We start from the raw sequence: 142,587 nt of genomic DNA, 5'->3' as shown, positions 1-142,587 counted from the left end.
AAAGAACCAAGCGCCATTAATCGATTATTTTATAAGAGGAAGACACAAAAATTGTAGTGTGATATATCTACGTCAGAGCTATTACAGAACTCCAAAGGATATCAGACTGAATTGCTCTCATTTTTGTGTATACGAATTTCCATCAGCAAATGAAAAATCACTTTTATGCCGTGAAAACAATGTTGATAAAAAGTTGTATGAAAAAGCTGCCAATGATCCATACAGTTTCCTGTATGTAGATAAACCACGAAAATTTACCGCTAAGAATTTCAATGAGAGATTGTAATTTCTAATCTAACACAATTGTGTCTCATTCAAACGGAGTATTAGGTTGGTCAGGCGAAGTTGCTTCATCTGAAACAGTAATAGTAAAAGGTGAAAAAGGAGACCCTGGAATAGGTTATAAGCTAACTCCTGATGGTAATTATGATTCACAAAATAAGAAAGTGTTCAACTTGGACACTCCTGATGATTATAAAGTTGATGATGATTACAACACAAGAGTCAGAGATCTCAAGAGTGCTGGTAACAAAGAGTATTTGAAAGACAAATTTCTGAAGAAGGACAAAGATGGTGATTATTTTGATTTGAGAGGAGCAGTGGTCAAAAATTCAGAACCGTATGATGATGGGTTATTTGGAAATAATGATTTGGTGAGCAAGGCTTGTGTTGATTCTGAAAACGGTAAGCAAGACATTGCTATTGCTGATAAAACTAGCAAGGCTTATCTTGATACAGAAAACGGCAAGCAAAACATTGCTATTGCTGATAAAACCAACAAGTGTGATGTTGACAACGCTGATTCGGTTCTTTAAACGAATATTGATGGAACAAAAGAAGCTTAACGAGAAGTATCCGTGAAATTTGATCAAGGTTTGGACAAAAAATTAAGCATTCATGGTGGAAATTCCATGACTGTTAATTTGGATAGGGTTAACAACCATATCATTAATATTAAGGACCCAAATGCTTTATCCGTTATACAATCGAATTTACCACCGGGTTTTAATATAACCCAAACAAACGAAGACTCCTACGCCGTTAACTACAAAACATTATCTTACGTTACAGCCAACTTGCTTGTGAACCTTTCGAGATCGGTTAAAGAAGCGTTTCTCAAACTTGACGGTTCAAAATCAATGACTGGTGATCTTGACATGAACAACAATAAAATAATCAACTTGACAACCGACAAGAACAACAACAATTTTGCAACAAATATCGATTACGTCAACCAAAAAATAAATGAGTCACATATCAGCGGCTCAACTGGTAAAAAAAATGTTTTCCAATACCTTATGGATGATGTTAATCAATCAACAAGTGAAATTAACATTATTGTTGACGGTATCGAAGACTTTTCTGATTCGCCTCAAGTGTCAATCAAAACCTTACAGTTTCAGAACGGGAAAAGGAGCACAAAATTGGTATGCATCTCCACTTCCTCAGGGTGAATTCACTTTGGTGATTGAATTCTTCCCACCAACTATTGATCAGGTGACAATGTCAGTTGTTTCTTCTTCATTGAACATTAGTTAACAATCAACCAGGCTCAATGTCGAGGAAAAGGCTGTTGTTATCAACCAGGCTGTTTTCGAAATACAGTAGATCCATCATTCACTTGCATAAATTTGATGTAACTCCGCCTGAATACATCTATGTTGACTTGAAATGTCAGGGTATTGCAAACAGTCCATCTCAGGGTCGTAGTCATTTGGTTATTTATGGAATCGAGGGAAAACAGAATGATGTGAGCTCAGATGTCTTCGATGAACTGTATTATTTAGAAAATAGCAAACTGACATTCAAAACTGCTGTTGATTTTTTAAAAAAAACCAACTTTGATGATACTGTCAATTTTATGAAATCCACCAACTTCAATGAACACATGAATATGAACAATTATCAGATAAAAAATGTGCAACATGGTAATGAAAATATTAATGTTGTTGTTATTGTACAACTAAGTGATCTGGAAGACGAACTTGTGAAATTCGTCAGAAGAGAATTACAAACCAAAATAGATCTTTTGAATAATAAAATTACTGAACTGACAACAAAAGTAGACGCTGTTGAAGGACAAATTGTAAAAGTATTGAATTCACATTCATATTGTTATAAACAAATATTTGAGTTTTATGCTAGCACACTAGATGCTGATGAATTTGGACGAAGTGGGAATAATATTACTTCGTTTAACGATTTGATATTGATTAACCCAAAACCTGAACGTGAATGGAGTTTGACATATGGTTTTAAAAATTTGAATGGTGATACCGGTTCTGGTATTGATTTGAATGGAAATTGGACATTTTTTGCTGTTATAAAATATTAAAGTTGAATCCGAGGTCAATAGTAGGAGATTTCCACGTCACATTCAGTGTTAATCCTATTTCCCACCAAGAAAATGACAAATTCATTACATCATCATTACACGAAAGAAATGGATCAGTAAATGTAACTTATGGTAAAGGGCCACTTACGTCTAGTTCACCTGATTCTTTCCAATTACAAACTGTTTCTTACAGCGATTTGAATCTAAAACAAACTATGATTTGGATTGTGAAAAACGGTCATAGTCTCAAAATGAATATAGGTGGCCATGATTATGAAGATATGACCTTAACATTACCCGGCAAAATCACAAGGAATAGAACTAGATTATATATATCTAATAATGCTTATTTATTGAAAGCAGGATTAACAACCAATGTTTACGATTTACCAGGTCGTACAGAATGGAAGAATATGTTTATTGATGAAAAAAAATTAGGTACTTACTTCACAGGTTAAATATAGTCTAATCCATATATATGAAAGCATCAAAGACTATTTTCAATTTCAATCATATCAATAATAATTTAATCGAAGCTGAGATATCAGAGTTGAAATCTTTATACAAATATTATCATAAAAAATGGACCTGACATGTGAAATCGGATCTGTTGGATTGATAGCAACAGGGACAATAGTGGGAGCTGCAACACTGAATCCCATTGTTCTTGGGACAATATCAGGTGCTGGTCTTATTTTGAGCGCATTCACTGAAGCAAAAAATTACAACAGAAAGATTGAGATGTGTAAATTCGCATACACATCATACGGAAAAACATTGACCGACATAAAGTCATTTCTTAGAGGACTAGAATTCGATGATGAAGGATTTCTAGACTACATCAAAGTTGTCGATGAAATTATAATAGATATGTGTCCATTATACGACAAATTTGAGGATAAATACAATAAATGATTTACAACTGAATAAGATTAATTATTTTATTCCAATAATATTCATACATTAACAAAGTTTTTTTGAACTTTGTTATTTTTATTTTATCAGTCGCTAAATCCAAAAATTCGAAAATTTTCTTTAATATAAAATTAATGTTAATCATTCCTCAACGATCACCATAATTTGTGGCAGTATCTTGTCTATTTTTTGAAAAATATCATGTATTCTATTAAGATTTTGTACTGATATTTGCCATCCATTTTTACTAGAAATATCATTAATTACATTTTCTAAATGATATTTTCTTTGGTAAACTGATTTCTTTACAAACCTATGTTTATTTTCATAAAAATCAACGTATTCACTGGCTGGTATTCACTGTTAACCGTTCTACAATTACGACATACATTTGTGCCTTTGTTATTTATCATGTCTTGTTTTTCACAACAAGTAAGGTATATTGTTGATGGTTGTTGTAACTGTTGATCACAGAATGGACAATCTATGTAGTCCATTTTGATCATTTCATTGTGTATTTCTGTATTGCAGTTCATTTCTAATACGTTACAGTAAATTTAATCAGAATCTGTCGATTGTGAAGAATCAGTTAACCATTCTTCACCCGAAGATTGAGAATCCCAAGTTGAACTCTGACTTGATTGACTTGATTGACTCAGACTTTCGCTTATACTTTGGCTTGATTGGCTTGATTGACTCGATTGGCTTGATTGGCTCATACTTTGGCTTGATTGACTTGTTTCCCATGATTGAGTTGAACTATATGAACTCATATATTATAGGTTTAGATTTTTATTTTTATATATTATTATTTTATGGAAGAAATATTCAAAAAATATGAAGTATATTCTTTTAGATTAGAAAGATATCCTGACAAAAAATTCTATATGGTTGTTAAAAAAGAGTCATTTTGGGTTAAATTGGGAAGATTATTATGAAGATAATATTATATGGAAGTTACACGTTGGTTCTGTCCGTATTGTTGTGAATATTATTTGCTAGCATATATAGTCCAACATAAACTCACAATGAAGCATAAGGAGAATAAAGACGAGTTCGAGAAGAGATATGATGAAAAAAAAAAACCTGCTTACCCATAAGCTGAAATATAAAGCATTTCATCGGGAAACCCCCAACAAATGAAGTCATCAACTTCCTGTTTTCCGAGAATGTCACGCAATGCTAATATTTTCAAAAACATATAGATGACCTTCACTAAATAAAGTTGGGTTGATTAAAAAAACTTGCTTACGCGTAAGCCAAAATATGAAGTATTTCGTAGTTATGATTCCTAGAGGGTTGGGAGCTATTAAACTAGTTCACGAGCGGGCTTGAACAGAAGGTGCTCTTAAAATGCTTGAAAATTGATTTTTCGAGTTGGGGCCCGGCGAGAGTATTTTTTTGATTTGCGGGGGCTGTTGAAGGGTATTTTTTTTGTATAATGTCTTTAATGCGACATTCATATAACTACTGTTGCGTCCAGTTTCTAAGTGTGGGAGATGGTGTAGCGCTTTTCACTAACACCAGAATTTCGTTTTTCGCTGTCATCAGTTAAGATGGATCGAAATCTACCAATCATGACCATGAACAGAAAGCTTAACCTAACCTGTATCTACTAATCTACTGAAGGCTAACGGATTAAAAACTGGATCATTAGATAATGCAATTCGAGAGTTTTCATTGGCTTAGCCATCATGTGTTGTGAGCCATTGTACCATGCTCTAATAATAATAATAATAATAATAAATGAATTTTTAAACAGGATTAACCCATCAGTATTTGAAAGTATTGTTATCATAGGAGTCCTGTAAGATTTTAAAAATTAAAAAGCTAAAAGTAGAAAAAAAAATTAAAAATTTTAAAAAGGCAAAAGTACAAGGGAAAAACATATAAAAGCTTACGAATAAGAATTACTTATAAAAATATTCGTTGGCCTTTTGCCTAAATAAAAGCCTAGAGTTCAGATTTCTTATGTCCCATGGTAAACTGTTAAAAACTGAGGCTCCCAAAAACGAAAAACTCCGACGGCCAAACTCCAGCTTCATTTTCGGCACATCGATTAAGGAAAATCTATTCCTCGTCTATTCCATATTCTACAAATATGGTAAGCGTTTGCGTGATTTTGTAGACTTTTTTGTTTTAGTTTTAATTTAGTTTTCTACATCTTGGGGGCATTTTTAATAAAAAACAATTATTCCGCTCGCGCTTTTTGGACATTAGATGATTACTGAGCCGACGTTACTAATCGAGCCAAATGGAACGTTCGGTTAATCGAAATCAATCGAACTTAATCAAACACCAATCATGTGATTGAGTTCGATTTTACGGTCGGTTTACACTTACATTTGTCAAATCAATGTCCAAAGGTTATTTCAATAAAAATATTATTAGTTGATTATAAATTTGCAGCTGTTACTAAGACAGACTGCTTAGATTTCTTTTGGTATTTAGGGTGAATTTTAGATGTTTTGATTGTGTTCGATTGAGCACGATTAGGTTCGGTTAGTTCGAAAATCCACTGCGATCGAACTCTCTCACACAAATGTTTTGGATTGATTGTGCTCGATTATCGAACTAATCGCATCCAATCATTCGATTTAGTTCGATTAAGTTCGATTAGGTTCGATTAACTTCGGTTACTAAACAGTTCGATTAGTAACGTCGGTCAATTACTAAAGGCCAAAACAATCTGTTGTGTAATAGCTACTATTTGCCGATTGCGAAATTTATGATCAAAACCCGATTATTTGTATTTACTAACTATCTACAGTTCAAATGACTCGCTCGAATGAAAAATACTCATTACGCGCGAACTGCACCATCTATAATAAGCAGTTGATAGCAAATTTATCTTTAAAAAATGTAAATGTTCTTACAATATGCACGGATAAAATGTCAAAAAACAGACTTTTCGAAAACTGTAGCTATTGTCTAGGAAAAGACCGAGAAACCTTAGCATTTATGTGCGTATTTCAGGTTACTTTCTTGAAGGTTAAACTCAAATTGCCCGTCAAGTATGAGGAAAGAAGATTCTTACTTAACAATGAACAGCGGTTTTCTTTTGAGCAATGTTTTGAAAAAGCAATTCGCTGAAACGAGAGAACCGAAACTAATTCGCTACCGATCCGTCTCGGCGGTTCGTATTGCAAACCTCGGACCACCCTGGGAACCAATCAGATTTCACCTTTTCATTTTGAACCAGTTTCCCATAAGATTCTAACCCGCGAACAGGCGAGTTTTTCCGCGCTCCGTATTTGCTTTTTGTTTATTAAAGTTTGCTCGAAAAGAAAATACTTCGCATGATAGAAACCCTCAAAAAATGTCATCTGCCCACCTTTTATAATTGGTTGGCTTAGACTGACACGATCACTAATAGGGAATGAACATTACTTCCGATACACGACTCTCGCGTGATCGTTCGGGAATGCTGCGCGGTACGAAGCAAGTATTGCCGCCAAATAGTGGATTTTGTAAGAGTAAAATCACATTAGCCTACTTCACAAAGAAACGGCGAGGAAATCATAACTTCGAAGAGACTCATACTTCATTATGCACCGTTTAACAAACAGTCTCATTTTAGACATTTGCCTATGTTTTGTCGTTGATTTCCGATCAAAGAAAATGGTAAATAAGTCAAAACTGAAAGGTATGCTTGTCAGTTAATCTTATTTATGGGGAAGTGAGTTAAGAAATTGTGTGCTAAACAATATATCTTAAAAATCAAAGAAAACATTTTCACGTACCATAAATCATAGTTTGTTTTCCACAAAATAATGCGCATATATAGAAAGCATTTTTAGGACCCCTGTTAGGTTAAAGAAGTAAGGCTTTTTGCGCACGCTTTCTTACAAGCTGTCTTCTAAATCACATGTGTCAACAAGCTATTGCCATTAGTTCATTCTTGTGTCTCTTCACTCCATCTCACTTAGATATACAGCTGCTAATTTGTGTATGTATATCTTACCGACACAATAAATTGCCCTGTTTAATATTTAGCGACACTCCTAATTAAAGACGATAAAAGACATAATAATACAAGGTAAGCTCTACTCACCACGGCAATTTTGAGATCGAGGATTGAAGATCAGCCTGTTAGCCTTGAATAGAGTGAACTTTACCGTCAAGTTTATTTTATACTGTTTGCTTTAGAAAGTAAAATATCGGAAAACCGTCATTCTTAAGGTCATCCGTTCCTTTAGGAAATCAGAAAATGAAATTTGCTGGTGAGATCATAGACAAAGCAAGCAAGATATTTGCACATTGATGACATTTGGAAAATGAAAGAGTTCGTATGGAATTTTGGACTAGGACGTTCTGCCGGTACATGGGTAAATGATGTCGAAACCAAGAAATAAAGTTGCTAGACACTAGATTCACAACCTGGTTGTCACACCGCTAAACTGCGAAGGTGTTTTAATAGAAACTCCACGCAGTGTCTTGCCAAATGTGATTAAATAGATTGTTTGAGAATCCAGGAAACTGAAACAAAATTTCGCTTAAACTTAACAAGGACCAAAAGGAACTGTTTTTTTATGCGGCGAATCCCGGACTTAACCTGCTCTTCTTGATCTTAAGGAATGCTTATCGAAAGAGTGTGATGGCGAAGTCTATCAAGCCAAGCATCTTTATAATACACAGCAAGAGGCATCTATCAAGACTCTGCAAAGTTTGTTCATCCTGACTTGTCTTTCGAAACAAGGACTAGTTTTAACTGCGTGTGTGCGATCACATGACCTCAAATTTGGAGTGCGCCATGTTGGAGGACCACTTTGGCGACTTTGCTCAGGGTGTTTCTTCTTGAGAGGAGTTGCAAAAATAGTTTTTCGATAATATCTCGCGTCTTTCTTTGCATTATAGTTTAAAATGGGCAATCTAGCTTATTTGAAGAGTTCTCTTATCGCTTTTGTCAAATTTAATGGGAAAAAATCCGTAGAACAATTGCTTCACTCCAGTTCGCCAGGCTAGCACTTGCAATAATATTCTGTGTATGGTGCACTTAAAAAAAAAAAAGAAAAATAACTAAACAAATAAAATTGTTAAATGTTAAAATGTGCCCGTAGAGCCAGTCTGAAAGAGGTCTCTGGTTTGAACTGACGTATGTTGGATGGAAAGCTGTTGTATTTTGTCATTGTTCTTAGGAAGGAGCTGTTTTTGTAGATCTTTCCTCTTGTGCCTGGATTGATGTAGGTTGCCTGTGATCTTGTGTTGTAACTTGAAGGCACCTTTATTTGAGCTGTAGCTGGGATGGAAATCGTGTTTCTGCCATGCATCGATTCGTTGGAAACTTCTATGCGGTGACATTTCCGTCTTAATTTAAGGGGTGACCATTCAAGATCGTTAAACAACTGTCACAATTGTTTGGTTTCGTTGTTTAACTGTTTAGTGACTTAAGTTCAACGTGCACTGTTTATTTGGTCAACAGTTTTGTGGCTGGAAGAAATGCCTGCATACTCATACATAGATTTACACGATTACATGAATTCTGGTTGTTTCTTTTATTTTTACTTTAGAAATTCTTTATAATCTTTTTGAAGCCGTTCATTTTCTTCTGAGAAACGTTTCAAAACGTCGATCGAATTCCCGGAAAATCAGTCGCGCACTAGATCTTGTATATCCTTACCCAAGAAATTTCAGTTTCTGAGCAGGTATAACTGGTTATAATTTTAAAAATGATTTGTTTACCGGTTTTGTTTATAGGTTTTATAGGTTTCGAAGTCTTACATATTTCATGTAGGAGATCGTACACATTGTATGCAAGGTACCATATCAAAATTTTCGGCATTTCATTTCACAGTAGAACACATTCCTTGCGAAATTAGTTCACTAGCATGAGTTGTGCATCATCAAGATCGCTGAACGCTTCTTAACGTAACTAGATTTCGCGCATACCCAGCCGGTTACAGAGCAATGAAGGGTTTTAGATAATCTCTTCAAGAAAGCTTCACTTAAAAACGTCGCCCATAAGAGAAGGAAAACTAAAACCGAGCAAGCTATCCTTATGAGTTCCAGTAAAGTATATTTTCACTGAAGACCAAACCAGCTGAGATCCAATGAACGTCCATAAAGATCACGGCGATTAACTGTAACGCCCTTCTACAGAGTAAAATTTTGTACCACTAGCAAGCCAAACTTCCGGCAAAAGAACTGATCGGGCAGAGAATATCGGTATCTTCCAGCAGTATGAAAGCAACGACTTGTACATAGGAACTGAGGCGACTCAACAACTGGCGGACTGTGGGGAGAACTGACTCAATTACACTCTTGAAAAAGCTGCCGGATTGCAAAAGAACCTACTTGGTGAGAAAACCTACGACATAAAATTAACTCTAAGGAACCTTTTTTCATGTTCCATTTATTAATCAAACGGCTCGAGATCCATGATTCTATCAGCACGTGTGGACCAAATATTTACCACAAGATCGACCTACAGATACATAATTTCGGTGTGAAAATCTTCGTTGTGACATGGCTTTGTTTCTGACGATTTTGGTAGAGCAAATGATTTCAGTTTTCCTTCTGAGTGAAAACGGGTAACGTCTGTTAGCGCGTGCGCACATTAAGCGCGAGCAAGACATCACAAACCGTCACAAACGGCAAAATGGCTCTAGTTTACAAGTTTACCATGGAAACGATCAGTTGTGAACAGATTAGCTTTACGAGGACACTGCGAGAATTTTTTCACTCTGTTCGCCTGCAGTATCAAGTTAGTTTGTTGTTGAATCACTGGAGATTGACCATGTCTGAGATTAATGAATACTCATCAAACAGCATGGAATCCGCGGTGAAAATCGCGTGATTAATTATCCGAATTTGTCGGAAAGCGTGCGCTTAAAAAGAAAGCGCAAAATGGAAACAGAAAAAACTTCGCCGAAGAAAAGAGGGCGCACGGAAAATGAGGTGAGCTAGAATTCCTTTGACTTAAATAACGTGAAGACTTCTGAATATGCTGTGGAAACATTTATTCATAGATTAAGAATCGTTTTGATTTTAGTCTGGGGATATAGCGGTAAAATGTGTTCTTGGTTCGTTCCTTTCTGTTTTAGAGTTTTCCTTTGCATAAGAAAAGAGACTGAAAATAACAAACAAAGCCAGGAATGCAATGTTTTTACCTTACAAATATATTTTAAGAAAAACGTACCCTCTGTTCATTTTTGAATTATTGCCAGTGTAAAAAAATAACTTTTCCTTCTTTTTCATCAAAGGATTCCTTTAGCCAGAGACGGGGAAAAAGCGCTTCTAAATTCCAGAGGTAATAAAAAAAGACATATTTCAACAACTTTGTAAACAAGTTTCTGAGTGAACTCGTCTTTTATTGTTTTTCCACAGAAACAAACTGTGATGTATCTGGAACGAGTCTGACAAAGATTCTCTGAAAAAAAAAAAAATCAGTAGTCAGTCTCTCGATTACGAGGTAAGGTGATTTCTAATACGGCTCGAGCTTAAAATCGCTACATTTACGCCATGTTGTCTTACAGATAGTTTTTTCAGTAGTTTCCTGCAACAAAATTAGGGCATTAGACCGTTGACTTTAAATGACCCAATGACAAACAAATAAACATCGATACCGTTATATTCTAGCCGTGCTAATAATTCTGCGTACTGTGCATTTCGTCTTCCTTCAGAAACCCGACTGGGTAAATGCCGAGATGACATTTACATTGTCAGCCGACAGCTTGTCATCTTGGGATTCCATTTATGAAGAAGATCTAAGATAAACTTTCTGAAGTGCCAGAATATATCAAGAAATTACCTTCTCAAGGTGAGTAGAATTTTTTTTTTTATTGATAATGATCCATAGCTTCGGGAATGGCTGTGATCTGGTTTAAGGCTTGCTAAAGTTGGATGTTTCCCTGGTTTTGACTTGCAGCTGAGCTTGCTGATTATGACATAGCAAAAGTCCTTGGAGCTGGCTCATTCGGTCAAGTCGTCGCTGCAACACGTAAAGCGGACAATCTGCCGGTAAGCTGAACTCAATATTCTTTCGCATTTCTTTATTAAGAGATGTGTTCCTTTAATTGGGCACTAGCGCAAGACTGAGAAAACGTCTTGTCAGTTTATTCTGGACTCCCACTAGCGTTTGCCTTATGCCAACAAAACACAGCGAGCTTCCAGAACTGGCTTGTTTGCCAGTAACAGCACTTGAGAATGTCAAAAAATATCATTATTTTCTAATATCAGGAGCCATAATCGGGAACGGAGACCGTAAGTCTCGGGATTCGCGCGCACCTATGATATGGGACAATTTTTCTATTTTTAGAACAAATTGCGCCATCCTGACGTCATATATCCGCGCGGATTCACGCACGTGTCGGGGGCTCTCGCGTGGATGTTGTCACGTTGTGTGATCAAATGGTGAGAGTTGAGAGATTCTTTTGCGTATTTTTCACAGCGATGGCAGGGAATAAGGCAGGGAATACGAACCAGGGCGCTTATATGTAGTTTTATGCTCTGAGCTAACGGAAAAGGTGGGTTTTTCAGGGTCGAAAACAAGACTTCAATCTCGCGCTGGGAATGAATAGTAAGATCTGCTCACGCTAGTTGTAAGCTTACGCGTATGTTTTTGCGTTTGTTCTGACTTAAGAATATAGCAAGAAAACTCTACACTCTGGTATCGAGTTAATTTGTGAGTTTCTCAGACAATGTTTCATCATAACCAAAACCTGTTTTGACGGTTTCTTATAGTTTCTGCTTGTTTGGTGAGTCTGCAAAAGTTTTTGAAAGGAAAGTCTGACGCGTACAATTAGCTCATTTGCATAGTGCAGCTCGTGCACTTTCAAGTCCGAGTCGGTGTTTGATTTGTCAACAAATCTTGACAAAAATTTCTTTCGTTATCTTTTGTGCTGAGATGCTGTAACAAATTTCACGAACGCAAAAAAGGCTACTAACATCATGTGTGTTTCTTCAACATAAACATAGTGAAGTTTTACACTGCGGAAATGAAAATAGACAAGGAGTTTTGATAGCTCGATCAACAAACTCGAAATCGTTATTCCAAGTTGATTAAAGAAAGCGTCATCGTAACTTTGCTGATTATTTCTGCGTTATTCACATATTTCCAGCTTAGCTTTTAATATGTTCTCAAACATTTATCAATCTTAAACATATTTAAAAACTATAGAGTTATTGTTTGAGTTCGATGTACGCTTTCACACGAAAGAGCGGCGGAAGTACAATTTGTCATGTTTACTGGCTGTACTGAAAACACGCATCGGCGGGCGCTCTCATTCATTGACAACAGAGAATTTACTGGATTTTTACATGAATAAAACTGAGCAGTATCTACGGGCGTAAAGTTATTGGGCCTTGGATGAAACATCAAGCGTTGCTTAAAATTCAAGCGAAACTCAAACTAGCAATTATTTTGTTTTACTTTTCGGTCGCGATAGACTGACAAATTCCTCCCAAGTGTGTGGCAAGAGGAGCTAGGAAACTATGAAGCCCTGAAGCTCTGCTATATCTAAATATATCCGGCTAGTTTTTTGCTGTGTAATGGAAAGGCTGTTAATCTTCAACATATGTGAAATTTAAAGTGGAGTAATGTACAGCTCATGTAAAAGAAGCATCCGTCGGAACACAACTTGGTCAGCGATATATATAAGCTTACAGCGGAACATACCTAAATTCGACACTGTCTTACTTCACTCAAACTGGAGCAGCTTACGACGAAAATACTTAAGCAAAATTCCAACAGACGTGAACGCGTTGAGTTGTGGGAAAAAAACATGAAAATTTTTGGGAATTTCGGACGCCATTTCCTCCGCGCGACATCCGCAAAAATCCTCGCAGCATGTACGCGCGTGTGCCGCAGGCGATGGCACAATTTGTTCTAAAAATAGAATTATTGTCCCATATCATGGGGACAACCCTAATACTAGAAATGGCGCGCGCTTACGGTCTCCGTCCCCGATTATGGCTCCTGCTAATATATATGTAGAACAGAGCAAAACTATAGCCGAATTTATATTTTCTCTCAGGTAGCGCTTAAATTTGTGCAGAAAAGCTCAGTCAAGGAATTTAAAAAGGTTGGTAAATGTACAATTGGGAACGGTTATTAATGGAAAAGGCCGCGGCTGATAGTTTCAGAGCAAGAGATTATCAAGGTAAGAGAGTAAATCCCCCATATAGGCCTTATACCCAAGGTAATCCTTCTTAAGTTATTTTTAAACATGGTACCCAGTTCCTCCGCGGATGATACTCACGCGTTGCGTGGATTTTTTAACGACGCGGCCATGGGCCGAGCGCGGTTCATGGTTTACCCGTGGTTTATTTTTTTTTAACCGCGCGGCCATGGGCCGAGCGCGGTTCATGGTTTACCCGTGGTTTATTTTTTTTATTTTTTTAACCGCGCGGCCATGGGCCGAGCGCGGTTCATGGTTTACCCGTGGTTTATTATTATTATTTTTTTATGTTTCTTTTTAACCGCGCGGCCATGGGCTGAGCGCGGTTCTAGGTTTACCCGTGGTTTATTATTATTATTTTTTTGTCGGTGACCAGACGCAGACCTCCGCTCGGCCAAATTCCGAGTCACGCAACGTGTTATGTTTTTTCCGCCAGAAGCTGTTAAAACATTAATACACGGATAATTTTACGGATATTGTTTCCTTTGTTGTGGGTAAAATATATTTTCTTTTGGTTTTATCGAAGCGTTGGATTCAAAGGGAATAATAAATACGCTAAAAAAAGGTATTACGTCAGCCATGGAATGCGTTGACGTTGCAGCTTTCACTTTCGCTACGTGACTAATAAGATCGTGTTTACTTTGGAAGTTTATTTCGCCAGAAGCGACGGTCATCAATTTGTTTGCAAGTTTGCGAGTATTTCTTGTGGTTTTAGGCAAATGAAGTAAATTCTTTGGCTCTTTCATCGCAACGAGTTCATAGATCGGAAGGAAAATGAAATATTTGCAAGCCAAGCAAAGAACATGTCAGGACATGCAATGATTACGTCATTGGTAGGGAAATAACCACCGTACTAAAGATAGCCGTCGATAACGCAATTCTTGAATACTGTGACTCGTGTGACTTCTTTGCTAGCCCTTTACTCAAGGAAAAAATTAAATTTAAACTTGACTTTTAATAAAGAAAGCTGTTGTTAATAGTGTTCGTATCTTCATGCCCATACATATCCCAAAGAAAGTTCCAGATTAACACTATTACGTCATCGGAGATTTCGCAACGGCTACGACTGATGGTGCAATAGTACAGTCTGTGTTGATCAAGTGATGTGATGCCTACAGTAATCAATGAATCATCAAGGATTGCTTTCGAATGTGCACTGCGTTGCGACTGTAGTGCTAAGAAAACAGTTAAATTTTAAAAGCGCGGTTTTAAGATCTAACAGATCTGCTTGTTTTAGTTTTGTCGGTGACCAGACCCAAACTTCCACGCGGCCAAATTTTGAATGACGCAACCTGTGATGTTTACTCACCAAAAGCTGTTGAAACATTAATACAAGGACAATGTTACGGATATTGTTTTCTTTACTTTGGGTAAATATATTTTCTTTTGGTTTTATCGAAGCGTTGGATTCGAAGGGAAATGATAAATACGCTAAAAAAAAGGTATTACGACAGCCATGGAATGCGCTGACGTTGCAGCTTTCACTTTCGCTACGTGACAAATAAAATCGTGTTTACTTTGCAAGTTTATTTCGGCAGAAGCGACGGTCGTTAATTTATTTGCAATTTTTCGAATATTTCTTGTGGTTTTAGGCCAATGAAGTAACAGCTTTGGCTGTGTCATCGCAGCGAGTTCGGTGATCAGAAGGAAAATTAAATATTTGCAAGCCAAGCAAAGAACTTGTCAAAACATGCAAGGATTACGTCATTGGTAGGGAAATAACCACCGTACTAAAAATAGCCTTGAATAACGGAAGTCTTAAATTATGTGACTCGTGTGACTACTTTCCTAGTACTTTACTCGTGGAAAACACCAATGAAATTTAATCATAACTTTTAAAAAAGAAAGCAATTGTTAATATTGTTGTTATCGTATCATCGTTCATATCGTTTATATCGTTCATGCCCATACATATCCCGAAGAAAGTTCCAGATTAAGACCATTACGTCGTCGGAGATTTCACAACGGCCAAGACTGATGGTGCAATAATAGAGTTCGTGTTGATCAAGTGATGTGATGTCTACAGTAACAACAGAATCATCAAGGGCTGCTTTGGAATGTGCACTGCGTTGCGACTGTAGTGCTAAGCAAAGAGTTAAATTTTAAAAGCGCGGTTATAAGATCTAACAGATCTTCTTGTTTCGTGGAGGATCAGTTTATGTTTGGTTTCGTTTGGTTTCAAAGCGAAGGAAAACGTCTAACGCTGTGGGGATAGACTACGACTGAGTCCCTCTTTCGCTTAATCCCAGGATTTCGCGCGGCTATTTTTTTCTCGCAGTTTTCTTTTCGCGTCACGCACGACGGACTAAGCGAAAGAGGGACTGCTCGTAGTCTACTGTGGAGATGTCTTCTTTGATGTTTTAATCACAGGCAATCTCGCTATGTTTTAATACATTTCCAAACTTTAATAGGAGTTTAAAAAAGACACGAACGTCCCCAGTGCAAACAATAAAAAAAAAATGAATGAACGGCAGAGAAATGAGTGGACAAACGAATGCAATACAAACAAACGCCAAACACCAGCTAGGGAACCGAACAAATAGATGGTCGAAAGTGCAAACAGAATACGTAAGACAGCGTCAAAATTCGTAAAAGAAATTTTAAAAATTGGCCATCGTAGTTCACGTTCTCTCAAAGAAATGAACAAAGAAATATAACGCACGCTCACACAGCCATTGTAACTGTTGCCGTTGACGTTGAGGTTGGCTTATTCAGTAAACTCCCTGAAACCAAATAAATGGCAAAAGTTTTGCCATTTATTTTGCCATCATTATTTAATAATGAACAGCTAAACGAGCACAAAACAAACGAAAGCCCAGCCGAGCAAAAAGACGGCTGAGAGTGCGGAAAACATCTCTGCTATAAAACTTCTTTTGAAAATCAAAACATATAAAATGACTCTCCACAACATTTCCCACCATTTCGTCTCGAGTAGTTTCGAGAAAGTCGCATGGGCTGTCCACGCATCGCGCGAGTAACATCCTCGGAAGAACTGGGTACCATGTCTAAAAATAACTTAAGAGGGATTACCTTGGATATAGGGCCTATATGGGGGATTCACTCTCTTACCTCCATAATCTCTTGTTTCAGAGTGATTGTAAAATAAGGGTAAAAGAGCAGTATGGTTAATTATAAGTCAAAAAAATAGTAACATGTGACGCTTTCAAAACCCAGTGGAAGACTACGAAAAATGGTGTATAAACAAAAGTAACCCTCCCTCCCCTCTCTTGCTATAGATAAACGGGAAAGAAATTCCATCAGAGGCTTATCTTCAGCGCCAAGCAAGGCACTGTCACGTGATCGAAATATATCAGGTGGTCGATACTGATGAGCATTATGTTTACGGGCACTTTCCATTCGACCAAAAGTTTCGAAATTTTCGAAACGGGGGCAAATGGTACGGAAATTTCCAGGGAAAGGTCCCAGAAAATCCGGAAATTGCTGAATTTTCAAAAAGCGAACCATTCAATCGAAAATTCTGGAAATTCTGGGATGAAAATCAACTGGAACGGAAATTTCCAGGAAAATATGTTCGAAAATTTGGGTATACCTCACGAGGTCGAAAATTATGCAAATTCGCAATTTTCTATTCAGCGTTAGTTCTTTCGGCCGCGATCACAGCGAGTTGGGAATCTTTCCACTTATATATCGATAAATACTAGCTACATTTAAATTCGTCAAGAAAGCGTTATATTAAAATAATGTCCCCGTGATGTACTCGTTTGTTTTGTGTGGGTTGGCTAGGAAATGTACAAAGATTTATAACGCGTGCAGAACCATTGTACGACTCATTAAACCTTTTGTTTTGCGACTTTTTCGCTGCCGTTGTGGTTTGTATAAGGTCCCTGCTGTTGTGGTCTATAAAAAGTCACGATGTCGACATATCAGTATTCTGTTTACTTCTATATTTGCCATTTAAACCTCGAAGTCATTGAAAAATTCCAAGCGAACAAAAGTATGCGGCTTATCGTTTTCCACACTGGAAAAGTCTGTACCATTCGCCCACAGAAATTTCCGGAAATTCACACCGGAATTTCTTGTCGAATGGAAAGCGCCCCCCTTCATGGAAAGACCGGAAGTCTGTAAAGACCTGTTTGACGTCATACACGACCGAGACAGCCTGGGACGACCACTGACAGAAAGAGAAGCCCGAAGACACTTTGTCCAGATCTTGCAGACCAACACCAACTGCGAGGAGACTGGTGTCCCACACCGAGACATCAAACAAGAGAACATCCCGGTTGACATGTGCACTGATGAAGCCAAGTTGATTTGACTTTGGACTGGTATCTGAAGTTCAACAAGAATCTTTCACAAAATTCAGAGGTAAGAATAAAGCTGGAGTGTCTTGTGTGTGAGTAAAATAAAACCTGGCAGCTTATGTGATAGTGTGATTTGTTAGCATTCAGGCACACCACAGTACATGCCTCCTGAATTCAGTAAATCCAAGTAATATGACGACTGTCAGGGCACTGTGTGGCAAATGGGAATCCTTCTTGTGGATATGCTGTCACCCCTGGTCCCAGCATTTAAACATCCATGTCACGCTCTGCGCATGGCACCTAGAGTACCACAACAGCTTTAACCAGGTATTTTCATCTCAATCTCTACTTGCTTCATGAAGTAGGAATACTTTTACTGTTCTTTTTTATTATAAACTTCCAGCGATTGATTTCAGCTCCATGATCCAATATTTAGGAATGTTTCAGGCTATGCATCAAACTCGAAAGACCGCATTAGACCACATTTCCAAACGCCGAGATGAGAATTGAGTTATGTACACAACTTAAGCAACTGTGTTGATGAAGCCTGAAAAAATTCCAGGCTTGAACGTAAAACTGAAAAATTTTCAGGCTTTATTTTGACAGCTGCTTAAGTTGTGTACATAACTGTGATGATCCTTCATGTCCTTAGAGATTTTCTTTGACAGAGGCAGAGAACCTTATTTACTCGCTGCAGAACACGACTCCAAGCAATCGTCCAACTCTGAAACAAACTCTGCAGCATCCATGGTTCGCCATGACAGACAACTCGTGAAACAAATCTGCTATTTAGGCAATGAACCGAGTTGAAAGATGATTAATATTATATTAATTACATAGCTGACATATCGGCTTCTGAGGCATTAAAAGTTCAAAGTGCAGTTTAGATTTTTGCACACTTAAGTCAGACCATATAACAGCTGTGAATAAATGTTAATCTAATAAAATGGTCGTTAAGTTATTAAAAACTATTATACAATTGCTGCAAATTATGACAGATATTTATCATTGATTTAGTTAACCGTTTGTTAGATCAATAATAGATACATTTCATGAATTCACCAAATTTATTCATTGGATTTCCTGAGGAAGTTTAGTTAAAAAGATACAAGAATAAATTGAATAGATTGTTACTTATTATTCCGTTAGAAGATCCTTTATTTCGTACCAGCTTTTCAGAACGTCAGGCACAAAGGCTTTTTGTCCTAAAAAACAACAGTTCCGCTGTACTTATGAGTATAAACATCCCTTTTTGTACATCTGTACAGTTTCCTCAAATTTCCAAGGGATGCAAATCTCTGCAGTATGAATAGAGTAATAAGCGTATAGTGGTATGTCATATTTTACATAAGATTTTACATTTATGTTTGAAAGATATGTCTTCATTTGTACTTGATTTCTAAGAGATGTTTTAATATGGATTAGGTTCTGCGTATGTTTCGTGTGCGATAAATCGTTGTATAACGCATCATTATGAAGAGGTCAGATTCAGGTATTAGATTGCTGGATAATACGCCGGTTATTTAAGACCGCTTGAGAAATTTAACCCTCGAACGTACAAGCTAACTCACACCCCCACCGTGGTACAAGAGAGGGGTGGATGGAGCCCCCTCTTGGTTTTCGTTCTGTTAAGGCAGAGCGAAACAAATTTACATTGATTAGATAGCTCTGAGCTTGCTCTACAAGATGATACCATTTTTGTTGGTTGACGTCACATGCCCCGTCATCTTGGATCCGCCATCTTGGATTTCACTATTTTTAAAAGAGCATAAAAATTAGGAAATTAGCACAAAATCAAGCTAGAATGCTTATGAAATGTACAAATTCATGAATTTCTGTTATGTCACGAAGAAAACTGGGAAAAAACTACAGAATTATCTCAGGAAAGCTTATTTTCTGTCAGACCTACATGGAATTTGACGGTTGCCATGGCAACGTAAAAAATGATGATCACACGATTGGCATGTCAAAATTTCCGTAGAGAATGAAGGAACAGCTACTGAAAGTTTCAGCCTCTTAGAGTAAATCGTCTTTTTAAAACTTTTTAAAAAAATCTTATTTGGGGGGGGGGGGGAGGGATGGCATTGCCCTCCTCCCCCTTGTACGTCCGAGGGTTAAGAACACGCTCAGTCCCAGGCATCTCCTAAAAGAAATTCTTTTTATGTTCTCTACTTGTTTACGACTTTATAATAGCTGGCTATTTTGTTAACCGCGCTAAGCGAACCATCATCTTCGCTCACGACCAAGGAATAAGAAGCAAGGTTTAGCGGCTGCTAGTTTACTGTTATCATCTAAAGACCCTCAGCAAAAGACTGTCCAATACATTAGAATTGGCCGAAAGTTCAGCTGTGAAAGACGAAGCTGGACTATGTGTGCGACGCTCAAATCCCGAGCGCGAAAAGCGCGAGGGAGAAGGTCGCGCCGTTCGTGCGTTGACTATCTTCCACTGGGACGCGCTTGTTTGATTCTTCAGAAAGAATTCGTTGTTCGCATTAACCTTGCATTTCTCCTTACTTAGAGAATCGTACACAAAAATGTGCTGTCAATGGTGTCCTTTCTAAAAGCTGCTCTTTACCTTGTGGGATCCCCCAGGGGACAGTACTGGGGCCTTTGCTGTTTCTCTTATATATTAATGACTTACCCAATTGTTTATCAAATTCGCAACCAAGAATATATGCAGATGATACTCACCTAACATATGCTGACAACGACATGTGCTCCATTGAGGCTTCTTTAAATCAGGACTTGTCAAATGTAACCCGTTGGCTCATTGCTAATAAATTGACTCTCAACATGACAAAAACTGAATTTATGTTAAGTGGATCAAGACAAAAATTGAACAGTCTATCCGTTCTCCCAGACTTGGAAATTAATGGTACACAATTTTACCAAGTCTCTTGGTGTATTAATTGATGAAAATTTAACATGGAGTAATCATATCAACGCTATATCTAAAAAAATCTCTTCTGGTGTTGGATCTATTAAAGGAATAAGTCACTGTGTTCCTCCTGCAACTCTACATAATATCTTTCACGGGTTAGTCCAATCGCACTTCTACTATTGTAGTGTTGTTCAGGGTAACTGTGCCAAAACGTTATCTGGCAAATTACAGAGACTTCAAAATCGTGCTCTCCGCGTCCTTACTCATTCTAGTTATGATGCTGACGCCAACCAACTATTTAAAGAATTAGGCTGGGACAATTTAGAAACTCGACGTCAAAAACTAAAAGCTGAGATGGTCTATGAGTCCTTAAATGGCCTCGCACCCAATTATTTGTCCTCGAAATTCATTCAGCGGAGCGATGTGATTACTTCTTACAATTTGCGTGATTCTGATAATAAGCTTGCTATTCCCTTGCCACGTACTAACCATTACAAAAATAGCTTTGGCTACAGTGGTGCAGTCCTCTGGAACAGTCTACCCTCAGCTGCTAGGCAAGCAACATCTCTGACTAATTTCCGACGATTGTTAATTAATTCCGACACGGCATTCATGTAAAACAGGCTTTAATTTAGTTTACTTTTCTTTAATAGCTAGCAATATTTTAAATTATAGAAGATTAATCTGTATACATAGTCTTTCGTAATAAGTTGTAGCTTTTATATTAAATTGTTAATGCCTGATGCATTTGCCGCGTTTTTAAATAAAGATGATGATGATGATGATGATGATACCGCCAATGCCTGGGACACTTGAATTAGCCAATCAGCATTCAGCAGGCGGCAAAGATCTTGTGCCGTCGTGACGTCACCATTCTCGGAGACCCAGGGCAGTTAGCTCGGTTGGGAGTAAAGTTAGATTCTTATACGTACACGAAAATAATATTAGCGATTGTTCTGGTGTGATTTTATTTACAACACTTCACTGCGATTTAGATATCGCTTAAGAATATTCTACTAGTTGAAGCACAAGTTTAAGCACGCTTCTAATTTCGTCGCTTCCTCGTGCAATATAATTTTGTGCTACATATAAAATGAAATATCATATAACAAGGTTCTCGCAATGCAGTTGTCAGGCCTGTGGTTTAAGAACGTTAGAAAATCGTTAGTTGTTATTCTTATTATTGTATCAAAGTCATTCAAAATAACAATAAAAAAGTTTCTTTGCTGCTTGAGAGAAATGAACAGTGTCCTTGCAGAAGTGTCTTAACTCATTTGCTTGATACTGGTCTGCACAGAGTCCTCCATTAATTGAACAGGTCTTATTCCTGCAGCATCAGAAAGACAAAGAAAGCAAAAATAAGAAAGTTGATGTAAATTGACCTAGACATATGTAACAGATTTCTTGTTGGCGCTTTCCTGTACTTAACAAAATAAACTGAAGTTTAACTTCCATTTCGTAATCCTAATCAGCTTGTAGTGTGGTCGGCTCACCTACTAGTTAATCATCCTCAAGATTAACCAGAAGAAATATTACTGAATAAAATGTCAAAAGGTCCAAAACATAACAGGAGAGCCCTGCTTGACTGAAAGGCTAGTTTTGATTGTTAACACTGTTTTTCAATAGCATAAGCTCTTTAAAGATGATTTTCAGTCCGTACTGTGCAGTCTCAGCAACCTAATGTTTATAAACATTATAAACCCTACTTGACTGAAATGCTAGTTTTGTTTGGTAACGCTGAATTTCAATTGCAAGAAGCTCTTAAAAGAAATGACTTTAATATCTAAGTAGTACGCACAACTTACAAAAATTTGAAGATCACAAGAATAAGTGTCAAATTATAACACAAAAACGTATGTGTTTTGACCCCCAAAAATTGTCCAAACAACAGAAATTCAAAATATCATTAGTGCTATGAAGTTTCTGCTTATTGATGTCACGGCACAGTAAGATTTCATTCTGAGTTTTTTATTTGCAATGAAATATAAGATCGTACTTAGTTTGATTCAACTCCCACAAGGAACCCACATAGTTAGAAGCGTGAATTGCTTTTATTTTGCGACTACTTACTTTTTTTGGAAAAGCAAATGACACGTTGTCCCCAATCAGCATAAACGGTGCCCACTCTTGGACCTTGCTGAAGCCGTTCTCTCTCATCCACTTCATGGCCTCATGAAGAGACTCACTGACACTTACCCCGCGAACAAGGTGCTCGTAAAAGCGACTCATCGACTGCTCTGTTGCCCTGTCTTCTAGAGCCCACAGTGCCACCAACACTGAGCGTGCACCGGATCCTAAGAACGCACGAGCGATTCCAACAACTCCCTCGGCTCTAATTTGTCCACGGCCACTGTGACAACAACTTAGTACCACCAGTTTAGCTCGCACTTGCACTTGTGAAATGTTAGACATTTTCAAAAGGTAGTCGTCTTCTTGTGGAGTCTCAGTAGTTAAGCCAGCGGGAGCAAGAGCAATTTCTCCTCTTTCAGCATTACCATGTGCAGCAATATGTATCAGACTCACTGAATTTATCCTCTCAAGTACTGCTTGCTTGGTTGCGTGCTGTCCTAACAAAGGCTCAATGCCTAGCAGTTGTCCAATCATTTCCGCTTCCTTTCTTGCACCAGGCAGTGGTATGAATTTCTTATTGACACTGCCGCTGTAAATCACTTCACCAACATCAGGATCACCTACTACCAGAGCACCAATCTGACTGTGAAAGTCTGCAGGACTGTCCTGTATGAGCTTCAGAGTCGTCAAAGAAGGAGCAATGCGGATTCTGAAAGTCTCTGATAAATACTTTCCACTTTCATTAAGTAAAGCTGGAAATGGAACACGGTACAAGCCGCGATCAGGAACAATGAGGACTTCAGGCTCGTCAAGTAGGTCGGACACGGGATTGATCAGTATTTCGTAGAACAACCGTAGACTCGGTTCGGGATCATCTTTATCCTTTCCTCGCCGTAAACGTTCAAGGCCTTCTTCCTGACAAGATTCGAGTTTCGGCTCAATGTCATTTAAAGATCGATCCTCGTAAACCTCGTCAGGTAAAATACCAAAGCTGCGGAAGCTTTCAGCCATGATAGCAAAAAATTCATCCAAATTTCTAGCAACCTTTGCTAATCTGGTGTGAAGAGTCTTTTCATCCACGGTAATATTTCGGAAATGAATGGCTCCGCTTTTCTCGAGGAGCCACAGAAACACTTCCTGAGAAAGATAAGAAATGTATAGACAAGTACAGGCACTTTCTTTCTTTATGACATTTTCTATGCCATTACGTGATTGGGGGTCAGCTGATATGTGTTTTTCAACAGAGTATTGAGTTGTCATCAGGTCTGCTAGGGCTCTAGCCCGTCCCAGCTCTGCAGCAGCAAGCGCAATCTTGGGATTTCCCTTGGCACAAAACAATTTAGTGAGCAGCAGATAGGCAGGAAAAACATGTCTGTCTGCGATTGAAATCTTAATATGATCACTTCCTGCATTAACATCTCGCAGATTCTCGCATTTTTTTATGCTTTGATACAGACAGTAAGACGCTTCCTGAACCTTGTTTTGTGAAAGCTTCGTCAATGTCAGACACAAATAGCACTGAAGTTCAATTTCAACGCATCTAAAATTTTTACTTCTTGAAAGTGCCTTCTCAAAATATTCTTCAGCCATGACATATTGACCGCGTGATTGGAACACACATCCCAGGTGATGGTAATTTGATGCTTCCCCTCTTTTGTCACCAATTTGAAGTGTGATCGCAAGAGATTTCTCAAAATGTTCTTTAGCCTTGACATTATCGCCGAGAGAGTGAAACAAAACTCCTAGATTTCCATAAACTGTTGCCTCTTCTGCTTTGCCTCCAGTTTTACTAAGGATTGCGAGTGCTTTATCATAGTATTCTGTACTATTACTATATTTTCTAAGAGATAACGACAAAACCCCTAAGTTTGCGTAAACTTCTGCTTCTCCTGGCCTGTCACCGATTTCCATTCTGATATTCAGTGCTTTTTCAAGATACTCTTTGGCTTGCACATACTCGCCAAGAGCATGAAACAAACTCCCCATGTTGCCGTAATTTCTTGCTTCTCCCTCTTTGTCACGAAGTTTCTTGGCGATTGCAAGTGCTTTATCGTAATAGTCTTTAGCTTTGATATATTGACCAAGAGATTTAAACACCATTCCTATTTTGCCGTAACTTCTCGCTTCTCCCGCTTTGTCACCAAGCTTCTTTGTGATTACAAGCGCTTTCTCGTAATATTCTTTAGCTTTGACAGACTGACCAAGAGATTGAAACACAGTTCCAAGGTTCAAATAACATGTTGCTTCTTCTGCCCTGTCACCAGTTTCCATTTTGATCGCAAGTGCTTTCTCGTGATATTCTTTAGCTTTGACATATCCACCGAGAGTTCTAAATACAGTTCCTAGGTTTGCGTAACATGTCGCTTCTCCTTTTCTATCACCAATTTCCATTGTGATTGCGAGTGATTTCTCGTGATATTCTTTAGCTTTGATATATTCACCGAGAGATTGCAAGACGGTTCCCAGGTTTCCATAACATGCTGCTTCTCCTTCTCTGTCACCCGTTTCCATATTGATTGCAAGTGCTTTCTCGTAATATTCTTTAGCCTTGACATATTGACCAAGGAATTGAAACACAGTTCCAAGGCTTCCATAACGTGACGCTTCTCCTGCTCTGTTACCAATTTCTCTCATGATAATGTTTGCTCTCTCATAAAGTTCTTTTGCCTCAACATACATACTTTGAGTCAAATACACCTCTGCTAGTGCCATGCTAATCATCCCTTCTTGACCTGTATCACCACACTCACGACAAATGGCGAGAAGTTTCCTGCCCCATGTTATTGCATTTGTGTTATCGCTGATTCGACGGTACCCCTTGAACATTATTTTACGTATTGCTCCATAGAATTTTTGGCAAATTTGTTTTTTTATACTGGGTCCTATGTTAACGTTATTTTGCAAAACCAAGCTCTCCTTGCATAACTCGATGGCGTTTAAAACACGACCGGTATTTAGAAGGAAAGTAGCAACAACTAAACCAATGAAGATGGCTTCCATGATTTCTTCTATGTTATTCATGACGTCTTCTTTTTGTAGATCTTGAAACTGAAAAAAAAATAGTTAACTTACTTTACGAATTATCTATTTGAAATGAAGATGGAAAATGTTACATTTTTAAAATCGTATAAACGACAAAATTTTCAATCGTGATTGGTTCTTTGTGAGTCTATTTGTCACGTAATCTTCGCGCGATGAAGTTGACCAGTTATTGGATGCCTGCGCCATGTGAACGTCAATTACGTGCACTTTAATGGCTTTCTTCTCAATGTGCATGTTCTTAGCAGTTTTCAAAACTTAAAGAAAGGACTACCGAGTTTCCCTCACTTTCGAAATTTGTTATTGAAACGATTAATTAGTAACGGGGGTCGAGTCGTACAATTCAGAGAGTAATCGTATCTTAAGCGGAATTCTGGACTGTGATTGATTTTCTGCGTACCTTCAATACATAGCTAGCTGTATTTGTTATGAAATCGGCGCGCGATCTGGTACTTACTATATTAATTTACTTACTGCTTACTATAGATGGTGCAGTTTATTTGCTTTTTTGCATAATCGGTCACTCGAAAAACCACGCCTGATAAAATTCCCTTACAAAATTTTGGTGGACGTTTTAACCCGGTGCGGGTTCTCCCATACATGGGCTATATAGGTATGTGCCGCGGGATAGGGTAGGGTTTTTGAGGTTCTCGGTCCTTAAATAGGGTATCATTTTTGCCCCTAGTGGCATTGTGTTCCCGATTTGATCCGTAGATAGGGTCACCTATTTGTATCAGCTAAAATTGCAGTGCGTAAATGACCAGCTAAACGAAAAACAAATGATCTGTCACAAGAAACTATTCGTATACTTCTAATGTTACAGAAACGAAATAAAGTTGAACCGTCCGCGCTATTCTTAGTTTTTGTTTTTCCCTTGAATAGGGTGGTATTGTTATCCTGTTTTTCGGCTTTGGGCCTTAATTAGGGTGTCATTTTTCATGTCCTTTATCATTGAATATATAGGGTCAGGGTTTAAGACCCTTCGCGGCACACACCTAGATCGCAAATTTACGGAAGTACCCCTCACCGGGCGTTTTCAAGGAAAATCATAGCCTAAGCGATAGTTGGGCCTTTACAAAGAAACAGCGGGAAATTATGACTTCGTAGAGCCTCATACTTCATTATGCACGCTTCGACGATGTTCCACGGCAGCAGACCCATTTTGTGCGGGAGAAAAAACAGATGTAAATACTTCAAAACTGAAAAGCATGCTGGTCAGTTAACCTCATTTATGGGACGGCGAGTTGAGACATTGTGTGCTAAACAATTATTCTGAAAAATTAAAGAAAACACTTTTTACGTACAATAAATTTGTTTGCATTAAGTTATAGAAGAAAGGCTTTTAGGGCACGCTCTTTGACAGGATGTTTTCCAAGTCACATGTTCGAATAAGCTATTGTCATCAGCTTATTCCTGGACTTCTCGGCTGCAGTTCACCTAGATTAAATATATAGCTGCTAATTTGTACATTTCTATCCCAGCGACACAATAAACTGGCCTGCTTAAATATTTAGTGACACTCAAAAAGACAAAACATTACAAGCCAAGTTGTACTCACCCCGGCAATTTTGAAGACTGAAGACCAGCTTGTAGTTCTTAAATAGAGTACACCTTACTGTGAAAATTGTTCTATACTGTTTGCTTTGGAAAGTAAAATATCAGGACACTCATTTTCAAGGTCATCCGTTTCTTCGGGAAATTGGAAATTGAAATTTGCTGGTGAGATCATCAGCCACCCAAACATAATATTTGCGCATAGATGACATTGATGACATTTGGAAACTGAAAGAGTTCGTTTTGAAATTCTGGACTAAGACGTCCTGCCGGTGGGGTAAATAATATGTCGAAATCATGAAATAAAGTTTCTGGACAATAGACACATAACCTGGTTGATACACCGCTATTGCGAAGGTGTTAATAGAAGCTTCGCGGATTGTCCTACTAAATGTGTGATTAAATAGAATGCTTGAGAATCAAGCCTTGCACACGGCGGTTGCGCCCGCAGAACGAGTTGCAGTCAAAACTGAGCTGTCCTACCGAAACGACACGATAATAGCCTTTTTCTTAGCAGCTAGCGAAAATAAAGACAATGATGCTAAAGTTGCTTCTCCTAGTTAACTTGAGAATTCCGGGTTTAATTTGACGAGGAACATATTTAGTTCAAAATAACACAACTATTATCCTACCGGGCGACACTCGATGAACTACGAGCGAGTTGCCATGCCGGACGCCGGCGACCCATTTTTGGCGCCAATTTAGAAGCTTGGAGACACAAAATGTTTCATATCTTTCCCTTTTTACAATCTGATATGGTTTTTGGGATTGTAAATCCCTTTTCATGATTATTTATTGCCATCTCCAGTGAGAAAAGTTGCCTGATTTCAATGCCTTCCCTGTTAACTTACATTGACGACAGGACAGTAAAGTTTTTCCCGCCTGCTGAATCCTGATTGATCAATTCAAATTTCCGGCGTGCCAGCCATATGCAAGGAGGAAACTGAAACAAAATTTCGCTTCAACTTTACAATGACCTAATGGAACTCATTTTTGCGGTCAGTCCTGGACTTAGCAAGCTCTTCTCAATCACAAAAGAGTGCGAAAACAGGGTCTATCAAGGCAATCATCTATATAATACACAGCAAGAGACAGGCAATAAGACTCTGTTACCTTTAATAGCTCATCCTGACCTGTCTTTCGAAACAAGGACGAGTTTAATGGCGTGTGTGCGATCACGTGACCTCAAATCTACAGTTAGCTATATTAGAGGACCCCTTTGGTGACTTTTCTCAGTGTGTTACCTCTTGAGAGGAGGCAGCAAAAATAATTTTTCGATAATTAATATCGCGCGTTTTTCTTTACACTATAGTTTAAAATCGGGACGCTAGCTTTGTTGAAGAGTTCTGTTATCGTTTTTGTCAATTTTAATTGGAAAAAGCCGTAGAAGAATTGCTTTACTCCAGTTTGCCAAGCTAACACTTGCAATAATATTTTGAATAGTTTGAGCTTGCATCAAGTCTGTTGAGAATCATTTGAGACAGGTTCTAAATAATCCTGAACCATTTTACTGAGCTTATGAGTTTGAACTTAGGAACAGCATATTTTAATCTCTGGTTACCTAAATTGTTTGGTTTCTGACCCAAGAACTTAATAGAATGTCTGTTGCCCAGTTTGTATGAAACCGAAAGCCAGAAGTCGCTAAAACGTCGTTATTTATAATCTAATTGATTCATTCATATAGATCTTAAACTTGTATTTTTATCTTTTTGACTTTTACCTTGTGCCGATAACTTTATCAGAATGTAGGAATTTTAAACTTTTAACTAATTTTATTGTAAATTTGTATAGATCTGAGGGCCTGAAGTTTATCAGCTTTGCTATTACCAGGTACCTTCTTTAAATAAAGATTTTACTTACTTACTATTTTCACTTACTAATTTAAGGTGGCTCCCTAGAGTATTTACGAACACCCTTCCGATAGAGCGCGAGTTAAAAAAGGAAAGTCAGTTAATCTCTCTTAAAGTTTTCCCTGTAGAGATTTACCAGTATGGGTACTGTTAAAATAAGGCTTAATTTCTGGCTGTCAATTTTTGCCGTTACCATGGCAACATTTCTGTGACAGGCAGATATGGCAACATCTAATGACAGGCAGATATATTCCTCATTTTGGCCTTAACTCCTTAATATTTCTTCTTTCCTTCGAGGATGCCTGCATAATCATACATACTCTTAGATGATTGAATTGGCCGTAATAGAAACACTTATGATTCTGATTGTTGCTTCAGAAACCCTTTATGATATTTTTGAAGCCGTTAATTTTCTTCTGAGAAACGTCTAGAAACGTCTACCGCATTCCCGGAAAAACAGCCGCGCTCTAGATCTTGTATATCCTTACCCAAGAAATTTGAGCATGTATGGAGTAACTGGATATGACTTTACAGATGATTTTGGTTATAGGTTTGGAAGTCTTAAGTGTCTTTAGAGAGATTTTGAATTACCATTAAAATCCAGACTTTTACTTCATGTCATACCATTACAAGGTATCGTATCAAATTCGAAATTATCGGCGATTCATTTAAAACGAAGGAACACATTCTTTGCGTAATTAGTTCACTAGCATGAGGTGTGGATCTATAAAGATGGCTGTTCGCATGTACGTTGTAGTTTTCGTGCATTTGGTGGTCTTTTCTACATAATTAGCATGAAGCAACGCCTGGGATTAGTAGCCATTTTGATAACGTCTTTCCTCCAACATGACCGCCAATACTTTCGTGACGTCATTGGTACACACAATTATCCCCGAGGAGAACTGTTTGGGAAAAGACGTGGATAAAATAAAAGCTAAGAAATTGCACAGTGCAGCGACACCTTCTGCTGTTGGCAAGGCTTTTAAAACAGACCTGCAGCTTTCATTGAGTTCCTAAAGACAGTTGTAAACATTTGAGGCTTGGACCAAAAGCTCAGAGGCCAAAAGTGCAAAAGTATATATCGGGGTTTGAACGCCTTAGGATCAGCTCTTTTGCAACACCAGCCAAGTGACACAAGGCGGCACAATGCGAATGAATTTTTTGGAGGACAATAGTCAACTCAAAAGAGGTAAAGGACCACAAAAGCGAAGCGGGTTAGACCCCAAAGCGAAGCAACCCCAAAATGCCCAGTTCAGGGAGAGAACCATGAAGAATTTTAGATAATCCCTTCACGTGAAGAAAAAACTAAATCAAGCACGCTATCCTGAGGACCTCAAATAATCTAAATATGTCCACTGAGGACCAAATCGGCTGAGGTCCAGTGAACGTCCATGAAGATCAGGGCGATTAACTGTACCGGCCTTCTACAGAGGAACACTTTGAAAACTTCCGACAAAAGAGCGGACGGGGCGGAGAATGTCGGCATCTTCCAACAGCATGAAAGTATAGTGGTCTGCGAAAGATCTGAGGCGAATCAACAACTGGTGGACTATGGCGAAAACTGAGTCAACTGTACACTTGAAACAACCGTCGGATTGCAAGAGAACCTACTTGGTGAGAAAACTTAGTACAGGAAATTAACTCAACACATCTTTTATTATGTTTTGGTAAATCAAACGGCTCGAGATCCCTGATTATGTTAACAGGTGTGGTGAGAATATTTACCACAAGATTGACGCGCGGATCCATAACTTTGGTGTGAAAATCTTCGCTATGAAACTTGTGACAAGTCAATTTCACGTGCATGTTAAGTAGGCCATGGCTTGGTTTATGACGATTTTAGTAGAGTAAATTTTTTTCAGTTTTCCTCCTGAGTGAAAACGTGTAACGTCCTCTAGTGCGCGCGAACGATGAGCGTGCGCAAGACATCACACACACGTCACAAACGGCAAAATGGTTCTAGTTTGCAAGTTTACCATAAAAACGATCAGTTGTGAACAGATTAGCTTGGCTTGAACACTGCGAAAATTCTTTCACTCTGTTCGCTTTCAGTATCAAGTTAGTTTGTTGTCTAATCTCTAGAGATTTACCATGTCTGAGATTAATAAATACTTATCAAACAGCACGGAATCACGTGGTGAAAAGTGTGGGATTAATTATCCGAATTTGCCGGAAAGCGTGCGCTTAAAAAGAAAGCCCAAAATGAAAACAGAAACAACTTTGCTGAGGAAAAGAAGGCGCACGGAAAATGAGGTGAGTTAGAATTCCTTTGACTTAAATAATGTGAAGACGTTTGAAAATACTGTGGAAAAATTTATTCATAGATTAAGAATCGTTTTGATTTTCGTTTGGGGATACAGCGGTAAAATGTGTTCTTGATTCGTTCTTTTCTGTTTTAGAGTTTTCCTTTGCATAAGAAAAGAGACTTAAAATAACAAACCAAGAAAGAAATGCAATGTTTTACCTCACAAATATATTTTAAGAATAAATGTACTCTCTGTTCACTTTTGAATTATTGCTAGTTTAAAAAAGAAATAATAACTTTTCCTTCTTTTTCATCAAAGGATTGCTTTAGCCAGGGACGGAGAAAAAGCGCTTGTAAATTCCAGAGATATTAACAAAAAAAAAAAAGGATTTCAACCACTTTCCAAACAAGTTTCTGAATGAACTCGTGTTTTATTGTTTTTCCACTAAAACAAATTGAGATGTATCTGGAGCGAGTCTGACAAAGATTCTCTGAAAAAAACTCAGTAGTTACGACAGCTTTTTGTCTCTCGATTATGAGGTAAGGGGATTTCTAATACGGCTCGAACTTCAAATCGTTCCATTTACGCCATGTTATGTTACAGATAGTTCTGTCCATAATTTCCTACAAAAAATTAGAGCATATTGGACCATTATATTGACTTCAAATGACCCAGTGACAAACAAATAAACAATGATACCGTTATATTCGAACGGTGCCAATAATCCTGCGTTCTGTGCTCTTCGTCTTTCTTCAGAAACCCGACCGGGTAAATGCCGAGATGAAATTTACACCGTCAGCCGACAGCTTGTCCTCTTGGGATTCCATTTAAGAAGACAATCAAGAGAAAATTTCTGAAGTGCCAGAAGATATCAAGAAACTAGCTTCTCAAGGTAAGTTGAAATATTTTTAATTGATAGTGTCCATATCTTCGGGAATGGTCGTGATTTGGTTGAAGGCTTGCTAAAGTTGGATGTTTCCCTTCTTTTGACTTGCAGCTGAGCTCGCTGATTATGACATAGGAAAAGTCCTTGGAGCTGGTGCATTCGGTCAAGTCGTCGCTGCAACACGCAAAGCGGACAATCTGCCGGTAAGTTGAACTCAATATTCTTCCGCATTTTTTTTTTTTTATTGAAAGCTGTGTTCCTTTCATTGGGCACTCGCGCAAGACTGATAAATGTAAGGTCTTGTTTTATTCTGGACTTCCACTAGTGTTTGCCTCATGCCAGCAAAACACTGCGAGCTTCCAGAACTGGTCTTGTTTACCAGTAAAAGCAGTTGAGAATGTCCAAATATAGCATTATTTTCCAATATATATGTAGCACAGAGCAGAACTAACTGAATTTATCTTTCCTCTCAGGTGGCGCTTACATTTGTGCAGAAAAGCTCAGTCAAGGAATTTGGAAAGGTTGGTAAAAGTACAGTTGGGTTATGAATGGAAACAGCTGCGGCTGATAGTTTCAGAGCAAGAGATCATCAAGGTACTTACTTTCATAATCTCTTGTTTCAGAGCGACTATAAAGTAAGGGTAAAGGAGCAGCTGTAATTTAAGTCGAAAACTGTTAACATGTGCTACTTGCGAAAACCAGTGGAAGATTACGAAAAATGGTGTTTAAACAAAACTAACCCTCACTCTCCTTCCTTGTTATAGATAAACGGGGGAGAAATTCCAACCGAGGCTTATCTTCAACGCCAAGCAAGGCACCGTCACGTGATCGACATATATAGAGTGGTCGACACTGATGAGCGTTATGTTTACATCATGGAAAGACCGGAAGTCTGTAAAAACCTGTTTGACGTCATTCACGACCGAGACAGCCTGGGACGACCACTGACAGAACGAGAAGCCCGACGATACTTCGCTCAGATCCTGCAGGCCAACATTAACTGCGAGGAGACTGGTGTCCTACACCGAGACATTAAACCAGAGAACATCCTGGTTGACATGCGCACTGATGAAGCTAAGTTGATTGACTTTGGACTGGCATCTGAAGTTCAACAAGAACCTTTCACAAAATTTAGAGGTGAGAATAATGCTGGAGTGTATTGTGTGCGACATTTGCAAGTAAATAAAACCTGGCAGCTTATGTGATACTGTGATTTGTTTGCATTCAGGCACACCACAGTACATGCCCCCTGAATTCAATAAATCCAAGCAATATGACGGCTGTCGGGCACTGTGTGGCAAATGGGAATCCTTCTTGTGGATATGCTGTCACCTGTAGTCCCAGCATTTAAGAATGGATGACTGTTAGGATCGAGAAACGCCGGTCAACGTCCCATTCGACAAATCGCTCATATTTTGCCCAAAGATACCCTTAGGTGACCTAATTCTAAAAATCATATTTAAAGGTTCCAGCGAATTTTTATTTTTCAGAAATTCGCGAAAATTTGAAAGCGCGGTCAAAGTGCGGTTTTTCGTGTAATAAAATGACCGAAATAAGGTGCGAGGACGAAGCGCTGCTAAAGTCTTAAAATAAACTCAATTGACTTCAAACTTCACGCAAATGTGGAACAACCACTCTAATTTATTCCTCGCTTTAAACTAATCTCAGATATGTTGATATAGTGGTTTTCCGAACCATTTTAAAAACAGCTATGAAGCGTGTGAAAAATAACGGCAAAATATAGGTCATGTTTAACAGCATAAAAATGCATCTGGTACCTCACTTTCCGATTATTTTACTTTACAGCCTTAAAATATCATTATTAAAGATATACCATGCCAAGTTTCATGCTCGAACTCGCAGTATTTCCCTCTGTGAAAAAAGAAAATCTATGTCGATATGTTGGGCGCAAATAACACAATAATTATGCACGAACTAGAGACAAATCAATTTCAATGGCGAAAGTAAAAGGCTATTATTAATTAGAATCCCGTCAATTCACTGCTATCAGTAGAAACATAATGTCCACTGCATAAAAACTGTTTTTAGACGTTTTCGAACCATTGCGCGTTAACTTTGTTTAATTTCGTGTCCGCCATCATGTCTAGTTTGTCATCCCGTGTATTTCCTTAATGTCAACAACACGTGAATGGTTGTCATAACAAACGCAAGAGATTTCCTGGAACCTTAATGTTTTCGATTCACCAAAACGCTTTAAGTTCGTTAAGACACAATAATGTGTCAACTTGGTATGCTTTTTAGCATCAAGGACGTTAAAGGACTGTAACTTAATCGAGTTGAAATATCTTGAAGCAAATCAAAATCGCGCCCTTATTCTAATTTGGTAAACAGCCGATCTCCGCTCAAGTTCAAGAAGTCGAGAGGTTAATCCGGCAATGTATTACCGGTACAACAACAAAATCAAACCGAGGTCATCAAAAGTGTAAGTTTAAAAGTGTAGTGGCAAGTTCCAAATAAATTTCGCCTATATAAATTGGAAACAAGACGTGAAACGGTCTGACCCGAAACAAATAAACAAAATATTAATATGACTAATTTAACCCGAAAATGTTACAGAAAACATACCTAAAAGCCGTCGATTCCCCTCGATACCACTCCGCATTGCCTTAAAGAGCCCAAGCTTTCTGCTGTAAGAATCAGGGGCCTCATGAATCTGTATTTATTATATCGGCAACCATGCTGCGTGGCTGATATTCGAGACTCAGTAAAAGTTGTCACACAACCGTACGAGCAGCCCAGTCACGCTTTCACTGCTCTTGCACAAATGTTCAACATTTCGCAATTTACATAAACCGACTACAAGTTTAAAGTAGTGACAGTAGATTGAAATGCGCTTTTTGAAGCTGTCCTATCGAGGAACAATTATTTCTTGTTTTTGAATGGCTCTTAGTTGTAGCTACAGTCGGGGAGGGGGGGGGGGGGGAGGGTATTCCCGGAAATTTCGGATATCTGTATGCCGTGGAAGATTAAGTGGTCTCCAGCTCTTAACGCCAACACTGAAACACTAGATGATTCTCGAAGTATCACAGGGGTCACTAAGCTAAATAATTTTGAGTGTAGCACCGCTGAGTCAATTAACCGCCCATCTAGTAATATGTCACCCCAGTATGTGTCGAAAGAAAACTTGAGATTCTCTCAAATACGATTAACATTACAACCAGACCGACTGCGTGTTGGACAACGCTAAATTACAATGTGCAACAGACTTTTCCGGTTTAACTGTTTTTCCACCTGTCCACGGTCAATGCAATATGCGCGCCAACGGTTAATTGACTCAGCGGTGCTACACTCAAAATTATTTAGCTTAGTGACCCCTGTGATACTTCGAGAATCATCTAGTGTTTCAGTGTTGGCGTTAAGAGCTGGAGACCACTTAATCTTCCACGGCATACAGATATCCGAAATTTCCGGGAATACCCTCTCCCCCCCCCCCCCCTCCCCGACTGTAGCTACAACTAAGAGCCATTCAAAAACAAGAAATAATTGTTCCTCGATAGGACAGCTTCAAAAAGCGCATTTCAATCTACTGTCACTACTTTAAACTTGTAGTCGGTTTATGTAAATTGCGAAATGTTGAACATTTGTGCAAGAGCAGTGAAAGCGTGACTGGGCTGCTCGTACGGTTGTGTGACAACTTTTACTGAGTCTCGAATATCAGCCACGCAGCATGGTTGCCGATATAATAAATACAGATTCATGAGGCCCCTGATTCTTACAGCAGAAAGCTTGGGCTCTTTAAGGCAATGCGGAGTGGTATCGAGGGGAATCGACGGCTTTTAGGTATGTTTTCTGTAACATTTTCGGGTTAAATTAGTCATATTAATATTTTGTTTATTTGTTTCGGGTCAGACCGTTTCACGTCTTGTTTCCAATTTATATAGGCGAAATTTATTTGGAACTTGCCACTACACTTTTAAACTTACACTTTTGATGACCTCGGTTTGATTTTGTTGTTGTACCGGTAATACATTGCCGGATTAACCTCTCGACTTCTTGAACTTGAGCGGAGATCGGCTGTTTACCAAATTAGAATAAGGGCGCGATTTTGATTTGCTTCAAGATATTTCAACTCGATTAAGTTACAGTCCTTTAACGTCCTTGATGCTAAAAAGCATACCAAGTTGACACATTATTGTGTCTTAACGAACTTAAAGCGTTTTGGTGAATCGAAAACATTAAGGTTCCAGGAAATCTCTTGCGTTTGTTATGACAACCATTCACGTGTTGTTGACATTAAGGAAATACACGGGATGACAAACTAGACATGACGGCGGACACGAAATTAAACAAAGTTAACGCGCAATGGTTCGAAAACGTCTAAAAACAGTTTTTTATGCAGTGGACATTATGTTTCTACTGATAGCAGTGAATTGACGGGATTCTAATTAATAATAGCCTTTTACTTTCGCCATGGAAATTGATTTGTCTCTAGTTCGTGCATAATCATTGTGTTATTTGCGCCCAACACATCGACATAGATTTTCTTTTTTCACAGAGGGAAATACTGCGAGTTCGAGCATGAAACTTGGCATGGTATATCTTTAATAATGATATTTTAAGGCTGTTAAGTAAAATAATCGGAAAGTGAGGTACCAGATGCATTTTTATGCTGTTAAACATGACCTATATTTTGCCGTTATTTTTCACACGCTTCATAGCTGTTTTTAAAATGGTTCGGAAAACCACTATATCAACATATCTGAGATTAGTTTAAAGCGAGGAATAAATTAGAGTGGTTGTTCCACATTTGCGTGAAGTTTGAAGTCAATTGAGTTTATTTTAAGACTTTAGCAGCGCTTCGTCCTCGCACCTTATTTCGGTCATTTTATTACACGAAAAACCGCACTTTGACCGCGCTTTCAAATTTTCGCGAATTTCTGAAAAATAAAAATTCGCTGGAACCTTTAAATATGATTTTTAGAATTAGGTCACCTAAGGGTATCTTTGGGCAAAATATGAGCGATTTGTCAAATGGGACGTTGACCGGCGTTTCTCGATCCTAACAGTCAGCCATTCTTAAGTTTTGTACTGCGGTGTCTCATATCTTTACACGATATTCATTGACTCTCTTTATTTTTTTGTATACACCTTGATATTTATCTTTTTATTTCTTTTCAAGAGGCAAAGAACCTTATTTACTTGTTGCTGAACACGACTCCATGCAATCGTCCAACTCAGAAACAAACTCTGCAGCATCCATGGTTTGCTATGACAGACTAAACTTCTCTCCACTCGTGAAACACATATTATTCAGTCAATAAACTGAGTTATAAAAAACTAATTTTACATTAGATTATTTGCCAGCTTCTGATTCAATGCAGTTAATTCATCAACATGAGTATATGGGTCTTACAGACCACACTCGGTTCATTTGTAGAGCCATTGGTGAAGAGTTTTGACGAAACCGTATGACAGGCTAGACTGCACACTGTACATATCGCACTGACTGACGTGCAAGTTATGAAAAATATCTATTAATGATGTTACGGTATCGCTTGACCGCCAGAAAGATATACTACGAAACTCTTCTACGAACCCATCTTATTTATTTATCAATACGTAATATAATCTTAGCTACAAAGGAGTGATTTCTAGACAATACAATCTACTACTAAACTAAGTTAAGCCTACTGCTAAACTTTAGTCACTACTGACACGAACTCACAACAAATCTCCGTGTCTCCAAAGAGATCTCCTTACGGTCCACTTGATCTTAAACAAAGTTCCTCAATAGCTTTTACAATAGCAATAACACTCTTCTGCTTTTCCACTCGGTCTCTGCCGAGAACAACAACGGGACTGTAGCTTCTCAACTCGGTGTCTGCCGAGAACTACTAACGGGCTCTATATTACCTGGATGACTCTTTATATACATTTAACTAACTTTCTAGAACATTCTTGGAGCTTCTATTTATGTACTTTACTTTTACTTTGGCCCTTTACTCCTCCCGGAGCATAGGCCACCAATAACAACTCTCCAGTCTCCTCTGTCCTGAGCTATCCTTTTAAGTTGTTTCCATGTGTGTCGAGTCCTTTTAATGTCCTTTTCAAGCTCCCGCCGCCAGGTGTTCCGTGGTCTCCCTCTCTTTCTTTGACCTTGGGGGTTCCAGTTCAGGGCTTGACGGCCAATGCTACTAGGTGGTTTGCGTAGCGTATGGCCAAGCCAGCTCCGTCTCCTTCGTCGGATGTCCTCTTCCACTGGAGTTTGCTGCGTCCTTGCCCATAGGTTCTCATTGCTGATAGTCTCTGGCCAATGGATTCTTAGGATTCTACGTAAGCACGGGTTAATAAAGGACTGGATCTTCTTCATCGATGCCTTGGTTGTCCGCCATGTTTCTGCTCCATACAACAATACTGACTTAACGTTTGAGTTAAACAAACGTACCTTGGTGGATGTACCGATTTCTCTGGAGCTCCAGACCTTTTTTAGCATGTTAAATGCTGATCGTGCCTTGCCGATCCTAGTTTTCACATCTGCATCTGTCCATTACACTGCCTAAATAGGTAAAAGACTCAACTTCCTCCAGTTTTCTATTTATGCAGATGTAATTATAATGTAATGCTTTTATTTATGTAGCATTACATTATAATTACATCATTCGGTAGAATGTTCTAAACTGTTCCATAGCGTGACAGAAGGTTTTGGCACAAACATTGCGTGACTTGACATTCTAGAAGTTTCCAGAAACTTAAATATTTACGTCTGCTCTTCATAACAATGATCTGATGAACCGTTCGCTAGATCTGTTCTTTCGAATGTGCCAAATTACAAGCCAAGTCAGTAGTGCTCTGTTCAGCCAACGGTCATATGCTATGTTACAGACTGCATGAGCAGTGAAGATCACAAGAAATATAAGTTAGCCAGGAGGTTAATATCATTGGTCGTCATTGAATATTGCGTTGTTTTATTTAAAAAAAGACAATGTATGGTTCAAAATTCCATTGAATCGACTACTTCTTAAATTTATTTATCTGCATCAAAATAACGATAACTACATTGAACAAATGTCTCAATATGAAAGTGAAGTATGATCATCGCAGTAAATTTTCCAATTTAAGCAACTGGAAAGAAGAAGCCTGAAAAAAAAATCAGGGCTTCAACGGGATTCGAACCCGTGACCTCCGCGATACCGGTGCGATGCTCTACCAACTGAGCTATGAAGCCACACATTGGGAGCGAGGTCAATTAATTGAGTTCATATCTTCCCGTGAGTGAAATGATGTGAAGTATATATGAAATAATTCATATTTGAACTGCGGTAGTAGATGAAAGTGAAGTATGATCATCGCGGTAAATTTTCCAATTTAAGCAACTGGAAAGAGGAAGCCTGAAAAAAAATCAGGGCTTCAACGGGATTCGAACCCGTGACCTCCGCGATACCGGTGCGATGCTCTACCAACTGAGCTATGAAGCCACACATTTTTTTTCAGGCTTCTTCTTTCCAGTTGCTTAAATTGGAAAATTTACTGCGATGATCATACTTCACTTTCATCTACTACCGCAGTTCAAATATGAATTATTTCATATATACTTCACATCAGTTCACTCACGGGAAGATATGAACTCAATTAATTGACCTCGCTCCCAATGTGTGGCTTCATAGCTCAGTTGGTAGAGCATCGCACCGGTATCGCGGAGGTCACGGGTTCGAATCCCGTTGAAGCCCTGATTTTTTTTTCAGGCTTCTTCTTTCCAGTTGCTTAAATTGGAAAATTTACTGCGATGATCATACTTCACTTTCATCTACTACCGCAGTTCAAATATGAATTATTTCATATATACTTCACAATGTCTCAATATATTTCAATTCCTGAGTCATGCAAGAAATCACATATGTATATAATATTTATTTAATAGGAAATTATGTTTTTTTTTACTTCAAACAGTTTCAGTGAAAATATATCTCAATAAAATATGTGATCCAATTTAACTCTGTGTGTTTTACTTTCGACTGGTAACTGACTTCTGAGACACTAACACGTAATGACGTTGAGCCTACACAAGCTGTGAATTTGATAACATTTTAAAAGACTTGGAGACTATGACACGTAGTAACTATAGCAAGTATGAGAGAATGACGTTTCATTGAATATTTCGATGCAAGAAAACGTTCAATTTCTGAACGATTTCATGGCTGGACTAATCTAGATGTACGACATCAAACAAAAGCAGGTTTCCAACCTTTTTCATTATAAATCGATCTTTACAAGTTACCTTATTTATGATTTGAATGTTCAAGCATTTTTCTTCTTGTTTAGACGAGTGAGCCTCCCTTAAATATCAAATTATCTTACAATAATTAATGTTACTATTTAAACGAAAGTAATTCGGAGACTCTTCGGCAATCCTTGGAAATTTTCGGAAAACGTCGGATGTACTCGTTAGCTGTGCTCGCCTCTGAGATTATCTCTTCATACTTATGTATTATTTCCTATAGTAGTATATTGACATCTGAAGTTGTTATGCTCTTTCTGTTTATAATTATTTTAAGAGTGATTCTGTGATTGCAAAAATTCATGATGACTTATTAAAGCTTTCGAATCTCTTTTCAGAAAACTCTACATATACTCCGTCAGTGTAATAATAGCCTTTGGAAGATTCCCCAGTCTTCCCTGAAGTGCGGTCCAAGTGTTTCGACAAAGTAACCCGTCGCTTGGCAATTGAGGGACAGTTGATTGACAGTTTGCATTATAATCGGTTTGGAACTTTTGAACTGCCATCTGAACCAAGTTAGAGTATAAATCAGGCGTATCACACAGCGGGCTCAAATACTTGAGTGTCCGTAAGACTGTAACAAGCTCGGACACGAGAGCCCGAATTCCACCACCTGGAGATCTTGGAATGCTGAATGTAATCGATACTACATCATCCATCTTCTGCAAAGTGTCCAAAACAGATTGCATCTCGACAATCTCTGCTGGGGAATTCCTAGGAGGCGGGTTGTAGTCGCAGACAAGCTTGTCCAAGGTGGCAAAACTTGTCACAGCCTCTTCAAAAGAATCATACTGTCCGTCTGGTATAGGAATGAAGGTTAACTGGTCTTTGACATGATCCACGCTAACCGTCACGGCAATGCCGTAGTTTGTGTGAACGCACGATAAACCGTTTTCGTTTTTTGGACACAAGAATACTTGCTCTAACATCTCTATTTGTGCTAGGGAAGTGTTCTCTGGCTTCACTCTGACAACAGAAACTTTGACTTTCTTGGTTTTGTCCGGTGTAGGTACAACAATGGTCCAATAAAACCTGTAACAGTGGAATAAGGTTTTGTAAACTCTACAGGAGCAAAGGAGAAGTGTTTAATCAGCCAGTGGAAAATGTAAATTGTCACACACCGCTGGGGTCTGGAGCTAACAAAGGTCATGTGATTTGTGAGGCGCGCAATTGTTCTTGTTATAGTCTGACATTGACAGTTACATGATCTTCATCAATGAGGGAAATAAATATCTTGACCCTCCCCCTTCCCACTTTTAATTCATGTGTTACCAATCACTTTATAAAAGCTTCTTTCTCTATTTTTTTGCTTTTAAACACAGAAACAAGATGCCTCAAAAAGAAAACGTTGATACCTAGAAATGCTCCATTGAATTTGTTGAGAGATTTAACTTTTAAACCCAGCATAAATGGGCTATAGTAAGATAGCCTTCTGCAAGTACTGTGCTCTTTACGCGAATGAACTTAGTACAGATAGGTCTGCAGTGTGTGCAAAACACAACAGCTGCATGCCCTTCTGCACGCACTGCATGCCTATAAAATTTGCTAACACATGTATTTCTAAGGTCTTTCAAAACTCCCAGTTTTAACCAAATTGACGGTTATGGGTTGAAATAAAGTGGGCAGAGAGTCTCGAACTTTCATCTATTGTGAATGGCTTGTCTCCGTGATGGAATTCAAGTCTCTTTCACAAATCAAAGAGTTCTCACCTCGTTGGATCCAAGTGCCACTCCTTCACTGCAAACAGTTCATACCCATGCAGCCATTTATTCTCTGACACTATTTCAAACACTGCTCCTTCTCTGGCAACAATCTTGTCAAATCTGGCTTGTTCACAAATGACTACTCTCTCTGTCAACAGTAATGACTTGTTTCTGTAGTCCTGTTCGTTAACCCGCAGTAGATACTGGCAAGCAAACTCTACACTTGCCAGATAATATCCCGCTTCAGAGAAAGACAAGTTTGGATTGGAGTACCTTCTCAGGTATGCAATGGTCGACACAAGGTTTGGTATTTTGGATTTAAGAACGACATAAACCCAAACATCCATAAACTCATCTGGAGGAAAAGAGGTAAAATATGTTGTTGATAATCTTTACATTGATGAAGAATTACATGGCAGGATCAGAGTCTTTGACAATGCGTTTACTGAAACCGGGGCCACCCAGACAATGAAAACCAATCAGATGGCAGAGTTGAAACAATCGATTCCAGCATTTTCAACTTCAGCCAATCAAATGTCCGGTACAAAACAATGAAAACTCACCTTGTTCGTTGTGATGCCTACGCAACTATGGTGTCTGTTAATAAATTGTCAAGCTCAAGCCGTTGGTACTTTCGCGATAGAAAACGTTGTGTTACTTTACTTTAGACTTGACATTGGCAAACGTGGCAAACTCATTACATTGCCCATTTTTCACTGTGAACGTACGGCCACACAAAATATCATCTATACGGTTAGTTGATTAAAATCGTACAATAATAGATTTTGACACTTCTTTTACAAAATAAATTCCGCCCCTATTGTCTGTGTGCGTTTCTATTTTTACACAGCTTTCGGTTGTCATTAATCCAGACGACCGTGAAATCCACCACGCAGTTCTCGGAAAAAAACACCATCGCGTTCACTGTCTCAGCAGCTGAACATTTCGGAATTTGAACTCCCTTTCTGAGTTATCAGTGTATTGAAATAACATCATCGAAAATTCAAACGAATTTTTTCCGCGCTGTACTATCAAAGCCTCAGCGTGTATGCATAGGAACCTCCCCTGGATGGAAAAATTGAAGATATTTCGAACAAAGAATTCAGGTTACAAGTCAATTTTTGTATCAAGTTAACTTTTCAATTCTCCTGCTTGAAGATTGCTTTCTGCTCCTTTCAATTACATCGAAAAGAATCCCTTTCCAATTCGTACATTTCAAACCTGCGCACATGCAAAACTACTCACAGACCATTTGAAGGGTTTCTTTTAAACAGCCGCGACAATATTCAAACCCTACATCGCGCATTCTGGAGATATATATTTACGAGCGACAGTCTTGTACAGCTTTTCTTTTCATGCATTTTCTAAACTAACCAACGACCCCATAGAAAGTGCAGCATATAATTTAAACCCGCAAGCACGGGAACCTACTAACGGTTTGAGCTTGACAATTTACAATTTTATTAAGCGACACCTTAGTCGCGTAAACATCACAACGAACAAGTTGAGATTTCATTGTTTTGTATCGGATATTTGATTGGCTGGATTTGAAAAGAAGACATTTGATTGGCTGGATTTGAAAATGTTGGAATCTATAGTTTCAGTTCTGCTATCTGAATGGTTTTCATTGTCTGGGTGCCCCCGGTTTCAGTAAATGCACTATATGTCCAACTGCTTCAGTAACAGCTCTTTGTACCCGTTACGTGCCTATGAGTATAACCAATATTTTGGAACACATCCTGTAAGATGCATACTCTAAACGCCATAACTCTAGAACTCTATAAAGTCGTAGATCTAGGGCAAACTATTGAATGGATGTAAGGATTGTGCAAATCGAAAGACGTGTTTTATAATCAAAATAAACATACAGTAAATCCAGTATGTATTAAGTGATTTTCCTATCGTTTCCTGGCAGTGTTCTCCCAAAACCAGATAGAAATCATCTTCTCGTTATTTGTATTGAGGTTTAGAAACACTGGTGAACGTTTGGGAGAACTTGAGAAAAATGGCATTTGTCATTCCCACAAGGCGCAGTAGCCTCATGGTTAGTGCGCTCGTCTCCGGAACAAGCGGTCCGGGTTCGAGCCCTGGCCGGGGACATTGTGTTGTGTTCTTGGGCAAGACACTTTACTCTCACAGTACCTCTCTCCATCCAGGTGTATAAATGGGTACCAGCAACCCTGCGATGGACAAGCATCCCATCAAGGGGGGAGTAGAAATACTCCTTGTCACTTCATGCTAAGGAAACCGGGATAAGCTCCGGCCTGATGGGCCACCTAGCTCATATGCAGACTTTACCTACCTACCCATTCCCACAAAACTTCCACTCTTGTTTTCCACTCCTCTTTCTATTCTTGAATTAAAACATTGCTATTACATTGTAATGCGGCCAGCATGAAGCGAGTCTAATTGTACAACAGGCGACCAGCTTGTAAAGTGCTACATGTACATGTATTTATTTGAAAGCTACTTCAAGTAACTTCTACCAGCCAAGTGGCCTATCTGCCCAGTACTTATCTCTGGTTTCAGAAGAATGAAGCGACTAGGAGTATTTCTACGTGTACATGTACCACCCCCACCCAAATGGGATGCTAGTTCATCGCAGGGTTACCCTCCAGCATTTAGCCAGTACCCATTTATACACCTGGGTGGAGAGAGGCATTGTGAGAGTAAAGTGTCTTGCCCAAAAACATAACTCAGTGTTCCTGGCCAGGGCTTGAACATGGACTGCCTGATCCGGAGTCAAGCACAATAACCATGAGCCACTGTGCCTCCACCTAAGCTACTTCAATTAAGTTGTAGTTAACTTATTACAATGTAAATACCTGCACCAGCTGGTCTGGAGTGTTCTAGCATAGACAACTCATTAAGTTTTTTGAACACGCATTGCGCAGCACTCACAATAGCATGGATCTTGTGTGAAGGTAAGATTGACAGCATGCTGCTCTTCATATATGTCACTGCTGCATAATATGGTGTTATACCATCGTCTTGATACTCTGGGTTGATACCAAACTGTGTCTGAGTGATGTGTGCCAGGCTTGTGTAGATCTGTGATATTCTTCTGTCTTCATCTGGCTTACTGATGTAATCTTGGACAAGGCTGTAAATGGGTGGCATCAGGTACTGCTCTAGTTTGGTCTGAAAAAAATAATTACAGAGTTTTGTGCTATCAATATGGAATTTTTCAGGTTGAATGTTGGATATCTATTTTGTGTGGGATGAATTGTGTACCTGAAGATAAACGTCGCGTCAAGTGCCTAGCTAGCTTAAGTGCAGCACATGACAGGAGAAAAATGTTCTAAAATAAGTGCCACAACCCTGACCCATAAGACTGTGCTTATTCAAAAAAGTGCTCAGTTCAAAGTGGTGCTCTTTTGAATGGGTTCACAAAAGAGCCGATGATTCCATCATGGAAAAAAGGGTGACACTGATATGTCAAACTGAGTTTCAGTTGTTACATGATGTTAAGTCTGTTGAAAAAATGTTCTCAAAGGTCTTGTTTTTCAATACATGCCATTCAAAAAACAGTCAAAATATTACATGATTGTACATTTGTCAGGTCAGGAGGATTGTCTTTAAATACAGTACTGTCTAATCATCATTCTTTTACATTCAAGTTCACTGCAAGCTTGCAATCAATTAGGTGGGTTTCAAAAGGATGCCTTGTTTGAAGTAAAGTTTTCTCTTCAAACTTGGCTCTAGAAATACATATAAAGTAGTTATTTATAAAATGGGATGAATTTCTAATTTGGATTATTACAATGAAAACAATGGCATTGGCAATGACAACTGTATTGAAATTCTTCCCCATGTGTTCAACAGCACAAGACCACAGGAAAAAACTAATCGCCAATACTACAGTGTAGTTTCTTTCTTCTTTTATTTCAAGCTTTCCTGTACCACTTACATAGACCATATCATAAGACAAGCTCTCCCACTGATGAGTCAACTGCTTGTCCACAATATACTGAGCCATGCCGCCAACAAATTCCTGATATCTGTCTGGGTGAACTCCTGTGGGAAACTCGTCATCGATGGTTTGCACATCCCAGCATTCACGAATGTAAGTTTTCAGCTTGCAAGCCTCAAAACTGCTGTTTGTATAGCTTGTGTCTAATATTCTGTCCAAAATGCTGGCAATCTCAACAGAACCTTCAGAGACAATAACTTGTTCAAGCTTTAGTTCTCCCGATGCAACATCTGGTTCTTTTGATGCAAGCTTTAGCTCCAGATGTGAAGTGAAGGACTGTCTGGTCGTCACAGATGACTGGGATGACTCTTTGTCCTCTTGCACACAAAAGTCCTTGTGTAATCTGTATTCAAATGTAAACATTTCATAATTGAAAAGTTTTACTTAAACTACTGATCATCACACAAAATTAAGAATATTACTACTGGGAACATGGAAGATATGGATCAGATCAGATTAATAAGTCCAGATAGGAGCCTTAGCTGTGGTCATTGCATTGTGTTCTTGGGCAAGACACTTTACTCTCACAGTGCTTCTCTCCACCCAGGTGTATAAATGGGTACCACAAAGAGTTGCTGTAGATGCCCTTGTAGGCCTCTTCAACCTTGTCATGTTTCACAACAATTTGATGGAAACTACCATTCCTACAGTGGCCTCATGATTAGTGCTCTCAACTCTGGAGCAAGCAGTCTGGGTTCGAGCCCTGGCTGAGGACATTGAAAAATACATTCATAATTTCTTTTTTTGGTGTGTGTCCCCAATTAGCAGCAATGCTAAATACCCCAGACACGTTAATAAAGGTTTTTGTTTGTTTGTTGTTTGTTTTTGTTGTGTTCTTGGGCAAGACACTTTCTCTCACAGTGCCTCTCTTCACCCAGGTGTATAAATGGGTACTGGCAAATTTAATGCTGAGGGGTAACATTGTGATGGACTAGCATCCCTTCCACGGGGGAATAGAAATACTCCTAGTCGCTTCATGCTACTGAAACCATGATAAGCTCCGGCCTGATGAGCCACTTGGCTCATATGCAGACCTAACCTACCTACCTACCATTACTACTAACAATAATAAATTTTGATGAGCGCCCCCCTACCGCTCTTGAAAATGTGGACCTCAAATCTTTGACTTGCTGATAACAAGCCCCGTTATTTCCTGGAGTTTTAGTTTTTAAGGAACAATAAAGTTTCGCATAATAAAGCCTCCTACAGTTTATTACTGTTTGCGCTGTTTTGTACTTTATAGCAGAACATATTTGAGAACTTTTGATGGTCATGTAGCATTTGCACAGGTAGAATTTACTTATTCCAGTCACATGTGCAGAGTGTTCATTTTAAATTGAGCAGAATACTAAGCTCTGAGTCTGCAGAAAGTGACCAGAAATTTGTGAATCATGGACTTTCAAGTTGGAACAGGTCAGAGGTTGCTAGTCTTGGAGCTGGCCCCACACAACGTCTGGACAGTGATGTTCCCACATGGTCAAAAAATCAGAACCAGCCGGAGGTCATTATTCTTGTGCTGACCAAAAGGATTGTGGCCTCTGAGGAAGAAAATTAAGTGTGTATGATACTGTATAACATTGGATTTACCTGATTTTTGCTGCTTCCAGGTCAAGTATTTTAGATTGTAGTTCATAAATCTGTTGATTGGCTTGCACCCATTCTTGAAACTTGTGGAACTGTAGGGTGATTGGGGTTGGCATCTTACTACCTGATATGGCTAGATCCTATAAAACGAGAAATATTGAGCATCCCAGTTGTGTAATATCAATGAAGTTAAGCCACTGTTGCATGTGAAAGTGAATGTGACCTTTGTAGTTAAAAGGTCAGAGAATTATCATGGAATATTCTGGATTTTTAATTTAGTCTGTAGGTCAATTTTATTGAATATGAAATGTTCAAGATGCTGGTGTGGCCAGTTCTACTGTATTCATGCCAAGCCTGTGAAATAACAATGGAAGAAAAGAGGGCCTGCTAGATACTATAGCTTACAATACATGTACAGGCGTGTATAAGATCAGTGTTGAAATACGAAGGAGAAGATGGAACTGCATGGTGGCAATGAAGTGGCAGCCTAAAGGATAAAGGAAAGTGGGACAAACAAAAGACCACATGGAGATGGAGAGTGGAAAAGGATTCCACACAGGAGGGATGAGCTTAGCCCAAGCCAGGGGCACAACACAAGACAGGGCTGGTTGAAAAGCAAGAGTTGTCCAGCCTTATTATGCACCCCACGGCACAGAGAGAACTAACTTAACTAACTGACACCACTGGTGTTGAGGCTTATGGGGGTAACACAAAAGAAATTTGAAATGCATTTATCTTTCAACCTGGATGAAATTTCTTTTCTCTGCATCCCCCAAGCACGGAGTCAATTTACAACTTCGCGTACATGTACACTGAAATTGGCCTGTTGCAATGACCTCTTTATATATTAAGCACAGTAACTAGACTGGCCTGGTCAAAATTACCAGGGTGAATTTGGTCATATTTTTCAAACGGGAAATTTCATGCCTATCATTCATTTGTCAACTCATGCAAAGCTTGACCTCAGCAGATAAATGGGATGCATAACTTCCAAAATATATAAATTGTATGGGGTGGCCAATGGACTCCTTCAAAAATGCAAGTATTTTTTTGAATAGTCACAGGTCTCAAAGTCTCATTTTTAGAATGGTTATGTACATCTCACAGTCTTGGTTCTTTTACAAAGCTGTCTCTGGGTCTCATGTTTTGCGAGGCTAAGTCGAAATGTGTTTGTTTTTGTAAATGACTTCTTGGACTTAGTTTATACTAGAGGAGATTTTTGTCCAGATTCTAAATGTTTCGGGATTCATTAATTTTACAATATTCGGATTCATAGGTGTTTATACTGAAAGAACCATTGGATTCCTAACCGTTTACACATGACAACAACCGCGGGAACAGTCTTGATGGAATGGTTAACAAGGTGTTTGTTGCCTCGACAACGAGAGACAAAATGCTGCTAAAAAGAAGGCAGGGGTAGGTTGAGACAGTCTGAATTAAGTTTTCTTTCCACTTGCTAACCACGCCATTGTTGCCCATCATGTTGTCCCACCAGGCATTTGTTCTGGTCTTATTCAGAACTTTCAAGGTTTTTCGATCATGTCCAGTATTGTCGTCATCTCCGATAAAGTGTGGAGGACGTTAACACTATTTTGTCAATAAATTTGGTTTCTGAAGAACACGGCATTACCCATTATATAAGTGATTGCCTAGACCTGTAACAGAATGAGGCAGCCAGCGACCACCATCAATAGCCATCAGTGTGACTATTCATGATTGTGACTACATTATTAGATCCACCATTTTGGTTGCACCGCAACCTTACAAGATCACAGGCGGAAAAATATCCGGATTCGAGAAGGAATCATTTATACCTGTACATGACAAAACTCGCCAGATTCAAACGCTTTTGGATTCAAAGTTCCCACTTTAAAATTCTGGATTCAAAATCTCTGGAGATTTTGAGAATTTGGACATGACCAAACTGGGGAGTTTTCATTTTAGATTTGTCAACTTGTGTGTAAACCGCAAAATCACTCCTGAACTAAAATGTTCTAAATTCATCATGAATCCGGAACAATTTCTTCTGGTGTAAACCTAGTCTTGTGGTATGAAACTGAGTGTTGATAAGGCAGGAAACTTTCCAGCCTGTCACAAAGATTCCAGTAAGTGGGCTAGCATGCAGTTCCATCTGAACACATCAAACTTTAACAATATAAATACAGGGTTTGGCGAGTTCTTGGAAACCAAGCCAACCTCTTCAACTGGCTCATATGAAGAGTCCATTAGTGGGATATTCTGTTGACCAGTGCAACAAGCCTCAAAGTTTGCTCACGCCCCCCACTATAATTCATTCATCCATTCTCAAGACACTTGTCCAAATGCATACAGTATCTATAATATTGGAAACGATTTCTTGAACATATTCTATAATAATCGCCCGGAATATTCTCTCCAAAATGTTATACTAGTGAAAATGAAAGTACGGTTTAAAACTTTAGACTGATTTGAGCGAACCAACAAACCTGAAGTTGTCGAATACAAGAACTGACATGCACTTGTTTCAAACACAGCACTTGTATCTTCAGCATCACAATCTTCTTTGTCAGATCTCGCTTTCTACGCGCGTATTCCTCAGCGTCTTCAGTCTCTCCATCAACAGACTCCAGAGCTCCCCACGACCCCATGACCCAGACGGTCAAAGGCTCGGAACTGCTTTCTTCATCTAGCCTTTCTTGCTGGGCACTGAGCGAAAAACACTGGCTTTGTATTTCCGTCTTCAGGTGGCGATAGCTGATTAGCGACCGTGCAATAGTTTCATCCTGGTCTGTTTTAATGGAGTCTAATTCCCAGTCTAAAAGACGGGACGATTCGAACAAACCACCGATGTCCACCATATTGAATATTCCAACCTCGTTTCCGAACGATAAATTATGGGCAGAGGGTCGGGCGGAGAGAGGCGGGGGAGGGGTAGCATGGGATTTGGGTTCAGACATTTCTAAGCCAAAAACAAATGGATTTTTAAAACTTTAGTTTTAAAAAAAGGCTTTTTCAGGTATAAAGAAATAATGGGCAGTATTATCCAGATACCACAGTAACTTCCCGTCTGTGGTTATCCTGTGTTTGTGTTTTATTTTTCTTCGTTTTTCCTGGACCTTCCTGAGGTGTGGTGTTAGAAGCAGCACGGCCACTGGCAATGGCTTATATAAGACCAACCATGAGTTAAAAAAAATTATAATAATAAAAACAGTCCAAACAATATCTTCAATACTTGCCCTAGAAAATCATGCGATTGGCATGGCTTTTGTGAGAGCTAGAAGTCCTTTCGATCCAGATGCCGCGATCTTTTTGGTCAGCTCTGAAAATGCTTCCCGGGATCTCCTGGGATTCTTACATGACGGAAATTTCCCAAATTTGGAAAAACAGCGCGCTCGTAATGAACCGGAAGCCAATCGAAGTCAACTTTCGAAACTTCCATAACAAACATCTTGTGTTCTAAAGTTCCTGTAATTTGTTTCAACACCTGTTGGCCGGGCTTCAGATGGTCTTGTTATGTTCCTGTGAGCAAAATGCGTACCTTTATCGCATTAGTTTTATTTTTGACAATTTTGTTCGCAGCCGATGGCGACATTGACGAAGAAGAAGAAAAACTTCCAACGAAATGCCACGGTATGTGAGTAAAACTGGACTTCACTTGTTCATTTTTCGGTGTAAGTTGAACATTTTGCAGATGTTTACTCGGGAAATAAGGGGGCCTCAATCAACCTGCTTTTGTTAGAGATGTAATTGTCAGAAAGAATCGGCATTTTAGAAGGTATCTCTTTTTATTTAAGCTTAAGTAATATTTTTAACGAGGTACAGTGTTCAGTTTGGTTCATTTTGGCTCTTTCAATCTTTGATCGACCGAATGGCTCTTGTCGGATTGATCGATCTAGTTGGATCTTCTTCCTTGAGCAAATCAAATATTCTTACGTTCGGATTGAACAGATCGTATAAAATGTCTTAATGTTTACCAGAGTGCACTGTACAAGCCTGAAAGACATGCAAACACAACGCAGCTTTGAACTCTTTTGCACGAGCTTTTTGTGGCTTTATCAGGTTTCTCTTGAGTGCGTCATGTTATGTATATTTCTGTAGCTGATTAAATCATTCATAAGCTAGAAAAAGTAGCAATTTATGTTCTCTTGAATACTTATAAATTCCACTCTTGCTTAAGAGCTGTTCATCAATTTAAGTCACAGTTGCTACGAGTTATTCAGGACTTTTTTTCCCGCAATAGATCTATATATTTATGCAAAACACAACATTATTAATTCTTGGCCCCTTACCAAAGGACTTGTCGAAAGCTAATTGACGTTTTCTGTTTATGACATCCATACTGGACTATTGCAAAAAGAAATTATCAAAATAAATACTTTCTGACATGCTCAGAAGATAATGACTTTGGCAAGGAGAGTTTTAATTGGCTGAGTTTAAAGTGGAACAGCTGTTTGTTGGATAATAACTGCTGCAGTTTGTAAACATGTCTGCATGATACTCCCATTATCTTTTCTACAGTATGTATGACTTCTGATAGCCAATGGTTTTATAGACTGCTATCACCTTTTCTATCTCCTGATTCCTTTTGCCCTCACAAGGAGCAATCTAGTGTTGAATCCCAAACACTTGATTAGCCAATTACACTGGCAATGCATGCATTCTTAACATGTTTTACTTGTTCGATTCCTTTTTTAGTGATCTCTGGATTTGTGAATGTTAGAGGGGGCATAATATTATCTTTATTTAGTTGCATGATCTTTCTGAGAATTTGCATAATTATTAAGTCTGCGTGTGACAAATATATCACTCTATCTGCGACTGTGACATTAGACAGAACTTTTTTAATATTTGTAAAAGGAATCAACACTCTGAGACAGTGTCAGAAAAAATTTCTCAAGACACACATATACACCGTCCAATTGAAAGTTAACTAAAATTCTAAGAAATGTCTGTTTTTGAAGGAGCATTTACTCCAGACCTCCCCCTCCAACCCCTGCTAACAGAGCTATTAATAACATCCCATCACAGTTGAGTCACTGACAATCAGGCTAGGCTAATGATTGAGTGCTTGAGTTACAACAAAAAAAGTCATCAAAGAGGGGACTGTAAGAGATGATGGGTTGACATGTGTTCTATTGAATTCTCCAAAGTAACACGAAGTAAAGGTAAGATATGGGTATTTAAAGTAAAGAAAATTTATATTTCAAGCTACATGTAGGATCTGACAGAGCCCTGGGTGAAGCATTAAACATGTACATACATTAACCTTGGTGGCTAATCAAAGTTTGTATTGAACTGTGCAGTCTGCAAACACCTGGTACAAGAACTGGAAGATGAGCTTGAGAGGTCTGGTAAATCCAACGAAATATTCCGAACAGGGCAGATATTTCAGGAGCAGCGCAAAGAAATAAACTACAGAAAATCGTAAGTTTTGTATTTCTGTACTGTCAGTATCACCATACTATGACATACATGTACCTCTTTTTGTCATCCCTTGAATTAATATTCTACTGATGTGAATTGATTCTCTGTGAAAAAAAAAAAAAACTATTGTTGCAGTGATATGCCGTGTATACAGTGGGCTCAAATTGATGTGCGATGCAGGGTATTACAGAATTTTAATAATTACATTTTTCTCAGCCTTAGTTAAACGTTAAAGGAGAATAAGATTGGTAAAGAACTTCTCTGATTACCAGTATCTCAGTTATAACTGTACACAAAACATCTGCACAGCATTGTTGATTCTCTGTTAATTTTTGCAGTGAAGTACGGCTGAATGAAGCTCTTGAAAATGCCTGCACAAATGTTTTGGATTACAAGGTCCACAAAGACAAAATCAAGGCATTACGATATGAAAAAAGTAAGTATGAACAGCCTTGTATTTAATGCAAGGGATTTACAAAGGAGTGCAGCATGTATCTCGAGAACATGGCAGTTCTAAAGCTCTGGACCCACTTGGAGTAGACGGGGCCCAGGGGTGTAGGGGGTACTCCTCAAAGTTCTTGATGAGTCTGAACCTTGGAATGTATGGTGTACCCTATTTCAGACCAAACTCTGTGATTTTCCATAACCTAAATTTAGATCTTTGAGCAAAAAATCTACACCCTATTTCAGACTTCTAAAATTAGCACCTGCTGTCTCTAACAATTATATGACCCCATCTAGCCAGAAATGGCTCCCATTTGTATAAAAATTTGAGAAGGGCTACAAATTTGCCAATGTTGATGCAGAAAAATATTATAGTAAATTCCTTGTAAACAAAATACCCAATGCCAAGCCAGAGTGAAAAAAATACCCAGCTTCAGACTAAAATAGTCAAAGTCTACACTCTTTTTCAGACCAAAACTGCTCAAAAACCATATAGGGTGGTATATAAGGAGTACCCCCTCCCCCCGCAAGGAGGGGGTGGATGGATGGGTGGTTACATTACATGTACTTCCCTTAAAACATAACACTTGGATAACACTCATCACTTATGGCTAAATTAATTGAAAAATTGCATAAAATAAGGTTGTTTTTTCTGTTAATGAAAGTGGCAAAAGTTCAATCGAGGCCTTACACTACTGTAAAATGATATTAAAATTGTTTAAAAATCCAAGCTTTCACCAATCGACGGCATCATCAGGAATAAGAAAAAATATTCCGCCTAAGGCTTATATACAGATGTAAGGTAAAAACGTGTGAAAAGCTAAAGAATGTGGGGGGTAAAATGCATGAGATAAATAATAAGGTACAAATATGAATAAAAACGAGTGATATGTATTGATCTAATGGGCGAGTGTCAAAGTACAAAGAGTCTCTAGATATGTTTAAATAATTATTAGAATAAAAGGTCCGCGAATTTGTTGCATTCAGGAGTTGAGGGCAGGTTTGTAGCTAGCTAGTTTCGTATGTAAAATGCTTCAAACAGTCGTAGATTTGCGGGGTCGTTTTCTAGTACAATGGTCTCGATTTCGATGCCTTTTTAATTACCAGAGGAAAGTGTGACATTTAACACTCTGAAGGGTCTGAAGAATCGAGGAGTGAAAGTGGAACTTGGATTTCCATATGAGATGTGGGACACGCCTGATGCTGAAGTCACACGGCTTAAGAGCAGGGTGAGAATCATTAATTTGTTGTTGCAGTAATGACAGTCTTTGAGTAGTGTTACATTATTATTAATAGCTTTGTAATATAGGTGGAGGTATGTTTATTATGCTTCTGGAGGGCTACAAATTTTCTCTCTGATCATATCTTTCTGTCACAAGTTTAGGCCCTCACTTACATGTATTTATAATAAATAATACTCTCTATCATCATAGACCTGCAATGAACGCAGCGAGCTAGATAATAAAGCTTCCTGCATGCATTACAGGCCTACGATGATAGAGAATAAATTAGTACTAAACACTGAAATCTAGAAGGAGTAATGTATGAAGAAGAAGTAAAGTAATCTAGAAGAAGTAATCTGGAAGAAGTAATCTAGAAGAAGTAATGTTTCGCCTTCACTTCATCCTGCAAAGTGGTACATTAGGCCTTTCAATGTCCATCCTGTTGCTAACAATTTGTATCAGCCACTTCTGCCTGCACTTACATGTAACTCCTAACTGATTTCTCCATTCAGCTCTTTCACTCTCGTTTTCCACTGTCCTAATGTCCATGTCACCTTTGGCTTTCCTCACTTTCAGCACCTGTCTGGTGTCCATGACTCCATGCTACCTGCATGTCGTGCCATAATATACAGTCATTTCCAGCTCTCCCCTCATAATGTCTCTTTCCACCTCCCCCCCTCTCCCTCCTCAACCCCCTTAACTTTCACCCAGGTGCATCATGCAGCCAACACTCTCCTCCATCGCTGGAAAATCATATTTCACAGCAACTTCAAAGCATGATGGGGTGTTTCCCTTGGTTGATTGAGGTTGTTGTGATCAGTTACAGTTGGTTTATTAACCCATATCCCAACCTCCAGACTGAAAGAATGAGAGGCTGTCTCTTTATCAGGACTCTACCCCTCAACCAATCAAGCGAGGTTAGACCTGCTAAGGACCAAAGTCCCCTCCAGCACAGCTATCACATTCAGTTAGACATGCAAGCTTCACTACTATGACGAGGTGACAGCCCAAGGCGAGGACAAGCCTTTTTGTGATCTTTGATAATATTAGTACTATTTTGTATCTAATCCATTTTTAGTGCGAACTGATGGTGGAGACTTACGAAGACGACTTAACAGAGTGGTACTGGCATCATCAGAAGGAAAACCTGACAAACTGGTTATGCATTGAGCGAGTGCTGGACCCTGGGGAGGAGGGTAAGGACTTTTTTATGATTACAGGTGATTCAGGTCGGGTTGGGGGGGGGGGGAGGGGGCAGGGGAGAGGACTGAATTGAAGTTTGGCATGAACCTACTTCATGTACAGTATCTGCTTTTGGGAAGGTGCTGGTCTTATGAGATTGTGACTCAGTCAGGAGGCCAAGCTGTGAAGTGTCAGTGTGATCGTGAGATTTGAAAACAACTCTTAATTAAAAAGACATCAGAATTTTTTTCTTAGGTTCTTCTTTGGGGATGGCTGGAATTCAACCCCAACAGGTGTAAATTCAAAAAAAAAAATGTAACCTGAGTGATGTATTTTCAGAAAAGGTAGGTACGTTGAGACGTAAGAGACTTCAGCAAGGAGTGTTCTATAATATTTGATCAGATCTGCTAACCTTTCAAATGAAGAGAGGCAAAAGGGAGCTTGGAGAATTTCTTAGAGAATATTTGCAACCTGGGTCGCAAATACATGTATGTCGCCCCAATGAAGCTATATTAGGTGGTGAATTACGAGTAACGAATTTAACGGCTGAGAGATCTTTCCAACTAAAAAAAAAAAACTTACTGTAAAAACTCGTTTTACATTATGGCGCAATGCAAAAAACTTTCATAATTCTAGCTGGGAACTAGTTTGTTGACCGAGATAAATTTTACATTGTAGAATGTTTCAACGAAACTGAGCCGGAAAAGAAAGATGAAGTCAAGGAGGGCGCTCACAATGTCGAGAGCAAAGAAAGAAAGGTTGAAGAAAACGAGAAAAAAGGAACTGGCAAAAAAGGAAAAAGCAAGGAGAAGAAAACACAGGGCAAGGGAAAGGACAAGAAGAAAGATGTGAAAAAATCCTCGAGCAAACAGGGCAAGCCTTCCCCGAGCAAAGAAGACGATTCAGAAAAAATTCAACGGCTAATCAGGGAGCAGGATGAAGAACAAAAAGAAAACCGAAGGAACAGAAAAAGGGAATTTGTTGGCGGTAAAATTGATGAGCCGAAAAGACGAGAGCTCCAGATGAGACTCCGAGAGATTCACGATGTCGACCGACTTCGACGAGAGCTTCGGAAAATTAGGCAGCGAGAAATGACCGAAGACGATTACACACCGAAAGAACCTTGGGAACGCCACATGGACTCGAGCATTCCCGAAGAAGTCCGACGAGATATGAGACGCCATCGGCATGAGAGAATGCAGGAACCCGAAGACCTAAGGCGGGAGTTGCGAATGCGTGTAATGGATCTTGACGATGAAGATGATTTTATGGGAGAGAATTCCTTCGCTTTTCGCGAATTACGCCATCGCTACATGATGGAAGCGGAGGAAATTCGCGATCCTTCGGAGCTGAAGAAACGGATTGACGATCTCGATGCATTGTCGGCGATCTTTTCTGTCGGATACGATCGTGGGCGCCGAAGAGGACGACACGGCCGTCGTCACCATAGAGATGAACTGTGATAAGGAAGTGTCGCATGCAGGTGTTATCTTTTTCAGCCCCATTCTTGCGTACAAAGAGCGGCAACCCTTGCAGGTTTTGACATCTGGAAAGAGAAAAACCTCGTTTTCAGGGGCTCCTATCTGAGAAAAAGGTTCCAGGTCCTCTCGTTCAGTCAGCTTTACATAAGTAGGTAAAGAGATTCAATAAGATACTCTCGGTTAGTAGGTCGAGCCCTAGTTATCAAAAAATCAGTTCTGTTCAAGCACGGCACGCAAAGAAACAAGTGGCGTTTTTGATAAATTCTGTGAAAATACTCCAAGAATTTAGGATTTAGAAGCCAGTCAAATTCTCGAGCACATCAAACGTGACGTCAAGTCGCCGCTATGGCGACAGGTCATGTTTAGAAACCGCTCTCAAGAAAACCAGCGAGCTCATGGAGACGGAATGAGTTTGTATGGTTTTCTCCAATCCAAACGGTTGGGCGTATCCACAGACATGTACGGATGCTTATTATGGTTGTTTTGGGGTTGATGAAGATAACACTTGATCTGTATGAAGCCTAGAAACATGTGATAAACGGAAGCCTTTATCTATTTACACATCTTTGATACTGTATCAAAACAAATGATGCAAAATGAGTTGTATGTAGGTTATTTATTAGAAAATTGCTGAATAAAACTTTTAAAAACTATTTACTTCTCTGCACATCTATTAAAAACCCATTTTGAGGGGATTAAGATTGAAGGGAGGAGTATTTTCTGTTTACCATTTCTTGCAGTTCCGTATAACTTTAAAGCCTGAAAGTATTGAATAAGGTACCGTAGTTGCTAATGTGGGGAAGTTATTGGCTAATACTCCTGATACTTCCTGCAAATTTCTGACGATAAAGACTTCCTTTCTCACCACCTCATCGCGCAAAAACCACGCAGATCGTTGAAGGGGAATTCTCGTGAAAAAATGAACTTTTTTTGGCGAGACAAGTGGGCTATTAGTCAGGGTTTGATTTTGACTACCTGTTTTGTCAAGAAGTTTTGAAACCCTTCCAACATCTCTCCCCTTCCGACTTCCTGTGTGTTTAGAAACATGCGATAAGTGCATGCCATTTCACCAGCTTGTTAAAGATATTTTACTTGTGTTAAGCTTTGTCTCTGTAAATAGACATTTGTAAGTGTACAACAGAACACTTGTTTGATAAAACTGCCAGTGTTCATCTTCCGATATGTTTAACATTAATATTGATGAAAATGATCTGAAACGAATTTAATCTTCCGGCCTTTCAACTTTAATAAACGTCCTATTTACATTACATTTTACCACGTCTTACTTTTTATCTACCACTTAGCCAATTCAATGCAAAAAAAAAAAATAAAAGTAAAAAACTTGCTAGTTTTCTCTTGAATAATTACGTTTTTGACGGACTGACGTAAACGAAAGTCAAATTATCTTTTCTTTGGTGCGTATTATCGACTTTTAGATCAAAAGGTCAAGTTGTATAAAAATAGTAAATGAAGGCTATACAACCCATTGGAGCGGGGTTAAAACGCTAAGGACATCTAAACTTCCCGTTGGCAATTGAGAAGGCGGGCGTTCTGTGACGTCGACAGTCTGTCGCGAGTGGCCTTGGTTCCTTTTAAAACACTTTCATTTCCTTAACATGAAAATGTCTTTGACAAAGCTAGAGCTATTAAAGTGCTTCCAAGCTACTTTTTGATGTTGAGTGCTGTACGGGTTTTCTTTCCCATTCATAATACAATGTGTTTCGCCGGAATAGGTTATTTCAAATTAAAGTTCGTTGGACCTTTCACAGGTTTTTTTAAACTGGAACAGAGCAATCAATATCGGGGTGTTTACATATACCTGCTGCGGTAAACAGTATAAAATTTCTTGGTTACAGTGGTTAAATGTTTATCACCAGTGAGCCTTTCATTCCTACCATTTTTATTTGCCATTTAATGATTATTGGAATACAGCGGTGTCTTAGGCCAGTTCGATACAGTGTTTTAAGTTTCAAATAGTCAGTTCTGTTTCGATTCTGTTTATAGTATAGTTTGGCAATCTTTGTTGTCATTCATAAAATTTTCAAAGAAACTCCGCGGCAGCAATTCAATCAGAAATTAAAAGTTTCACAGTTAACCTACATGCAATAAACCATTCATTAGTTTTGAACTTAGCTGCTTTTATACAACTTAATACTTTCAAAGCGTTTTTGAACTTTTGTTTTCTTTTCCATTTTATACAACTGGCAGCTTTGGTTATGCCTTCAATCTACTATTTCGCCTTCGTTCTCCGTAAAATCATTGTATACAAAGTGTGTAACATTGCCTTACGAATCTCTCTCATTCGGTAACAATAAATGAGCGGGTTGAGGGAAGAATTGATGTTAACAATTGTTAGCGTAAAATTGATTGCTATCCAGTTCCATGTTTTATAGCCTGTAATATTTCTCACAGTCAGGCAGATTGACCCAGGTAGATAACAGCATAAAAGCACGCAATATACTAGAAACATGTTCCAAGCTGATTTTGTTCGACGGCGCAGATTGTTGGGATCTGCTGCAACTTGGTGGCTTTTAATTTGCCTTTGATGCGAACGAGCGATGCGATAAATTTTCACATAGGCCACGGTGGAAATAACCAAATATAGTGCTATACCGATAGCGAAACGGAAGGATCCGTAAGCCGGGATAAACACAACCCAGACGATAGCGGAAATTCCACTCCAAAGCCATAACACAGCGAGAATTCGCCGGACCCTTTTCGTTGTGACAACATCTTCGTAGCGAAGGTGAAGACGAAGCGACAGATACCGTTCCAAGCTGATTGCGGTGACGGTTTGGAATGAAATAACAGACAGGAAGTTCCCTGAAATTCTCAAAGCAGCAGTAGATATGCAAGCAAAATTGGTTGTTCCTTGTGTAGCAAACAAGATTAAATTGGCAATGTAGAATGGTTGAACAAACAAGCCGACCCCCAGATCAGACATAGCTAATCCAATCAGCAACATGTTTGCTGGGGTACGGAGCGAACGTGAGCGCCATATTGAAATTATGACGAGAGCATTGGCCAGCGTCGCTATAATGGAGAAGGGAACGTTTACAGCAGCGTTTACAAAGAAAGCCGTCTTAAAGGGAGCATTCCCAACTGTTGTCATGTAGCGATAGCCATTGAAACGGTCGCAGAAGTTATTTTCTAAAAGGTCTGAAAAATTTGTCATATTGATCTTCGCAGCATGCAGAAGTGTGGAGTAAATCTCTAGCAACCTCTGGCTGGTAGTGAAACGCAATGTAGATGCAACTCGCTGAATTTTGCTTTTAAAAGGTGGGCTGTCCATCCAACCTTTTCAGCCAATCACAAGGCGAGCACGTGAAAAATATTAGCTTCACTTCAATGTTTTTCACCTCGGTGCGGATATATCGGCAACGAAAGTGGGCCGCGTTAATAGGCCTGTTAAACACATGACAGATATATTATATCTTGACCCCATGGCTTCTTTTTTTGCTAATTGCGTCAATAGCCAGATAAGCGAAGTACGTCTTGACGCAAAAGTTGTTGGGTATGTTTTGGCATTTTGTGCCGCGCGGTAAATAGTAAGCACCTTGGTTACAGAGTTTAATGTTTATCACCGCAGTGTGCCCTTTATTCCTAATGAAGACGGTTAAAATGCCGTAAAATAAGGTCGTATTTTGTATCTGTTTTTATTTCGCCACCTAACAACAATTGGAATAAAGCAGTGATAGAAATAAGAGCGTTTACGACACAGTTTTAAGTTTGGAATAGTCAGTTCCGTTTCGATTCTGTTTGTGGTTTATTTTGGCAATCGTGGCTTCCATTCATATTCTTTTTTATAAAACCCGACTGTAGCATGCAACTCAATCAGAAGTTAGTTAGTGTAAAGTAAGGCCTGGGTCAGGAATGTAAAGTAGAATTATGGTTGGGCAGCTACATCTCTTGTTATATTTGTTTTACCAAGCTGAACTTTCCCCTGATTATAAAACTCGACGTCCTGGTTTGCCTTAACATATTATCTTGACCACGTGACATGTCACGTGCTTATTTTGTTAAAATTTGGTAAATCGGCGAATTGGTGGCCAATTGTCACTCTATTGATCAATAAATGAGCGTTTGCGATACAAATTTAAATTATCTACCTTGCTACGTTTGGAATGATCTTCCTTGATTTCTTTTATAGAAGATATAAATGATCAAAAGTCGAATTTTGTTGAAAAAAGGATCTTTCAGCTTATAAAATTTTTCTGTGAAAAGAGGGACGGTCATTCCAAACGTGAGAGGATGGAAATAATTGACCTGCATCTAAAACGCGTTTTTGCAGGATGTTGTTACTAATGTTGTTATGCGAATGGTCGATGCAGTAAATTTCCACCTAGGCCACGGTGGAAATGACCAAATATACAGTCGACTCCCGATAACTCGAACCTTCAAGTGAAATTAAAAAAGGTTCGAGTTTCGGGAGTTAATAACAAATAACCAGAAATAAGGCAAAAACAACAACAACAACAACAACAAAACAAAACAAAACAAAACAAAACAAACAAACGGTGTTTAATGTTTCCCTACTCATGCAGTATACATTTTAGTCAAATTTAATGCAATGTAAAAAATTTAGTGTAATATAAAAGAAAGAAAAAAGTTCACACGGCTGCTTCAAAATAAATTTAAATGTTTTGGACTACAGTAAACTGTTTGTTTAGACTTGTCACGTATTGGCCGACATGGTTCGAGTTATCGACGGTAAAATTATGTAGAAAATGACCTGAAAGGAAACGAAAGTTGCTTTAACGGGAGGTTCGAGTTATCGAGGGTTCGAGGGTTCGAGTCACCGAGGGTAAAAGTGCAGTAAATGTCTGACGGGAATCCAGGGGAAATCGATTTTGGTTCGAGTTAGCGCGAGGTTCGAGTTAGCGAGAGTCGACTGTAGTACAATACCGATAGCAAAACAGTAGGACTTGTATGAGGGGACAAAAACCACCTAGACGATAGCGGAAATTCCACTCCAAAGCCATAACACAACGAGAATTCCTCGGACCCTCTTCATCGTAACAACATCTTCGTAGCGAAGGTGAAGACGAAGCAACAGATACCGTTTCTAGCTGATTGCAGTCACTGTTTCGAATGAAACAACAGACTGTAACGCGGCTGTTATCGTCAAGGCAGCAGCGGAAATGCAAGTAAAAGTCGATGTTCCTTGTTAAGCAAACGAGATTAAATGGGCAATGAAAAATGGTTGAACAAACAAGCCGACACCCAGATCAGACATAGCTAATCCAATCAGCAACAAGTTTGTTGGGATACAGAGCGAGCGCGAGCGCCATTTGAAATTGTCACAAGACAATTGGCCAGCGTCGCTATGATGGAGAAGGGAACGTTTACAGCAGCGTTTACAAATAAAAGAAAGCCGTCTTAAAGTGAGCATTCCCAGCTGTCGTCATGTAGCGATAGCCATTGAAAGTTATTTTCCAAAAGGCTCGCTGTGAAACGCAATGTAGATTTAACTCGCTGAATTTTGATTTTAAAAAGCGGGCTGTCCATCCAAGCTTTTGAGCCAAACACAACGCGAGCACGTGTAAAATATTGGCTTCACTTCAATGTTTTCCATCTCGGTACGGAAATATCGGCAACGACTGTGTGCCGCTACATTAGGTCTATTAAAAGCACGGGAAATATATTATATCTTGACCCCGTGGCTTCTGTTTTTCCTATTGCCGTCAATAGCCAGATAGGCCAAGTACATCTTGAGGCAAAATTTGTTCGGTACGTTTCGTTTTTAAAAGAAAAATAGACACAATCATTCAGCATTTCGTTTTGCGCGGTTTTGGAGTACGTAGTTTTGGAAAGAATAAGCGAAGTTGATCGAGTGTAGAGTGTTGTTGTTACACAAGAAAATTATTTCATTATCTTGAAAAAATCAATCATGTCTTCGCGTGGGACAAATCGCTTATTTTAGTGATATGTACATCTGTTAAGGTTATCTGAATAGCTAAATCTTTCTTTAATATGGATGGAATGAGATCCCATTTTTTTCGCTTGGGTATCGGGGCTTCTAGTAACCTCTGCCTTGCTGTGAAACGCAATGTAGATGCAACTCGCTGAATTTTGATTTTAAAAGGAGGGCTGTCCATCCAAGCTTTTCACCCAATCACAACGCGAGCTCGTGTAATTAATGGCCTCATTTTAATGTTTCCCACCTCGGTGCGAAAATATCGGCAACGAATGTGTACTGCGACATTAGGCCTATTAAAAACATGACAAATATATTATAACTTGACCCCGTGGCTTCTGTTTTCCCTAATGTCGTCAATATAGCCAGAGAGGCGAAGTACGTCTTGGGGCAAAATTTGTTCGGTATGTTTCGTTTTTAAAAGAAAAATCAACACAATCATTCAGCATTTCGTGTCGCGCGGTTTTGGAGTACGTAGTTTTGAAAAGAAAAAGCGAAGTTGATCGATCGTAGAGTGTTGTTTTCACAAAAGAAAATTATTTCATTATCTTGAGAAAATCAATCATATGTTCGCGTGGGACAAATCGCTTATTTTAGTAATATGCATGGATAATTTTATAATGTACATCTGTTAAGGTTATCTGAATAGCTAAATCTTTCTTTAATATGGATGGATTGAGATCCCATTTTTTTCGTTTGGGTATCGGGGCTTGTCGCTGAAATGTCGATATTACGTCTAAAACTGCAAGAAGTTGAAAGGCGAGCATTTCTCTGGATCTTCAATGCGTCAAAGGCATACTATTTGCGTATGTAAAGAAACGATGACCAGACGTTAATATTGTTTCAGTTTTTACCACAGGTAATTGTTTTTCTACTAAGGTTTCGAGTCATGGCAAAGTTTCAATTTTATCGATATCTCTTCTCTTTGGCTGAGAAAACTTAAGTTTAAGTGTCCGTTACAGGCCTTTAAATGAAAAACTGGTACGTGTAAATAAAAAAACTTTCTCTATATGAAAAGTCAGCCAATTCGGTGTAATTAAAAAAGTCACGAATAAATTTGACAGCGATAGTTTCATGTCAACTAGCAAGTAAACATATTACGCTGGAAGCAACAGAGTCACGGAATAACAGAATCTACTTAAAAATGTATTTTAGGGAAGGTGGTCCAGTTTCATTGGAGTGGGGAGCGGGGGGGGGGGGGGGCGCTGGTGGTTATGTTGTCGCTGTTAGCTAAGGGATTTCAAATGTTCTCTTCCAAAAATTACAAGATAATTTTGATAACTATTTTCAGAACAACATGCGAACACATGTGCCCCTCCCCCCTGGAGCTAAACATAGATAAGATTAAACCTACCAGGGACCAAGGTCCCCAGTAGCGCACCTCTCACATTCAGTTAGACATGCAAGCTACCCTACTATGACAAGGTGACAGCCCAAGGTGAGGACAAGCCTTTTTGTGACCCTTGATAGTACTGTTTTGTATCTAATCAATGTTTAGTGTGAACTGATGGTGGAGACTTACAAAGACGAATTAACAGAGAAATATTGGCATCATCTGAAAGAAAACCTGACAAACTGGTTATGCATCGAGCAAGTACTGTACCCTGGGAAGGAGGGTAAAGACATTTTTGTTTTGATTTTTAGTTGATTGATTGAGTTGGGCGGGGGGAGAGGCGGGGGGGTGGGTGGGCGGGCTGCTGAATTGAATGATGGCATGAACTTACCCCGTCTATCAGGTTTAGGGAAGGTGCTCATTGTGCACGTGTCTTATAGGATTTTTAATCGACGCAGCCAAGAGGCCGAGCTGTGAAGTGTCAGTGTGATCGTAAGATTTGAAAAAAAAAACCCTAATTAACAAGACATCAGAATTTCGTTCTTTGGGGATGGCTGGAATTCAACCCTATAAACAGGTACAAATTCAAAACCAAAATGTAAACTGAATGATGTATTTTTCCGAATCGGCAATTGAGACTCGAGAGACTTCCATCAGGCTTATATTCTTTGCAAGAACTTTTGGTGACCAGACAGAAAGCGCACTCCCCTTGCTAAACTTATTAGATGTTCTCACAGTAAATAATGTTTATAGACTTCAAGCTCTGAAATTCACGCATTCTTGGCACAAAGGCCTACTACCAAGCTGGTTTCAAGATTTCTTTCAATACGCTAGTGAAGTACATGGATACTACACCAGATATGCATCTAGACAAAATCTATACATATCTAAAGTGCGTACCAATTCTGGAAAACAAACAATTGCTTATACAGCGACTATTCTCTGGGACAATATCCCTACTCCTCTTAAAGATCTCAATACCTTCAACTTCTCGAAACATCTGAAACTTTATTTACTGTCTGAACAACATTCTGAAAACAAGTAATATTTCTATATGCTCCTTTTTTCCAATTTTATGTACATATCTCATTCTCTTATAGCTTTTTTTTCTCTTAAACCTCCATAGAAAAATAATAACTGGAGGCTGAGAAATCTTTCCAGCTGACAAAACCAAAGTTTGGGGAAAGCATAATGTAAAGGACTTTTCTAATTCTAGCTTGGAACTGAAAATCTTGTTAACAAAGTTAAATTTTACATTGTATAATGTTTCAACGAAACCGAGCCGATAAAGAGAGACGGAGATAAAGATGACACAAAAAGGATGAAGAAACCTGAGAAAATTGAAAAATGAAAGTAGCAAAAAGGGAAAGAACATGGAGAAGAAAACACAGGGCAAGGGAAAAGACAGGAAGAATGATGTGAAAAAAAATCCTCGAGTAAACAGGGAAAGCCTTCCCCGAGCAAAGAAGATGATTAAAAAAAAATCAGTGGCTGATCAGGCAGCAGGATGAAGAACAAAAAGAAAACCGAAGGAGCAGAAAAAGGGAATTTGTTGGCGGTAAAATGGATGAACCCAAACGACGAGAGCTCCAGATGAGACTCCGAGAGATTCACGATGTCGACCGACTTCGACGAGAGCTTCGGAAAATTAGGCAGCGTGATTAGGCAGAAATGACCGAAGACGATTACACCCCGAAAGAACCTTGGGAACGCCACATGGACTCGAGCATTTCCGAAGAAGTCCGACGAGATATGAGACGCCATCGGCATGAGAGAATGCAGGAACCCGAAGACCTAAGACAGGAGTTGCGAATTCGTGCAATGTATCTTGACGACGAAGATGATTTTATGGGAGAGAATTCCTTCGCTTTTCGCGAATCAAGCCACCTCTACATGATGGAGGCGGAGGAAATTCGCGATCCTTCGGAGCTGAAGAAACGGATTGACGATCTCGATGCACTGTCGGCATTCTTTTCTTTCGGATACGATCGTGGGCGCCGACGAGGACGACACGGCTGGCATCAACACAGAGATGAACTGTGATAGGGAAGTGCCACAGGACAGGTGTTCTCTTTTTCAGCCCCATTCTTGCGTACAAACACCGGCAACCCATGCGGGTTTTGACATCTGGAAAGGGAAAAACCTCGTTTTCAGGGACCCTTCCAAGGGAACGACGTGTCAGGTCCTATTGTTCAGTCAGCTTTATATAAGTAGGTAAAGGGATTCAATAAGGTACTCTCGGCTTGGTAGGTCGAGACAAACTGGCTATTAGTCAGGGTTTCATTTTGACTACTTGTTTTGTCAAGAAGTTTTGAAACCATTCCAACATCTCTCCCCTTCCGACTTGCTGTGTGTTTATAAACAAGCGATAAATGCATGCCATTTCACCAGCTTGTTAAAGATATTTTGCTTGTCTTAAGCTCTGTCTCTGTAAATAGACATTTGTAAGTGTACAACAGAACATGTAACATCAATTTTGATGACAATGATCTGAAACGAATTTCTTCCGACCTTTCAACTTTAACAAACGTCCTGTTTATATTAAATTTTACCACTTCTTACATTTTATCTATCCCTTAACCAGTTCAATGCAAAAAGAATAAAAATAAAAAACTTACTAGTTTTCTCTCGAATAATTACGTTTTTGACAGACTGACGTAAACGGAAGTCAAAATATCTTTAGTACGTACTTTGTTCAAAAGTTCAAGTTGTATTAAAATAGTAAATGAAGGCTTTACAACCCATTGGAGCGGGGTGAAAACCCGGGGAGGGGGGGACTGCCATGTATGAGCTATGTAGGTATGTGCCGCTGTGAAGGGTATGGTTTTCAAGCAGTTTACTCTAGGATAGGGTATATAAATCAGAGCGTTTGAGTCTAGAATAGGGCATCATTTTTTCACAAAACTGACTGGTTGGTTGAAGATTTTATCTAGAGTAAGGAAACCAGGAATTGCCACTCAAAAATATAAATAAATCAAATCGGCAAGTTTAAATTTACGCAAATCAGCCTCAACAGTGTCGATAGATGGGGGGATTTGGGGAGTTTACTCTAGTATAGGTCAGCAAAATTTAGCTGAACTAGCTCTGGTATAGGCTAAGGGTTCCAGGGTCCCAGCGGCCCCTCCCCACACAGAAATTCCCAACTGAAGTACCCCCCCCCCCGGGGGTGAAAATGCCAAGGACATAGACGTCTGTTGGCGATTGAGAAGGCGGGCGTTCTGTGACGTCGATAGTCTGCCGCGAGTAGCCTCCGTTCGTTTTAAAGCACTTTCATTTCCTTAACATGAAAATGTCGTTGACGAAGCTAGAGCTAGTAAAGCGCTCAGTTCCAAACTATTTTTTGATGATGAGTGCTGTACGGGTTTTCTTTCCCATTCACAATACAATGTGTTTCGCCGGAATGTGTTCATTCAAATTGAAATTCGCTGGAGCTATTACAGGTTTTTTTTAATCTACGAATTTTCAACAGGGCGATCAATATTGGGTGTTTACTTATACCTGGCGTGCGGTAAACGGTATAAAATTTCTTGGTTACAACCTTTAAATGTTTATCACTAGTGAACCTTTTATTCCTACCATTTTTATTTGCCATTTAACGATTATTGTAATACAGCAGTGTCCTGAGCCAGTTCGATACAGTGTTTTAAGTTTCGCAAAGTCAGTTCTGTTTCGATTCTATTTATAGTTTATTTTGGCAATCTTGGTTGCCATTCACAACTTTTTAAAAAAAAACCCGACTGTAACAATTCAATCAGAAGTTAAAAGTTTCACAGTTAACCTACATGCAATAAACCATTCATTAGTTTTGAACTTAGCTGCACTTATACAACTTAATACTTTCAAAACGTTTTTTAACTTTTTTTTCTTTTCCATTTTATATAACTGGCAGCTTTGGTTATGCCTTCCATCTACTGTTTCGCTTTCGTTCTCCGCAAAATCATTGTATACAAAGTGTGTAACATCGCCTTACGAATCTCTCTCATTCGGTAACAATAAATGAGCGGGTTGAGGGAAGAATTGATGTTAACAATTGTTAGTGTAAAATTGATTGCTATCCAGTTCCATGTTTTATAGCCTGTAATATTTCTCACAGCCAGGCAGATTGACCAAGGTAGATAACAGCATAAAAGCACACAATATACCAGAAACATATTCCAAGCTGATTTTGTTCGACGGCGCAGATTGTTGGGATCTGCTGCAACTTGGTGGCTTTTGATTTGCCTTTGATGCGAACGAGCGATGCGATAAATTTTCACATAGGCCACGGTGGAAATAACCAAATATAGTGCTATACCGATAGCAAAACGGAAGGACACGTAAGCCGGGACAAAAACAACCCAGACGATAGCGGAAATCCCACTCCAAAGCCATACCACAGCGATAATTCGCCGGACCCTCTTCTTAGTAACAACATCTTCGTAGCGAAGGTGAAGACGAAGCGACAGATACCGTTCCAAGCTGATTGCAGTCACGGTTTTGAATGAAACAACACACAGGAATGTGCTTGTAATTCTCAAAGCAACAGTAGATATGCAAGTAAAGTTTGTTGTTCCTTGTGTAGCAAACAAGATTAAATTGGCAATGTAGAATGGTTGAACAAACAAGCCGACACCCAGATCAGACATAGCTAATCCAATCAGCAACATGTTTGCCGGGGTACGGAGCGAGCGTGAGCGCCATATTGATATTATGACGAGAGCATTGGCCAGCGTCGCTGTAATGGAGAAGGGAACGTTTACAGCAGCGTTTACAAAGAAAGCCGTCTTAAACGGAGCATTGCCAACTGTTGTCATGTAGCGATAGCCATTGAAACGGTCGCAGAAGTTATTAAGGTCTGAAAAGTTCGTCATATTGATGTTCGCAGCTGAAGTGTTGAAGCGAGTGGAGTAAATCTCTAGTAGCCTCTGGCTTGCTGTGAAATGCAATGTAGATGCAACTCACTAGATTTGGATTTTAAAAGGTGGGCTGTCCATGCAACCTTTTCAGCCAATCACAACGCGAGCTCGTGTAATTGTTTGGCTTCATTTTAATGTTTTCCGCCTCGGTGCGGAAATATCGGCAACTAATGTGGGCCGCGACGATAGGCTTGTTAAATACATGACAAATATATTATATCTTGACCTCATGGCTTCTTTTTTCCTAATGTCTTCAATAGTCAGATAAGCGAAGTACGTCTTGAGGAAAAATTTGTTTGGTATGTTTAGTGTTTAAAAGAAAAATAAGCATAATGGCTCAGCATTTCGTGTCGTGTGGTTTTGTAGCAGTTTTAGAGAGAATAAGCGAAGTGGATCGAGTGTACTGTGTTGTTGTCATGTAGGAAATCATTATATCTTTGCCGTGGGACAAATTAAGGGCTTACTTTCGTAATATGCATGCATAATTTTATAGTGTACATTTGTTAGGGTTATCTGAATAGCTTGGTCTTTCTTTAATATGGATGTAATGATGTGTCATTTTTTCTTTTGGGTGTCTGGGCTTACGTCTAAAACTGCAAGATATTGAAAGCGAAACATTTCTCTGGATTTTCGCTGCGGCAAAGGCATACTATTTGCGTATGCAGAGAATCGATAAGAAGACGTGAATATTGTTTCAGTTTTTACCATTTTTACCATAGCTAATTGCTTTTGTCTGCTAAGCTTTCGAGTCATGGCAAAGTTTCAACTTTAATCATACACACGCGTTTCGATATCAGTTTTCTTTGGCTGAGAAAACTTGAATTAAGTTTATCCCAAGCCTCCGTTACAGTCCTTTAAATGAAAACCTGGTAAATAGAGAACCTTCTCTAAATGCGTGCTTAAGTTATCTGAGTTAATTTTGTTTTTCAAAGTCAGCCAATTCGATATTATAACAAAGTCACGAATGAATTCGGACAGCGATAGTTTCATGACGATTAGCAAGTAAACATATCACGCTGGAAGCCGCAGAGTCACGGAATATAACAGACTCTACTTAAAACTGTATTTTAAGGGAAGGTGGTCCAGTTTGATTGGAGTTGGGGGGCATTCCCGCTCTGTAGGAACCCGAAGACCTAAGGCGGGAGTTGCGAATGCGAATGATTGGAGTTGGGACGCATTCCCGCTCTGTAGGAACCCGAAGACCTAAGGCGGGAGTTGCGAATGCCTGTAATCGATCTTGACGACGAAGATGATTTTATGGGAGAGAATTCATTCGCTTTTCACGAATTACGCCATCGCTACATGATGGAAGCGGAGGAAATTCGCGATCCTTCGGAGCTGAAGAAACGGATTGACGACCTGGATGCATTGTCGGCGATCTTTTCTGTCGGATACGATCGTGGGCGCCGACGAGGACGACACGGCCGTCGTCACCATAGAGACGAACAGTGATAAGGAAGTGCCACAGGACAGGTGTTATCTTTTTCAGCCCCATTCTTGCGTACAAACACCGGCGGCAGCCCATGCGGGTTTTGACATCTCGAAAGGGAAAAACCTCGTTTTCAGGGGCTCCTCTCTGGAAACAAGGTTCCAGGTCCTCTCGTTCAGCCAGCTTTACATAATTAAAAAAATTCACCATAGAGATGAACTGTGATAAGGAAGTGTCGCAGGCAAGTGTTATCTTTTTCAGCCCCATTCTTGCGTACAAAGAGCGGCAACCCTTGCAGGTTTTGACATCTGGAAAGAGAAAAACCTCGTTTTCAGGGGCTCCTATCTGAGAAAAAGGTTCCAGGTCCTCTCGTTCAGTCAGCTTTACATAAGTAGGTAAAAGGATTCAATAAGATACTCTCGGCTAGGGAGGTCGAGCCCTAGTTATAAAAAAAAAAACAGTTGTGTTCAAGCACGGCACGCAAAGAAACAAGTTTTTGAAAATTCTCCAAGAGTTTGGGATTGTTAGAAGTCAGTCAAATTCTCGAGCACATAAAACGTGATGTCAGCTTGCTGCTATGGTGTGACAAGTTTCGAAACCATTCTCAAGGAAGCCTCGTGGACGCAGAATGTGTTTGTGTGATGTTCTCGAAACAGTTAGGTGTCCCTTATAGTCCTGTAGGGATACCTTTTATGGTTGTTTTGGGGTTGATGAAGATAAAACTTGATCTGTGTGAAGCCTAGAAAAATGCAAAAAAAAAAAAAAAAAAAAAAAAAAATGCGATAAACCGAAGCCTTTCTCTATTTACACATCTCCGAAACGAATGCTGCAAAATGAGTTGTATGTAGGTTATTTATTAGCAAATCGCTCTATAAATAAAATGTTTTAAAACTATGTGTTTCACACTGCACAATTATCATAACTATTTTAAAGCGATTAAGATTGAAGGAAGGACCATTTTCTGCCTGCCATTGTCAATCCTGTCAGCTTTAAGTTCCGTATTATTTTGAAAACTGAAAGCGTCGAAAGAGATAGTTTAATATTGGACGTTAATTGGCTAGTTGTCCTGATACTTCCTGCAAATTTCTGGCGATGAAGACTTCCTTTCTCATTATTTTATCTCGTAAACAACATGCAGATCGTTGAAGGGGAACTCCGGTGCAGAAATGAAATTTTTTGACGAGATAAATGGGCTATTAGTCGAGGTTTCACTTTGACTACTTTTTTTGTCAAGAAGTTTTGAAACCCTTCTAACATCTCCCCCTCTCCGACTTCCTGTGTGTTTATAAACATGCAATAAATGCATGCCATTTCACTAGCTTGTTAAAGATATTTTCCTTAAAACCTTATTATAATGAGACGAGTGTTTTGCTGGAAAATACACCACACGTAAAATTCATACGAAACTACATCTGAGAATTTCCGTATCCACAATGGTGATGACGTGATTTCCCGCTTTTCACGGGTGTTTGTGCATACAATCAGTTTTTCTATATAATAAAAAAGAAAATTACATAGTGGGTTGAATATATGAATTTTGTTTTCTCATATTGAAAGCAATATTTTACTCGCTGCGCTCGTTCTGAAAATATTGTTTTAATCATTCGAAAATAAAATTCGTATCTTTGCGCGGCTGTTTAAATAACTTTATCCTCTATAAATGGTACTTTTTTAGAAAATCCTATTGGGTTATCATTTTGTTTCTATTGTGTTCATAAACATTCTTGTTAAAGATATTTTGCTTGTCCTGAGGTTTATTAATTATATTGTCTGTATAAATAGACATTTGTAAGTGTACAACAGACCACTCGCTTGACAAAACTGCAGGTTCATCTTCCGATATGTTTAACATAAATATTGATGAAAATGATCTGAAACGAATTTCTTCCGGCTCTTCAACTTTGATACACGTCCTGTCTATAATACATTTTACCATGTCTTACATTTTATCCATCCCTAAACCAACAAAAAAAACGAGAAAAAAAGTTGTTAGTTTTCTCTAGCAAAACCACATTAGGCAGCTCAAGCACAGACGTTTTTGAGAGACCTTTGTGAAGGAAAGTCGAAATATCGATTCTTTAGCGCGTATCATCGATCGACTCGAGCTCCTCGTTGAAAACGTCGCTGTAAATGGTGAATGAATGCTTTCCAACCCACTGGATTAGGGTGAAAACGCTTCAGTAGGATATAAGGATATAAACTACTCGTTAATTTACGAGATTCGATAACATTAGTGCTCAGTTAATTTAAAAGCTCTCTGATTATCTGATCACGATAAGAGATCTGGTGTTTTCTGACGTCGACAATCTATTGCAAGTGGCCTGGGTTCCCTCAAAGCACTTTCATTCCTTCAACATGAAAATCTCGTTGACAAAGACCGAGGTATTAAACTATTAGTACTTCCAAATCTCGTTTTGAAGAGCGCGGTACGGTTTTGCTTTCGCATTCATAATACAACGTGTTCATTAACATTAAAGTTTGTTGAAAGTTTTACGGTTTTTTTCACTCTACGAAATTTTCAAGAGATCAATCAATATCGGGGTGTTTATATACCTGCTGCGGCAAACAGTAAACACCTTGGTTACAGTGTTTTAATGTTTATCACCACAGTGCGTCTTTTAGTCCTACTAAAGTTAAAATGGCCTAAAATAAGAGTGCATTTTGTAATTTTTATTCCGCCACTTTACGATTGGAATATATGTTTACGATGCAGTTTTGAGTTTCGAACACGATTCTATTCGATTCTTTTTATAGTTTTTTGCAATCGAGGTTGCCATTCAAAACCGGCTGTGGCAATTCAATCAGGAGTTGAATTAAAGGTAAACAAATTTTTGTTTCACAAATTTAAAAAGTCCTGGAACCTATACAATAAACCATTCATAATTTTCAATTTAGCTGCTCTTAAACTACTTGAAGTTATAATGGCGGTTTTTAATGTTTTTTTTTTTTTTTAACATTTTATGCAAACGGCAGCTTTGTTTATGCCTTCCGTCTGCTATTTCGCCGCTTTCGTTCTTCGCAAAATCATTGTATACAAAGTGTGTGCCATTGCTCTACGAATCTCTCTCATTCGGTAACAATAAATGAGCGGGTTGAGGGAAGAATTGATGTTTACAATTGTTAGTGTAAAGTTGATTGCTATCCAGTTCCATGTTTTATAGCCTGTAACTTTTCCCACAGCCAGGCAGACTGAGTAAGGTAGATAACAGCATAAAAGCACACAATATACTAGAAACATGTTATAAGCTGATTTTGTTCGGCGGCGCATATTGTTGGGATCTGCTGCAACTTGGCGGCTTTCGATTTGCTTTTGATGCGAACGAGCGATGCGATAAATTTTCACATAGGCCACGGTGGAAATGACCAAACATAGTACTATTCCGGTAGCGAAATAGTGGGACTTGTAAGACGGGACAAACACAACCCAGACGATAGCGGAAATTCCACTCCAAAGCCACACAAAAGCGAGAATTCGCCGGACCCTCTTCATCGTAACAACATGTTCGTAGCGAAGGTGAAGACGAAGCGACAGATACCGTTCCAAGCTGATTACAGTCACGGTTTGGAATGAAACAACAGACAAGAACGCAGCTGTTATTACCAAGGCAGCAGCGGATATGCAAGTAAAATTCGCTGTTTCTTGCTTAGCAAACGAGATTAAATGGGCAATGAAGAATGGTTGGACGAACAAGCCGACACCCAGATCTGACGTAGCTAATCCAATCAGCAACATGTTTGCCGGGGTACGGAGCAAGCGTGAGCGCCATATTGAAATTATCACAAGAGCATTGGCCAGCGTCGCTATAATGGAGAAGGGAACGTTTACAGCAGCGTTTACAAAGAAAACCGTCTTAAAGGGAGCATTCCCAACTGTTGTCATGTAGCGATAGCCATTGAAACGGTCGCAGAAGTTATTTTCTGAAAGGTCTGAAAAGTTCGTCATATTGATGTTCGCAGCCGAAGTGTTGAAGCGAGTGGAGTAAATCGCTAGTAAACTCTCGCTTGTAGTGAAACGCAAGGAAGATGCAACCCGCTGATCGAATTACTTTTTAATTTAAAAGCTGGGCTGCCATCCAAGCTTTTCAGCCAATCACAACTCGAGCACGTGTAAAAATTTATGGGCTTCATGTAAATGTTTTTCACCTGGGTGCGGAAATATCGGCAACGATTGTTTGCCGCGACAAAAGTACTAACAAAAACATGACAAATATACTATATCTTGGTCCAGTGGCTTCTTTCTTCCTAACGTCGTCAATAGCCAGATAAGCGATGTACGTCTTGAGGCAAAAGTTGCTCGTTATGTTTCATTTTCAAATGGAAAATAAACATTATGATTCAGCATTTCGTGTCGCGCGGTTTTGTAAGCAAAGTTGTTCGAGTCTAGAGTGTTGTTTTCACATAAGAAAATTATTTCATTATCTTGAGAAAGTCAATCACATCTTCGCCGTGGGACAAAGCACTTATGTTCGTAATATGTATGCATAATTTTATAATCTACACTGATAGGGTAATCTGAATTGCTAATATACCATAGCTAATTGTTTTTGTCTACGAAGCTTCGAGTCTTGGCAAAGTTTCAACTTTACCCATGCACGCGTTTCCATATCTGTTCTCTTTGGCTGTGAAAACTTTAGGAAAGTTTATTTCAAGCCTCCGTCACAGTCCTTTAAGAAAAACTGGTAAATAGAACACTTCCTCTAAATGCGTGCTTAAGTTATCCGAGTTATTTTTTTTTCCTGAAAGTCAGCCAATTCAATGTAATTACAAAAGCCACGAATGAATTTGACAGCGATAGTTTCATGTCAATTACCAAGTAAACATATTACAGTTTGTCACGAAATAACAGAATCTACTTAAAATGGATTTTAGGGAAGGCAGTTTTTCTTTGGGAGAGGGGTGGGGGGTGTTGTTGCTGGTAGCGAGATGATTTTAGATATTTCCGTTAAAAACACGGTGTCTTATCAAATTGAAAGATAATTTTAATGTCTCTTGGCAGAACAACATGAGAAAACATGTGCCCCTCCCCCAGAGCTAAGCATAGACAAAATTAATTGGGAGCAAAAAGGGGGCGAAAGGTCTTATGCTGGTAAAGGCGAAAGGGAACCTGTGTGATGGTGGAAACCCCAAGTACCATATATCTCTACACGATCTTACTGAAGAGGAAACGCTCACAGCAAAACGAAATTAAATGATTTAAGTTTCTCTTCGCATTGGTGATTCACAAAGTTACTTGAATAGACCTAAACCAACGCCAAATATGTTCTTCGTGAACAGTGAAGCTCTTAGGATATATAACCTTAATCGTAGCACATGAACTTGTGTTTGTGAAGGAAAAGGAATATTTTGATACTGAGTTGGGAAGAAATAATAAAAGCCGCAGCGCTAAATTTCAACGATTGCGAGACATTATTGCATATAAAGGAAATCTCAGGGTCCATTTACAGGGTAGGACTTTGGCACATGTGACAAGCTTACAAAAAGTCTACGACACGAACTGTTTGCCAGCATTATCTTTGATCTACTTGAAACAATGAGCCCCCTCGCCTGCGAATCCTGAGCCAAAGAAGAAAAGCTGCTACGGTAGCAATTTTTAGAGAGTTAAAAACCCAGAAATAAATACAATACGGAGTTGAATGCTTTGAAATAAACACACGCTTCGCGTCAGCTAGTTCAACTCCCTCTTCAAAATTATTGCCACTCAATGAACACTTTGGCATCGCGTCGACAGTTTTGAGGTGAGGATGTTTAACCCGCTTGAACCGTAGAAAACATACTGTATATGACTTATTTCACGAGGGTGTTGAGTATTTTCTGTCGTATGTATCGCCCGTCATTGAAAATTTCACGACAATTCGTGACAATTGAAGTCGTGACATTTTACTCATACGGATTAAAGCTGGTTGGAAAATGCATACGCTGTTTTCCTATCGCATGAGAGCTTTTATTATCCTTTTTTGAGTTTTACTAAGTAAAATACCTCGTTTTCACCAGGCCACTTGCAACGTTCAAAATTTAAGACACTCAATTTTTGCAAGAAGTTTGAAGTATAATCATTGTAGGAACATAAAACTCAGATGTGTTTATTCATGTGTCACGAGTTATATAAAACGATGCTTTCCAAAACAACTACGGATCACAAATGTATAGCATACGGGACGATAAGAAATCTTTGTTACATTAGCAGATGTTCCTAGCAAAAACCCCTGCGAAATTTCATTTCTTTTACACCCTATGTTCCAATCTGTCTGAACAACATAGTAAGCATTTACATACATAGGTTGTTGCTAAAGTACCCTCTACTGTACAAGAAAATATCGACGTAAAAAAATCTTCTTAAAAACTTCCCACGCGATATAAGAATCGGATATTTTTCCGTTTTCTAATTTGTCAGCGGAAACCACGTGATTCAAAATTCCCATTCAACGAGAAAAGGGGAGATTTACGAGAAAATGTAAGATTTGTTTACATTTGTGAGGAAGTGCAAGTTACATGAACAACATCGCAAAGATTGTTGGGTTTTTGTTGTTTTTATTTATTCATTTTTTCTTCAATGTTCGACGACTTGGCTAAAAACGTTTTCCTCTCTTTTTTTTTGGGGGGGGGGGAGGGGAAGGAAGGGGGTGATCCTATGTGAGGTGGGTGCTTTACAAGTTACATTTTCTGAGCAAACCGTAAACAAACCTGACCTAGTTGTAAAACTAACGTTGTTAACAACATCTCTAACGACACCGCAGGCTCGGTCAATTTTCGGAAACCCCAGTTGGTCACTTTTGAGAAATATACAAGGTTTTCCAAAGCATAAAACAGATGTGTAAGCCATGAAATTGATTACATGTACATTAACTACGAGGATTTCAAGTGTAAGCATGGAGAAAATCCCTGACAGTGCATCATTGCCTCCACAAATTAATTCCTTAAATACCGTTAACGGGTCAGCTTTCGAACATCTAGGCTACAAACTGAAAACAAAAATCTCACTTCTACTGAAGGCTGAAAACAAAAATCTCACTTCTACCAAACATCTATACGAATAGCGTTTTTTCTATACGGTAAACTTCCTTTAGTTAGACCCCTGTTTCTTATATAAATCATTAATGGGCTTATTCAAGTTCATGTGTGGTTCAAAACGCAGTTTATGGAAATTGCATATAAGGCAGAAACTAGTCTTTTAATAATAAATAAACACACTTACCGTGGCGAGATATAATAGACGACAAACCAGACAGGCTTGCAATGCTAGAAATTTCACCGCAGTCAAATTCGCAAGCCTAACAGAAATTTTACAGTTAAAATCTGTTCACAATTACGGTGGGGGAAACAGTTATTTCCTTAACACAAGCCCTTCCTCCTGACTAATCCCGAGTACAACGCGAGGGATTATGGGCCTCCTTCCCATCATCCCAAGCGTCTTAATAATGTTTAATCACAAGAGGAGACTGAGAACGAGACACCGGCTCAGTTTGTGATTGAGCTACAAAAATATCAACTGATTACCAGGAGCCATAATCGGGGACGGAGACCGTAAGTCTCGGGATTCGCGCGCACCTATGATATGGGACAATTTTTCTATTTTTAGAACAAATTGCACCATCCTGACGTCATATATCCGCGCGAATTCACGCACATGTCAGGGGCTCTCGCGTGGATGTTGTCACGTTGCGTGATCAAATGGTGAGAGTTAGAGATTCTCTTGCGTATTTTTCACAGCGATGGCAGGGAATACGAACCAGGGCGCTTATATGTAGTTCAATGCTCTGGGCTAACGGAAAAGGTGGGTTTTTCAGGGTCGAAAACAAGACTTCAATCTCGCGCTGGGAATGAATAACAAGATCTGCTCACGCTAGCTGTAAGCTCATGCGTATGCTTAAGAATATAGCAAGAAAACTCTCTGCTCTGGTATCGAGTTAATTTGTGAGTTTCTCAGACAATGGTTAATCATAACCAAACCTGTTTTGATGGTTTCTTATTGTCTCTGCTTGTTTGGTGAGTTTGCAAAGGTTTTTGAAAGGAAAGTCTGACGCGTGCAATTAGCTCATTTGCATAGTGCAGCTCGTGTACTTTCAAGTCCGAGTCGGTGTTTTCAATTGTCAACAAATCTTGACAAAGATTTCTTTCGTTATCTTTTGTGTTGAGACGCTGCAACAAATTTCACGAATGCAAAAAAGGCTACTAACATCATGTGTGTTTCTTCAACATAAGCATAGTGAAGGTTTACACTGCGAAAATGAAAATAGACAAGGAGTTTTTATAACTCGATCAACAAAATCGAAATCGTTATTCCAAGTTGATTAAAGAAAGCGTCATCGTAACTTTGCTGATTGTTTCTGCTTTATTCACATATTTTCAGCTTAGCTTTTAATATGTTCTCAAACATTTATCAATCATAAACATATTTAAAAACTATAGGGCTATTGTTTGGGTTCGATGTACGCTTTCACACGAAAGTGCGGCGGAAGTACAATTTGTCATGTTTACTGACTGTACAAAACACGCATCGGCGGGCGCTCTCATTCATCGACAACAGAGAATTTACTGGATTTTTACACGAATAAAACTGAGCAGTATCTACGGACGTAAAGTTATTAAGCCTCGATGAAACATCAAGCGTTGCTTACAATTCAAGCGAAACTCAAACTAGCAATTATTTTGTTTTACTATTCGGTCGCGGTAGACTGACAAATTCCTCGCAAGCGTGTGGCAAGAGGAGCTATGAAACTATGAAGTCCTGAAGCTCTGCTATATCTTAATATATCCAGCTAGTTTTTTGCTGTGTAATGGAAATTAAAAGCTGTTAATCTTCAACATATGTGAAATTTAAAGTGGAGTAATGTACAGCTCATGTAACAGAAGCATCAGTCGGAACACACCTTGGTCAGCGATATATATAAGCTTACAGCGGAACATACCTAAATTCGACACTGTCTTACTTCACTCAAACTGGAGCAGCTTACGACGAAAATACTTAAGCAAAACTCCAACAGACGTAAACGCGTTGAGTTGTGGGGCAAAAACATGAAACATTTCGGGAATTTCGGACGCCATTTTCCCCGCGCGACATCCGCAAAAATCCTCGCAGCATGCACGCGCGTGTGCCGCAGGTGATGGCGCAATTTGTTCTAAAAATAGAATTATTGTCCCATATCATGGGGACAACCCCAATACTTGAAATGGCGCGCGCTTACGGTCTCTGTCCCCGATTATGGCTCCTGCTGATTACCTATCTTTCATTATTATTCCAAAAGAGCTAAACATTACACCAATTGCGAAGTGTCAGAAGATCTTTAAATGCTTGCATGACATGTTGCCTTTTCCAAGCAGTCGTATGCTAGCCAGGCAAAGTGTCGAGAATGAATTCAGCAAAAATATATAGCGTTTCCCATGCTGAACGATTTCTTAAATCATTGCTTAACCCTAGAGATACTGCAGATCAGTGCGCAAAATACCTTTCACCATTTTTTTTCCACTTGACAAAGTTTTCACCAATTTTCGAAAACTTCCTAATATCGTTTGAGATCTTTCTGACAGCTTTCGTTTGGACTACTGAAAATGAAAGACGTGACAGGGGTGGAGTCGACTGACAAGTCTATCTCTCGTTTTCATTGACCAAACGACAGTAAGAATTAGAACATTTGTCAAATGCATGTCAAAACGTTCTAAAAAATTAAGAAAAACCTTTGTCAAGTGGTATGGTACGGCACGCAGAACTCTAACTCTAACAACACTGTGCACTTCTCAACACAAAAGATGTTCTAGCGTTCTTCTCTACCAAAGCTGTTTTAAGTTGTTATAACCTACACATAAGCGTCACAACGTGTCCCACCTTATTCAACCCAGGTACCCAGTACCATACACATCACTTTCTCCCACGCGATCCCCTGTATTTCCCATATTTCTTCCCGCGCCCGTAGACCTTCTTATACGATCCTCTATAATTACCCCTGTTACCGGACCCTCGGTATCCCCCACGGGCACTGAACCCCCTATACCCCCCTCGGTTCCCCCTTGATGAGTCGTCATTTTGTCCGTAATTCGATCGTCTGTTGTCAGACTTGGTTTCTTTGAGGTGTTCAAACTGATTCTCGAAGTCCACGACACTGTTGCTATTTTCTGTGAATTGGAAACACTTGATAGGAGAATTACTGACTCTGTCCCAGTCCACCTCATCATTTTCAGTGTCCTCTGGGGCCGTACTTGCACATGGGACGATCTTTTGTGCTTGTACCCTCGTGCTCGACCTTCAATCACAGAACAGAGTATGGCAAGGGATGAGAATACAAATTTGTTTCGTTAACCGAATCTTTGAGATGGAATGTTAAGTCATACAGTCGAACCCCTATCAAGCGGCCACCCTCGGGAAAATGGGAGATGGCCACTTAATAGGGGTCGACCGCTTAATAGGGTTTTTAGTATGCGGCTCAGGAGAAACGTCAAGTTTTAGCTCTTATTGACCGAGCAGGAGGTCTGTATGGGAGAATCTTAACCGAGGTCGTGAGTGCAGACCGAACGCAGCTAGGTCTGTACAAATGACCGAGGTCGGGTGGCCGCTTTTTAATACTTGGGGCAAGGAAGACAATGGAAATCCTTCAGCGGGACGATCAAAAGCCTGCCGCCGCCGCAGCTGATAGAGGTGGCCGGTTAACAGGGGTTTTATTTACAGTATTTTACTGACAACAATGGCCAATTCGCTCTATGAGACGCGCCTGCAGGGAATCATGGTAGTTGTATTCATCAAAACAAATATCCAGCCCAAGATGATGAATACAACTACCATGATTCCTGCAGGCCTATCTCACCGTGGGAATTGGCCATTTCAAGACTTTGAAAACTGGCCGCTTACTCTCACAAGGCGTGGCCGCTGAACAGGTGGCCGCTTCATGGAGGTTTGACTATAGTAATTTGGAGAATATCAGACCATTTTTATAAGGAGGATCGTGAGCTTGGTTTTCCCAGACACAATGCAGGCCGTCTAACTACTGAGCTACGCAGAGACTATTAGTGTACCAGACCGTTTGTGATAGTAAGGTACGTGAGTCAAAAACAGAAGTTACCTTCTCTGTTCATCCTTTCTGCTCCCTTGTCTCCTGTCTGTCATAGTGACTACTGGAGATATCAAACATCAAAGGAAATAACTCAGTAATAAAAAAAAAAAAATTTAACTATGCAAGCTGAATAAGTGAAAGATCGTATATTTGAACTGCGGAGAAAGATGCAAAGTCATGAATAATCATCCCAGTTACGTGCACAACTCGAGATGCTAAGAAATTTAAGCCTGTAAAAAAAGAAATAGAAAATTCAGGCTTGAAATTTTTTTCACGCTTTATTTTCACAGCTGTTTGAAGTAGCTACGTCTGTACATCTTGAAAAGTTTTACATATCTTGAAAAGTTTAGCCTAAATTTTTCAAGTTCGTTGTTTGTAATCCGTGTTAATCTTTTCCATCCTTAACCATTTTTGTTCCTTTATGCTTTATTATTTTCTCTTTGGTGTTTTTCTCTCTTAGTAAACTACTATTTTAAGGTTTCCTTCAATTTAAAAGTAATTTTGTAAGTGGCAAAAATCAAGTCAAAATGCTGTGAATGCGCTCTTTTAAGTTGTCTACATAACCGCGATGATCATTCATGTCTATACCTTATCGCTAGTTACAAAACGAGTCGTTAGATAAAAGAAATTATTCAACGATTACGTCATTTTACCATATTAGGAAAAATAAGAGCCCGTATTGCACTGTAGAGCCGTATATTGTTTTCGTCATTCGCACGTGCCTTATGCACAGTACGATTTTCGGATGACAATTAGAAGCCGAAATCCTAGAAAATAACATAATAGTGAAGTAATAAATCAAAATGAAAGTATTGTTTAAAGTATCTCATTGAGTGCTATGTAATCTTGGACTCTATAAAGTTAAGCCAATGTGTAGTTAAGCACCTTCTGCTTTACGAGGAACATTTTTCTTGGCTCTTTTCCTCGTCTCCAGTTCTTCATCCACATGCTGCCTGTACAACTCTTTCGGAATCTTCTTGGCACAAAGCTCGCAAACTATACTGGCCTCGTCACTTTCCTCGCTGTCTGAATCCCTCGGCCGGCGAGACTTCTTGGCTTTTGAACCTTTGGACAACGGCAGCGGCCTCTTCTTGCTCCTGCCTCCAAGCAGCGCCAGCGCAACTTCGTTCTCGTCCGTCTCGTCTGTTGTCACTTGTTTGGGGTCTTTCCTTCGCGGCGAGACGCGCTGCGCGCCGTACTGCACCATAAGACCATCATCAGATGTATCGCTATCGGATTCCACTTCCTCGGTTCTTCTGGAAAACGTTTTTCTAGGCGCCTGTTCTTTGGAAGCTTTTCCAGTGGCATCATCTTCGTCACTTTCTACTGTCGCGTTTAGGGGAATGTAATCACCGCCAAGTTTAGGGGCATTTCCTAAAACAGGAAAGCAATGGCTAAGTGACAAGGAAAGCTACTCCTAGGGCACCTCGATTCTGGCGATTAAGCGAATGAGAAAAGGTCACTGGAGACTGGACAAGAGTGACTCACACTACCGACTCCCGGCCACGGCTCAAACCTGGACCTCTTGGCACTGATTCCAACGCACGTCACTAACCGCGTGGCAAGCACGACTCCCACACATATTGACTGCCTGGCAAACGCCCGGGGTATGCCGGAAATACGAACACGCGTATAAAGTAAATTATTAAAAGGCAAACACTATGAAATTGTAAGTGGCGTTGTCCATCCGTCTATCATGCTCTCCATCAGTTACAACCTCAAGTCTCTCAGTCAGCCTGTCTTCCCGTTCGTCTGTCCGACCGTCAGTTACTCAGTCCGACACTCAGTCCGACACTCAGTCCGTTCGTCCATTCTTACGTCCATCCATCCGTCAGTCTGCCTGTTTATCTGTGAGTCAGTCAGATAGTCAGCTAGACAGTGATAAACTCAGTCCGTCAGTCGGTCGGTCGGTCAGCCAGTCAGTCAGATGGTCCGTCCGTCAGTCAGATAGTAAGCCCGTCCGTCCGTCCGTCAGTCAGTCAGTCTATTAACAATACAGTAAACAGTACCTCCACCAGACGATCCATATGTATGCTTTGGCTTCTTCCTTTCAGGACTGCATGACACAGAAAGACGAAATCAAGGATTCTGCTTCGACCCACAACGAACTGCACATAAATACTGCATTGGGCGGAAGCCATAAGGCTCACCGAGAAAAACCTTTATTATATGATTTAGAAAATTACTCCATTGGGATTGGATAGGAACTGGTGAATTCATCGTTATTTTTTTAATCAGCACTGCAGGGTAAATTAATAAAGACGCTTTCGTAATTTTCTCTGACACATTATAAATGACTAATTGTATGAAAGCTCAAGCAATGAAGAACTCGTGATAATTGAAAGTTCTTACTGGACTCGCTAAGTGGAGTAAGGGCTCATGTAAGTATAACACAATTTTTAAATTACGCTCTTAGTACAATCCTTATTGCATACGCATTCATACGATTACCAATGCTAAATGACGGTGCATTAAGTTAAAAACTGCGTGTTCCTAACTCTAAAGCTCGATTTCTTCTCCGATTGCCATGCATTTCTTTTGTTACGAGTGAGGTTTTGGTCTATATCGAGACAATACGCCTCAGGTGATGAACCTCCTTACTCTCATCACTTCCCTTCTTGGCAATGCATTATTATTGTATGGAGAAATAAAAAATTGGTCAGTCTTGCGAATTCAAGGATTCTTGTAGCTCAATGCTTCCATCAGATTTGAATTTTACCAAGTAACGTAATCACTCACTCACTCACGCACGCACGCACGCACGCACGCACTCTCACTCACTCACTCACTCTCACTCTCACTCACTCACTCACTCACTCACTCACTCACTCACTCACTCACTCACTCACTCACTCACTCACTCACTCACTCACTCACTCACTCACTCACTCACTCACTCACTCACTCACTCACTCACTCACTCACTCACTCACTCACTCACTCACTCACTCACTCACTCACTCACTCACTCACTCACTCACTCACTCTCACTCGCTCACTCTCTCACTCACTCACACTCGCTCGCTCGCTCACTCACTCAGTGAATCAATCAGTCAGTCAGTCGATCAATCGATTTGCCACAGTACAGGGGATGGGGTGTAGTTTGGCCTTTACCAAGATTCCACGCGTCTCGATAGTCAAGATAGCAGTGGAAGGTAACGAAAAACGTTCAAAATGAGAAACTTCCGTCCTTCCCAAAGTCATTGTCTGTCGTGTTGCTTCCGCCGACAAACTTGCTCGATGTTAGGGTTTTAGAACATTTATTTTCATAGTTACTTCAAAATTTCATAAAGGTTCGATAATTAAAAACACATACATGTACATAAATCTTTCAACGCATTGAAAGAAACACACCTAAGAAAACTGCAACAATTATCTTTTGTACAAAGATATACAAAAATTTCATAATTCAGCAATAAACGTCTAGCGGAGGGTGTTCTATTTAAGAGAAAGTTTTCAAAAAGCTTGTGTTCGAGTTTTCCACAAGCAACTAGTCAACAAGGTGTAACCTGGCAGACGATCGCTTGTGGAAAACGACAGCAAAAGTCTCCTTGTTTTAACGCAAAAATACAGTTTAGCCAGCAATTATAACTCCTCGAGATCTTCAGTGAACACTCCTCCACTAGAGCCAAATTGATGTTAAAATCTTTCAGTTTTATTTCTGCGGTCATGTTATCTCAGGAAGAAATATTCTTTACTTGGAAAGAGAAAGCAGGCAAAGAACAAGCAGTCAGTGATTTTAATGGGTCCTGTGCACGTGATCAGCACATGGCGCACACGTGCTCGTCTATCGGCGACAAGCAAGTTATGCCACCACGTGACCATTTTTGACCAGTGACCTGCCCGAACTTATTTGGCAAATTTTAACACCACTGTAATAAAGGTTCATTAGTGTGCAAATAAATACATTAAATGAGCAAATAAAATCAAGACCTTGATGCGTCAAGCCAGCTATAGACTTCCGCTGAACTGCTTTCTTCTTTCTCTCTCGCGTACCCACTCTCTTCGCTCTCTGATTCTGTCCTTAGGGCTGCTCTGGTGTTCCTGCTAGGTTTTCTCGAATCTTGACCAGAGCTTCTAGAACTGCGACACTGATCAAGGCTTCCAGAAGGTCTGGAATCCTTTTCAAACGCAAGACTTCGCTTGACGGACTCCGTTTCTTGTGTTGCTTTCCGGAGGAGCTTCTGTTTCGCGACAGGCGACCTCTGAAGCACCACTTTCAAGTTTTTTAATTCTCCTCTTTCGCCTGATAAAGTTCGGTAGACTGAAGGCAACGGGTTCGTATCAGCCCGAGCAGGAACACTGCAAAAAGGAGCAGCCCAAGTTCAGAATTATTCCTCTATAGTTCACAAAACTTCAGTTCCATAGGCAACAGGGAGCTTAAGCAAACCACGACGACCATTGGAACGAGAACGCCACCAAACAAAAGATTAAATGAGCAGAACAATGGCTGGGCACGTGCTTTATAAATCTTTGTACATTTTAGTTGCCGTCCTCTGCAAAACAACAACGTGAAATGACCAAGTTCTCCGTGATCTGAGGAACGCATTTAGCGTCCTGAACAGATATAGAAAATTGCGAATTTCGCAGGTAAAGTATAAATTCATTTGTGACTCGGCGTTGCCGTCGTCGTTACTTAAGCTCCCTAATGTCACTAGTTAGGACGACTTTGAAGCTGTAGTGCAACCGCGGCTACAACGATACAAACAACAAACTGGTTGGCTCATCCAGCTCCTATAAAACAAATTCCCGCTAACAACAGGGAAAGTTTCCGGTGCCAAAATTGTAAATTCACTAGAATATAACAAAAAATTGCGAAGTCCAAGCAGCGAAAACAAGCAGCGCTGCAAACATCCCTCTAAACACCACGGTAATATACAACATTATACACAACTGGTTTGTAGAGGTAACCAAGTTGACCAAAATTGGTTTGCAAAGTAGGGTTTACTTCAGCAGTCACTACATTGAAACCTGGGGCTTTGTTCAACCGGGGTTGCCCTGCAACTCCTGCGTGGCAGCTGTCAACGTTTTTTCCCGCCAAAAATTGGTCTCCTGTTCACACGCGCTCGTAGTAGTTTCCTATTGTAAGGTCCGATCCTTTTAGCCAAACACACGCACACTTCTATCAGTATCTAAAGGTCTCTTTGAAAAAATATAATTTGAGAAAATATCCATACTGATTTCTTTTTCTCATGGCGACTATCAAAGGGCCTGAAGCAAACAGCTGGAACAGTAGTTAATAGAGGTTTTTCAAGGCGGCCATGTTAGGTGGCTGAAACAATGAAAATGTTTTGCATTAAAATGAACATTTTTCTCATGAAAGAAGAAGAAGAAGAAAAAAAAGTAGGCGATTCCCGAGTTCGCTCAGGCCTCTTTTTTAAAACGTGTCCTCGTGCAAAACCTGCCATATGAAAGTGAGCGTGATTTGCGTGCAAATGAACCCGTAGGGGGAACACATTTTCACAAGAATAGTTTCGCATAAAAACTCGCTTTGACACAGAGGTGAAAGGTAACTCGGAAATGGAATATTCCGTTGTTCCTGTCATCCGACATGGTCACCATGCAAAACGTCTATAAGGGTTGAAACAAAACCCAAGTAACAAATCCTGACAAAGAAGCAAAGATGGTGGGAAGACAAAGAATTCTTCTAGTAGTCTTCTTACTAGTTATTTTGCTTTCTAGAGTTTCTCTTTGGTTTTCTGAACTTTCAACCAGAATCTATTGCTCAGACTTTTTATTCCACGGGAGGCTGAGTTTGTATGCAACAGAATCAACGAAAATGGCATCCCGTGTGAGGTAAATGGCACCATCATACAATGGAAACCAAGCTTCATATCTCTTCAATATCTCGTAGAAAGAACTACATGAAGCTGCTATATCCAGCTTGCTCCAACAGTAAGAAAGCTATCAATCCTTAATAAAATCTCTTAAAACTTCAAAAATTCTGATATTTGTAGTATTTTTCTTAAAATGTTTCATTACACAGCGCCAAACAGCAGTAGAACACTTTATCCAAACATTCACCTTCTGATGCTCGGCCCAGACTCGCTCCTAGCACCAGTCTCCTCTCTCTGTGTGGGTGGGCCCTGGCAGTCGGAAGCATGGGCTTCTATCTCTTTTGAAGTAAAATGCTGATAACACAGCGGACACTCTACGGTGGACTCGCGCATGTCGGTCTCGGCATGCTTTGGCTCACTCGTGGAGGGCAAGTCATCAAGAGAGCTGGTGGACAAGAGAGGGAGATTAACAAAGAACTGCTTAAGTATGAACTGGAGAAAAACCCAGAAACACAATTATTGTAGTCAACGTTCAACACGCTACTTGGCTTTAATTGATAAGAAGAAATGTGCAATTCAACGATAGAGTACGAAGAAAGCGATGCAAAGGGAGCGGTTGCTACAAACAAAATAAATTACAAGTTATAGATGAATACAGTAAGAGAAACAGAAATAACGAGCCGAAGGTAGACGATACTTACAAACGTTGTATGACTAGGAAGCTAAGCAACACGTAAAAGGAAAACAGCAGGGCGGTAAATATAACGGGATGACAGTAGCGTCGCGATGAAAATGCACAAATAAACTAGAAAGACGCATACAAAAGGGGACTGAAACAAAACAAAATTATGCGAAAAAACCTAACAGAATATCGATGACGTGAAAGCGAGATAAACGAAAAGAATGCGATGATCACGAAAGAATGCACGTACAAACGGAAAAAATAACAAAGAATTAAATGCGGCTGCAACAACAATTCTCTCGAAAGTGAACGGGCCAGCATTAATCTCCACGAGCCAAAGCCTGTTTTTATACTGAAGTTAAGGACGATTGAGTTCGCGCCCATTGTTACTGAGCATCCTTTCTGCGCACCACATTTATGTCAACGCCACACACGTCATACATCGAGCGCATGCCACGGAAAAAATACAAGCAAGTATAGTGATTGCAACCACGTGCGCTAACTTCACCTGCAGTTTACTCTCTTGGATGTTCGGCGACCCCCATTTTTCTTCCCGTAGATCAATTCCTTTCCCGATTTTATCCATTTTAACAAAAAACAAAACAAAACAAAACAAAGCAAAACAAAACAAAAAAACCAAAAAAAAGAAAAAGAAAAAAAAAAGAAAAAAAACAAAAACAAAAAACAAAAAACAAAAAAACAAAACAAAACAAAACAAAACAAAAAAAACAGGAAAAATCTATTCGTGAAAAGTTACAAATATTTCGCTTTTTTCTAAGCCTATTCAACCTGAAGGAAGAGGATCAGCTCTAAAAGTTTACTTCATATACGGGTACGTTTACCTGATCTCAATTTCACTAATGTAACTTTTTTTATGTGCGATAGTTGTAGGCTAACTTCATTTGAAAATAATCAAACATTCTTAATCATCACAGTTTGGTGCGCAACTTGGCCAGTTGCAAAAATAAAGACCGAAAAACGTTCATGCTTGAACGGCAAGTCACCAGTTCCCAGCTACAGCTGTACCTTGATAGCTCAGTTGGTAGACGTAGAATTCCGTTAAAGCTTGAATTTTTTCCACGCTCTATTTTGGCAACTGCCTAAAATTGCGCATGTTAAATCTTACCCCGCAGTTTGAATAAATGATCTTTCACACTTTTACTGGAGTAGGCTTTCTGTCAGACATCAGCACCTAATTTGCTTCATTTTTGAGATTATTCAGCAATTCAAAAATGCTGAATGTAACCTCTTGACTAGCAACCTAACAAAGGGTCGAGGGATAGAAAACTCCCAACTCAGTTAAGTTTGGATTGGACTGGAGGAAGGCAAAACCTCTTTGACACCCTTTAGTACCCTGAACGTTACCTTGATGGACAGGCCTCCCTCAAGTTCCGCCTCGACGCCATCCGATGTCTCTTCTCTGCTGCAGCGGCAGCTTTTTCGGCTGCCGTTGACCTCGTCCGTCTCGCACGCTCACTTTCACTGCTGTCAACATCGACAACTACTTTCTGTTCTTCAGCCAACCTCTCCTTTGCTTGATTAATCGAGGAACTTGCTGCCGAAGATGACGTCCCTGCAACGTCAAACGAACCTTCTTCTAAAGTCTCTTCCGTCTGGTTATTAGTTGTCATATCAGATTCCAGTATCGTTTGGGAAGGCAACAGTCCCTCGCCATCTGCAGCCATCGTGTCAAGGATACTCTTGCCGACCATTCCTTGAGAGTCACTCTGTGGGGTTAGAGACTGACCAGCAAGTGGGTCTTGATTGTGAGTCCCGGCAACATCTCCGCTATTAGGAACCTCACTACTAACTGAAGTTTCCTTTCCAGGGAAACGCACAGAAAGCAATGGTCGAGAAAAGTCGCCCTCATCATCGGTTGAATCATCGCTGATAACCGGCCGCGAGACACTTCGGCGTTTAGAAGGCCGAATTATCTCTGCTTTGTTTTCTTGGTCAATGTCCATCAAACTCAAATCATTGCTAGCTGTTCTACTGTCAGGTAAAACTCCACCCTCACTCGATGAATTCTTATTGTCCAGCTTTGTTTGACCTGTTCCAGAACTCACCGTTACTTTGCTATTATTTTCTAGTGTCCCAGCTGACGAACCAACCGTACTTGACTGAACTTCACTTGCTTCACGGTCTGAAACAACATTGGCATCGTCCAAACTGCCTTGATCACCAACTACAGGTTCTCTAGTCTCTTCTTTTCCATCATCGGCAATTTCCACATTGGAAGTAACTCCATCACTGCTCGACTTAGTTTGTGTTTTAACGGATGATTCGCCTGATGCTTCTGTTTTTCCCGTTTCCCAGTCCTCCGCAATCTCTATATTAGAACGTCCTCGATTTCGTGAAAAGCTCGGCGCTGGCTTTTTAGTAGAGCTCGATGGGCGAGCCATCTCGTCCAGGTAAGATTTCAAACATTCACCATCATCACTATCGCTGTCAACTGTATAAGGTGGTACAGTTGCACTGGGTGCTTTGCTTGTGGAGGTGGAGGCCGTTGCTTGCTTTATAGGGTTTGATGAGCTCCTCAAGCTTCTTCTGCGATCAGAAAGGTCAAATTCTGATTGGCTCTTGGTATCTGCTCCTGCTGTTATTAAAAAAAAAAAAAAATCCAATGATTAACTTGTGGAATACAAGAACAAGTGATCACACATATGAGCTTATTTATCACATGGTTGGCTCCGAGAGTCGGCAAGATGAACCGAATCCTGCGCTGTGATTGGCTACCCGAGCGGGCAAGATGACGCTTCCTCGCCCAATCGGGATAACCCGCTACGTCCCGCAAGAAAATAGTGTTCCTTTTCCATATAATAAATCCTTTATTGACCAAGTTTGTTCGGACAAGATGGCTGGATATTGGCCTCGTTCTTTTTTTTTTTTTTTTTTGCAATGTTTAGCCATGGTACCAAGTCCTACCGCGGATAATGTTGTCACGCACGCTGCGTGGATATTTACGAGGAGGATCAAAATGCGCTTCACAGAATCGCTTATTTCTTGACCGTCCTGGGATAGTGATCTAAAAATAACTTGCGAGGGACTACCTTGGGAAATAGAGTGTATATGGAGGATTAACTGTCTTACTCTTCATGCTCTCTTGGTCAATGGTAAGCCATCTAAGTAAAAATCTACGCGAATTAAGATCAGATATCCACACACCGTCACGGTCATGACTAATCTTGTTTAACATTGATGAATTGCATGTATTCTCGAGCTTGAGAAATTAGTGAGAAGTGCTGACAATAACTCACCTCCATGCAGAGAATTCCTAACGAAAACGGAACTCCGGGTCCCTACAGAAGCAGTACTCCTCCTAGGCAGCTGTAGCTCCAGTGTGTCTCTAGTACCGGGAAGTACGGGGGCTCCCCAGGGGATGCGTGTTTTGACTTTGGACTGTGCCACATACAACCGCCTTCTGAACTTTTCAAACATTCTGATAATTAGCACGGTATAAGCTGGCAAGTCGAACCCAGGAGGAGCAAAATAGATGTTCGCTTTCATGGCTTCTTTCAAGTTACTGGGTCTGCATCGTGTTTTCTTGTATCGCCGAGAAAGACGAATCATACTGGTAGGCTGTGGATGATAAAGAAGCTCCAGTAAGACAGTTGCAGTCAACCTCCTCTCATGTCTTAGGTCAACCAACAAATAGCTCAAATAATGCATGAGCGGGGAAGGAGAACCCAATCCTGCATTGTGATTGGCTACCCGAGAGGGCAAGATGGGGCTTTCCTGCCCACTCGGGATTATGCGCTGTAGTACTCCTATAGTATTCTTTTTCCATATAATAAATCCTCTAATGATCAAGCTTGTTTGGTCAAGATGGCTGGATATTGGCCTAATTCTTTTTTTTTTTTTGCGTGTTTATGGTCCTTGACCCTGTCTCGGTCTATAAACACGCCAAAAAAAGAACTTGGCCAATATCCAGCCATCTTAACCTCACGCTTGGTCAATGACCTATATATATTTTCACATTATTTTTGTATTTTTATAGCTTTTTTTTGTCGAACACTTTTATCACGAGCCCCTGGCTCGGGAGAATGGGTAACCACTCTCTGTGTCATGACATTAAATACATTATTACTATAACTACAGCATCACTATTACAGTAGCTGAATGGACATTGCTACTTTGGTAGCTACCAACACACGGCGAAAGAGATCAGAATAACTTGAAGGGATTGACATAAAATAAATAACGGACGTTTTGTTAGGCCTAAAAAGGCGCCTGCAATAGTATACAATATTACAATCATAAGATGTAATTCCACCCCATCTGCAAAATCACAAATAAAAAAATGCCACATTTCTCAATTGAAATACCGTAAACTTCCGAAAATGACGACCCTCGTTACTTTCGGAATTAGCAGCCTCTGGGGCTCGTTACTTTCGAGCGGGCGTTCCTTTCAAAGGGTCGTTACTTTCGAGGGGTCGCCGTCTTCTTACGAAATAATGTTCACACATCAAATGTTTGGTAACTCACGTACATAACTCATATTGTACAGAACTTGGATGGCACATGTACTTGTATCAGGTCAGCAAACTTGCCTTTGGCATAAGCTTGAAAATCAAGTTCACCGCAACCACTTTCAATATTGTACATACATGTACCATGCATACGTTATTTAAAATAATAAAATGTATTTACTTACTGTTCTTATTTGTCTGGTTTCTGCACTGCAAAAACAAAGAAAGATAAGAATTACTATCGAAAACAATCTCATAGGATTACAGCTTTTACTGCACACAATCGTACAGTGACTCTGTGTTTTCCAACACACAGTCCTTAGTATAAATCTACTAGTCTTCTATCACAAGTGCCGTTCTCTGATTGGCTACGCTACGCTATTTTTCTGGTCTTTTTTCCAGTAGTGTTATGGCTGCATTCGCATCTATTATCATGTCTACTCACTATCTATTCTGTGATAGATAGTGAGTAGCGTAGCAGTCTGTCCTTGTTAACAAAATGATGGCCGCTTCCTAATTGGCATTTTCGAAGTGTCTGTGAAGGGGATTTAGATAAAGTTTTGAACGACAAGTGGATTTATACTAACACAATTACATTATTCGCTCTCGATTTCTATGCGTAATAGTTGACTCGAGCTCATTATTTAATTGTTTAATGGTAAGGGGTGCAACTATTCAACTTACGATGGTTCCTTTCCATTCCTCTTGGCTTTTTCGTCAGTATCACTGACTGCGATCCTCTTTGGTGATGGGTCATGGAGCCCATCTGGAGACCTCTTTGAACACTTCTTGTCCATGTCTTGCATATCATCGGAATCACTATTCTCCAGAGACACCCAAGGTTTCTTTCGCTTCAGGGAAATTTTCCTTTTGAATTTCAATGCAAAAAGTCGTTCCTCATCTTCGTCATCTGTAACATCGTCATCATCCTCTTCAAGCTTGCGCTTCTCTCCAGGGTTGACATCATCATTCTTGGCATTTCCACTTTGAATTACTTGATCTGTGACCTCCGATTCAGACAAATTGGATTTTTCTTCAAGGTTGTTCTCTTTCTGACTTGACAAATCTGCTGCTTCCCGTTTGCTTCTTCTGAAATTGAGCTTCCTTCTAGTGTCCCCCTTATCTTGCCTACAAATACAAAAACATTAAAAATCTGTGCCACACTTCTGACTAGCTTTCACTACAGATTGATCTTATCATAGCAACCATAGCAGTGTTGAAGTGAAACAAACGTTCAAAATACTACAGATCTGGTCTGCTGAATAGCTATAATTTGACACTCCTGACTTAGTAAAATTGCGATAATGAAGCTTTCCACCCACTCCCCACCTCCCACACCAAATTAGGCTGTCCTGAAAATAAATTTTGTAAGCCTTCAACATCTCAGAAGTCAAAGTTTTTCCAGTAATTAGTCTCCCTCTTCACAACCCCAGACAGGAACAAGTTTACATGTCAGCTTTTGCAGTTCTACACTAAGTACATTATAATTTGGGTTTTAGCTAAAAAGAAAGAAACAACTCCTTCCAATAATTCTTTTAAACCTCCTATTAAGGAGCGCAATTTGTATTTTATGTTTTTTCAGTATCATTCAGCTCAACTCCTTCAACTCTTTCCAATAATTCTTTTAAACCTCCTATTGAGGAGTGCAATTTGTCTTTTATGTTCTTTCAGTATGATTCAGAGACTTCACTCGACAAGACTTGTGAAATTTGACTTTCTTGCAACTTCATCAGTCAACTAAGCCTAAAGTGACTAATTTGTGGGTAGTCTAAAAAATACTTGAACCAGTGAAATTTGGATTTGGATAAGCTTATGAATTTCTATTTAAACAAGAAATAAAAAAAAAAAAAACATATATATAATATACCTTTGGATCCCGCTAATTCGAACTCCGTTATTTTGAATTCTCTGTTATTTCAAGCTCAAAACCATAACCCTTCGATTTGCCCTTCAGTCATTTACTATCAGCTACTTCCAACTCTCGCTATTTCGAACTATTTTTCGTATCCCCCGAGAGTTCGAAATAGAAGGGTTCAACTGTATATATTTTATACTGGAGCTTGTGCTCAAAAGCTCAATTTGCTCCCACAAAGGGCACAATGTTGAAAAAAGAGCACATTTTGAGGAATCTGATATACTGCATCAGCAGTTACCAACTTAATACTCCAGGTAATGCTATAATGGTGAGGAGAAGTAATTTGGTTTGTTCAAAATCACCTTAATGATGGCCCAGCCGTTGTAGCCTGTTGGGAATTTGTCTTCTTTCCACCCTCGCCATTTGGATCTGGTGATTTCACAGTAACTGGTAATGGAGGACTGTTAGGAAATTCTGGATCACTCTCGATATTATTGGCGCCCTATAGCAAGAATTTAAAATTAATCATTGTCAAACATGATACATGTACTACATCTATGTTTACAGTCACAAGAAAAGGTTGATAACTGACAATCCTGATAAATGTGTTCCACATCATGACAGAACCCTACATTCATTCTCCTAGCTACAGTTGCTGTACTGATTTGACCTACAATAGTGGTGGAAAACTTGAAACCCTTGTTAGTCAAACCATTTCCACACTTTACTGTTTCAATCTTCACTGTTCAGTGTGCAAAGAAGGTCCTGTCCAAAAGGCTGGGGCTGGTAGGTTTTCCTGTCCATCACTTGTAGATGGGTAAATCTTTTTGAGGAAATAAATTAATTTTAAATTGCTGGAGTACTATAAGAGTCAAACTTTTCTGAGGTAGTAAGAATGATTTTCAGGCTACCTCATCATACATGTACATGTAGTTACAGCTTGTGTGAGGGGCAAGCCCCAAAATTAGCACCCTTGACTATTCTTGTTAAACACTATATCTTATAAAGAGCCCCGAATGCTACAGTACCTACTGATTTCAATATAATTATCATTGCATCTTTATGCAGTTGTCACAGACCTCTTTATCTGACAGTTGTTCCTGGTCTTCAGGTGGAGTAACAAACAGGTCTGGAGACTCTGCACCCTCTCTCTGATCTCCTTGTTAAAAAATTTATGAAAAAGTTTATGTTCATTAGCACAACTTCTTACTTGGTAAAACATACATGTAAATGGCACTGCTTGTGAAGCATGACACACAGACATCAGCAGACCTGCCAACTCTCCCAGTTTTCCCGGGAGTCTCCAAGTTTTTCATCAAATCTCCCGGTCTCCCGGTTAGAGTACCAGATCTCCCGGGAACTACCTACTGTGGCTCTTTTTAATTTTTTTTTCATTAATTTCGTTATTTTCAAGATTTCAAAAAGGAGAATAAAACAAGAAGGGAATTTGTTGCTCTTATTTGAGCTGCTCTTGATCAGAAAAAGTAAAACAGAACAATCAAATTGATATATATTTAACGAGCATCCTAACTGGTCAGAAATCAACCAATCAAATTACACAATACATGGTCTCCAGGTTTTTGTACTCTGGGGGTTGGCAGGTATGCATCAGTGTGTTTAACCTTACAACAGACTTCCCTGATCAAATAAATATTAAATGTCAGATACAAAGTAGTTAGCAGTAGCCTCAGGCTTCCCCTAAGAGTAATCTTAACAAGTTTTCAACAGTTTCCGCCTTCTTCATTGCACAGTTACCTCAAATGTTTCTACCAGCCTTCAATGGAATCAAATCAGCACTCCTTTGATATATCAATTTTCCCTGACTTTTTTTCAAAAGTCAATTTTCCTTGACTCAAAATAAAATTCCTTGACTTTTCCCTGACCTGAAGAACTTTTTCCCTGACCAGGCAACCCTCTTTAATTCATACACGTAACAGCACGATGACCGTCAACTACATGCAGTACTTGTATGTTGACAAGCATTATTTTAATTAGAAGTGCAGTCTTAAAGTTGTACCATTCTGTCATTGACTGTCTACACCCTGTTATGCCTAATTACGAGTATGTGCATGTACATGGGAAAGGCATGTATGGCATAAAATAGTTATGCAATGTTCTCTTACTGCACAATTTCAATATCCCATTCTTGACTCAATTTTCTTTGCATGCATGTTAGGTTAAATGCTTGTGTGCATACTGACAAATCAAGTCAAAAAGGACACATTTCATGGTATGTCACTTGAAAACATGAGCATGTGTCTTTGTTGCATGTTCTTATTTACTACAATGATGGGTAAAAGCCCTATTCATCCTTTACTTTTCTCATTTAATCCAAAAAGGAATGTACATGTACAACAAATGCATGAGGCAATTTTGGGCAGTTTTGTAGTTTCTGTCCAAAATTGCCTTGCATCCATGTAGGATTACATTGTAATTCAAATGAGACAAGCTAACTGTGAAATGGGCTATTGTGTACAACAGGCAGATGAATAATATTGTACAAATATAGTGCTCTTATTGAAGATTTAAAATTTAAAAACTGACCCAGCAAACTCACACACCTGTGTTTTTTCTTGCAGTTTCTGTTCCAAGACTCTTTGATCTGTTTGAGTTGAGAGGTTCAATTTGTACTTGAAGGTTCATCTTTAAAAGGGAAAAAATGGCAAGGGTTTAATTTCGATGATACATTGTAGTCAACTAATGTCTTAAGGCTTCAGGAGCCACAGAGACATGTACACAAGCTTGTATCCAACCAGGCATGCACCACTCAAGTTATTGTATTGTATTGTATTGTATTGTACTGTACTGTACTGTACTTTACTGTGCTGGCTGTGCTGTGCTGTGCTGTGCTGTGCTGTGCTGTGCTGTGCTGTGCTGTATTGTATTGTCTTGCATTGCACTGCATTGAATTGAACTGCATTTTAGTATAAATTTACTGTAGTCTATTATGAATTCATGAATTTAATTGGCTCTATTACTGTTTTCTATCTGCTGATAGAAAACAGTTGCACACGTGATTGTACACGTTATTTTTTTACACGCATCAGTGCACATTGCGCCCAATGTTTGAAACTCTATTGAATTGCCTGATGTACACTGTAACAAAATAAAATAGCTCCTTTCATTTGATGTGTTACTTGACATTTTTTTATGCAAGGAGACCTCTGACAGTAAATTTATTCTATTTAAACAATTAGACTACCTGCCCTCGCTTTCTATGAGCGAAAGATAATATGTTTGTGCGTTTTTGACCATCTGCTCCTAGACTCCTAATAACTTTTTATAAGCATTTTACTGGCACCTCACATTGTATTTGCGATTAAAAAAATATATACTTATTAACAATAATTATTGTTCATCATTTTAAATTAAGCAGGAAAAAATGGCAAGGAAACCTAATAAAAACCAATAGCCCATTTCTGAGTTGACCTAAGCCTCTCTATCAAAGTGAGGCTTGATGCACAACCATTCATATGAAAATGAGTTGAATTTGCATGTGAATGAAACCTCATTTTCATATGAAAGGATGGGCACCAAGACTTGTTATGAGAAAGAGGCTAAGAGTAATTTGGAAATGTCCTATTGAGGTTGTAGGCTTACCGTATTTTCCCGTGTATAAGTCGACCTTTCAAGACCTAAAAATCAGTCCAAAAATTTGCCCTCGACTTATACATGGGTCAAAACTTGAGATCCAAGCGCCAGTCAAATAATTAGCATAATAATTGTCTTTCAATGTTAACAAACATGTGATAAGCGGCAGCACAGTTTACAACGTACGTTCGCTTAGCGATCTGTCTCTCCATATCAGAGCTTCAAGTTAAAATGCATCAACATTTGAAGAAGCTAGTCATAAAAGGGGATAAGTGACGATTTTGGTTGCTTTTCTTTTTTCTTGCTCCAAATTAGCTGAATTTTTGCATGTGGTCTTCAATGTAATAGAAAAACGTGTTCCTGTATTTTTGCCGCTGGTTTTTGCTTCGCTTTATAAAGACGCCGCTAGGAAAACCGAGTGGTTTTTTGCATACGCAATATCCTGAAAACGAAGCAAGGTTTAGCGCAAAAACTACGGGACATTGCTAAACATACCTAAACAAAACTCTATGCAAAATTTGGAGCGTTTTCGACAAAGTTCACTTTTGATTAAAATACCTAACGCCCTTTTCCCGCCGAGGCTGCAAATAAACGAAGCCGGGCCTTTGTTATGATAAACAGAGCCGATCCTTTGTTATAATAACCAAACCAAGCCTTTGTTATAAGTCGAAGTCTCGCCTCGGTTTATCATAACAAAGGATCGGCCCGCCGCAACTGCAGGGACTTTGATCTCACTTAGAAAGCAGCAAAATGTCAATTTCACGCAACGTATAAGCTCAATGATGTTGATTTTAGGTCAAAAAAGGTTTAAATGTTGATTTCATGTTAACGCGTGACGGCAAGGATGTTGGTTTCACTTAGAAACCAGCAAAATGTCAATTTTACGCAGCGCATAAGCTCAATGATGTTGATTTCAGGTCTAAATAGGTTAAAATGTTGATTTCGCGTCAACGCGTGACGGCAAGGATGTTGGTTTCACTTAGAAACCAGCAAAATGTCAATTTCACGCAGCGCATAAGCTCAATGATGTTGATTTCAGGTCTAAATAGGTTAAAATGTTGATTTCGCGTTAACGCGTGATGGCAAGGATGTTGGTTTCACCTAGAAACCAGCAAAATGTCCATTTCACGCAGCGCATAAGCTCAATGATGTTGATTTCAGGTCTAAATAGGTTAAAATGTTGATTTCGCGTTAACGCGTGACGGCAAGGATGTTGGTTTCACTTAGAAACCAGCAAAATGTCAATTTCACGCAGCGCATAAGCTCAATGATGTTGATTTCAGGTCTAAATAGGTTAAAATGTTGATTTCGCGTTAACGCGTGACGGCAAGGATGTTGGTTTCACTTAGAAACCAGCAAAATGTCAATTTCACGCAGCGCATAAGCTCAATGATGTTGATTTCAGGTCTAAATAGGTTAAAATGTTGATTTCGCGTTAACGCGTGACGGCAAGGATGTTGGTTTCACTTAGAAACCAGCAAAATGTCAATTTTACGCAGCGCATAAGCTCAATGATGTTGATTTCAGGTCTAAATAGGTTAAAATGTTGATTTCACGTTAACGCGTGACGGCAAGGAGGTTGATTTCTCTTAGAAACCAGCAAAATGTCAATTCCACGCAACGTATAAGCTCAAAAATGTTGCTTTTAGGTCAAAAAAGGTTTAAATGTTGATTTCACGTTGACGCGTGACGGCAAGGATGTTGGTTTCACTTAGAAACCAGCAAAATGTCAATTTTACGCAGCGCATAAACTCGATGATGTTGATTTCAGGTCTAAATAGGTTAAAATGTTAATTTGACGTTAACGCGTGACGGCAAGGATGTTGGTTTCACTTAGAAAACAGCAAAATGGTAGGAGCCCATGATGGGCTCCTGAAAATGGTAATTTCACGCAACGTATAAGCTCAAAAATGCTGATTTCAGGTCAAAAAAAGGTGTAAATAAAAATAAAATGAAACAAATAAACATTTCAATAAACACTTTTTCAAATACGGCAACGTCTTCAATGGCTAAAAAATCACGAGATAAAACATAGTTTTCGACAAACGCGATCGTAGCTTTATGTCATGCACCGCCATAACTTCCAAGTTCAAAATGCGCTGGTACCTCTTATGCCTGATGAGGACAACAACTTTGGCGGCTGTTTAGTTTTGGATTTAAGAATTTGATGACTGCACGTGAAAACGCTCTATAAATAGGGCTGACAGATTAACAGATTAACCCTTATGCGCAACATACGGGTCTCCATACATCTGCATGTCCCCTGATCCCAGAAGCTCAAAACACTACAAATCATGATGAAATAAAATCAACGCAAACTGGATCACAGATCTGTTACAATCGATTGCCACTTGCTGGCCATTATTATGTTTAAATCTAGTTACCAGTTCGAGAAACGTCCGCAGAACGTAATCGCAATGCATGCCGGGAAGGGTCTTTACACCTCGTGCGCGGGAAGACATGGCGGTCGATACAAGACAAATTTTATAAGTCTAAAACCAGTTCTCGCTTTCCAAACTTTGACGCTAGCAACGCTTGGCAAATGGGCCACAACTCACCAGAGGGTATTTTTGTTGGGCAAGAACTGCTCTTGGACTTTGCTACCTGGCTCGATCTGACTTCAAACACCGATAACACGATTACGGTATATCAGCTGCCTTCGAAGTTTCAGAACACATTTTGATTCTTTAAAACGTGCTGATGACTTACGGGTTTATCGAGGCTTTATGATGCCTCTCAACCACCAGGTAGGCACACAAGGTACTTTAAAACAATGCTTAAGATATTAGTTGACAGAGTTCTAATACGGCACATCTCTTTTTTGTTTGATGGCATTTCGTTTGATGCTCGATCGATTCACGTGTTGTGTTCACGTCACAATAACCGGTGTAAACAATCCGTTCCCAGATTTCCGCTCTATATGCTGTGGGATTTGGTTTTGACTTCATACACTATAAACAGTCTGCCTGTTTGCTGTTCAACAAATAAACTCCTAAAGACGGCTACGAAAAGCCAAGTTTTTTGCCTACGTTTTAACTCGAAAACAAAGCAAAAACCAGCGACAAAAATACAGAACCACATTTTTCTATTACATTGAAGACCACATGCAAAAATTCAGCTAATTTGGAGCAAGAAAAAAGAAAAGCAACCAAAATCGTCACTTATCTCCTTTTATGACTAGCTTCTTCATTTATTCGTTAAATTTTAACCTGGATCTTGTAGACACTCACCAACCAACCAACATTTTTCCTTTAAATAAAGCTGTGGTAAAGCCGCTCGGAGAAAATATCTTTCGCGCTTGGAACTTCTCTGCTTGGTAACCTGGCAGGATACGAGTGCGAGGACTTCTGTACCAGTACTTGACCGATTTCAAGGCTTGACTACCAAGTTCCCAACACACGCTTTGCACTTTGTTTATGGCGTCGTTCTGAAAGTCGTGAGCTTCTTTGGTGTTTTGCCTGTCTTATAAAGCCACTTTTAATCTCTTCGCACTTAAAAAGGCTTGTTTGAAATCCTTACGTTTGATTTTTGTGAGCATTTTACAAAAATTATCATCGAAAAGTCTGCATGCACATGTGTTGCTAAACTGGGTAAAACGCTCGTATACGTGCCATAATAAGCTTTAAAACTGCGCATTGAAACATGCTGTGATTTGTTTACATATCTGTGGTAGCTGAAAGATTATTTTAAGAAATACAAGATAAGTTTTCCAAGAAATTCTTACCTGGAAATTAAGAAAATCTAGTTTTTGGCCTCAAAAATTGGGGGTCGACTTATACACGGGATCGACTAATACACGGGTAAATACGGTAGGTTACCTTACTAGCAAATTAGGATCAGGTTCTGTAATACATGTAACAAGTTACTCCTAGTATTGAAGCAGCATTTAGCATGTGCATTCTTCATTCATTTTTCTAAATTAATAACATAATGACTCTATTTCCCACTAACCAATACAGAACCAAGAAGCTAAGCTACTGACCAACTAGAGCTTGCCCACCATCTTAAGTTATAATAAATTATACAAAAGTACATGTATGTAATAAACAGCAGTTACCACATCTTGCATAGTGCCACACATTTTCCTTCTCTCCTCCTGTTTCTCAGCCTCCATTTTACTCATCATCAGAACTTGCTAGAAAATGAAACAAACCATCATGAAGCTAAAAGGTACTACTACTACTAGTTCCTAGCTCTCCTCTAGGAGAATAGGGCCACATAACAGCTAAAGCTAAAGGGTATATAACAGATATTTTTTTATTTGCTTAATGGAATCTTCACGAGTTCTGGATTTAAAAATCAAAAAAAAAAAAAAAGAAAGAAAGAAAGAAAGAAAAGAAAAGAAAATAGGTGTGAATGTTCATTTTCGGCATTTTACATGTAGCCATCCAAAAATGTGATTTGGTAAGGTCAATACATGTATTTACTAATCCATTTCTGATCAGTTCCTTTTTTTGGCAGTTTGCCTCTAAAACGTAGCTGCAGCTCTACCACTCTACCACTCACCCAACCCTACTGAGGGGAGCAGGGATGGCACAATGGGGAGAGCACTTGCCTTCCACCAATGTGGCCCGGGTTCAATTTTGGCCTAGTGCTATACATGTACATGGGTTCAGTTTGTTGTTGCTCCCAGGATTTTCTCCAGGTACTCCAGTTTCTCCCCTCCACTGACAAAAACCAACATTGCCAAATTCCAGTTTTATAGATGAGCCACATGAAAACCAGTTAAGGATGATGTGGCGTCTTCTCTAAATATTGCATCTTGTTACATGTATTTATTTTTTTACCACAAGTATAGCTGAGTTAAATTTTAAGAGTGATTACCTGTAACTGCTGCCACTCCTCATTTGGTTCGTCATCTGTACAAACGTCCATAAAAATTAATAACAAGTCATTGCAATATCTTTTAATTATTAAGGCCTTTAGAGCAATTTTCATTTGAGTGTCGAAAAGTAATTGGTTTTGCATCAACTACGCTACATGATTGGCTTGAAAAACTCACACCACTTTTTCATCCAATCAGAGGTCAAACCAAAACCAATTGTCACTCACTCACACGTTTTCTTGCGCTTTGCGTCAGCTATATGTAATTACTTTGAGCTTTCATTGGTTCACTGGATTGTCTGTGACCTTTGTGATTGGCTAAAGTGATAACATTGGTTTTGGTTTTACGATGCTCAATTGAAAAACGCTCTACATGTGTACATTGTAAATCGACCCAATCAATGGGTCAAGTAAGAGCTTTTGCAAGGTCCGACATGAATGGCTGGAGACCCTTTGAGAGAACGATAGAACAAACAACAGAAACAATGCACCTAACCCAAAAACAATAACAGCTATACACTATAATGACAAATAGAATTACAAGCTTACGAAAGCTGCTACACTTCTGCAATCAACAAGCCAATGTATGGTGATATCAGCAAATCACAAGGATATTTAATTACTGAAGATGATGCAAAGCGATTGCAGGATATACATGTACTAAATAACCCTGGAGATAATACCTAGAGATGAATTGAAAGCCCAGGAATGGCAACTACAGGTGCACATGTATACAATAGCAGGCAATAACAACCAAATGGAGGGATACCATACTACAGTGTAACATGATACATCTCTTGTGAAACCAACAAATCTCATGTAAACCAACCAAACCCAGTTGATCTTAGCCAACACTAGCCTTTTAATAGTCCCAACATAAGGGAATACTAAGGATATTCATGTGTCCTTAAAGATACATATACGAAACACAACAAGGGATAAAAAGAAATCCCGCAGATACTTAATAACCAGTTACATGCCATAACACCAGAATATTGCCTAAAAAATTACATTACATGTGCATGCAACTTTCTTCATGCACAATCTAACACGTCTTCAACACCTGCGATTTGAAATGTCTAATGACCTTTAGAATGTTGGTGTGTCACAACAAATTTAATGAAATAGAAGAACTGTAGCCAGGAAAACATATCAAAAATTTAGAAAATTGTTCACTGGCTATAGAGTTAAAAACTTTTGAGCTTTCAGCTGTCAGACTACAGCCTTTGATGGATAAAAATGGAATTGACAACTAGGAGTATATACAAAAAGTCAACAGTCAACTACCTTCACAAATGAAGTGTTCATGTGATAAAATGCTTCTTGACTGAGTGAGGTTACACTAGATGGGTATAATACATGTACACTGTATTTGGTTCTCAGTCAAGAAGCACAGACCTCACTGTACTCGAGACACAGAGGTCTGTATGTCCTGACCTTGGGCCAAATGTTTTCCTGTCTATTCCTCCCACTCAGTCAATATCCACACAAATATTTAGAGGCTTCAATACACATGAGGTTTTACCTGGAAACAAATGTTCTTGCTCCATTTCTCGTCTCTGTCTTCTTGTTCTCAATCGTGACAATCTACTGGTTCTGTTAGATTCCATCAACTCTTGCTACATTCCAGAAAAGCGAAAAATTATTACTAGCTTAAATATAATCATGTGAAATAAATCAAAAAGCAGAAATAGGTAGATGTGCGTCTTCATGCTTGGAGGCCCAGGGACAGTCAGTGGGGCAAGGGAAATTTGAAACGGCAGGGAAAAATTGGGAGAGGAAAGTTGGAGGAAGGGTAAAGATACCCCACCAACTGCCCCAGGGCTCCAGAGGATGGAGCATCTCCTTCACAGATGAACCGCAGTTGTTTTAAAGAATCAGAGAAGATGACCATGTGACAAGTTACACATGTATCAGACATTGGAAGACATACAACCTCTCTGTGAATTATACATTTTTATTTATTTTGCATACAAAAAAAATGTACATTGTACATGTCAATGCTTAAATATCAGAGCTAATTTCTAATTCCTGAAATTTTGTGGTAGGGTCGTACAGCCACATGTAGATGTTGAGAAAAACATTATGAAAACAACCAGTGCCTAGCCTCACTGAAGCACTCAGACCTTCATTTTGGCTGTTTATTAACAGTTAAATCATTGTTAAAGGGACACCTTTTCTAGTTAAGGACTTGAGCTAAACTGTAATTAGAAAAAGAAAAAAAAATTGGAGCAATTTACAAAAGAGTTAAAGTTGAGCTCTTTAACTCCTTCACAACTGTAGTAAGCCATTTTGAAGAGAATTCTACGGGCCAGTGTTCTTGGATTTAGCAAAACTGTGCATGGTAATTGCTATTAACTGGATCTGGCTGCAGTAATGACAGTTTTTCCGTGTGCCTTCACGTATAGGTTGCATGCCTGGCCACAAAGCTGCATTTATCCATTGTGCGACTTATTCCCCAGCATGCATGTCCCTTAGACACATGCTATTTGTGTGGCTCCCAGTCTCTCTCTTCCTTTGTGCATGTATTTACATGTCTTCTCGGGCAGACCAGTTGTTTTCATCTTGGACAAATATTCATTATAAAGGCAAATATAATAAACATCTGAGCTTTTGTGGGAAATCTCCAGGTTTCATTATGTGGCTAACAACAAGATCTGAAGTTCCCACACAATGCAAAGAAGGCTACAAAAGAACAACAGCATGACACAGAGTACCGGTATATGTGACGAATCCCCAAAGAAGACTTTTTTAAACATCAGCATACCAAAACGACACAACAAATATAGCTTTTTGTTGTGTCACCAACAAATTAATTTCTGTTACGTGTCATTAAAGATGTGTACATTATTCATCGTGGTGTAAGATAGGATAGATGAATTTTTCACTCGTTTGTCTCACGATGGAGAGAAACAATTGACCTCATCGCCTGATGAAGACTAGCAGTATAGCAGTCGAAACGTCGCGATCTACATCTCAAAGTGACTCTATCGTGAGACAAACGAGTGAAAAATTCATCTATCCTAAAATTAATTTCTTTTTCGATTTTTGCCCCCTCAGCTGTATAAGCTTAGTTTACACTAAGAACTCGCTTTCACTTTGAAACTTGTAGCGAAATGCCCTTGAAATGCCCTATTGAAGCTGAAGAGGACGATTCCGAGAGTTCTTCAGAAATATCACTTCTGCTTAACAACCTAATATACTTTGTCCATTTTGATACTAACCGTATTTATTTCCTCAACTTCATCGTCTTCATCATCGATAATTTCAACTCGGTTACTCGAACCACCTCGACTGAGAAAATCTCCCATGCTTCTCTGAGCTGCGTCTCGACGTTTTCGACTCATCTTTCCACGTCAGGCCCCTTCCGAGCCATTCAACTTTTAGCGCACAGATTCACCTTCCCAAGACCGATTTCTGGAGCAGTGCTAAAGGCGGCCGCATGACGAGAAACAAAGGAACCACCCATAAACATCATTTTGACCTACCAAGCGAAACTTCGCTCAGCAAAATCCAAAATGGCGCGCAAAGATACCACGTGACTACCGCAAAAAGACTGGGTACGAGACAGAAGAGTAATGGCGGAAAGAATGTGGGGGATAAAAGTGTGGTGTAATACGTGGTACAGAAGAATTATTACGCGATCGAGAAATCTTGGAATTCTTTTAAAATACCATACAAATCTTTGGAGGTAAGTTGATGCTGGTTCATTTGAAATGGAACTCTAATTTTACTATACAGCATGCTGCAACTGCACAGACCCAGGGTGTCCAATCAATGAAATCGATAACCGATAACGATCGATACCATTTAATATCAATCGCTATCAATTAATCGATTGATATTGATAATCGACGAAGAGAGAATTACCGGTATATAAATTGACATATTTGATTTCCAGAATATGGCAGTAGATGTTGATTGGTATTGACTGAACTCGGGGGGAGGTGGGGGGAAGGGGGCGGTAATCCCTTATTTGGCCCATATGGGTCCAATATGGGAACATGCTGCTGTATGGGGTATGTTTTTTTGCCTCGCTGTCCTGAACAGGGTATACAATCTTACTCGCCTTTTCCTAAACAGGGCCAGAACCTGTCTTAAATGGGGTATGGTTGCATGATCTGTGTGAGTTTAGCCTACGAGCACCCCCCCGCCCCCCCCCCCCCCCCATGTGTGAGCAGTGAATAGCGAGTTTGTGAGTGAAGCAATCCGGCAGGAGGAGTCTGGTGCAGAAGCATCAAGAAAGTGAGCCTACCTTAATTTCTGTCTGTGCAGAGATGCAATAACTGGATTTTAGATGCATATACCTGCCAACTCTCATGCATTATGCATGAGTCTCACACCTGCGGATCTAAAATTGTGATCTCATGCATTCAGACCAATTTCTCACGCCTAACTGACAGTAGTGAGTGTAATTGCTTAAAAACGGATTAAATAACAATTCAATTTTTTTTTTTTGGCAAAAAACAGTTGGTGAGTCCAGCAAAAAAGCGTCTTCAAGCTTACTCCATTACACGTATTGAGTTTGCAACACCAACTCGAGTTTAGATTGTGTGACGTGACACGTTTCGGAAGTCGTCGGGAAATCTTCGGCAATCTTCGGAAGTCACTGGGAAGTCTTCGGCAATCTCCGGATGTTGTCGGAAATCTTCGGCGATCTTTGGCAATCTTCAGAAGCCATCAGTAAATTTTCTGAAATTCAGGTTCTGGAGATGGCAAATCTCATGGATTTTACTGCAAAAAGTTGGCAGATATAGATGCATCGAAATGATTTCTCTGATTGGAACGACTTATCAAACAATTTAAATTACCATAAAGCAAGAGAATATGTATTTTGTCCCTTATCCTAAACAGGGTCTTAGAACAGAAGGTGCTGCCCTACACAGGGTAGGGTTTTTTGAGTATTTTTGTCCTAAACAGGGACAGGATTTCAATCCCTTGGGAGCACCCCTATACCGAGACATGGGTCAAGTACCCCCCCCCCACAACAGGTGACTGAATTGGTTGGAAATTTTGTCATGTCTTCCAATCTACAAGCTGCTGACAATAGGCACTTAAAATCACATCATTGGATATCGGCTGACATATCAACTCAGTGTCAATCACTACATTGGCTGATACTTGGTCAATATGTCGACTGAGAGTCAGTTGTTATTTTATTCAAGCTTGTAGACTGTTGGTCACCGCTATCAGTCGACACTTGTCAATACATCGGTTGATACTGGACCAACACCTGACTGACACCTCAGCCATTATGTTATGATCAACCACCAAAATGTATTTAAATATTCTGAATTCCCCCCCTCTACCCACCCCCGCCCCCTTCCAAAAAAAAGAAAAGAAAAATGCCAAAAATCAGCCAAAGTGAGTTTCACAATTTTCTTACATAAGTGCTTTGCTTCATATCTTGGTGGTGACCTGCACAGGAGACCAGACAAAATTATTCTATATCCAGGAGACTCCTGGATAATCTGGGAGAGTTGGCATAGATGCATTTGTACTGATATTATTTTCTTGTCAGTGGAGAATCGAATGTTTTAGAGTGATTGCAAGTGCCTGACCCAAAAACAAAGCACGAATGAAAACCATGGCCCTTGCTTTCAAGTAGACTTCTGGATGCAGTTATGAGATGGATTTAGCCATTGTGCTTTCCATATCTATTCATGAACTTTTCTTAAGCTCCTATTTTCTGCTCACTATGAAGACCTTTCCCTACTCTCTCCTTTCCTGATTTCATAGACCAAAACAGACTGTATTGATTCATTTATTCACCCATACTGAGCACATTTATAGTGTCAAGTTTTATTTTTGTAGGTACAATTCCCAGAAAGCTTTGGATGCATTTCTCAATGGCAGACCACAACAAAGAACAAGTGTACCATTCATGGTAATTATCTTAGTGAGCTTTGGATTCAGTGTAACTGATGTTTCTCATTGCACAAATATTATGCATTAACTGATTCGCTTATAGACAACGATCTTGCGCGTGCTGCTCTCAAAACTGAAAATTATTGTTAATTTTAGGCTTTAAGGAGCTCAGTCAGGTATTTTGAGTTATTTTGGCCACAAAGAAAATTACCTGTAAATTGAAGGAAACCTGAAAAATAGTTGTTTACCAAGGCAGAAAAACACCAGAGAGATAATGGCTGCGGCCGCACTAGAGAGTTGACCGGGTTATTTCTAATTAATTAATTATGGTTAACCGGAATACCGAAAAATTGTAATGCGGCCGCTAATTTCGGCTGTTCATGGAACTTAAACTGGGTTTACGGTTACCATGGAAATTAATTGATGAACAATAGATTTTTTAACCAGGTTAAGTTAATTTAAAACCACCTTTTTCCGTGCTTTAACCCAGGTTAGTGGTCTCTTATCAGCAGTCTGATCAGCGCTGTGCATTGGCTTTTTCAAAATCTGCCATTTTGTTGGTTATCTCATGACGTCAATTGACTTAACCCACTTCATAACCCATTTCAGTGCGGCTGCTCATAAAATATAACCCCGTTATTTTATTATAACCAACCTTTAACCGAGTTAAGTTGTTTAGAATTTTTAACCAGGTTTCTAAAAAATAAACCCAGTTAACTCTCTTAGTGCGGCCGCAGCCAATCAAGACTAGACTTTTCAAAATGTGCAAACTGTGATGTATGACTATTAGCTCCCTTTCAACCTATCTAAAATGGCGGGTTTCAATGATTGATCAACCAAATAGCGTTCCACTGCCTTCTGACAACTGTAAACGTAAATGAATTGCATATTTAACCTGATAAATTAAAAAATAAGAAGTTCATGGGTAAGGAGAGTTTTTTCACCTCTGAACTGGCAACAAAGCGAAAAGTTTATCAATCTTCGGCTTTAAAAAAATCTACACTTGTACGGGCTATGCATGGCCATGAGGGCTTATCATCACTCCAACTTTGTGAGTTCACGAATTTCTTTTGTTTTTGGGTGCGGGTTATCTGCCAGTGTGGGTAATCTGTTGAAATGCTTCTCTTGTTATTGCAAAAAAATGAGCGATGCGGGTAATCTACCGAGCTGGTAAACGGCCGGAAATTACAGTAGCTCCAATAAAAATACCCAAAATTGTATTTTACTAAAATAAAACAATTATTAGACTGCTCACCCTCATAGTCAGCTCGGCTGCATTTGAAAAAACTTGGACTTATAATCTGATTGTTAATCAGAAATCTCAAGCTCATAATCTAAGTTTGTTCATTTTTAATAATTTTTTATTTATTTATCTATTTATTTGTTATACTGGTAAGGATTCTGACACTACTAACAGGACAACTCTTGGATAATGTGTACTAAAGGCATCCATCATCAGTGGTACAGTGTTTATAGATACCCTAGATCGACCCGCAATCGACATTTCAATCTACACTTGATCAACATGCTGATCTATACTTGGTTGACATTCGATTGATACTGAAATGACCAACTCATATGCATCGATCGAAAAGTAGTTGACTCTCGACCGACTGTTGGCTGAGCTGTTCATGGAGTGTCAATGGAGTGTTGACCAAGGTGTTGATAGAGTGTCAATCAAGTGTTGATCACGATGTCAATCGAGGTTATCAATTGAGAGTATTGATCAACACTCAACTGCAGATGCCTTCAGCACACTGCCATGATCCCAATTCTCTATCTGATTTATGCCATGGTACAAACACACCAACAGTACAGCTTATGTGTATAATTCACCACAAAAAGGCATTCAAAATACTTACAGAGTAAAATTTAAATTACTGGAATGTGCTACAACAGTTAGATTTCCAAACGATGCTTTCATTTGATATATGCATGGTAATTTATATTCACTAATTTATTTTTATTAGTTAATGTATATTCCTATTCTGCTGTCAGATTACAAGAAAGATGAGAAAATCACTTGAATCCCTGGGCTATAGTGAGCAAGACATAAACAAAATGACCCCTGGTGAAGCCAGTAGTGCCGTTAATCGTTGTATAAAAAAAATGCACAACAGGACCTCTGACCAATGAGAGTCAGGCAAAGGAGGTTGGAAGGAGGGACAATTGAACAGGTATTACATGAAGTGTGAATGGAAATCTTGCTGGGAATAATATTGTTTGGAAGGAATTAAATGAGCCAATAACAGGAACAGTACATGTGTGCATGGTCAAAATAGGCTATTGGCTACATCAGTGACTGTTACAGTTCATCTGTTTGAAGTAGACTTTTTCCCAGCTATAAAACGTCAAATGCATCTTTGTCAATTGCACAAGGAGGGAAGCAGCGGGGAGTAAATTTTGTCCCAGAGAGCAGAATAAAGAAAGATTGTAGAAATGAGGACAGAATATAACCCTGAACTGTATCTGATAATGGACGCAGAATTGTAAAGTGCATTGTAGATTTAGAGTATATTAATAAATTATATGAGTTTAATATGTGGAGGCGCGGTGGCCTCATGGTCAGGGCACTCGCCTCTGGATCAAACGGTCTGGGTTCAGTCTCTGATCCCGCGTCCTTCTAAGGGACGCGGGCCTTGAGTACGAGATTGGGATATGTTGCGGCGCTGTCACTTCAGAGCTGAAAAACGTACTACGCAGCTTTAGGTAGCAATGGGGGGCTGCACTGGTGGAAAGAGCGACGTACTGTTATAAGGTACGCGAGGATGTTGCTCGGTGTATTTATTTATACTTGGGCAAGCAGGAATTTTTTTTTAGGCATTTCACTGGTAAGAAAACAATGCTTCCCTCTTCCTGCTGAGAGGCTCTCTTGCTTATAAATTCAGTGGTGTGCTCATTAGAATACAATATGTAAAGAGGGTTGGTGGAAAAAATATGTTTTCGCACCGAAATCTCTTGTATAGTGCGGAGAAATAAAGGGTTCGGAAACCTTCTTAAGGTTAATTTTGTACGGAAAAATTGATTTCCCACGAACACAATACACCAGCTTTCCATCAGTGACGTTAAGATGTTGCTGCTTACCGGGAAAATTTGGGAAGCATATAAAGTTCATAACTTCTTTTTTGTTTAGGTGCTCGACGAAATCCCGCCATTTTTTCAAACTTGGAGCCTGGCGCGCGGCCAGAACTCGCTCACGCTTATTATTTTTTCCGCTTTGAAGCGCTGTCGGCTTTAGTGTTTCCATTTCTGCCATTCATAATTTGGAAGAAACAAATTTTAAAGCTTGATGATGTTCTTAACCCCAAGACTCCGAGAGAACGCCCCTCAAAAGTTCACAACTATAATCATGATATTAGGCACGCTTTCAAGCAAAGTCAGTGCTGGACAGTTTCCAGAACAAATTTATGGCCTTCAACAGAAATAATGTACACACTGCGGTCATAAACACGACAAAAGAACCCATGTTGTAAGAAAAAAAAATTGATTTATGACTTGACGTTTCGTTTATCAAGTCCTCAATCAAAGTTTTTTTTACAACATGCGTTATTTTGTCATATGTTTATACCCGCAGTGTTTTATTATTTCTGCATGTTCGAGTTGAAATGGCCGAAGAATATGAGTTTTTACAAATTATCGAGAAACTACTACAAATGAATTCCTTTCAATCAATTCCAAAAGAGAACATACGCTGTTTATCCTTGGCAGCTAGTCATGAATGCGTTATTTTGTCATACATGTCTGTTTATATCCGCAGTGTTTTGTTATTTCTGCATGTTCGAGTTGAAATGGCTGAAGAATATGAGTTTTTACAAATTATCGAGAAACTACTATAAATGAATTCCTTTCAATCAATTCCACAAGAGAATATAGACTGTTTCTTCTTGGCAGCTAGTCATGAATACAGTTAATGCTGGTAATAGCTACTTTGTTTACACTTCTTTAACATTTTATTGTATTCTGCTGTAATTTCATTGCCTGGGCTGATCTAGGGGGGTTTCGGGGGGGTTTGGCCATTCAGAATACCGGAAATCCCCTTTCTGAAGACCTCAATTTTAACAATTTTCTCGACCCCTTAAAGGGGAACGCCTTTTGCGCGTCCGTTTCTCAAACCCCCTTCTCTAAAGTCCTTTATCCCCCAGTTGTGGCCAACTCGAAAGCGTCTGTTCTTTTGGTCACTACACACTTCTTTCTGCACGTGTTTTTCCTGTTATTTTTTTAATCTTCCTGTATTTTTTTTACTGCTGTTAACTATAAAACCATGTTAATTAGTGTAATTAAAATAAGTGCGAATAAAATGAATTTAAACTTGGAAAAAGTAACGTTTAGCCCCCCTCCACACCTTAAAAAAATAAACTGACAAAATACAAACAACGAGTAAAAATATTATATAGCGACACTACACACTAAAATATCTGATAAGATGTTTATTAGCCAACTGCTGTAGTCGATAAATTTATCAGCGAAAGAGGGGGTGTGACAGTTTGCATGCGCGTGCCGACCTGCCAAGTTCGTTTTCTACGGTACAAATAACTAATTATGAAATATCGCTGTATATTTGTACTCGTTTTGCGCGATATTTGGACCGACATTCTCAGCAGTTTGATAATAATAGGCAATATGACAGACCTAGGATATTTCATGAACTGTAAGTAAATGTCACGAGAACCGTGACAATACTCATTCCACGTCATGGGAGTTGTTATTTTTACGCGCCGCAGGTAAACTTCTTATGTAAGACTTATCAGTCTTGGATAATCTCTTCTTTTTTTTTTCTAGCCGTGTAAATTGTGCAAATTAAATGCGTTTAACATTCATTGATTTAGCCCAGTGACGTCTTGTTTTTAAGCTCAATTGGACTCTAGTCAAGAGACTGTCCGACTCACAAGACCTGTACGTGAAACATCTTCAAAGTGTGTAATGTTTTCGCATTCGCCGTCGCAATGTAAATAACACGCTATACGATCTTTATATGCGACAGCAGGTGTATTTAATTTCCGATAACAGCATAATTCTGTTTTTTTTTCCTTGCTTTATCCAGAACATGAGTTATATTTCTCTCATCCGCTGATTTAGGTCGAGTATTAAGACCGCTTTCAACACCTTTGTCGTGCGATAAAATATTTAATAGATATTTTAAAGCAGCTTTGTTTCTTTTTTTGCCAAAGAAGTGATCTGAGAAAAAAATTAAACGTGTGGAGCGACTGGGAAAGTATGGAATTCCGTGTTGTTTTTACTCAAGAGGAACTCGGCCAATTCAATAACCGTATGTCTAAAAGACGCTGAAATTAAAGTATTTAAAAAATTGAAGATATCCAGGTAGAGGGACTTATGGCCGCTCTAAACTCGCTTTATAAGAGCTGTCACTTTTGTCGATTATCCGGGAGGCTTTTTGGACGTTTCCTGATCGCGTTTCTCTGACATTTAAAAACACGCAACGTATTCAAATAAAAGATAGCGACGTTTTGTTTTTCAATAGAACAGCTGTCCGATAAATAATTTTCCAAGTGGCCCAACAGCGAATCACTTCAACAAATTAGCCTTTGCCTCGTCCAAATTGGCTGTCGTATTTTCATTCGACACATGTAGTTTCTCAGTACAGACTACCGGATTAAGGGCATTTATCTCAGTGTATTTAATACCGGATTTATGGCACGATGAAGTGACACTAGCAAATGCACTGGCTACACATATTTGCCACTGTAAGATACCTGCGGCATAACCTCAAATGTTAAATATTATGGACAATTTTTCTATTTTACCACCAGAAGCACTTCTTAATTAATTAAGAGTTGAGTCACAAAGTCTCAATATGAATGAAATAAATGCCATGAATAGCTTTATACTTGCACTTTCCAGAAGGAAAGTTCATTTCGTGTTGAAAAAAAGCGCTACTATTTCAAAGTTATATTCTGAAAAGGCTAGACCAAATTAAACTACTGAACACGTTTGACAAATTCTCATTTGTTTCCATCAACTCAGTATCATACTCGTTCATTAGGCTGCACCATATTAACACGGTGAACCTTCGTGTGAGATTTCTCCCGCAGAGAAAAACGTTGTATTTGAACTACAGAGTTATCCGAACAAAACAAACTCCTGAAAGCCTTCCGGTAATTTTCGCTTTGAAACGCGTAAAGCACAGGATTCAGAGAACTGTTCGCAACGATCAGAAAAGTTAGAACTTTTAACACGGTCAATTCAGTTTGGTTTTCTCCATGCTCTGTAGTAAAATGTTTTCTCAACGCAACGTGTAGCACAAATATTGCGAAAGGTAGAAACAGGATGTAAAACACAACCGTCACAGCAATTATAAGAATGGCGAGCTTTTTTTTCTCGGCATTTCCGTTCGCTGGTCCCGCGCAGATGGTGCGAGTTATGAACATTCCCCGTAGAATCTGAAAGTAACAGAACGTTATAATCACGAGAGGTACGAAGATATACAAACTGATGGCTATGATAACATAGGTAGCTTTGCCGCTACGTACATCCACTTCTGGACCAAGTGGAGACACGCATTTCCCTGTTGTGCGGTCGACGTGAGTGAAAATGAAATCTGGGACGCTTATCAGCATCGAGATAATCCATGTTGCAGCGATGGCGTAAATTACAGTTTTCTTGGTGAGGGTGTACTTTGCCGTCATGGGTGTGACAAGCGCTTGGTGGCGCTCTACAGCCAACACAGTTAGCGTGAAAATCGTAACACCCAGACAAAGCGTGTCCATAGGATCGCCAGTGAAAAATCTACACAAATAGTCGCCCAACTGTCCTTCAGGGAAGGAGCCAACGACAGCAAAGTTGTAGGTACCAGGGCACCATAACAAGACGAGAATATCGCTCGTTGCCAAATTCACTAGCAAGTAGTTCGTCGTCGAGTGCATCGTCTTCGTTTTCCATACCACTGCAATGACCAACGAGTTGCCAAAGATTCCGATTAATATCACAACGGCGTAAAAGACCGCCAAGGCAATATCGCCGGTATCAGACCTGTCGGAACGCTGTGCTTCTCGTCGCGAGTCGTCCATGTTTTTAAAGTACCGCTGCCGAATCAACAAGAAAGAGAGACTTGCGTGACTGAAACCTTGGCTTAATTTTACGTACATATGTACGTGTTCAGCAATACGACGCGGATAACATTTAGCAGCGGAAACAATTAAACGATATTGGTGAACGTACGTTGTTAAATAGGACGCAGTGTGTTTTTTTGTTGTTTGTTTTGTTGACTTCCAGTTACACCGACGTTTCAAAGGAATTGCTATCGTTTCGATCAGTTAACGAAGTGCAATATTGATTTATAATCTTCAACCTGGGGGATATTCCAAAATTTGCATTCGGCATGGAGAGCAATTTGTTTAATTTTCCATGTGTTTACCAAAAGCTGAATATTCGGCCCGGAAGAAGATGCAAATTTTTCTGTTTTGATTAAAGAAAAGAAAATACAATTTAGGCTACAAAGAGTTTATGGTGTTTTCCAAGAAACTCTTTTTTCTTCCTTAGGATAACCCATGCTGTTGTCAATCAAATCAAGGACACTTCAGGAGATTCGACCTGTCGCTCGGAGATGTACCGCGTCCCAAGGGCAGACTTAGCAGACTGCCATCTCTGAAAATAATAGAAAAAAAAAAAACCAAAGAAAACGAAGAGACATGTGTAAATTATGTGTCGCTTGAAAGCCTCAATTTGCATGCCACGTATTCTACCACAACGCTTCTTAAACTTTGTTTTATGCGTAGATTAAACAAATATTTTTATATTCCATATGTGAATCCAAAAGAGTGTAAAACCATCGGATGCTATAAATCTTCGTCGGGACATTTGTTGCACTTTTGATTGCCAGCATATTTTTACAAAGCTTGCCTTAATATATTGTGGGTTTATTTTTGTTACTTAAACATGAGCTTTACACCATGCACTGTAACTGAAATTTGAAAGTCTGCCCGCGACTTTGTCTTAACCCGGTAAAGTCTCCGGAAATCGGAAAGCTTACAGCATGTAAGGACCGTCAAATATTTGCACGGAAATTATATGTACGATAAAAAACCTTTTTGCACTTGACTTTTTTGCTCCTTTCATTAAATCGACCATCGTAATGGTGTCTACTTGAGGCGGTCTCGCTCTTTTCTTATAGTTTTTCTCTTTTCCCCATTCGATTGTCGCGAGGTTGTCATTCTCGTTGTCATTACGTTTTGTAATTTGGCATCAGTTACGTACATCGCAGAAATTGGTGACTTTAAGAATGACTTAAAAAAAAAAACACCGAAAAACAAAACCCGGGAAAATTGCCATGATTTTGTTTTCTTTTGCTCTAATCTTAAAATCAAGTAACACAAGAGTAGGGAAAAAATCCTATTAGTAGCAAACAGAAATATTATCTCTTACTTTGCTGTGTAAACGGCTAAACGGCGAACGTTTGCCGAATCATCAAGATCACCATGGTAACACTGAGAGCTATTTGGGAAACAAAACCCGTTTTGAGGCGGGGGGCGGGGAGGGGTGGGTATTATTAGAAGGCTGGGATCGAGATGTAATGAAGGGAATTACCTTTCGGTTAAGAGAATAAGAGATATTACACTCACTGCCTTCTAATCCGTTTATTCTCAAGAAAATATGCAGTTTCAAAAGAGACGATTTGTTTTTGCGGAACGTCGGCTATCAACAGTCAAACCGGTCTATAGAATGTATTAATTTTGTCAAATCCCTGTGAATACGGTTGTATGATTGCTTCAGTTCAGGACAATTTGTTGATCAATCCAGTCGCGAAACTCGCTGACACGAGCGAACACTGTGCACTGTTTGCTCTGCTGAACAAAGTTACAATTCGAAGAGCCTCAACTGACCGCACCCTCTAGGACAAACTTCCCGGATGTCGAGTCCTTGCAGACAAATGGTCCACCACTGTCACCATGGTAGCCACCTTGCATATCACTGGGATCCAGATCTCCGGCGCGAACCATTTGACGGGTAATGTTCAATCTTCCCGCCACAGGTGACACAGCAAGCTTCGCGGAGCATTCGGCATTGGAGACGAGCGGGAGCTGGGCCTCTTGAAGTTTGTGGTAGGAGCCTCCTGGATGTTTCACCGTACCCCACCCTAAAAGGGAAAAGTTGCAGAAGATGAGCCAATATCCAGCCGTATTGACCTTACAAGTTTGGTTAATAACCCATATTAAAGTTAAAATTCAGGGAAGTTATCAGAGCATGTATATGGGATAAGAAAAAATATCCGTGAGGAGTAAAATACCAAAAAATGATATAAAAGCCTGTTTTGCTGTCGTGATCTATGACTTAGGAACCCAATGGTCCAGTTTACATCTTCATTTCTCCGTCCATCAGTTATTTTACCCATCTTTTTCTTCTCTTTCAATTCATAAACATAGTTAAGTATTTACGGGAAGTTTTATGGAAAACGTCGCACGTATTGTTTGGTTTGCATGAAACCTCAAATATTTGGAGAATGGTATTAAAAGGTATTAAACAAAAACCAAGCTAAGAAATATTGAAGGGTGCCTTGCTCTGGGTGACGGTGAAGTCGAAGTACCCAACAACAAGGAGAACTACACTTCCTGTCTGACTTAGAAATTTACAGAACAGTGTTTGATTTTAAAGGAAATCTTTGCTTAAAAGCATTTTAAGCTCTGCTCCTGATCCTGGGTTTTACGTTGATATCTCCGTAAGTGGATCGAATACGCAGCGTTTGGTTTTCAATTCAAATCACAAGGGCGTCTCCATGTTTGCTTTATTGTTATGTGACGTCATTCCGTGGTCAGAGATCTCAAATGGAGTCTTCAGAAGAGGATTTCTAGTTAGAGCTGTAGATATCGGAATATGAATTATAAACGATTGGAAGCACTTTTATATCTCTGGATTCATGCAAAGCTGTATTTTAAAAACGTCCAGCCGCAAAATGACGTTATAAACTTCCCATCAAACTTTGCAGAACTAAACATGGCTGCCCGCGAGAAATTTGAAATCCTAAAATAGCAGAAGCGAAACGCCCAGCATTCAAAACAGGCAAAGAATTATCGACTTCAAATCGCTGAAACAGTTAAACACAAGCACCAACTACTAAATTAGAAGTAGTCACACAACGCTTTCACAAGCACGTGACGATATGATCCACAGATACATAACGACTACAGGACAACTTGAGTCTCACCTGATATATAACATGTGCTGCTTATGTCGACGTCTGCACCTCGCTGAGGAAGACAGATGGTGTTCACATGACTATTCAACAGTACTGGACGGTCAAGCTTGATCAAGACAATGTCGTTGTTGATAAGCGATGGGTAATTATTCCGAGCATGCTTAATGACTTTGGACGCGTTGCGGACCTGTTCTGTGCCGTCGGCGTGAAAACGGTGCCAGTCTCCCGCGCGGATGCGATAGTCGGTGACGTTCAGTTTGTCACTTATACAGTGCGCAGCCGTGAGGATCCAATCTGGCCTGATAAGAGATCCGCCACAAAAGAACTTGGAATCGCCATCTCCGCGTTACAGGTCTACCTGCCAGGACCACGATCCCTGTGGCGCATCTGTACCTCTGATAACACGGCCCTGAGGAACCGCAGATCTGCCACACTCTCCTGGAAATGAAATAGCGAGAGTTTATACAATCAAAGGCTTATGATCCTAGCTGATGATTTTCGTAATTCTCCTTACCTATCTGCCTAACATTATATTAGTATTGTAAGGAGAATTTCAATGTCAGAAACGGCAAGATGGTGATAGTAAGCCAAATAGGAACACGAGTGGACCTTTTTGGCAATACGGCGGCCATTTTGAATTGAATTGTTCCATATAGCTATTATTGCATGCTTAGGGAACAAATACATACTAATTTGCCCCTAAGCATCCCATAATAACTATTTGGAATCACAGAATTCAAAATGGACGTCGTATCGCTGGAAAGGTCCATTATTAAAACTGGAAATGACCGTGATACTACTTTTTTATTATTATTATTATTTTTTTTGAACAGCAAAAATATTCTAAGAATATCAAAGATTCGGAAGTAGGATTCATCATTTGAAAGTTGTAAAAGGTGTTCTCTGGAAAAATTTTCCCAATTAAGATTAGCTTTTTATCTTTATGATTTTTTTTAAAATTTATTTTACGTGTCCACGTAAACTTTACAGTGCTCCTGGTTTCATTTATGCCCTATCTTCCAGCAATGGCCACCTTTCAACAACGGGCAGTTAATTCAAACCTTAGGGTCACCGTTAGTAAAGAAAACTCAAAGGAGCTCAGTCATGGTATTTTGAGTTATTTTGGCCAGGTACAAAAAAACCCTGAGAATAATAGTTTACTAAGATAGAAAAACACCAAACAGATAAAAATAAACCACCAAGGAACAAGGATGGTTAAAGATGGAGAAGATTGACACGGATTGCAAACGACGAACTTGAAAAATTTGAGCTAAACTTTTCAAGATGCACAAACCTTGTCGTAGCTCCTTTAATAAATTGTTCTCACTCACCCAGAGGCTTCCCAGGCTGCACCGGTATCGGAGGTTGTTCGGGAGCGGTCATATCTAACAATAAAGTGAGCAGATAGTTAAGACGGAAGTCCAGGAAAACCGTGCAATATTTTTACTTTATAGCACTGTTTTCTTCTGATGGTCTTATCAATAATGATGAAAAACGTGGCTTCTTCTAAAAAAAAAAAAAAACGAATTTAAGACAAGAATGCAAAAACCTTGCCCTATTTGAGAAGAAATTAGAACCGATAGGACCTAACATTGTAGATTTTTGTTTTACGTTCGCACTTTTGGGTAGGTTAATTTTTTGAGCCTTATTTTATAATCAGTGTCTACGCGTCTTCTTATCATTCATCTATTTATACATGACCGCGCCCCACAAACTGCAAAGCTTAAATCCCTATCGTGTTTAAATAAAGGTTTTAATAAATAAATAAAAATAATGTCGAACGAAAACGATAACCTATTTATGACCAAAACGCCTTAAAACCCATACCCTTTGGGGCAGCACATTTATAGCCCATATAAGGGAGTACCCCCACCGGCCTTTTTACCATACTTACTGCAGAAATTGCAGGTTTTTTCGCAGTATTTCTTCATGATATCGAAGTGTTTTGGCGTGTAGCAAATCCCCATGCGATCATAAACATAGCAGTTATATTGAGATAATCCGTACACCCTGAAATAAAATGTTGTTGGTTATGCACTTTATTTTATGGTCAAACTTATGCGTTAAATTTTATTTTATCTCACAAAGCAGCAAGTTGAGGTCGTTCCACACTCACCCAAAGTCATGGCAAAGAGCGCAACCAAACTTAAGATTGCCGACCACATTGTGAGGTTACTTAGTAAAAGACTATTTTTGGACTTTAACTAAGACAATCACAAATTGCAATGTTAAAAGAGGACGAAACTTGGTAAGCGTTTTCTTTTATGCTCATTGCATTGCGCCAAAGATATCAGCTGCCTACACAGCGCTGTTTTGCCAAGATTCTGAGGCGCAAGAAAATTTAGCTGCGACAAGAAAGGGTTTGAAAAACAAAGTGTGAATACTGGTGTGCTCAAACAGGAGGCATCAAATTCTGTAAACATGACAGGTAAGTGCCTGATGAAGTGTCAGCTCTAAAATAGATTTTTCTGTAATTGAGAATTCACTGTCCGTGAAGAAGCTTTGTATAATTTTATTTCGGGCTAAGGAAGTAAGATGTTGAAAGCTGAACTAAATATAAAAAGAAAAACGTTTTCAGCTAGGAATATTTCGATGTTTAAGGAAGGCAGCTTGATGCAGCCTTTGTTACAGACTTTCGCTACTGTGAGAAAAACGAACTTTCTCTAGCAGGTTGCATATGGAGTGGGGTTCAGGACAGCACATACCACATCATAAATACTTAACAAATCAGAATGAGAGTTTCCAGATGGTTTTCGAAACTACATGATGTTTTTCTAGCTCAATAAATTACCTTTTTCGCCATGAACACTGAGAATTTAAAAACACTATTAAAAATTATGTTCTATAAATTGTATTTAGTTTTGGTATTGTATTCATTCTGTCATAGCTGTTGTTTTGTTCTGAGATTTAACCAGAGCCTGAATAAATAAAACAATCAGTTGCGAAAAGTTTTCAATTTTACGATCTAAAAGAAATCCAACACATCTGTGAGTAGAGGTGGAATGTAGCTTTTGATGTTAGTGTTAAGGTCTATTAACAATGCCAAGGTCATGTATGCGAAGCTGCTAACTTTAAATCGAATTATTTAAGCCCCAAAAAATTTGTATTGAAAGAGTAAGTACAAGTATAATCACGGCGATTTTACCGGCTTATCGCCCAAAACACGAAGATGAAGATACAGTCAACTTAATCCTTAATCTTTGTTAATCTTTCTTCATACACGGTGAACATTCACCAGGATTTACAAATACAATGAATGCTGATACTTACATCTATACTAAAGCTAATTTTATCGATCATTACAATTCATTTAGTATATAATTAAAAGTTATGCACTAATAACAAACCTGTTTTCCATGAATGCGATTGAGCAAGTGCTGTTCCAGAGGGTTGCACCTCTCTCGATAACGCGAACCTTCGAGGAAAATTGACTGCGCACTGTATAAGTGACAAACTGAACGTCACCAACTATCGCATCCGCGCGGGAGAATGGCACCGTTTTTACGCCGACGGCACAGAACAGGTCCGCAACGCGCCCAAAGCCATTAAGCATGCTCGGAATAATTACCCATCGCTTATCAACAACGACATTGCCTTGATCAAGTTCGACTGTCCAGCACTGTTGAATAGTCATGTGAATAACATCTGTCTGCCTCTGTGAGGTGCAGGCGTCGACAAAAGCAGCACATGAAGTGGAGGCAGCGTGGTCGAGTGGTTAGGGCGCCGGACTTGAAATCCGGAGGTCGCGGTTTCAAGTTCCGCTCTGACCTCTAAGCTAGAGTTGTTTCTTGGTAGATTCTAGTTCAACTCCTCGGCCACGTTTGTAAATAGCCAACTGGTCTGCCTCCTACCAGTTGGGAGTTTTAACCATGTTATGTTCATTTGCATTATTTGTTTCATCGTTTATTTTCATTGGCCCTGAAAAGCCCCATTAGGGGAGTGGTCAATTAAGATATTTATTTATATATTTTATTTTATTCATGTTCTATATCAGGTGAGACTCAAATTACCCTGCAGCCGTTATGAAGATCGTCACGTGCTTGTGAGAAGCGTTGTGTGACCACCACTGATTCAGTATGAGAGCAAGTAGAATGAACTAAGCGCACGTCTTTTGGCACGTGCGTAGCTTAGTATCATGACGTATGTCGATGACGTCAAGGCGACGTCACCGTAAGCACACTGTATTCCGATTAACCAATGAGAACTGGAACTCTACGGACAATGAATTTCGAGAAACAGCGCAATAAGCCCTTTTTACCGTACATAGTAGACAATCAGCCATACTGGGACGCGAGTTGAATAGTGGGACTTCCAAAACAAAGAGACTCGTACCTGTCCCAGCTTGACTTGCCTTTAGTTTGGAATCAGCATGCCTGATTTTGTACCATGTGACTGGATCATGCAAAGGGCCTTGTATCCTAGGAACTGAAGTCGCTCCAGGATTTTTCAGGATGATTAAATGAAATAGTGTCAGTGAAAGAGAATATTGGATGTGTGTTCTGTAAATTTGTCAGTCAGACAGCAAGTGTAGTTTCTGCGTCTCTGTCACCCAAAGTAAGGCACCCGTCGGTATTTCTTAGCTCGTTATTGTTTAATACCTCATTCCAAATATTTCTTCGAGATTTCATTTAAACCACGCAATGCGTGCGACGTTTCCCGTAAAACTTCCTGTAAATGCTATCCTTAACTCCCTATGTTTATGAATTAACAGAGGAGAAAGAGATGGGGAAAATAACTGATAGAGGGAGAAATGAAATTGTAAACTGGAACAGTAGGCTCCTAAGTCATAGATCATGACAGCAAAAGCTGCAAAACATCTATATATCCTTCGATAACTTCCCTTAATCTTAAAATAATAAATGGGTGTTAAACCAAGCTTGTTAGGTCAAGATGGCTGTATAATGACTGATGTTTTGTACCTTTTCCCCTGTAGGATGGGGTAAGGTGAAACATCCAGGAGGCTCCTACCACAAACTTCAACATTTCCAGCTCCAGCTCGTCTCCAATGCCGAATGCTTCGCGAAGCTTGCCGCGTCACCTGTAGCGGGAAGATTGAACATTACCCCTCAAATGGTTTGCGCCGGAGATCTGGACCCCAGTGATATGCAACGTGTTTGCCATGGTGACAGTGGAGGACCATTCGTCTGCAAGGACTCGGTCTCCAGGAAGTTTGTCCTCTAGGGTGCTGTCAGTTGGGGCTCTTCGAATGGTAACTTTGTCCAGCAGAGCAAACAGTACACTGTGTTCGCTCATGTCAGCGAGTTCCGTGACTAAATCGATCAACAAATTGCCATAAACTGAAGCAACCATACAACCATATTCGTAGGGATTTGACAAATACATTATATAAACCGGTTTGACTGTTCATAGCAAATGGTCGCAAAAAAAAAAAAAAAAATTAATCCTCGTCTCTTGTGTAACTGCGTGGAAGCAAGGTTTTAACTACTGCTACAGAGTTCATGCAATTTTCTTTTTCGAGAAATAGTCATTTTAGTGTTTTTTTAACACAGAAAATAACTTCCTTAGAAGTAAACGTACCTTTCTTTGTGTTTCGGTAAAATGGTTTTCCTATTAATCTATTTATTTTCGATTGCAGTCCGGACCCCAGTGAAGGTGATCACAGTTTTCGGTGCTTTTAAAATTATTAAAAACTAAAAAACTGAGATGTCTTAGATTTGGATTTTATATCCATATAATAAATAAAATATTACATGACAGCGTGAACGGGTGAAAAGATATGCCATCAGCACTAGATAAACTTCGTATCCTGTATCGCGGTTATCTAATACCGCTATGTCTTTTGTAAAGGACAACGCAGTATTCATGTACTCTTAGTCCATCAGAAACAAGATCGCTCCACACGCCCTCCATGACTCAGTTTAAATTTTGTTTCAACCGCCGCTAAAAGCACAGAATGATGATCGCTTCAAGCGTGAAACTCGAGTAACTGTACTTTTTATCTTAATGTTTATTTTTGGTCTCCATATTTTTACAGTCATTCTTGTTCCCTCTCTCTCTCTCTCTCAAATGTCATCCAGGCTTGTCGTCCCGCGATCGCTAGCTTTTACTTCAACTCTCTGTGGTAAATGCGGTGACTGGCCTTTACGCCGATAAAAGTCGATATTGAAGTAGGTAAAAATAACTATTTCGTTGCGCCTTAAACTACAGATACCTTATTACACAAAATTTTCGCGACACGTTTATTTTGCGAATTTTGCGATTAAAAAAAACAATCGCGAAATCAGCGACGCGACCAAAATAAGAAGTGTCGCGAACATAACATGACGCCAAAATTAAGTGACACATTATGTTACTGTTGACATGGATAGTGTCGCCATTGTGTTTTTGTTAATTTTGACGTTATTGCACCTTTGATAAAGTCAGTTTACTAAATTCAAGGAAATGTTAAAGTCACATCGCTAAGGAAATAAAATGTGTGTTACTCAAAAACGCAAAGTTAAAGTGATTCAATATACCAAATTTTCGCAAAATTGCAGAATTTAAGTTTCGCGAAATATGCGCACCTGAAAATCGCGAAATAAAACACGTGCAAATTTTGTGGATCTTGCGCAATTTTTTTTTTTTTCAACGATGAAGAAGGCCGTATAGTGCTTGAGAAGTTTCAAGACTGTGCTATATTTAGATATATTCTCACTGTCGCAAGCGTGAGCCATGAAAAAAAAAAATGAACATAAGGAAGGCGAAATGCTATATAACAACAACAATGGACTGCAGGGCTGATACTATGTGAAAAACGTTTCGAGACACCAACATGACAAGAACCGATAAAGCAGGATCGTAACAGTGGACAGCTGTTTCGTCCTTCTTGGGACTCGTCAGCACTGTGTAGAGAAGATATGTAACGCCAGCCCAACAGCCAACGCACATAAATTGCAAAATGACCTGTTCACTATATCAAGTTCCGTACTGGCTTTGAACTCACTTGCGCCCCGAAACACTTTGTGACACTTTGTCTCCTTGCGCCCCTAGCCCCGATACACGTGAAGCGTGTTTCGGGGCGCAAGTGAGTTCAAATTACCACTATCCCGTATTGGTTACGTTCTGTTGGAGCCGAAACCTTTAGGAGTCTGACAAACTCCGTCGCTGCAAGCGTGTTTCCCTCTGGATTGCTGTAAACAAGGATAACAACTTAAGCGGCCCAAAAAGCTGTTATCACAATATAACACCCACCCCTTTTCAACAAGTCAATAAAATCATTAATTCAGTATATTTACAGAACTCGGGAATCCCTCAGGGTGTGTGTTATCGATTATTTATAAATCCGAAATCCAAACATGTCCGTTGACCCGTTATTCAGACTCTGTATAACCTTCCTGTTTATTAGGTTTGGCGTCACTTGTAAAAGGACGCCGTTTCAATCACAATGCAGTACCAGGTGTTTAAGATAGAGTCAAATGTTAACGCCAGTTTAATTTAAAAAAGCGATACGTTGCACACAATATTCAGTTTAAGCTGTTTCCTGTTGCAGTGCGGACATCGAAATCGGCTATCAAGGCGGAAGTATTTACCGTCGTAGAGTAAGAAGGATTTAAACAAACATGAATCGTATTTTGCTGTCTGTGATATTAATTAGCCTTGCTTCAGGTGAGAAAAACTTGTCCATAGATTTGAGTTTTATGCTATGAGGTGTTAAAAATTTATCTGTCGGGGCAAACGTTAACTGCAGTGGCCAAAACTTATGGTTTGAGAACTGCAAGAGCGTTTTGCTCGAATCTCATCGATCAGGGAGCGTAAGGCAAATGAACGAGAGAAAACTCTCAATTGCTTTTCAAGAAAACTGAGCAGTTCAATTATTTAACGCGTGTTAGACGGGAATACATTAGAGTTTCAAGCCAAGCAAGTTAAGATCTAGAGTTTGAACTTAAGTGCAATTTCGCTATCGCATTAACCCGCAGTAAAATAAATAACTAGGTAAGTGTTATTTTCACTGATTTGTTTAATTCCGCAATTCCGTTCTTGATTGGACAATGATATTTTTTTTTTTTTCTTTCTGTGTGCTAAACTTCGTATTTGCCAGACAAAAAGGCAATAAGTAACATTGTGACAACACGGGGCGTGCCACAAACGGTTAAATAATTATAAGGCATGCAGTTTCTCCAACCAACAGATTATTTTTGTCGATTGTTGAATACATTAACGAGTAACACGTGTGAAAACAGATGTTCACTTAGCACTGTCAATCGACACAACAATGGAATGAAATGCTTAGGGAAACTTAACGTCGCCCGGTTTTCAGCTCGTGTTTATTCATCCAATTTAGTCCCATCGTGTCGAATGCAATTCGAGCTGTAGAATTTCCCCTGATGCAAAACGTTGTATATTTTTAAAAAGCTATAGAGGACCTCTTCCGTGTTTACATCACCTCATCTCGCCCTCACGAGGGCGCTGGGAAAATTCTAGACAATTATTCAAAACCGAGATGCAGTCAAGGGTTTGCATAACTTGTTTTGAAAGAAAGGCGACGCGATTGAAATTTTGAGTTATAGATTACGCGTTATCTAGCCATCCTTAGCAAACACACGATATTTTTGTCGGTGAGGGAAAGTGATATCTCTAGTTTGTAGGGTTTGAGCTTTGTGTCGTTCTGCACACTCTTTTTTGGCCGCGGAGAAGTGCAACCTCCTTCCCAAGTCCCAAGATGTTTATCTTTACCGAAACAAAACGGCGACGAATGCTGGGATTAAGTGGAAAACAAATGGAAATAAATTTGTTTTAAAATAACGATCAATTCTGTAATTGGTTGCTTAGCAGCCGATATTTTAAAATAAACACATTATGGCATCATTACGAATTGAATCCGCTCCGAATTAGTCCTGTAACTTGTTTATATTTTTAGATTCATCATGTCTTCGTTGTCTTCAGTGCTTTTCTAACTTGTCGTGGAAGGACTGCAACAAACACGCTATCAAGACAAACGAGTGCAAACCTCCAAAAGTCTGTTATATGTCTCACCGAATGTTCAAACGGAATGGACAGCAAGAGCATCAATTCATTAAGGCTTGTTACAACCCAGACTGGTGTCCAGAAGAGAAGTGCAGAGAGACTTTTGAGAGGCAATTGGAAAGCTCGTGGTGCGAGACAAAATGTTGTAAAGACGAGGATTTCTGCAACGCTGGGATGACTCGCTCATGGGAAAAAGCTTATGGAGGAAAAGCGGCTTCGTTTTCTTCACCATCCACACTTTGTCTGATCATGATCCAGGCTGGACTACTGGTGCTGTTTATGACAGCTTGGATTTAGCAACTTCTTATGAATCGAGGGCTTTGTTGTTAGAGCCCGCTGTTTTGTTTTGTTTGTTTTTTTACATATATATAAAAGAGTTACCTAAAAGAAACGTTTACTGACATTAGAGAGTTGTAAAACTTGGTTAAAACTACGGTTTTTTCAGTTGGCCGAAGTTATCTTTTTAGTAATAAAGCTTATAAAAATATCGAGTTCACGCGTTCAAAACGCTAACCTGGTAATTCTATCGAGCTTAAAATCACTCTATTGTATGCGTGTTCAGCTCTTTATTCGTTGATGGTATTTTCCAACCCTGCCCTAAAACAGAAACCATCACAAGTTTCTCTTCACTTATATCTCGAAATATCTTGACTATAAATACATCCAGCGAAAATTTTGTATAGTCGTTTCTCAGCGAATATAAGTAAAAAACAAATTTAGTAACACAACAACAAAAGAAGTCGGGTGCATTTTCTCCCTTCCGTCAAAGGGGGCGGACTGAGGTAAAAATTTTGCTGTCCTTCATGTCTCATAAATGTTTTAAGTATAATGAGCGTTTTAAATTCTCAGCGGCCGTAACGAACACCATTTGCTTCAGCTTGGGCTTCATGCGGTTCAGTGAAATAAATTTTAAGATTGCTCTATTGCAAGTTGTCATATAAGAAAAATTACTCAAAAAATTACTCGAACAATTACTTTTATTACTCATATAAAATGTGGCAATAATGTACGTAAGCGCCATATTTTTGGGGGGCGACCACGCAGCCTCGCCTTGATTCTGCGTATCTCTTGTGAGAACAAGTCATTACTGGCGCACTAGACTTTGAACTGCTACAAAATACTTGCTATGCCATCTTCACGATCAAACTGAATATATTTGTAACATGAAAATTGCTTGTGTAGACGAGGCTTAACTGCCTTGTTCACTTATGAAAATTTGGCTTTAAGAGCCGGATGGCATGCTGACCGAAAATTTCGAGTTATACCTCAGGGGTGATGAATTGTTTCCGTTTCGCCAGATGTTCCTTCGGTCTTTTTACAACCTCTTCATTTTATCAGTTGAAAATCTTTTGTTTGAAAAAAAAAAAAAAAAAACATTCTAGTGGGCTAAAAATTGGGTAGCAGTGTTTCATGATGGTGAACATGAAAATGTTACGTCGCTCGCTAATAAGACACGATTCTTTCCGTGGAGAAACGGTACTGAACTAAGTTATTAATGAGTCGCGCTTAATAAATACAGGAATAAAAAGCTACGACCACAGAAAAGTCAAGTTAATTGCGGAATGGCTTCAATTAGCCTTTATTAGAAAAAACGTGATCAGAGCCTCCGTGAATTGGCATTTTCATTTAATGTTTCCGGGCCTATAATTGCATGCACATCTATTGATTGCAAAGCTGAATCCATCTTCATTTTTCATTTCAAAAATCTTTCTTTAAAACGAAAAATATATGTTATGCGTTTGCCCAGGTTAATTTCTGTTGTTTGAACTTTAGCATACACATTTGTGAATCCATTTAAAAAGAAAATTTATAAGATTAGAGAACGTAAATTTGCATTTAATCAGCGAACAGTGAATAAACAGTTACGCAGAAAAATATATTTACAACTTTCTCCCCTACGCTACTGAAAATTGTTTTTCTATAAATGTATTCGCTTTAGCAAAAAAAAAAAAAGAAAGAAAGAAAGAAAAAACGAAAAAAACGGAAACCTTTATCTGAGCTACTTAGTACAAAGTTACCGAAAATATGACAGTGCTAAAGGTTCTGAGAAATGAACTAATTTAACAGTTCCTTTATGACGCTTCACAAACCGCGACATGGTAAAAATATTAAAACACATCAATTATAAATTGAAATCCTTAATTAACTTGAACTTCATAATAGTGATGTTCACAGTGCTATAAAATTGCCTTGTTTTCCTTTTTTTGAGAAGAAACAACATCCTTAGGGTAATGCTTTACCTGGACGAGATTCTGTTGTTATCTAACTTTGTTTTTCTAGTAAAGAGTCGTACAAAGTTCTTTCGGTAATTTGAGCTCTGAAAGCCATAAAAAAACGGATTCAAACATGAATTTACGTACATAACAAACCCAACGACTCGATAAACTTTGTACAAATCTTCGTAGTTGTCCAAAATTGCCTGATAAGGTTGAAAAGCTATGTAGAGCTCAAACACCAAAAATGGCAGATAACACAAATGGTAAGCAACTGTGACAGTAAAAGAAATTAAAGCCAGTTTTCGCTTTTCCTTTGCATTCGACTGCCTTGAAGATACAGCTTCAGCTGAACAAACGGTTCTGTTAATGAATATTCCTTTCAGTATCTGAAAATAGCAATAAAGCAAACAACCCGAGAAAGAGAGAGACGCAACCAATGACATAACATAAAGCCATTTGAGTGAACCTGCTTTCTCAAGAGTCCAAGGATCCAGGCATCTTCCCAACTTTTCATCGTATTCGCTAAGAAGGAACCCGGGCAAGGAAAGTACCAGTGCGGTTATCCAGATCAAACCGATAACATAACGCATATAGTTGTTCGTGAACGTCAGTGTGGAGTGAAAGGGTTTGACGATGGCATGAAACCTCTCCACCGCTAAAACCACCAAACTTAGGTACGTCACCGTAACAGTAAGACAGGTCACCGAGTATCCAGTAAAAAATTTGCAAATGTAGTCCGCTGTTTTTCCAGAAACGTGTATGCCAGAAAGGCCAATCACTAAAGGTATTGGACACCACAACAGTGAGATGATGTCTGCCGCCGCAACGTTTGCCAGAAAGATGTTCGTTGGGGTAAACATGGACCTTGTTTTACACACAATGGTGATGACTAAACTGTTCCCTGTGAGGCCTACAACCACGATGATCGAGTAAAAAACGACCAATGTCACATTAAAAGGCGACAGGGAGTTATAAAGAGTCGTGCTGACAGAAATACTCGCCATTTTCATTTGCTTGCAATGGTTAGATTGACGGAACCGCACCCTTATCAGTTCCTTCAGTTACTGTGAGCAGTCGTTTATGGTCGCAAAAAGACTGGAATTCCCGTTAAGTTTAACGTTTGACGATATCGCTGGCTCATTGGCTACGGCTTTTTTTCACGTTTGTTTTCAGAGAAAATTCATTTATTCTATTGGTTCAAATTTTAACTAGAAATTAAATTATCATATATCAATCTGTTGACGTGGTTCGGTTAATTAAAGCACTCAAACTCCGCACACACCAATATTGCTAATCATTTTACGTGCACGATTGAATGCGTTTTGTTCATTAGCAGGAGCCATAATCGGGGACGGAGACCGTAAGTCTCGGGATTCGCGCGCACCTATGATATGGGACAATTTTTCTATTTTTAGAACAAATTGCGCCATCCTGACGTCATATATCCGCGCGGATTCACGCACGTGTCGGGGGCTCTCACGTGGATGTTGTCACGTTGTGTGATCAAATGGTGAGAGTTGAGAGATTCTTTTCCGTATTTTTCACAGCGATGGCAGGGAATAAGGCAGGGAATACGAACCAGGGCGCTTATATGTAGTTTTATGCTCTGAGCTAACGGAAAAGGTGGGTTTTTCAGGGTCGAAAACAAGACTTCAATCTCGCGCTGGGAATGAATACTAAGATATGAGGTGCTTACCATTTACAAAAACCATCCGGTTGGAAATTTCAGGCTTAAATATTAAACAATTAAATGCGACCTTGCGGGAGAGGGAATCACTATAAAGTATATCCACATCAGCTAGAGAGACTTAACACAGCAGAAAAATAGCATCACCTCAAATCACAGCCCATATTTTCTGAAGTTTCCCAAACGGAATGGCGCGAAACATTTGATTTTCTAACTGGAATTTCCGGTTTTCTCATGTAAATGGTAAGTACCCATGCTCACGCTAGTTGTAAGCTTACGCGTATGTTTTTGCGTTTGTTCTGACTTAAGAATATAGCAAGAAAACTCTACACTCTGGTATCGAGTTAATTTGTGAGTTTCTCAGACAATGGTTCATCATAACCAAAACCTGTTTTGACGGTTTCTTATTGTTTCTGCTTGTTTCGTGAGTTTACAAAAGTTTTTGAAAGGAAAGTCTGACACGTACAATTAGCTCATTTGCATAGTGTAGCTCGTGTACTTTCAAGTCCGAGTCGGTGTTTGAATTGTCAACAAATCTTGACAAAGATTTCTTTCGTTATCTTTTGTGCTGAGATGCTGTAACAAATTTCACGAACGCAAAAAAGGCTACTAACATCATGTGTGTTTCTTCAACATAAGCATAGTGAAGTTTTACACTGCGAAAATGAAAATAGACAAGGAGTTTTGATACCTCGATCAACAAACTCGAAATCGTTATTCCAAGTTGATTAAAGAAAGCGTCATCGTAACTTTAATTTGCTGATTATTTCTGCTTTATTCACATATTTCCAGCTTAACTTTTAATATGTTCTCAAACATTTATCAATCTTAAACATATTTAAAAACTATAGAGTTATTGTTTGAGTTCGATGTACGCTTTCACACGAAAGAACGGCGGAAGTACAATTTGTCATGTTTACTCCGGGCTGACTGTACTGAAAACACGCATTGGCGGGCGCTCTCATTCATTGACAACAGAGAATTTACTGGATTTTTACACGAATAAAACTGAGCAGTATCTACGGACGTAAAGTTATCGGGCCTTGGATGAAACATCAAGCGTTGCTTAAAATTCAAGCGAAACTCAAACTAGCAATTATTTTGTTTTACTTTTCGGTCGCGATAGACTGACAAATTCCTCGCAAGTGTGTGGCAAGAGGAGCTAGGAAACTATGAAGCCCTGAAGCTCTGCTATATCTAAATATATCCAGCTAGTTTTTTGCTGTGTAATGGAAAAGCTGTTAATCTTCAACATATGTGAAAGTTAAAGTGGAGTAATGTACCGCTCATGTAAAAGAAGCATCCGTCGGAACACAACTCGGTCAGCGATATATATAAGCTTACAGCGGAACATACGTAAATTCGACACTGTCTTACTTCACTCAAACTGGAGCAGCTTACGAGGAAAATACTTAAGCAAAATTCCAACAGACGTGAACGTGTTGAGTTGTGGGCCAAACACATGAAAATTTTCGGGAATTTCGGACGCCATTTCCTCCGCGCGACATCCGCAAAAATCCTCGCAGCATGTACGCGCGTGTGCCTCAGGCTATGGCGCAATTTGTTCTAAAAATAGAATTATTGTCCCATATCATGGGGACAACCCTAATACTAGAAATGGCGCGCGCTTACGGTCTCCGTCCCCGATTATGGCTCCTGTCATTAGGTAAGATGTTTTTTTTTTTTTACAATTTACAAAGTTCAAATGTTTCAAATGATGAGTCTAGCCTGTCTTAAAAGCAGAGGGAGATCAAATAGTCAGTTAATTATATAACTTATTCGCGTTTCCTGTCATTTTGAAACTGAAATTTCAAAATAGGTAGAAAACCTAAACTAATGACCGTGAGAGAGAAAATGGAGAATTATTATCAGTTCTGAAGAATGATAAAACATCTAATTCATGCAGATTCTCTTTTTGAAATATAAGTAAAATTTGAAGTGACTAGGTGAGGCTGGAATAATTTAAATATGTCAGTGGCATAAGAGGTATGTATATATGTGTCGTCGGATTCATATTTATTCTTAAAGCGATAAGAATGAAACCCAGAATAGTAGCAAATTACGAATTATTGCTCTCAAGTGTTGATATCTTGTCAAATCAAATTTGGCATCTGTTTTTTAAACTTGAAAAATATTATTTTCCAAGTTGTAGTGGTGGAACGATTTCACTCCATCACTCCTTCACTTCCGGTTAGACATTTGGAAACCCAGGCGGGGGGGGGGAGGTGGGGGGGGGGAGTCTCCCATATGAAAAGGCAAGGGATGCTCGCCGGAAAATATGAATTTAACTCCGAAGGGAGACTTATGTGGACGTTGCTTGAGCTTCATTAGACCCCTAAAAGATACCACTTAAAACGGAATAGGTTCGATCACTAGCCACTGTTAAAGAAAGGATCCTGCGCGCACTTTTAGACCTGACTCGCGTGCTTTAGAGATCAGCGAAAATCAAGCCTGAAAACAGAAGTTAAATGAGAGCGTTTCTTTTATGATTATTTCCTCGAGTGCATCCTAAAGAATACTTTGACAGCTAAAAATGGTGATGTTTCGTCATCAACACCCTAAGTGAGACCAGAATCCTTGATTTGTACCCGAGACGACAAGCATCCCCGACCTTTTCATGCAGGAGTCCCCCCCCCCCGGTTTCGACTCGCATCAGCCGTCTAAGGCCGTTTTACAGTCGCTTGCAGCGTGTCAAGTTAGTTATTTTCGAGAGGTAGAAGGTATACCGATTTTTTCATCGTAATGAAAATACTTATGGTTCTTCCTCAGCGATTCGATTCAGGGCAAGTCTTCGTGGTTTTTCCTTCACAAACCTACGTGATATTGTGAATTCGAAAGCAATCGATATAAACGAATGATTAAAGGCTCCAGACAATTTTTTAACACAAGAAACGGAAAGACAAAAGGCTACCTTTCGGTACATGGTTTCTTGACAGGAAAAGAAAAACCAATGAAGAAGAAAAGGAAAAAATAGTAGCTACGACGGTGATTCGAACTCCCTATATCTCGTATGGCGAGCCAGCGCTTATCATACTGAGCTAATCGTTCATCAGTTACCCTACGATGAAAATATTAATTATTCATTTACGTCCCGCAGGCTCAAGTATTTCGCTCAGTCTATACCTCACTTTTGACCAAACAAAATGATCTTACCGTTTTTGACTACAGCACAAGGAAGACATGTACAGATACATGCAATGTAAAACGTGTAGGCAGGCCTGAGTAACAAACAGCTTCTTATCGTCGAACTTTTTCATTTTGCAAATATCACAATACACCCCTGAATGGAAAAAGGCTTTATGGGCTTGTTCGAAAGCTAGAGTGCCCTCACATCACAAGAAGTTCCTTACATGAGCAATGCCTCACAACACCCTTTCATAATATAATTTATTTTCCAAGTTCAGTGGCTCACAGCCACTTTGATTAATTTTGAACTTTGGTCATTCTTGGAATTGAAGTAAAACTGTGAAACCAGCTTACAATAGCCATCCGTTCCCTGGGTGAGCGGTGATGGTTTCGGAAAATATATTCAAATTGGAAGAGCATCAGAAAATGCTGATGATTCATTCATTACATGCTTTGTATCGTTCCATTTTATTTCACACGTAGTTCTTTCAGTTTAGTTTCTCTAAGATAATCACTAAGGCTTTACTTTGTTTTTGTTCTAATAAACGTGTTTGAATGCTTTTACAAACCGTGCCTTTCTATTTCGGACTCTTATCTGTCATCGCCTTTTCCAAAGCTAAATGGAGCTAGAGGCGGCCGGTTAATAGGGCTTTAATTTGCAGTATTTTACTGACAATAATTTCGGGCCTTTGATAACTGACCGCTTAAAAGAGGATCGACTGTATTATCTCTGCTCACTCTGTCCTCTGCAGGTTATCTTAACTTTTCTTGCTTCGTTAGGTCCGTTAATGGGGACCATTAGTTGACCGTCAAGTGAAGATCATCCTCCTCTTGTTGACTCTATATCAAAAAAGTGGTTTTATACCTTGGTCTTCGAACCCTTTTTTACTGCCTTCCATCCAGCAAAACCCTTTTTCGAACGATTTTTTTCCTCCTCCCGCCCAAGAAGCTTAAGATCTGACCAAAAAAGTACTGACAAAAAAAGTGCTAATCAATAACTCTATAGATTTTTTAACGCTATTATTTTTTCATTAAACGCCTTTATAACTACCGAGTTCAGCTGTTTTAAAAGGCTAACTGTGAAAACCGATGTTGCCAAAGCAAAATTGCCAACTTAAGGCCGGTGTTCAGCCGGTGCAATGGAGTCCTTGAGAGTTGCTCGTTTTGTTGAACTTTCACTGTCAAGGTAACACTTTTCAGAAAGCTTTTATACCGTGAAAAAGTGGTAGTAGTAAAAACCGACCTCGTTCTTTTGGTCCTGTCCTTTTACACCTAAGAACAACACTTAATAACGTCATGTGACCTCATATGACGTCATGAAAACGGAAAACAACTTTTCTTTTGTAGAGCGAGCTGTAAAATAATTTTAATGCGCTTTCTTAGAAGGTAAACCCTTGTTGAGATGGCCCAACCACATCTCGCTTCAGGTTCCACAATGGAAGGGGTATGAGTTTACTTACAAAGAAATGATTGGTCATCGCAGTTATATACACAGCTTAGGCAGCTGTGAAATTTAAGCCTGAAAAGATTCAGACTTAAACGGGATTCGAGCCCATGACCTCTGCAATAGCGGCGTAGTGCTCTCACCAACTGAGCTATCAAGCCAAGTGGGAGCTGGTCACGTTGTGAGCTCGTAATATATCTCCCGTAGATGGTGAAGATACAAGTGAATATATGAAAGACCATATATTTGAACTGCGGAGAAAAATATGAAGACGTTATGTCTTCATATCTTTCTCCGCAGTTCAAATATATGCTTTTTTATATATTCACTTGTGCGAGTTTACTTACTTGGGAATTGCGAAACAGGACAATATTTTCATTCAAATGGATCTGTAGAATTTTGGTTAAGAGACAATGATTTTCTCCATTTAGGGCTTCCGCAGTATGCCTTTCGAGTTTTGTGAAAATTTTTGGTCATTCTGATATCTAAAATTTTAAAGGGACGTTTCCATGGAGATTTCTGCATTTTTGGTCAAAAAATGTCCTACAATTGTCACAAACCACCTTCGCGCATAAAGTGCATGCGCCTAGAGTTGAACGTGATGATGGTTAGGGAAAAGAGTGATAGGTTTTTAGTGATTTTTCCAAATTTGAAAACGTACTACTGCCTGCCTGCCAACAGGCAAAATCTATAGTGAAAGTCCTTCAAGGTCACGGGGCATTTTCCGAGAAAAAGGGGAAAACCCCGAAACATCTGACAGCAGCCAACTTCCGGCCCGCCCGCGCGGTTTATGTCCATTCGCACTTTAAGCTCTTTATTCAGGTCAGTTGTAAGTAACTGTTCTGTTCACTCCTGAGCAAATCGTTTTGTATTCAAGGACAGTTATGATTGAAGTGTCATTCTGTTGGTCACCGTGATAAATAGAGGATCAGGTAAGTTTTTGTTTAGTTACGGTGTATGCCGCTGCTCGCGGACAATGTTTATTTACAAGACTATTAATTCTCCACGGCTTCGATTACAAACTACTTTTTAAAAAGAATTTAGAAAGACACTGGCTCGCCTTGATCTTTAAATCGATTTACAACTTGTACGATAATGTTCTCAATCGAAATCAACGACACTCGTCGAACGGAAAAAACGCAGCCATGCATTGAATATCATCGGGTTATCGAGCGACTTTGGAGCGACGGCTGATTCATTCCGGGAAACCCTAGTTTTATTCTTTTCTAGAACAAAAAGTAAAATAATTTTAGTGTTCCTTATCAGAAGGAAAACCCTTGAGGGATGGGGTGGCGGGGGGGGGGGGGGGGGGACTAAGGGGTTCCAATCACCTCTCGCTTCACTTGCTACTATAAATGTAATGGGGGTAGGGGTTACTCACTCTGAGGAACCAGGTCGATATTTTCATTCAAACGGACGGCGGTATAATTTTGGCCCAGTACCTGTTTTCCATTAAGGGATTCTGTTGTATACCTTTCAAGTTTTGTTTCAATTTTTGACCAATTCATATTGAAAGTTTTGTATGATTTAAACGGATATTTTCATGGAGATTTTGCTGCAGGTTTGGTCAAAAAGGTCCAACAATTGTCACAAACCACCTTCGCTCATAAACTGCATGCGCCTAGAATTGAGCTCAGTGAATTATTGAAAAGTGTACTAAGTTCTCAGCCATTTTTCCAAATCTTAAAAAAATCTATGACTGCCTGCCTGCATTAATCATTTATTTCTACTTAAATCACGTGAAAGTCCTTGAAGGTCACGCGGCATTTTCCGAGAAAAAGGGAAATTCCCCGAAACTTCTGACACAAGTCAACTTCCGTCCGCGCGGTTTGTGTCCACTCGCCAGTAAGCTCTTTATCCAGGTCAGTTGGGTATAACTGTTCTGTCAACTCCTAAGCAAATCGTTTTGTATTCAAGCAAAGTTATGATCTAAGTGTCATCCTGTTGATCATCGTGGTAAATAGAAGATCAGGTAAGTTTTTGTTTTGTTGCGGCGTGTGCCTCTGCGCGTGAACAATATTCATTTACGAGACTTCAATTCTTCACGGGTCTTCACGGCTTCGATTACAGGCTACTTTTAAGAATTTTGAGACAAACTGGCTCGCTCTGATCTTGACACCGATTTACAGCTTGTACAATAATCTTGTCAGTTGAAATCGACACACTTTTAGATATGTTAAATGAAAAAAGAAAACCATGCATCGACTTTCAAGCGATTTTAGAGCGACGGCTGGTTCATTCGATCTTAATTCGCGGAAAACAGGATCAAACGAATGCCGACGTCTACGTTGAAAATGCAAAGATTCCGTCCAAATCAGATCGACAAGCTTTCTTTCCAGAAAGCTTTAATGCCGTAAAAAATAGCTTTTTCTCTGTCTTCCGTGATGTCGCCTGAAATTACGCAATGAGAAAACAGAAAACATCTTTTCTTTCCTAAAAAACCCTCTAAAATAATTTTACCCTTGAGGGGGCCTGAGGGGAGGGGAGGTCCAGGCACCTCTTGTTTCTCTTGCTGCCATGATGGAAACATATGAGTTAGAATCTGGTCGACATTTTCATTCAAATGGATCTGTGTAATTTTGGCCCAGTACTTCTTTCTTCATTTAGGGATTTCTGTAGTATGCCTTTCAAGTTTTCTGACAATCTTTGACCATTTGATACTTAGAAGTTTTATATGATTTAAAGGGACACTTTCATGGAAATTTTGCTGCATTTTTGGTCGAGAGGTGCAACAATTGTCCCAAACCACCTTCACTCAATAAACCGCATGCGCCTAGAATTGAACGTGAATTGTTGAAAATTGTTGAAAAGAGCCTGCAAAGCCATTAATCTATTTTTTTCAGTACTTTAATCACGTGAAAGTTTTTCAAGGTCACGCGGCATTTCCGAGAAAATTAAAGGGGAAAATCCCCAAATTTCTGACACGATTCAATTTCCGCTCGAGCGGTTTGTCCATTCGCACTGTAAGCTCTTTGTTCAGGTCAGTTGTATATAATTGTCCTGTTCATTCGAAAGCAAATCGTTTTGTATTCAAGCACAGTTATGATTGAAGTGTCATCCTGTGGGTCCACCGTGGTAAAAAGAAGATCACAGAAGATCGGGTAAGCTCTTGTTTTGTTGTGGTGTCCTGCTCGTGGACAATACGAGACGATTAAATTCCGCACGGCTTCGATTATTACTGTGCAACGATCCACTGCTTGTACGATAATTTTTCCGTCGAAATCAACGACACACTTAAAAATTCGAACGGGAAAAAGAGGATATCGACATCAACTTTCCAGCGACTTTAATTGGATCGGCGGGCGATTCATTCGATCCTAGCTACTTAGGGGAAACCAGGGGTAAACAATTGCCGATTTGGTAGTCTTGAGAATTCAAGTCTTCTGAATTCTGCCTTAATCATATCGACAAGTTTTCTTTTCAGATAGCTTTTATACCGTGAAATAGTGAAAGTAGTCTTATCAACTTTAACAATAGGGAGCTTAAGCAACGACGACGACGACGCCGAGGACGACGCCTAGTAAAAAATGAATTTATATTTTACAAGCGGAATTCTTGATTGTCTAGATCTGTTCGGTACGCCAATGGCTCTTAAAACGTGCTTAGGCTAAATATGCAGCGACGAGCTTACTTTCTTGGGGAAACAGGTCCATGTCTTCATTCAAATGGATCGGTAGAGGTTTGGCCCAATACTTGTTTTCCAGTTAAAGGTTTCTGTTGTATGCCTTTCAAGTTATAGTACAATGTTGGACCATTTGATAGTTAGGAGTACTTTGATACTTAGGGTCACTTTCATAAAGATTTTGCTGCATTTTTGATCACAAGGGTTCTACAATTATCACTAAGCATCCGCGCTCATAAACCGCATGCGCCTTTGTGACGATACTGCGTGTAATTTAAGTGATTTTCCTAAGCTGCATAAGTAATATTTGAAAATGTCTTGCTATCTGGCTGCGTTAATATATTTATTTTTACTTTAATCTCTGAAAGGCTTTCAAGGTCACGCGGTATTGTTCCAAGAAAAAGGGAAAAACCCCAGATTTCTGACACGAGTCAGTTTTTGCCCGCGGGAGCTGTGTTGCTCTTTTCACTCCAAAGCAAGGTGTTTTGTTTTCAAGGAAAGTTATGATTCAAGTTTCGTCCTGTTCGTCACGGTGGTAAAGCTTTTCAGGCCTAGGGTTCCATTATAATTTTTAAAAATCTTAGTCTCAATGTTGTTTTTTTCTGTTTAAGAGATTGCTACAAAAAAAAAAAAAAAAAAAATAATAATAATAATAAAATAAAATAAATAAATAACTAGGTCTCGCAGCGTATTCCCAAATCCGTCGGAGTAAACAAAAATACATTTGCTTTCAGTAGGTTTCCATCTTTAAGTTGTAGCCCCATCACTTAACGAAAAACAAAGAGCGAATAACGATTAAAAACCAAACCAAAACCGAAAACCTAAAACAATGAGATGGGTTTTTGCCGTGAAGGGGAAAGTACGAATAGAAATACGATTCATTCACTGCACCAAAAAAAGGCAAAAGAAACAAAAGTCAGACATATCAAATGTACCGTAATGTCTAATCTGCTTACACTGTCCTCTGAGGGAACTCCCGTATGAGACTAAAAAGAAGAGGATTCTTGTCTGAAAATTCGAATGAATATCCTAAAGAAGGTCAATCTAGGCGTGACTCAAGCTTAATTTGATCCCTTCAAGAAACCATTTTGAAAGGGACAGACAAGTTTGGACTGCGGTTTTTTGTAAAGAAATATTTGTACGCCTGTTATCCTAAAAGATACCTTGACCACTAAAATTTGGGGCATTTCGTCCTGAACACCTTGACTGAGATTTACTCCCCTGAACGAGACAACAAGCATGCCCATCATCTCAGGGTTGAATGTTTCTGTCTGCATTTGAAAAACTATTGACTGGCTGCGTGAATGTTTCTATTTTTACGTTAATCACGTGAAAGTCTTTCAAGGTCAGGCGCCATTGTTCTGAGAAAAAGGGGAAAACCCCACATTCTTGACGCGAGTCAATTTACACACGCCCACATTCAGGTAAGTTGTACATATAAACTGCTCTGTTCGAAAGCGAGTCGTTTTGTATTTTTTAAGCAAAGTTATGATTCAAGTGTCATCCGGTTGGTCACCGTGCTAAATAGAAGATCAGGTAAGATATATTGTTTCGTGGCGGGACGTTTTTGCTGGCTGTTGTTGGCGAACAATTCATCACTCCTATCATTCATGTATTTATTTACAATACTGTTAAATTTTTCACGGCTTCGATTACATAAACTGGCTCGCTCTGATCTTTACATCAGTTTACAGCTTGTACGATAATCTGAAGTTTGAACGGGAAAAAAAGCCATGCATTGAATATCATCGACTTTTGAGCGATCTTGGAGCGATGGCTGATTTATTCGATTTTTATTCGGGAAACCATGAGTAAACAATTGAGGGTCGTACAGGGGTATTCTCGTGATGCGTGATTAGCTGATTTTATTTTCCGTGAAACATGAATTTAGGTAGGATGGCGCAATTTGGTCTAAAAATAGAAAAATTGTCCCATAAAATAGGTGCGCGTGGATTCCAAGACTTACGGTCCCCGTCCCCGATTATGCCTCCTCATTTAGGAAATTATTCTTAGTCATTCGTGACCTGAAGGTTTTGCGTGACTCGTGAAGAACTTGAATTGTTAACCGATATTCGTGATTTTACCACTCTATTCTTCGTGGTTTTGAACGCGAGTCCTCCGAGTGGTTAGAGTCGTCTATCGAGCTAGAGTGTCTTAGGTATGCGATTTGCAATATGCAACCTTGACTTAGCCTTTCGCGATTTTGCTTTCTTCAAACGCTCTTTCTAGTGTAAGGACAGGTTATTGAAAAGAGTAGTTACTTGCTTATTTTCGTTATTCGGGTAAACGAAATTTTTAAGCGATAATGTATTGTGTG

At 39.3% G+C, this 142,587-nt stretch overlaps 14 protein-coding genes and 1 pseudogene across 18 annotated transcripts in view; 7 read left to right on the top strand and 8 right to left on the bottom strand.

Moving 5' to 3' along the window:
* Positions 1–20,990: 20,990 nt before the first annotated feature.
* LOC145477885 (tetratricopeptide repeat protein 28-like) lies at positions 20,991–24,698 on the bottom strand. The gene is made up of 2 exons (XM_081455750.1): positions 22,582–24,698; positions 20,991–21,838 (listed from the first exon to the last, which is right to left on the bottom strand). The coding sequence occupies exons 1-2, from the start codon at positions 24,679–24,681 to the stop codon at positions 21,833–21,835; spliced, it is 2,106 nt and encodes a 701-aa protein (XP_081311876.1). The 5' UTR covers positions 24,682–24,698; the 3' UTR covers positions 20,991–21,832.
* Positions 24,699–30,559: 5,861 nt separating this feature from the next.
* LOC145479875 (serine/threonine-protein kinase pim-3-like) lies at positions 30,560–40,783 on the top strand. 3 transcript variants are annotated; one of them, XM_081458350.1, is made up of 7 exons: positions 30,563–30,638; positions 31,148–31,277; positions 32,027–32,162; positions 32,268–32,359; positions 32,630–32,677; positions 32,921–33,293; positions 40,731–40,783. In XM_081458350.1, the coding sequence occupies exons 6-7, from the start codon at positions 33,032–33,034 to the stop codon at positions 40,757–40,759; spliced, it is 291 nt and encodes a 96-aa protein (XP_081314476.1). In that variant the 5' UTR covers positions 30,563–30,638; positions 31,148–31,277; positions 32,027–32,162; positions 32,268–32,359; positions 32,630–32,677; positions 32,921–33,031; the 3' UTR covers positions 40,760–40,783. The 3 variants fall into 3 exon arrangements, with proteins under 3 accessions (XP_081314474.1, XP_081314475.1, XP_081314476.1); XM_081458348.1 differs by having other exon boundaries at positions 30,560–31,277; XM_081458349.1 differs by having other exon boundaries at positions 30,560–31,277; positions 32,268–32,750.
* LOC145477881 (uncharacterized) lies at positions 38,786–50,537 on the bottom strand. The gene is made up of 6 exons (XM_081455744.1): positions 50,118–50,537; positions 47,656–47,792; positions 46,006–46,411; positions 44,921–45,236; positions 42,102–42,450; positions 38,786–41,424 (listed from the first exon to the last, which is right to left on the bottom strand). The coding sequence occupies exons 1-6, from the start codon at positions 50,487–50,489 to the stop codon at positions 40,737–40,739; spliced, it is 2,268 nt and encodes a 755-aa protein (XP_081311870.1). The 5' UTR covers positions 50,490–50,537; the 3' UTR covers positions 38,786–40,736.
* Positions 50,538–51,067: 530 nt separating this feature from the next.
* On the top strand, positions 51,068–58,038 carry LOC145477896 (uncharacterized). The gene is made up of 6 exons (XM_081455766.1): positions 51,068–51,261; positions 52,935–53,055; positions 53,394–53,491; positions 54,607–54,728; positions 55,801–55,918; positions 56,583–58,038. Exons 1-6 carry the CDS (start codon positions 51,162–51,164, stop codon positions 57,365–57,367), a joined length of 1,344 nt encoding a protein of 447 aa, XP_081311892.1. The 5' UTR covers positions 51,068–51,161; the 3' UTR covers positions 57,368–58,038.
* A 51-nt stretch (positions 58,039–58,089) lies between these two features.
* Positions 58,090–60,870, bottom strand: LOC145477910 (adenosine receptor A2b-like). Its single transcript, XM_081455787.1, has one exon. The coding sequence runs from the start codon at positions 60,675–60,677 to the stop codon at positions 59,616–59,618; it is 1,062 nt and encodes a 353-aa protein (XP_081311913.1). The 5' UTR covers positions 60,678–60,870; the 3' UTR covers positions 58,090–59,615.
* Positions 60,871–65,901: 5,031 nt separating this feature from the next.
* LOC145479870 (uncharacterized) lies at positions 65,902–67,148 on the top strand. The gene has a single exon (XM_081458344.1). It carries the CDS (start codon positions 66,307–66,309, stop codon positions 66,676–66,678), a length of 372 nt encoding a protein of 123 aa, XP_081314470.1. The 5' UTR covers positions 65,902–66,306; the 3' UTR covers positions 66,679–67,148.
* A 257-nt stretch (positions 67,149–67,405) lies between these two features.
* LOC145477922 (adenosine receptor A2b-like) lies at positions 67,406–69,614 on the bottom strand. The gene has a single exon (XM_081455799.1). It carries the CDS (start codon positions 69,483–69,485, stop codon positions 68,544–68,546), a length of 942 nt encoding a protein of 313 aa, XP_081311925.1. The 5' UTR covers positions 69,486–69,614; the 3' UTR covers positions 67,406–68,543.
* Positions 69,615–73,661: 4,047 nt separating this feature from the next.
* LOC145477921 (adenosine receptor A2b-like) lies at positions 73,662–75,620 on the bottom strand. Its single transcript, XM_081455798.1, has one exon. It carries the CDS (start codon positions 74,900–74,902, stop codon positions 73,955–73,957), a length of 948 nt encoding a protein of 315 aa, XP_081311924.1. The 5' UTR covers positions 74,903–75,620; the 3' UTR covers positions 73,662–73,954.
* Positions 75,621–78,114: 2,494 nt separating this feature from the next.
* LOC145477869 (uncharacterized) lies at positions 78,115–106,719 on the bottom strand. Its single transcript, XM_081455728.1, has 17 exons — positions 106,421–106,719; positions 104,722–104,815; positions 103,197–103,231; positions 102,430–102,507; positions 97,343–97,424; positions 95,861–95,940; positions 95,144–95,283; positions 93,611–94,054; positions 93,112–93,136; positions 91,715–92,036; positions 89,823–91,053; positions 88,023–88,220; positions 85,932–86,300; positions 84,008–84,054; positions 82,884–83,372; positions 82,008–82,059; positions 78,115–81,194 (listed from the first exon to the last, which is right to left on the bottom strand). The coding sequence occupies exons 1-17, from the start codon at positions 106,541–106,543 to the stop codon at positions 80,813–80,815; spliced, it is 4,191 nt and encodes a 1,396-aa protein (XP_081311854.1). The 5' UTR covers positions 106,544–106,719; the 3' UTR covers positions 78,115–80,812.
* A 37-nt stretch (positions 106,720–106,756) lies between these two features.
* On the top strand, positions 106,757–117,261 carry LOC145479871 (uncharacterized). 2 transcript variants are annotated; one of them, XM_081458346.1, is made up of 4 exons: positions 106,757–106,887; positions 109,011–109,083; positions 111,063–111,241; positions 116,562–117,261. In XM_081458346.1, exons 1-3 carry the CDS (start codon positions 106,775–106,777, stop codon positions 111,198–111,200), a joined length of 324 nt encoding a protein of 107 aa, XP_081314472.1. In that variant the 5' UTR covers positions 106,757–106,774; the 3' UTR covers positions 111,201–111,241; positions 116,562–117,261. The 2 variants fall into 2 exon arrangements, with proteins under 2 accessions (XP_081314472.1, XP_081314471.1); XM_081458345.1 differs by lacking the exon at positions 116,562–117,261 and having other exon boundaries at positions 111,063–111,603.
* On the bottom strand, positions 112,815–116,565 carry LOC145477903 (somatostatin receptor type 4-like). The gene has a single exon (XM_081455777.1). The coding sequence runs from the start codon at positions 116,165–116,167 to the stop codon at positions 115,049–115,051; it is 1,119 nt and encodes a 372-aa protein (XP_081311903.1). The 5' UTR covers positions 116,168–116,565; the 3' UTR covers positions 112,815–115,048.
* Positions 117,262–126,633: 9,372 nt separating the features above from the next.
* Positions 126,634–128,654, top strand: LOC145479868 (uncharacterized). Its single transcript, XM_081458342.1, has 2 exons — positions 126,634–126,816; positions 128,069–128,654. The coding sequence occupies exons 1-2, from the start codon at positions 126,771–126,773 to the stop codon at positions 128,470–128,472; spliced, it is 450 nt and encodes a 149-aa protein (XP_081314468.1). The 5' UTR covers positions 126,634–126,770; the 3' UTR covers positions 128,473–128,654.
* Positions 128,655–130,271: 1,617 nt separating this feature from the next.
* LOC145477918 (neuropeptide Y receptor type 2-like) lies at positions 130,272–131,712 on the bottom strand. Its single transcript, XM_081455795.1, has one exon. The coding sequence runs from the start codon at positions 131,399–131,401 to the stop codon at positions 130,412–130,414; it is 990 nt and encodes a 329-aa protein (XP_081311921.1). The 5' UTR covers positions 131,402–131,712; the 3' UTR covers positions 130,272–130,411.
* A 5,359-nt stretch (positions 131,713–137,071) lies between these two features.
* LOC145477873 (uncharacterized) overlaps positions 137,072–142,587 on the top strand; it is a 96,831-nt pseudogene continuing 91,315 nt past the window's right edge. The window contains exon 1 of the transcript XR_014048162.1: positions 137,072–137,580. The product of XR_014048162.1 is annotated as an uncharacterized LOC145477873 (transcript). The remainder of the gene's footprint in view (positions 137,581–142,587) is intronic.
* Positions 137,977–142,587, top strand: part of LOC145477866 (uncharacterized) — a 62,521-nt gene continuing 57,910 nt past the window's right edge. The window contains exon 1 of the mRNA XM_081455723.1: positions 137,977–138,620. The gene's annotated coding sequence lies outside the window, so the exon portion shown is untranslated. The remainder of the gene's footprint in view (positions 138,621–142,587) is intronic.

This window comes from Orbicella franksi, chromosome 2, assembly GCF_964199315.1.
Source record: "Orbicella franksi chromosome 2, jaOrbFran1.1, whole genome shotgun sequence".
In the NCBI taxonomy this organism is placed as follows: domain Eukaryota; kingdom Metazoa; phylum Cnidaria; class Anthozoa; order Scleractinia; family Merulinidae; genus Orbicella; species Orbicella franksi.
This window is presented reverse-complemented; position numbering and strand designations above follow the sequence as displayed.

What these genes read in the sequence shown, in the direction of transcription:
- LOC145477885 (XM_081455750.1), bottom strand. Translation starts at nt 24,681, where the DNA reads ATGGTGTTTAAATCTCTTGGTCAATATATCAAAGCTAAAGACTATTAC.
- LOC145479875 (XM_081458348.1), top strand. Translation starts at nt 33,032, where the DNA reads ATGGAAAGACCGGAAGTCTGTAAAAACCTGTTTGACGTCATTCACGAC. An exon ending in ACCTTTCACAAAATTTAGAG is followed by an intron (nt 33,294 to 40,730) that starts GTGAGAATAATG and finishes ATCTCTTTTCAG; the next exon opens with AAAACTCTACATATACTCCG.
- LOC145477881 (XM_081455744.1), bottom strand. Translation starts at nt 50,489, where the DNA reads ATGGTGGACATCGGTGGTTTGTTCGAATCGTCCCGTCTTTTAGACTGG. An exon ending in CTTGTATTCGACAACTTCAG is followed by an intron (nt 47,793 to 50,117) that starts GTTTGTTGGTTC and finishes CTCGTTTTATAG; the next exon opens with GATCTAGCCATATCAGGTAG. An exon ending in TGGCACTTGGATCCAACGAG is followed by an intron (nt 41,425 to 42,101) that starts GTGAGAACTCTT and finishes CCACTGTTACAG; the next exon opens with GTTTTATTGGACCATTGTTG.
- LOC145477896 (XM_081455766.1), top strand. Translation starts at nt 51,162, where the DNA reads ATGCGTACCTTTATCGCATTAGTTTTATTTTTGACAATTTTGTTCGCA. An exon ending in GGCATTACGATATGAAAAAA is followed by an intron (nt 53,492 to 54,606) that starts GTAAGTATGAAC and finishes TTTAATTACCAG; the next exon opens with AGGAAAGTGTGACATTTAAC. An exon ending in TCACACGGCTTAAGAGCAGG is followed by an intron (nt 54,729 to 55,800) that starts GTGAGAATCATT and finishes ATCCATTTTTAG; the next exon opens with TGCGAACTGATGGTGGAGAC.
- LOC145477910 (XM_081455787.1), bottom strand. Translation starts at nt 60,677, where the DNA reads ATGGACAGCCCACCTTTTAAAAGCAAAATTCAGCGAGTTGCATCTACA.
- LOC145479870 (XM_081458344.1), top strand. Translation starts at nt 66,307, where the DNA reads ATGACCGAAGACGATTACACCCCGAAAGAACCTTGGGAACGCCACATG.
- LOC145477922 (XM_081455799.1), bottom strand. Translation starts at nt 69,485, where the DNA reads ATGACGAACTTTTCAGACCTTAATAACTTCTGCGACCGTTTCAATGGC.
- LOC145477921 (XM_081455798.1), bottom strand. Translation starts at nt 74,902, where the DNA reads ATGACGAACTTTTCAGACCTTTCAGAAAATAACTTCTGCGACCGTTTC.
- LOC145477869 (XM_081455728.1), bottom strand. Translation starts at nt 106,543, where the DNA reads ATGAGTCGAAAACGTCGAGACGCAGCTCAGAGAAGCATGGGAGATTTT. An exon ending in AACAACTGTCAGATAAAGAG is followed by an intron (nt 95,284 to 95,860) that starts GTCTGTGACAAC and finishes TTCTTGCTATAG; the next exon opens with GGCGCCAATAATATCGAGAG. An exon ending in AAACCAGACAAATAAGAACA is followed by an intron (nt 92,037 to 93,111) that starts GTAAGTAAATAC and finishes TATCATCCACAG; the next exon opens with CCTACCAGTATGATTCGTCT.
- LOC145479871 (XM_081458346.1), top strand. Translation starts at nt 106,775, where the DNA reads ATGGCGGAAAGAATGTGGGGGATAAAAGTGTGGTGTAATACGTGGTAC. An exon ending in TACCATACAAATCTTTGGAG is followed by an intron (nt 106,888 to 109,010) that starts GTAAGTTGATGC and finishes TTATTTTTGTAG; the next exon opens with GTACAATTCCCAGAAAGCTT. An exon ending in GAACAAGTGTACCATTCATG is followed by an intron (nt 109,084 to 111,062) that starts GTAATTATCTTA and finishes TTCTGCTGTCAG; the next exon opens with ATTACAAGAAAGATGAGAAA.
- LOC145477903 (XM_081455777.1), bottom strand. Translation starts at nt 116,167, where the DNA reads ATGTACGTAAAATTAAGCCAAGGTTTCAGTCACGCAAGTCTCTCTTTC.
- LOC145479868 (XM_081458342.1), top strand. Translation starts at nt 126,771, where the DNA reads ATGAATCGTATTTTGCTGTCTGTGATATTAATTAGCCTTGCTTCAG. An exon ending in ATTAATTAGCCTTGCTTCAG is followed by an intron (nt 126,817 to 128,068) that starts GTGAGAAAAACT and finishes TTATATTTTTAG; the next exon opens with ATTCATCATGTCTTCGTTGT.
- LOC145477918 (XM_081455795.1), bottom strand. Translation starts at nt 131,401, where the DNA reads ATGAAAATGGCGAGTATTTCTGTCAGCACGACTCTTTATAACTCCCTG.